General features: G+C 40.1%; 1 protein-coding gene across 1 annotated transcript; it reads right to left on the bottom strand.

Annotated features, from left to right (window-relative positions):
• SPTLC1 (serine palmitoyltransferase long chain base subunit 1) lies at positions 52,731-118,204 on the bottom strand. The gene is made up of 15 exons (XM_005684181.3): positions 118,074-118,204; positions 114,821-114,928; positions 112,135-112,229; positions 97,228-97,321; positions 96,264-96,336; positions 87,357-87,489; positions 79,053-79,182; positions 75,584-75,673; positions 71,269-71,376; positions 69,004-69,099; positions 68,466-68,562; positions 67,165-67,219; positions 57,914-58,031; positions 55,743-55,816; positions 52,731-54,016 (listed from the first exon to the last, which is right to left on the bottom strand). The coding sequence occupies exons 1-15, from the start codon at positions 118,128-118,130 to the stop codon at positions 53,923-53,925; spliced, it is 1,422 nt and encodes a 473-aa protein (XP_005684238.1). The 5' UTR covers positions 118,131-118,204; the 3' UTR covers positions 52,731-53,922.

Below are 144,179 nucleotides of genomic sequence, written 5' to 3'. Positions count from 1 at the left end.
AATGCAGGGGACTCAGGTTCAGTCTCTAAGTGGGGAACTAAGATCCCACATGCCTTGGGGCAAGTAAGCCCCTGCACCTCAGTGAGAAGCCCACATCACAATATAGAAGCCCCTGCACCTCAGTGAGAAGCCCACATCACAATATAGAAGCCCCCTCTTGTTGCAGCTAGAGAAAGTCCACATGCCACAAGGAAGAATCAGTGCAAATGTTTTTAAAAAGCAAAAAAAAAAAAAAAAAAAAAAATTAAAGTAGCAAATAAATGTAAAAAAAAAGTTATAAAGCTTGAATATATCATTTCAACTAAGAAACTTTATCTTTGATTTCCAATTGTTATGTCAAGAAATGGGGGCAGCAGAAGGAGACTTAGAGGAAATAATCTCTTCCTTTTTAGTTCATTATTTCATACAAAGGTGACTCCCACCTGGCAGGTGGTCATCTCAAGGAGGCCTACTACTGGTTGAAGCTCATATCTTAATCTCCTTAATTGTGTTGAGAAACATTTCCCTCCTCCAAGAACAAATGCATGGTTCTCTCCAACATCAATTATTCAATGTTCCAAACAGCAACTGAGAATCCCATGATTTAACTCTATTCTAAAACTAGCTATGGTCAGTTGGCATCAAACTGCATAGGTTAGGGGCCTGGACCCACTAGACACCCCCACATCAGATGCCAGTCTCAGGTACTGGGTGTTCAAACTACCTACTCTTCCACCTGACTTGGCTGCAAAGCTGGAGGGGTCCCACAACCCCCACCTCAGGTTTGAGAATTGGCTAGAATGGCTCCCAGAACTCAAGAAAGCATTTTAATGAATATTTCCAGTTTATTATAAAGGATATAACCCAAGAACAGTCAAATGGAAGGGATGCGTAGGGCGAGGTATGGTGTAGTGGGGACTGGCACTTCCATTTCCTCTCTGGGACACTGCCCTCCCAGAACCTCCATGTACTCACTAACTTGGAAGCTTTCTGGTCCTTTTCATCTAGAAGTCTTACATGAAACTTTCATTACAAAGGCATGATTGACAGAATCATCAGCCATTGATGATTGAACTCCACCTCCAGTCCCCCTTCCCTCTGCAGAGGTCAGGTTGGGATGCAGCTGGGGGCTAGGAGTGGGTGACTTTCTAATCATGACTTGATTAGTCTTACTGGTGACTAGCCCTCATCCCAAACCTCTCTAGGACCCCCTCCAAGAGTCACCTCATTAACAGAAACTCTGGTAGGGTTGAAGTGAGTTGTTATGAATAACAGAAGACTCTTCTGTCTCTCTAGGAACCAGGGATAAAGATGACACCACTATAAAGATTATACCCATTATATCATACATGTGGTTAGAATATTTTCCTAACAGGGCAATTAAAGATAACAGTTCATTCTTTTCTGAAAAGTCAATAAGACCAAGATGTATTTATATTATCACAGTCACAGCCATAAGATTATTGGATGATAGTACTATTATTGCTATGATTCTTGTCCAACAACATTCCATGCCTGAAATATCTTCCAAAATCCTCCTAAAAGTAACTTATTTTTCAGTAGTGAAAACAAATGTGTTAATAGAATCTCTGTCCCTTATGGGTCAACAATCACTAGTCTTATTGTGATTGATCAATCACTACACCTCGATCTTAGACTCTAGCCTCCAGAAGTATGAGATTAAAAATTCTTGTTTAAACCACCCTGCCCTGGTGCTTTGTTATAGCAGCCCCAGTATGCTAATACAGTGTAATAAATGGATGCAACCCACAGGTAGCCCTTTCAAATTACATACTATTAATCACAAAATTATTAAAAATAACATAAGATTGCCCAATATAAAAGCATTTAAACTAGGGACTTCCCCGACTGTTCAGTTGTTGAGGTGCCACACTTTCATTGCAGGGGACACAAGTTCAGACCCTGGTTGTAGAACTAGGATCCCATATTCCATGCATTGTGACCAAAAACAAAAAAGCAAACAAAAAAAATGGTATCAAGACTGGACAAAATGTACACACACACACACACGCACGTTCCCTTGTGTTAGAGGAAGACCGCAGGGCCTTCTCCTTCAGGAGGGAGGGAGTGAGTACTGGTCCAGTTATCGCTTCATCCATGTGGTTACTCTGGTTTTCTCGGGGAGGGGCTGAAACTAGGTTGTCCCAGAACTGGATCCACCAAAGGGCTGTCATCAGAGTGAGATCCAGAGCTTCCAGGAAAGACTTGATCTCTCAGCTCTTACTCCCTCCCAGAAGAGGGAGCAATGTCCTCCTACTTAACAAACCCTGGTATGCTGATGCTTGATTTGCTGGGTGCTCTGCTGCCCCTTCCACAGGGTGCCCCATGTCTGACAGAGATGCAAACAAAACCACTCTGGCACATCAGTGCTGGAAGACATGGTGGCTGTCTGCAGGATTAGGCAGTCCTCAAACACGAGCTGACGGGGTACTGTGGCCTGAACAGAGGCTGAGGGTCTTGATTCCCGCACAGTTCAGCAGGCCAGTAGCAGGATGTTGTACATGGCGTCTAGTCTCTCATCATCCCGGAATGGTATGCGGTCATTCTCCCTTTTTATGGAGACTCTGGAAGGGCATTAGTGATACCCACCTGAATATATGTCAGTGGAGCTCTTGCGGACATCAGAGTGGCCTTGACAAGGCAGATAGATAAATACCTTGTCTGTCAGCTAGAGTTTATATCAACACCAGTAATACCTGGAAACCCTGGGAAGTTGAGGCATCGAATCATCCTAGCAGGGTAATTGGGAAAGAAGCACTGGGGAAACCCAGCAGACAGTCCTGCTGGTCTCTTCTATTTGCCATGAAGTGATGGGATCAGATGCCATGATCTTAGTTTTTTGAATGTAGAGTTTCAAGCCAGCCTCTTTAATCCTCCTCTTTAACCCTTGTCAAGAGGCTCTTTAGTTTTGCTTTACTTTCTGCCATTAGAGTGGTATCAGCTGCATAACTGAGGTTGTTGATATTTTTCCTGGCAAGCTTGATTCCAGTTTGTGAGTCATCTAGCCCACATTTCTCATGATATACTCTTTGTAGAAAGCAAGGTGACAATATGCAGCCTAGTTGTATTCCTTTCCCAATTTTGAACCAGTCTGTTTTTCCTTGTAAGGTTCTAACTGTTGCTTCTTGACCCACACACAGTTTCCTCTGGTGGTAGGTGAGGTAGACTGTTACTTTCATCTCTTCAAGAACTTTCCACAATTCATTATAATCCACACAAAGACTTTAGCATAGTCAGTGAAGCAGAAGTAGATGTTTTTATGGAATTCCCTTGCTTTTTTATGCTCTAATGAATGTTGGCAATTTAATCTCTAGTTCCTCTGCTTTTTCTAAACCCAGCTTATACATCTGAAAGTTCTCAGTCGACATACTACTAAAGCCTAGCTTGAAGGATTTTGAGCATAATCTTACTAGCATGTGAAATGAGCACAATTGTATGGTAGTTTGAACAGTCTTTGAAATTGCCCTTCTTTGGGATTGGAATGAAAACTGACTTTTTCCAGTCTTGTGTCCACTGCTGAGTTTTCCAAATTTGTTGACATATTGAGTGCAACACTTTAACAACATCATCTTTTAGGATTCTAAATATCTCAGCTGCAATTATATCACCTCTACTAGCTTTGTTCATACTAATGATTCCTAAGGCCCACTTGACTTAACACTCCAGGATGTCTGGCTTTTGGTGAGTGACCACGCCATTGTGGTTACGGCGGTCATTAAGACCTTTTCTGTATTGTTCCTCTGTGTATTCTTGCCACCTCACCTTAATTTCTTCTGCTTCTGTTAGGTTTTTGTGTTTCTGTACTCTATCATGGGTGGGGATTTAATATGCTATGCAGCTATTCTGAAGAGTAACTCAGTAGGATTTATTTAAGTTTGATGTGCATGCCTAATGACCTAGCCATTTGGTTCTCTGTATACAGAGTTACTAACTAGTCAATCCTAAAGGAAATCAGTCTTTAGTATTTATTGGAAGGACTGATGCTGAAGCTGAAACTCCAATTATTTGGCTACCTGATGCAAAGAACTAACTCATTGGAAAAGACCCTGAGGCTGGGAAAGATTGAAGGTGGGAGGAGAAGGGGACAACAGGGGACAAGATGGTTGGATGGCATCACCAACTCAATGGACATGAGTTTGAGTAGGCTTTGGAGATTGGTGATGGATAGGGAAGCCTGAGCGACTTCACTTTCACTTTTCACTTTCATGCATTGGAGAAGGAAATGGCAACCCACTCCAGTGTTCTTGCCTGGAGAATCCCAGGGACGGGGGAGCCTGGTGGGCTGCCGTCTATGGGGTCACACAGAGTCGGACATGACTGAAGTGACTTAGCAGCAGCAGCAGCAGGGAAGCCTGATGTGCTGCGGTCCATGGGGTCACAGAGTTGGACACGACTGTGCGACTTCACTTTCAACTTTCACTTTCAAATATCTATCAATGGGGAAATGTCTAAATGAACATCAGTTCAGTTCAGTTCAGTCGCTCAGTCGTGTCTGACTCTTTGCGACCCCATGAATCACAGCACGCCAGGCCTCCCTGTCCATCACCATTTCCCGGAGTTCACTCAGACTCACGTCCAGTCCATGATGCCATCCAGCCATCTCCTCCTCGGTCGTCCCTTTCTCCTCCTGTCCCCAATCCCTCCCAGCATCAGAGTCTTTTCCAATGAGTCAACTCTTTGCATGAGGTGGCCAAAGTACTGGAGTTTCAGCTTTAGCATCATTCCTTCCAAAGAAATCTCAGGGCTGATCTCCTTCAGAATGGACTGGTTGGATCTCCTTGCAGTCCAAGGGAGTCTCAGTCTTCTCCAACACCGCAGTTCAAAAGCATCAATTCTTCGGTGCTCAGCCTTCTTCACAGTCCAACTCTCCTATCCATACATGACTACAGGAAAAACCATAGCCTTGACTAGACAAACCTTAGTCGGCAAAGTAATGTCTCTGCTTTTCAATATGCTATCTAGGTTGGTCATAACTTTTCTTCCAAGGAGTAAGCGTCTTTTAATTTCATGGCTGCAGTCACCATCTGCAGTGATTTTGGAGCCCAAAAAAGTAAAGTCTGACACTGTTTCCACTGTTTCCCCATCTATTTCCCATGAAGTGATGGGACCAGATGCCATAATCTTTGTTTTCTGAATGTTGAGCTTTAAGCCAACTCTTTCACTCTCCTCTTTTGCTTTCACCAAGAGGCTTTTTAGTTCCTCTTCACTTTCTGCCATAAGGGTGGTGTCATCTGCATATCTGAGGTTATTGATATTGCTCCCGGCAATCTTGATTCCAGCTTGTGTTTCTTCCAGTCCAGCGTTTCTCATGATGCACTCTACATAGAAATTAAATAAGCAGGGTGACAATATACAGCCTTGACGTACTCCTTTCTCTATTTGGAACCAGTCTGTTGTTCCATGTCCAGTTCTAACTGTTGCTTCCTGACCTGCATACAGATTTCTGAAGAGGCAGGTCAGGTGGTCTTGTCTTCCCATGCCTTTCAGAATTTTCCACAGTTTATTGTGATCCACACAGTCAAAGGCTTTGGCATAGTCAATAAAGCAGAAACAGATGTTCTTCTGGAACTCTCTTGCTTTTTCCATGATCCAGCGGATGTTGGCAATTTGATCTCTGGTTCCTCTGCCTTTTCTAAAACCAGCTTGAATATCAGGAAGTTCACGGTTCACGTATTGCTGAAGCCTGGCTTGGAGAATTTTGAGCATTACTTTACTAGCATGTGAGATGAGTGAAATTGTGTGGTAGTTTGAGCATTCTGTGGCATTGCCTTTCTTTGGGATTGGAATGAAAACTGATCTTTTCCAGTCCTGTGGCCACTGCTGAGTTTTCCAAACTTGCTGGCATATTGAGTGCAGCATTTTCACAGCATTATCTTTCAGGATTTGAAACAGCTCCACTGGAATTCCATCACCTCCTCTAGCTTTGTTCATAGTGATGCTTTCTAAGGCCCACTTGACTTCACTTTCCAATATACATATGCAGATTTATCACAATATTGAACTGCAGTATAACACCATGAGGGAGAGCTACATATACTGACAGATAGACTTCCATGATATGTTAAGTGAAAAAAGAAAGTCACAGAACAATTTAACAACAAAGGAGTTTTTGTAAAATAATAATAAAATAATAATCTCATATCCAATCTGTACTATATGATTGCATAGCATAAGCATTTGAAGGATCCAGTTTCAGCAGCTAACAGTGTATATCTATGGGGAACAAGAAATGAAATTGGGGTAAATGTTGGGGTAAATAGTATCTATTATTCCAAGTGTTTCCTTATTTTCCTCACAGTGATGTCTACCCTCAATTCACAGAAAACTGAAAGTACAACATTGAGCACAGATAAGATTTCTGGAACAAGGATCTGTCTTTTCTACATTCCTCAATGTGCCCCAAAGAACAACAGTGAATTAGACCTCACCCAAGCCTTTGCCTTGCCCTTCCCCGCCCGTCAAGCACAAGAAATGAACATCTTTGTTCCTCCACCCTAGGGCCAGGAATTTCTGAAAAGAAACCTGATAAAAGGACCTGAGTTTGATCAATGAAACTATCAGGAGGTAAAATTGAAGTTCCAGTTTCAAATCTATAACTTCTCAACAATTCTCCATGTGATGAGAACTGTACCAGCACAGGTTTTCTGCACACCCTGGTGCACCATTTGCGTGGAGGATGGAACTAACACTGTGACTTAGGCCACTGGCCTCAGAACCGGCCTACTGTGCTGGCACGGAAGCGAAGCAGTTAACAATGTCCAATAGATTTGCTTGGGTCCAAATCCGACTCTTCTATTAACATGTCCTTGAGTTTTTGTCAGAGTTGAGTTGTTGACACATAGTAACTCTTAGGGAGAAATAATTGTCATCTGTTGTTGGGCTCAACCTTGTTAAGATATTATTAAACCAGTATTACTCAAAGTAGCTGGTCAAAATTCAAATCTTTATGTGAGGATAAAAAAGGAGTTAAATCAATGTTACTGAGAAAAGATCTGGTCTGTGAACACTTCATCAGATCTATGACAATAGAAGGAAATCATGCTAGAAAATTAATCAATGTAAAAAACTTTCTTCATCAAGAAATTCTTACCATTAAAAAAAAAAAGCTGTTAGCTGAACTGAACTATGGGCTTTAGTGGCATAGCTGATTTACATTCTGGCATAAGCTCCTAACTTTGTAGCACATCGGCATAGAGGTCAAACTTTGAATAGCACTGATTTAAATCTTCTTTAGTATTTTTTTGCTAATATTTAAATTGACATATAGTTGGGCTTCCCTGGTGGCTCAGACAGTAAAAGATCCACCTGCAATGTGGGAGAGACCTGGGTTCAATTCCTGGGTTGGGAAGATCCCCTGGAGGAGGGCATGGCAACCCACTCCAGTGTTCTTGCCTGGAGAATCCCCATGGACAGAGGGGCCTGGAGGGGTACAGTCCACAGAGTTACAAAGAGTCGGACACAACTGAGCTACTAAGCACAACACATAGTCAATTTACAATATTATATTAGCTTCAGGTGTACAGCATAGTGATTCAATATTTTTTATAGATTTTACTCCATTTCAAGTTATTACAAAATAATGGCTGTATTCTCTTTTTCAGGGATCAAGTACCACAAGTACAATATATCCTTGTTGCTTGTTTATTTTATTCACAATAGATTGTATCTTTTGTGGGTTTTTTTGGCCACACTGACTTGTTGGATCTTAGTTCCCCAACCAGGGATAGAATCCACACCCTCTTCAGTGGAAGCAGGGTCTTAACACTTTCATGATTGTATCTTTTAATTCCCTATCCAATCTTGCCCCTTCCCTCTTCCTTTTTCTGACTAGTATATCCACTAGTTTGTTTTCCGTATCAGTGAATTTGTTTCTGTTTTGTTATATATCTTTATGTTCTTATTTTTTAGGTTTTACACATAAATAATAATATACATATTTGTCTTTTTTGTCTGAATTATTTCGCTAAGCATATGCCCTCAAGGACTATCCATGTTGTTACAAATGGCAGAATGTCATTCATTTTATGGCTGAGTAATGGTCCATTGTGTGTGTGTGTGTGTGTGTGTGTGTGTGTGTGTGTGTGTGTGTATCACATCTTCTTCATTCATTATCTACTAATGGACACTTGGGTTGCTTCCATATCTTGGGTATTGTAAATAATGTATAGACATTGGGATGCATGCATCTTTTCAAATTAGTATTTTCAGTTTTTTCAGATATGTACTCAGAAGTAGTAGTGATGGAGGTGATGGAATTCTAGTTGAGCTATTTCAAATCCTGAAAGATGATGCTGTGAAAGTGCTGCACTCAATATGTCAGCAAATTTGGAAAACTCAGCAGAGCCACAGGACTGGAAAAGGTCAATTTTCATTCCAGTCCCAAAAAAGGCCAATGCCAAAAATGCTCAAACTACTGCACAATTGTACTCATCTCACTCATAGTAAAGTAATGCTCAAAATTTTCAAAGTCAGGCTTTAACAGTATGTGAACCACGAACTTCCAAATGTTTACGCTGGATTTAGATAAGGCAGAGGAACCAGAGATCAAATTGCCAACATCCGTTGGATCATCAAAAAGGTGAGAGAGTTCCAGAAAAAAATCTACTTGTGCTTTATTGACTACGCCAAAGCCTTTGACTGCATGGATCACAATAAACAGTGAAAAATTCTGAAAGAGATGGGAATACCAGACCACCTGATCTGTCTCCTGAGAAATCTGTATGCAGCTCAAGAAGCAACAGTTAAAACTGGACATGGAACAACAGACTGGTTCCAAATTGGGAAAGGAGTACATCAAAGCTGTATATTGTCACCCTGCTTATTTAATTTATATACAGAGTACATCATGAGAAATGCTGGACTGAATGAAGCACAAGCTGGAATCAAGATTGCCGGGAGAAATATCAATACCTCAGATATGCAGATGACACCACCCTTATGGCACAAAGCAAAGAAGAACTAAAGAACTTCTTGGTGAAAGTGAAACAGGAGAGTGAAAAAGTTGGCTTAAAGCTCAACATTCAGAAAACTAAGATCATGGCATTTGCTCCCATCACTTCATTGGCAAATAGATAGGGAAACAGTGGAAACGGTGACAGGCTTTATTTTGGAGGGCTCCAAAATCACTATAGATGGTGACTGCAGCCATGAAATTAAAAGACGCTTGCTCCTTGGAAGAAAAGTTATGACCCACCCAGACAGCATATTAAAAAGCAGAGACATTACTTTGCTGACAAATGTCCATCTAGTCAAAGTTATGGTTTTTCCAGTAGTCATGTATGAATGTGAGAGTTGGACTATAAAGAAAGGTGAGCACCAAAGAACGATGCTTTTGAACTGTGGTGTTGGAGAAGTCTCTTGAGCATCCCTTGGCCTGCAAGGATATCCAACCAGTCAATCCTAAAGGAAATCAGTCCTGAATATTCATTGGAAGGACTGATGCTGAAGCTGAAATTCCAATACTTTGGCCACCTGATGGGAAGAACTGACTCATTGGAAAAGCCCCCGATGCTGGGAAAGATTGAAGGTGGGAGAAGGGGATGACATAGGATGAGGTGGTTGGATGGCATCACTGCCTCAATGGACATGACTTTGGGTAAGTAAGCTCTGGGAGTTGGTGATGGACAGGGAAGCCTGGCGTGCTGCAGTCCATGTGGTTGCAAGGAGTTGAACACGACTGAGCAACTCAACTGAACTGATGGGTATAACTTCCGATATAGGTACCACTCTTTCTTCGCATTTCCTTTTTCCCTCTTCTCTCTGGAGCATGGAGATTAGGAGTCATTTTAGTATCACTAGGAAGCCATGAGAATGACCGAACATAGAGAAATACGCCAGGAGACTGCTGACAGCATGAAGCCTGGGATAGGTCTGGCTTGCCCGGCAATGAATTACTTATATTGTTAAAATAAACTCTCTTTGCTGAAGTCACTGTTGTTGGGTTTTGTTATAGCCACACATGAAACCTTAATTGATCACAGTGTAAAACGGCCTCTCTTGTCCTTTTTTATGTCCCATACCTTAAATTGGGTCTTACAGGGTATTTTATTTTTAATTGGAGGCTAATTACTTTACAATAATGTGGTGGTTTTTGCCATACATTGACATGAATCAGCCATGGGTGTTAATACTGCTGTGCCAGCTTTGTGTTTATAATGCAATATTTGTCTTCTAATGATTTTGTGCCCATTTATTTTCAATCTACATGTTTTTTGAAAGTGTCCTTTTGATGTCTCCCTTTCATATTTAATATGTACCTTTAAGTAGCATATTGTTCTATTTTTAATATCTAATCCAATTTTCTCCAACTCTTCAGAGATAGATATAAATATATATATATGCATAGATATAAACCATAGATATCGTATATAACAGAACTTATTTTTAAATCTTATCTTGGGCTTTCAATTTATTAGTCTTTCTCTTTGTTTCTAGTTTTTCCTTTTTGACTCCTGTCTAATAAAAATATATTTTTTTAACCATCTTTACTTTTTTAGAAAGCTATCTATTATATTTCTATTTTACTGATTATCCCTAACAAATATACATACACTTAAATTTAAGTCTGAAGTTAGTGAATATCCTGTTCTTCTGGATAAGACTAGAAACTTTAACTTTCCTCCACGCTATTCCATTTCCATCTCACATGGCTCTGCTGTCGTGAGCCTCCTCGTCCCTTAGTCACACAGTCCTTCCTCACTAGCTTCCTTGGTCTCTTTCACCAGCCCACTGCCCCTGATCTGCCGAAAATGCACCTCTCTGACAGGCTGGATGCCATGCTGCTTCACCTCCTCCAAGTTCTACTCAAATGTCACCTCCTCACTGGTGCCCTCCCTGACGACTCTGTCCCCAAAGCTGACCATTCCACTCTCCCTTGGCTGCTCTCTATTTTTAATCTTTTGCATGTATAATTATCTATACACCACACATTTTACTCATTCAGTGTTTATTCAACTCGCCACATGAGCTGAGTTTAAAATAGTTGTTTTTTTTTTTTTTATCTGATTTCATCTCTTCTCTTCCATAAGATATTGTCTGGGAGCATGGGTGTAGCTTACTGCATCCCCATGAGGAGGAGGGAGAAGAGCCTTCACATCCATGCAGAGGGCACAGCAACCTTGAAGGTGGGCTGATGTTATTGGTCCGCTGCCTGGTCCCACCCTGCTTTTGGAGGTGATACGCCACCACCATCCTTTGGCATCTGTGTCTGCAGCCATGAGACAGCCACCCTGAGTGATGTTTTACTCCTGAACCAGGGCTCTGACATTCCACAGATGTGCTCAGAGTTCCTTGGAGCACATGGGAACTCCTTCTGTCCTGTTACACAAGAATGTATGATTTATTCATCTCTTAGGAGGTGTGGATTATACAAACAATGTATTATGCCACAAATTCCAGCCTTGCTCCTGTCAGTATTTATTTGAGAGTCTGATGCCATATCATAAAATTGGTATGAACAGTAAGAACTAAAATTTATCGGTACTAGTGGAAACAATAAGATTGAGAACTTGTTGAAATAATAAAACACAAAGTGTTTTTCTTTTTAAAGAGAGAAAGAAATTTAGTATTCACGTGGGATGGAAACTAAATCCTTTTTGGTAAATCATGATCCAACCAATGTAGCAAAGTAATATAACAGGATGCATACCATCCTCAAAATTGATTACACTTTCAAGTTAAACATTTTCTGAACTGCCATATATAGCAATTCTCATTGCCCTGATGTAAATGGACTACTTCACAGTGAAATAAGTTTAAATAAATTAATATACCTATAGCACTGAGAGTGCTGCCTAGTAACTGTAAGTACCATATGAATAAGCAATTATTATTCATTATAGAACTCAGAGCTGTTTGTTACATTATATATTTTACTTTCCACATGAAAAAAAACAGTTTATAGTAACATTATGCTGTAAATCTATCAACTTTATCCCAATAGCTATTTTAGAACTTTTCGAGGCCTAAATGCATATGCATTGTCGAAACCATGAATAATCTATACTAATAGCTGAATTTCCTGATTGTATTGCATTTTAATCAGGGTCCGCTTCACATTTAACCAACGTAAACTTTCCTAGCTGAGGCTTGTCAAGGCCCAAATTTGAGCAGAGGATTTTCGTTTAGTTTCTTGTTTGTTTTGTTGAGGGGCTTAGTATATAGATGAAAAGAGTGGACTTTGGATCAGACAATCTAGGTTCTAAGACTGTGTGACAGAACACAGTTTGTGTGGCTTAGAAAATATCTAGAAGTAAAATGTATGACAATAATAGAATAAAGAATAGACAGAATAATAAAGAAGAAAGAGAAAATGGAAGCATAGTATTTTAAGGTTCTCTTATATACGTAAAGTGGTGTGACATCACTTGTAGGGAGGTTGTGATGAATTAAAGATGTACACTATGAACTCTAAAACAACCACTAAAATAACAAAACAAAGAGTTATAGCTCAAAAGCCAATAAAAGAGATAAAACAGAATCATAAAAATTCAATTAATCCTAAGGAAGCCAGAAAACAGAGAAAAGGAAATAAAGAGCAGATGGGACAAATGGAAAACAAAGAGCAAGATGATTGACTTAAATGTAATCAATTTAATAATCATATTAAGCATAAACAACTAAACCCCATAATTAAAAGTCCGAGATAATTGGATTGAATTTAAAAAGCAAGACCTAACTATATGCTACTTATAAGAAGTGCACTTTAAATAAAAAGACACAATTGGGTGAAAAACAAAAGAACTAAGAAAGATATACCATGATAACACTAGTCAAAAGGAAACTAGAATGGCTATATTAATATTCCACAAAGTAAATTTCAGAGTAAAGAATATTACCAAGGATAAAGAAGATTATTTTGTAATAAACAAAAGGGTGAGTTTATCAGGAGGACATGAATGCTCACAATTCTACAGTGTAAACCTTTATGAACCTAATAACAAAGTTCTAAAATAATTGATACAAAGATGAAAGGAGAAAAAACAAATTGGTAATTATAGTCAGAGTTTTCAACATCACTCTTGCTATAACTAATCGAAAATCAGTAAGGACACTGAAGATCTGAACTGTACTATGAAATTTATAGAATGCTCTGTAGATGCTGTACCATAAAACAAGTCTCAACAACTTTAAAAGATTCAAGCCATACAAAGTGTGTTCTCTGACCACAATGGATTAATTAGAAATCAATAACAAAAAGGTTTCTGGAAAATCCCCCAAATATTTGGAGACTAAACAACATATTTCTAAATGATCCATAGGATGGAGAAGAAATAAAGAGAAATAAGATATTTTTAATTGGATACAAATGAAAACACCACATAGCAAAATTTGTGGGGGTGTAGCTTTAGCTATGCTAGAAGGAAATCAATAGCATAAATGCATATATGAGAAAAGAAAAAATGACTTAAATCAATAACCTCAACTGCTACCATAAGAAACTAGAGATTAGAGAGCAAATTAAGCCAAAAATAAGCAGAAGGAGGGAATCAATGAGGATCAGAGAGGAATTAAATGAAACAGACAATAGAAAATTGATAAAACCAAGTCTTTGAGGTCAATAACACTGGTGAATCTCTAGCTAAAGTGACACAACGTGACAGCACTAGAGATTATATAGACATTAAAAGGATAATAAAGGGATATTTTAACAACTTTATGCCAATAATTTCAACAACTTAGATGTAACAGGTTAATTCCTCAAAAGACATAAATTACCAAAGCCCATTCTGAAAAAAACTAAATAACCCTATATCTATTAAAGACATTGAAATTGTAGTTAAAAACTTCCTCCCATTGAAAATGCCAGACCTAGATGATTTTATTGGTGAATTCTGAAAAATATTTAAGGAAGAAATAACAGCAATTCAATACACAGTCTTCTATAAAATCAAAAAGGAGGAAATAATTCTCACTTCAATTTCTGAGGCCAGCATCATCCTGACTACCAAAATAATATACATTACAAAAACACAAAACTATAGATGAATACCTCTCAAGAACTCAACGTAAAACATTCTAAGTTATATTTTAGCAGATCAGATCCTACAGATATCAAAAAGATTATACATCATGACCAAATGGAATTTACCCCCAGGAATGCAAATCTCATTACAGAGTATCATTGATTTTAGTCCCATAGAGCTTTTTGGTCTTCCATGTCATCTTTTCCTGAAGGTTTGATACTTTCTTCCAGTTCCTTATTGCAAAATAACAAACTACACCAAAACTTAGTGGCTTAAAAGAACCATTTGTTTTTAAGTAACAATTTAAAAACAACTGTTGTTTTTAAAACAAAGATTTAATTTTGCTCACAATATTGTAATTCACAATTTTTGGAAGAGCTCAACTGGACAGTCACTCTCTGAGCTACATAAGGTCAACTATGGTCCCTAGGGCTGAGGCATTCCTTCCAGATGGCTTCTTTACTCAATGTGTTTCAGTGGTCACTGGTCTTTCTTGGACTTTTTCTCTTTTCACATAGTATCTTACTCTCCAATGAGTCTTCTCATAGTTGGGCTTCTTGTAATGGCCTTAGGCTAGTCAGACTTCTTACGTGGCAACCCAGGGCAGCAAGAGGACAAGATACTAGGTATTGGTCTTAAAGGCTACGCCTAGAACTGGCATAGCTTCATATCTGTCATACTCCATGGGACAAAACAGGCACAGATCAGCCCAGATCCAAAGGGAGGGAAAAGATACCCACTTCTATGGGAAAGGGATCAAAGAATTTGTAGCCATCTTTAGCCTGCCTTATAGGTTTACCCCAGGGCCTTCCCTGGTGGCTCAGATGGTAAAGCATCTGTCTGCAATACAGGAGACCCTGTTGTAAGTTGAGGGGAAATAACTCACTGATTTTTTTTTAATACCTTTATTAGGTTATAATTTATACACCATACAATTCACCCATTTAAAGTGTACAAGTCAGTGTTTTTTTAATATATTCAAAGTTGTGAATATCTCATCATCACAACCTAATTTTAAAACATTTGTCTCCACTAAAAGACAGATTTCCCAGCCCAATTTTCCCTAACCTCCCAGCCTTAGGCAGTTATTAATCTACTTTCTGTCTCCAAGGATTGCTCTATTCTAGACTTTTAAGTAAATGGAATACAATATGTGATCTTTAAGACCAGTTTATTTTGTTCAGCAAAATATTTTCAACATCTCTATGTGTTGGAAAATATATCAATTCTCCATTTCTCTTTATTGCTGCATACATTTCCATTCAATGCATATATCACATTTCATTTACCCATTCATCTATTGACAGACATTTGGGTACTTGTTAAAATTTTTTAAATTAATTTCTAGGCTACATTTTAAATATTTTGACCAGCAAGCCATATACTCAATTACTTCTTAAAAATCCTGAAGTAGTTTTGACATTCTACCTTCTTATTTCAGCTCCTGCTGAAAACAGGTGTCCTGTCTGTGGTCCACTGAGCACCACGTTTTTCTCATTTTTGTGCACAACACTGAAAAGCTGTCTGGTGTCCTAAGCACAGTAAGGCTGTGATGTGTCATATAAGCTTCTTTCATCCGTGAGTTACAGTGCTGCTGGTTGTGAGTTCAATGTTCATGAATCAACAATAAGTATTAAATACAGTGTCTTTAAATGGAAACACACATAAAACAAGGTTGTGTACTAAGTGTGTGCTTGTGTGGGCTCACTCAGTCATGTCCAACTCTTTGCAACCCCATGGACTGTAGCCTGCTAGGCTTCTCTGTCCACGGAGTTTTCCAGGCAAGAATACTGGAGTGGGTTGCCTTTTCCTCCTCCAGGGGATCTTCCCAACCCAAGGACTGAATTCATGTCTCCTACATTGGCAGCCAGACTCTACCACTGCACCACCTGGGAAGCCCTTATGTATTAAGCAGTTGGTGAAAATGCAACTAGAGTTTCACAGGAACCTAACTCTGTATTTCCCTTAGGAGCAAATGGTTCAGTATTTGTTAATTCACTGTTGGAGGTGACTTCATAGAACATTATTATAATAATGAGAATTGACAGTATATGTAAATGTACATATAACTTTCAAATTTGCATCATATAATACATTGTTTTCCAATTCGATTCTCTAAATGAATGCATGATGGAAACATTTTCATATCAGTACATTAAACAATCTATAGTCAAATCTGACCTGCTGCCTCTTTTTATAAAAGGGTCTTATTGAAGCACTGACTTGCTCATTCATTTTATTATTGCCTATGACTACTTCTACACTCCAATAGCAGAACTGAGCAGTTGAATATGAGCCCATGAGGCACCCACAACCTACAACATTTACTGTCTGCCCCTTTACAGAAAAAAATCTTAACCAAACTCTGCTTCAAACTGTTGTAGGAGATTCTGTGGCATGGCTATTCAACAATTCAGTCATTCCTTTATTCAAAGGATTATAGGTCCTTTACTTATTTATGTTATTTTAAGTAATTCTACATGGATCACTGTCAACATTTATTTGTGTGAACCAGTGCCAATATTTCTTAAAGTTTCTTAGAAAGGGAATTGCTAGTTAAGTGTGTACATGTATTCGAACGCTTGAGAGATACTAGCAAATCTCCTTCCAGACAGCTTATACATTTACATTTCTACAAGAGTATATTTCTCTTTACCTCTACTAAAACTCAAGATTATCAAAACAATTGTTTGCCAAAATGATGAATGAAGATGTTTTTTCTTCTTGTTATTTTATTATGCTTTCCCCTAATGATCAGAATTTGCTATTTCTCTATATTCATAATTATACCACTACTACTTGGGAAAATATATATGCTTTATAATTTGGAGTATAAACATATGTGTTTACTCTCCTATTTTCAAGATTAACTCACTTATATTTTTGCTGGCTTTTAACTATCTTCACTCTTCTTTTTACTTCTTTCTCCTGTATTTCACTGAAATAATTGGAAATTGCAATTCCAGGCTATGGTTCACTTATTTAAAAAACAAAAACAAAACAATATTTGCTCCTACTTTTTAAGGAATCATTATTTAAAAACTGAAGTCCACTTTTTAGCCATATCATTTACAACTGTTGATATACATGTATGTTTCTTTGCTTACCATTCTTCTTTGATTTAGGCGTCATCTTTTTTCCTGAAAGTTTTTTTCCTTTATATTGGAGTATATCTTCAAATTATTTTTTTGGAAGAGATTTAACGGTGTGTATCAGACATTGTTATTTGGCGATCCAGTACCTTTTTTTCCTTTTTTTCTTTCAAAGAAAACTCTTGTAAGGTATTCACACTCCTCTCCTGCTTAAACAATATGACTCAGGGTAAGTGATCCCCATTCCCATTTTGTGGATTAATTTAAGATAATCAGCACATCACCGACTCAATGGACATGAGTTTGAGTAACCTCCAGGAATTGGTGGTGGACAGGGAAGCCTGGTGTATTGCAGTCCATGGTGTCGCAAAGAGTCAGACACGACTGAGCAACTGAACTGAACTGAATCAGCATATGTTACATTATGTTGGGCACACACAGCCTGAGTCAGTCCCATTAGACTACAGAGAAGGAAGTAGTTTCCACTCTTTCTCTCCTGATGTATATAATTTCGGAAACTTGACATCCTAATGGAAGCGAGTTGTAGAATGAAATGGATGCTTGAAATGGTAGCATAGAGAGATGGACAGACAGTAACAGGCTTTCTAGGGCCACCATTAAGCCTTGAAGCAATCCCATGTGACCTCAGCCCTACCTCAGGGTTCCTGCTGCTGCTGCTGCTGCTGCTAAGTCGCTTCAGTCGTGTCCAACTCTGTGCCCCATAGATGGCAGCCCACCAGGCTCTGCCATCCCTGGGATTCTCCAGGCAAAAACACGGAAGTGGGTTGCCATTTCCTTCTCCAGTGCATTAAAGTGAAAGTGAAGTCGCTCAGTCAGCCTACCAGGCTCCTCCGTCCATGGGATTTTCCAGGCAAGAGTACTGGAGTGGGTTGCCATTGCCTTCTCCAGGGTTCCTGCTATCTGCAATCAAAAGCTTACCTTTTCAAATCCAATGTTGTCTTTGTCTCCCTTCAAATTTCATTGATATTTTGGCTGTGTCCTGGAATCTAAGATCAAAATAATTTCCCCTAAGAAGGAAAGCACTGTCTCTTTATCTCCAAGTGTCAGGTAAAGCACGAGATAAAGACCTTAGTCTAAATCTCATTGTTCATGAAATAAACTGTTTATCTCTTTGACAATTTTAGGATTTCCTCTTTATCCTTGATGTTAGGAATTTCCCCAAATTGTACCTAGCTGTGTGCCTTACAAATTTTTCGGGTACCTGTTGGATTCTTTAAATCTCAAAATTTGTTCATCTCTAAGAAATATTTGTACATTATTTGTTTTTTGTTTTTTGTTTTCTTGTTCCTTATCTGCCTACTGACCCCAATTTCTTCTTCAAGGAATCTAATCTATTTGTTTGGCTTATATACATATTTTGATGTCTTAAGTTTTCCCTCACTTCTAATTTCCTTGATTTTACCTTACAGACCAAAATTATTCCTTCCTTACCTACTTTAAGTCAATAATTTAAAACTTCAGATGAAACCTCTAGTTATAATAATCATACATATGCATAATTATATATATGTATAACACATAATTTTTAAAACTTCTAGAAACTTTTGCTCTTTTTTCCCAGCAGCCTATTCTTGTTTTATTGATGCAGTATGCACTTCAATCTATCTAAAGATCATGACTGCAATTCATATTGGCCAGATGATTTTCTTAAGTATATATATTAAAAAAATAATGTGTATTTTCCAGATACTAAGGCTTTTAATATAAAAATGTAGGGGCTCATACAACTATTAAAAGATGAGGGAAAAGCTAAGTGAAGCAGACATTAAAATTTTACCCTGGGTCCCCCAAATGGGTGATTCTCAGAAGATTCCCAGGGTGCTGCTGCAATTCTCATATACCTTTGGAAGCTCCCATCAACTTTCACTCTGCCATAGTGAGGTGGGTGGTTCTGCACAGTAATCTGGGAAATGTTCTGAGTTCAACATCTGTTTACATGTTCAGTTATAATTGCCACTTTAGAGGTAATGGTCTTTCCTCTTCCATCTTCCTAATCTCTTACCCATGTCTTTCATGAGCAGACACTACCCCAGAACCATCCAAGAAAGGAGACTCTGGATGTGGTTCCTGGCTCTATTGCAAATGTGGAGGCCATGAATAGAAATGTTGTTGATAATACACTGTCAAGCCCATGCTCAAACTACCACACAATTGCACTCATCTCACACACTAGTAAAGTAATGCTCAAAATTCTCCAAGCCAGGCTTCAGCAATATGTGAACTGTGAACTTCCAGATGTTAAAGCTGATTTTAGAAAAGGCAGAGGAACCAGAGATCAAATTACCAACATTTGCTGGATCATCGAAAAAGCAAGAGAGTTCCAGAAAAACATCTATTTCTGCTTTATTAACTATGCCATAGCCTTTGACTCTGTGGGTCACAATAGACTGTGGAAAATTCTCACTTGCCTCTTGAGAAATCTGTATGCAGGTCAGGAAGCAACAGTTAGAACTGGACATGGAACAACAGACTGGTTCCAAATAGGAAAAGGAATACGTCAAGGCTGTATGTTGTCAGCCTGCTTATTTAACGTCTATGTAGAATACATCATGAGAAACGCTGGACTGGACGAAGCACAAGCTGGAATCAAGATTGCCGGGAGAAATATCAATAACCTCAGATATGCAGATGACACCACCCTTATAACAGAAACTGAAGAGGAACTAAAGAGACTCTTGATGATAGTGAAAGAGGAGAGTGAAAAAGCTGGCTTAAAGCTCAACATTCAGAAAACTAAGATCATGGCATCTGGTCCCATCACTTCATGGGAAATAGATGGGGAAACAGTGGAAACAGTGTCAGACTTTATTTTTTTGGGCTCCAAAATCACTGCAGATGGTGACTGCAGCCATGAAATGAAAAGATGCTTACTCCTTGGAAGAAAAGTTATGACCAACCTAAACAGCATATTAAAAAGCAGAGACATTACTTTGTCAAAAAAGTCCATCTAGTCAAGGCTATAGTTTTTCCAGTACTCACGTATGGATGTGAGAGTTGGACTATAAGGAAAGCTGAGCGCCAAAGAATTGATGCTTTTGAACTGTGGTGTTGCAGAAGACTCTTGAGAGTCCCTTGGACTACGAAGAGATCCAACCAGTCCATCCTAAAATCAGCCCTGGATATTCATTGGAAGGACTGATGCTGAAGCTGAAACTCCAATACTTTGGCCAACTGATGTGAAGAGCTGACTCATTTGAAAAGACCCTGATGCTGGGAAAGATTAAGGGCGGGAGGAGAAGGGGATGAGATGATGAGATGGTTGGATGGCATCATCAACTCAATGGACATGAGTTTGGGTGAACTCTGGGAGTTGGTGATGGACAGGGAGGCCTGGCGTGCTGCGGTTCATGGAGTCGCAAAGGGTCGGACACGACTGAGTGACTGAACTGAACTAACCTGAACTGAACTGAAAGCCCATACTGCTCTCTGTATTGTCTTGTTTCCTTCCAAGTCTGTTGTGTTTGCTCATCTTGGTCCTTCTCTTTCATGCATGCTTCATTTAATGATACAAGGCAACTGAGTGAGCCTTCTGTGTGTTTCCTTAACGACCTCCCATCAGTCTCCTTTCCTGAAGGTGTTCTGGGGAGAAGGTAGGCATGGCAGGGAGCCATATAACTGTCGATGGCTCTTATTCAGGGCATGGTGTAAGTTCATATACCTCTTACTCTTGGGGTGAGATATCTTTATATTTCCTTCCAGTTTCCTGTCAGTCCAAAATTACCTCATTCTCTTCCATGCTTCTCTAAGGGAAAATTATCCACTTTGTCATTTCTCTACATTGTTTAGATCCTTGGGAAATGAATAAGGGGCTTTAATTTTCAGATAAACATCTCTGTTGCCAGCTAATTATTTGTAATTAGGCATAATGTTCAATTCCCTGTAAACCCTTTTGCTGTTTTTCAGCAAGCTGATGAATTTGTCATTTAAAAGTAAATTTTATCTCATTTCGTGGGATTTTTAAGGGAAGAAATACTGTGCTCAGGACTCCATCTTGAAGTGGGAACCATAAAGTAACTTTACCAACACGTGGATTCTCTAAGTCCTTCCTGTGCTTGGCACACCAAGCTAAGGGGGAGATGTGAATGTGGGGGAGGGTCAACTGAACTTATTAATAGAGTTTCCTTGGGAAAAAATAAGAAAAGAGTCTTGTTTATATTTTTATTGTCATATCTAGAGAACATCTGGAAAACATCGTTGTCACTAATTCACTCCATTTGTATCATTTCATCAAGAAGTAAAAACTAAAAGGAAATCCCAAATAATAGTGTTTTCTTTTTCAGGGCCAAACATTTTTTGTTATTATAGACATGTTTGATTATAGCTCCTGATAGGGCTCTCAACATTTGGTAAGCCAGGATTATAGTGAGTATACACTGTTACAGATTGCTGACTATAATAGTTGCTACTGTTGTTAATAAGAAGTATTCAGTAAGTACCTTCTATATATGCAGCGTGATGCTCCAGAATGCAGGAGATACAGCATTTACGTGTGGCTCCTGCCTGCAAAGGACATATGGTTTGGTTGGAGAGATAGTATTAATGGTCTTAGTGTAGTGTGAGATCATGAATTGTGTGGTTCTGACAATGATCAACAGAGACTCAGGGCATTAGGGTGCTAAAGAATACTAAAGTATTTAAGCTCGTCCTTGAAGACTGATTAGGCTTGAAGTATGGAATAACAGTATGTGGGTTGTAGTCATTATCTATTGCTATTTCATATATCAGTTTAAAACAAAACACATTTATTATCTCATAGCTCCTGTGGGTGGAGAATCCTTGTGGAGCATAGTCGAGTTATCTGACTCAGGGTCTCTCATGAGACCAAAGTGTTAGCCAGGGCCAGGGTCTCATCTGAGGCTCAAACAGGGAAGGAATCAATTCCAGGCTCTCATGACTCTTGACAGGCTTCAGGTCATTGAAGGCTGTTGGAGTGAGGGGCTCATTCCTCCTGGCTGTTCGTGGAGACTGTGCTCGGTTCTTTACCACATGAACTTCTCCAACATGGCAGTTTGAATCATCAGTCAGCAAGAGAGAATCTCCTGGCTAGATGGAAGTTACTGTTGTATGTAACCTAATCAGGCCAGTGACCTTCCTTCACCTGTGCTGTATTTCATGGGTCAGAAGCAAGTTCCAGGTCTTGTCCACATACAAGGGTCATGCTACTGTGCTTACTACTGTGGACCAAGCCTACAGGAGAAAGACGAGCCCTAAACAGAGCATAACACACAGAGGCATGGAGGGGACCATGAGATGCTTCAGATCAGGTACAGGGACAGTGTGATATGGGCAAGGAGGGGAGGCACAAGTCCAGTGGCTGAGAAGCTTGCCTGAGAGGTGGCCCAGGGATCTGTGTGACAAGAAAACGCCATGAGAAATACCCACATGGATCTCCTACAGTGTTCTTGCTAAAAACATTTAAACTCAAATCTCATCAAACCTTTAGACATAACTCCAGTTATGGGAAATACAGGGACAGAGGACCAATAAAATAATGCCAGCAGGAAACAATCTGGCAAAATCCTTAGAGTGAGACGTTTCTTATGGCAAGTGGTCTGGTCTCTCCGACAAACCAATATTATGCAAAAGTAAGGGATTAGGAAGGCTAGTTTAGATAAAAATAGAACGCAACACTTGGATCATGGTTCTAAAAAACAACTATGAGAGATATTTCAGGTGGACATTTACATTTGGGAATTATTAATTATGAAGCATTGAAGGGTAAAATGTCATGAAAACCATAACTTATTTTAAAATGGTTCAGAACATACACATACATAGCCTTGTGTTGGGAAGTCATAGCAGAAAAAGCAAAATATTATAAGAGTTGGGAAGGTGACAATATCCTCAAATAGGCTTTGCTATAAAATTTCAAAAAAGCATCTTCCTTGACGCCTTGTCGTAGTGAAAACTGTGTCTTTCCCCTCAAATTAGCACAGTGTTCTGCTCAGAGCAATTGCTCCATTATTTCTTGTTACATGGAAAATGTTCAAAGACATTAGGCCACGTTTGTGGCTTCAAAAGAGAAGGACTTCTTTCAGAACAAGTCTGGAGATAGCCATCGCTGTGCGGGTTCAGCTGCTCTATGATGTTCCGTGAGACCCTGGATCACTCTGTCTCCCTGCAACTCCATGATTAGTGATGGATTTCGTATTCACATTTGCTGCCCTGTCTGCAAGTGGTGGCAGTGGCCTTCAATGCAAGAGGAAAGGGAAGCTTCCCATGGAGGTCCCATGACTTATCTTTGGCTGTAACTGCTCTCATGACCTGCAAGGGAGTCTGAGAAACCAGTATCAAGCCATTTCCCCACTCCACCCACAACTGAAATATTGTTGAATTGGCTCAGTGGTAAAAGATCTGCCTGCCAATGCAGGGGATGCTGGTTCAATCCCTGGGTCGGGAAGGCCACCTGGAGGAGGAAATGGCAACCCACTCCAGTATTCTTGCCTGGGAAATTCCATGGACAGAGAAGCCTGGCAGACTACAGTTCATGGGGTGAAAAGAGTCAGACACGATTTAGTGGCCAAACAACAGCACATCAATAGTTGAATTGCAACGTTGTGTTAATCACTGCTGAACAGGAAAGTGACTCTGTTATATATATATGTTCATTCTTTTTCATGTTCTTTTCCATCATGGTTTGTCAAAGGGTATTGGCAAAGGACCTTGCTGTTTATTTAAGTATTAAGCCATTCTAAACTCTCTTAGCAGGAAGCAAAGGAGTTGAGGTTATGAACTGGATTCTGAGGAGGAGCTAACAAGCAGGTTTGAGCTCCAACTGTTTCCTACCAAGTCTATCAGTATCTTCTTAGTGGATTTCTTTAGCATCCATACACAAAGGAAAACAAAAAACTGGAAAAAAAAAACTAATTTGAGAAGTTATTGCATTCAGTGTGGATAGAGCATGAATTCTTTCCGTAAACATTTCACAAGGCCCTGGCTACACACCAAACACTGGGTTGAAATCCGTGGAGATGGGGATGAATGAGGGATGTCCCATATCCTTAGAAAGTTTACAGTGCAACTGCGGAAACAGGCCTGTAAATGGATTATAACAATATAATGTGGGAAAGGTCCTGTAAAAGAAACACTAAACAGACAGTGATAAACTAGCCCAGAGACTCAGGGTGTTTGAGGGAAAATTTGGCTCAAGTGAAGGCCTGATGATGAGGACAACTTGGAGCCCGAAGGCTGTGAACAGCATTATGTGACCACTCTTGTGAGGACTTGGGTGTGTTCTAAAAATTTTCCTCTTTCAGCTTTGCAGAAAATGTGCAAGATGCGGAGTCAAGAGTCTCCTTCTGGTCCTGCTGCTGATGAGCTGTGGAAGCTCAAGCTTGAAATTCAACTCAGGGAGTCCCTTTATTTAGCACCTCAGTCCTAGAATGATTCCCGCCCTGTAAGAACACCGGTGTTTTATGTGCTGGTTCTTAACTGCGGAGCTGCTGTGGTGGTTGGAATGGCAGCCATCTGCCAGTACTTGGTAAATTTCGGGGGTAGAACAAGCCAGACATAACTTACTATGGCAAATTTGTACCTGGAAATCATGGCATTGTGATGGCAGACAAACCCTGTTCTTGGAGGAGTCTTGCCAAACTGCGAAGTAAAACCTAAAGGATTTCCTGGGACAGCACCGGCTTTCCGATGACTAGCAGCATCAAAACCAACCATGACCAGGAGGAAAACACTTTAAATCAGGAAATACTGAAATAACTTTGTATCTGCCAAATCCAGAGAGAGAGAGAGACTGTATGCCATCATCGGTGCTCTAAATTCATTTATTTATTCATTTTCAAATAGAAAGCCTTCACCTCTCCTTTTTTGGCCCTTTAAGCTTTCCTTGCTGGTGGTTTGAAAATGTCTTTTATTCCATGACATTATAGGAAAGGCGCTTTTGGAGCCATAGTCTAGTTATAAATGACTCTCACACAACTGTTTTTTATTTCCATTTTGTTTCACTGACTGAGAATGTAAATTGAACTTTAGTGCTATTGTGCTTTGTTCTGCCTCTCTTTGTGGAAATGTGTTCTGAATTAAAGCCCACGAATAAACCAGAGCGGTCCCAAATATTGCCCTTCAGCTTTTGACTAGCCTGAGAGCCAAGAAAAGATAGAGAATGTGGTTTTATGAGCCCCAGATGGCGTAGTGGGTGTCATGATGTCTTTATGCGGAGAGGTCACAGGTTCAGTCTCCATCTGGAGCCGGCTCAGAGCTACTTTGTATCCAGAGGAGTCAAGATGGGATCTTGGGAAGGGGCCGTGGTGCCCCCTCCACCTCCCCACGCGACCTTGATCAGGGTCCATCATCTGCACCTTTGATGTAGAGCAAAACACTATCCTGAATGATTTCCCCATAATCTCTTGTCTCCACCAACTTTATCTTTGCTAAAAACCCATGTTAGCTTCTTCCCTGCTCATTACTGGGAAACTCACAGCATCCTTTTATTTATTCACTCCTGAAGCAAGTATGAAACTCCAGAGAAATACTTTCTGGACATTCTTATGCTATAGTCCTTGGGGAAAGAATAGCTAAAAGAAATTTCCTGAGACCATTTTCTGCTTCTCTCCAGAGCAGGCATAAATCTAGATATAGTGACGGCTTGGCTCTAAAATAAAACTGACATGGTAAAATCATAATCGATTTATGTCATTGTTATTAATTAATGTACCTTTTTTCATTTTTAATTAAAAAATTTTTTAAATTGTGGTGAAATACACTTAATGAAATTTACCATCTTAACTATTTTTTAAGCATGTGGTTCTATGACATTAAGTGCCTTCACATGGCTGTGTTACCACCATCCGTCCACAGAACTCTTCACCTTGAAAATTGAAACTCTTGTCCCCATTAAACACTAAGTTTGCATTCACCCCTCTCCCCAGCCCTGGCAACCTTAATTCATGTACATGTGCTTGACTTTCAGGAATAAGCTGTAGGGAAATCATCTTCCCTCCTATACTCACCCACAGCATTCTGAGCTTAGCCCAGAAAAAAAGGGATCTCTTCCTCTTCACTTCAGTCAGTGCAAGGGAAGAGGGAGGCTTCTCTGATGGGTGTTTGAGGGGAGCTGAGGGCATCTGGATCATGCACGATTTGGGAGATAACAGGCTTTCCAGATCTGGTCATTGGGCTCCACAAAATCTGGTCATTGGGCCCTGCCTTCTCAGGGACTGTAGTGGCTCAGCTCTGCCCGTGACTGGGTGGGTCTGGGGGCCGGTGGGGACAGATATTAAGAAAAAGTCCTCAGAAAGTAGAGGAAAAACCCTTTTTTTCAATCGAACACTCATGAAACTGATATTTTGATCACTGATTATCTTATTTGTCAATTTGTTCAGAATTCAGGAGAAGAAAAGAGAGGTGTTATTTTTTGTTCCCTCCCAATCTCAACATGAGCTTGAGAACATTGAGCATGTCTTCCATTTTAAACTATGAGCAAATTTAGTCAGTTTCTAGGCATATCTTTGAAGATTCCTTTAATTCAACTTTCTGCTCAAGTCATATACCAATCTTGGTGAGAAATAGCCAGTTTCTCTTATTATTAATAACTCGCACCTTCCCCTTTTGCACAAGACTAAATAAATCTTAGCTTCAATTCTCCTGGGACTGTTACTGTTGCTCATGAGAGAAGCAGTCAGGTCACTGGTCAGAAATCCATGCCAGCCATGGAGAGCGGCCCCCCATGGGACTTATCTGGTGCTCAAGTGGGAAGAAATCATTCTCTCTGCGGCCGTGTTTCTTGTCTTTATATTTTGACATATTTTTAGTTTTGTAGAAAAGTTGCACGATAGGGCTGAGAGTTCCTGCATACCCTCACCCAAGCCCTGCTATGTTAACACCTTTCAAAGGATGGTGATCAAATCCAGGAAATAAGTGTTGATAGGAGGCTACTAGACAAACTGTAGGTAGAACTTTTTCAAGTCCCATGTTTTCCCACTTTGTCCCATCTCTGTTCCAGGAGCCCAGGCCAATTCCTTCTATGTCTCTTGATTTGGGTTTGTCTGATGCTTTTTCATGATTAGACTGAGGTTACACATTTTCAGCAGGCAGACCATCAAAATGGTGCTATGCCTTTCTCAGTGCAATGTCCCCTCTCTGGGTTCATCATGTGGGTCTGTCTAATTGTTGATGAGATTACCCTCAGTCCCTTGGGAAGGTTGTCTGTTGGGGTCTGCACTGTGCCGTGTCATTGTTAGAAGGGGGATATTTTGAGATAATACAAATATCCTGTTGCTCTTCAAACTTTACCCCAGTAAATTTCACAGCCATCAGTAGATCTTGCCTGTGACAATTATTATGTTGATATCTGACCCCTCCCAATCTCAAGCTTGAGAACTTAAGAACATTGCTAATTTTCTATTTCCCTCATTCTTTATACCATTGTTAATTGGAATTCACCTGAAAGAAAGAGTTATCACTACTTCCCCACTTATTTACTTACTCAAGATTTTATTTTGTATCAGTATGAACTTTCAGATATTTATTTGTTCAAAGTTAGATTCCATTATGTAGTTGACTGCTCCATTTGTCATCCCTTGGGTTCAAATTCTGGTGTCCTGTCTCTCCTGGCATGTGTGTAATTGATGCAAAATGGTCCCAAAGTCAGAGGCAGCCTTTGTTTTATGTTAGTTACTATTCCAACTGGTGCTCCATGCCAAAGGCACTGGACTTTTTATAATATCTTAATATAATATCCTGCCAATTAATCTGGATTTAATGATTAAATTTTTAGTTATAAAAAGTTTGTTATTCATGTGAGGTTTTGCCAGGTTTTTGAGGGACTCAAATAAATCCTTGACAAAGTATAGAGGTTCATTAAATGCTAATTGTTGATTATGGTTATTGCTCTGATTTCTCAGAAACAGTATCATTATAAATGGGACAACTCAGAAATATGTGAGCAGAAAAAAATTTTTTCTGAATTTCATTCAGAAAAAAATTCCTCATTTATATATCAGAGAGAACCATAGAGACTCGCTCGGTCATGTTTAACTCTTTGAGACCCTATGGACTGTAGCCTGCCAGGCTCCTTTGTCCATGGAATTCTCCAGGCAAGAATACTGGAGTGGCTAGCTATTCCTTTCTCTAGGGGATCTTCTTGACCCAAGGATCAAACTCAGGTCTCCTGAACTGCAGGCAGATTCTTTACCATCTGAGCCTATCAGTATCAGTATCAGTTCAGTTGCTCAATCGTGTCCTACTCTTTGTGACCCCATGAACCACAGCAGGCCAGGCCTCCCTGTCCATCACCAACTTCTGGAATCCACCCAAACCCATGTCCATTGAGTCGGTGATGCCATCCAACCATCTCATCCTCTGTCGTCCCCTTCTTCTCCTGCCCTCAATCTTTCCCAGCATCAGGGTCTTTTCAAATGAGTCAGCTCTTTGCATCAGGTTGCCAAAGTATTGGAGTTTCAGCTTCAGCATCAGTCCTTCCAATGAATATTCAGAACTGATTTCCTTTAGGTTGGAGCTCCTTACAGTCCAAAGGACTCTTAAGAGTATTCTCCAACACCACAGTTCAAAAGCATCAATTCTTCGACACTCAGCCTTCTTCACAGTCCAACTCTCACATCCATACATGACCACTGGAAAAACCACAGCCTTGACTAGACGGACCTTTGTTGACAAAATAATGCCTCTGCTTTTCAGTATGCTGTGTAGGTTGGTCATAACTTTCCTTCCAAGGAGTAAGCATCTTTTAATTTCATGGCTGCAATCACCATCTATAGTGATTTTGGAGCCCAGAAAAATAGTTAGCCTATATAAACATATAATTTTGCTTTTAAGTGTTACATGGACCATCTTCAAACACATCTTCTTTAAAGGTTACTCCCCTCTCCCCTGAGCTAACTGTATCACTAATCAAGTTACTCTTTTCATTGTTACCTCTGTGGAGAAGGATTAAGCGTGATTTTTGTCCTGGTCGTTTTCCTGAACATTTAAAGTTTTTATATAATGAACACATTTTTTTTCTATTATAATAAAATATCATTTAAAAGATTTTATAATGTAACCCTTAAGCCCTGCTTGAAATGAAGTAGAAATCTCACTTTGTTGAAGAGACAGGACACCTTTCCTATTCTGCTGCTTGTATTGAAATGCTCAGTTGTTTTCCCCTTGGGCACACACACTTGTTTATTTATACATCAGAATGGTGTTAGGGAGATTATTTTGTTAGCTTGTAACATACACACAATTGGATTCATCGTTCTCCTTTTGAAAGTAGTACCACCAGGAAAATGTGATCTGTTCAAATTTCCCCAATACAGTAAAGAATTTTAATTTACTTATGTTTTGGCTTTAAGAAACAGGATTGCTTAAACAAACTCCCTCCAGACCAAGGAATGTTGTGGGCCAAGTACTGGATTAAATTCAACAAGCGTGTTTCCTTACCTAACTGTAACCGTATAGGCGTATTAGCACTGCTTTATAACAGTATTTGCTCAACAAGTTCTGTTACTATCTTGAATGGAGTTTTAACCTAGACGGGTTTAATTCAGAAAAGTCTTTCTGCGGAAATAAACCTCGAAAGCATTGTTATTCACGAAAACCTTTGAGATACAGCTGCCCAGGCTGAATTTCAGGTGAGATGGAACAAACTAAGTGGCTGTAAGCAGTGTCCCTGATGGTTCAGGAAACACTGGAGGGGTAAGGGAGTCCCAGGCACTGGGAAGGTTCCCCCCAGGAACCCAAATCCCACAGCCTCACAACTTCTAGTTACTGAGCTGATCCAAGTCCCCAGAGCAATTATTTGCATAAAATATCCCTCTCCTTAAAATCTCCAGGCTGTTTGCTTATTTAATGAAACTGAATGACCCTATCCTTGAAGAAGGCTGGTGGGAGAGAGAAGGTGGGGATGGTAGTGGTGATGGAGACACCTCTCAGGGGAAAGATTTTGGTCTTTGACACACTGATTATTTTGAACTGAAACATTTGAGAAACAGCAGGTGAAAGAAGGGCTCTGACCTCCTGCTTCCCACCTAAAAAGAGGTCATCAATTTCCAGTGATAAAGTGCCCTCTCTATACGAAGTAGAGAATATTCTTATTGCCTTAGACAGAGTCAACATGGAGATGAATCCTTATAAACAAACCTTACTAAAACTACCATTATCTTCCATTCTTTTCCCTCATAGATTTATCTTTTTGCAATTTACTGCCCCTGGAAGCATAAATTTCTTTCCCTTTGTCCTGTTTCCATACTCTTTCACTCTTCATTAAAAATGGTATATAAGCTCTCAAGCCTAACCACTTCTTTGGGGTTTTCATTTTATTTCTGTGAGGCTCCCTCATATGGATATAAAATAAACTTTTATCTCCTCCTAATGTTTTTTATTTTTGTGTGTGTGGGGGTGGGGGTGGGGGTGGTGTCAGTTTAATTTGCATTGTGCCAGGAACAGAACACAAGAGGGTGTGGAAAAGGATTTTTCCCTCTTCTTACAACATCTTTTTTTTTTTTTTTTTTTTCACAACATCTATTGACTCTTCTTTATCCACTTGAATAAAGCTTGCTCACGGAGCCCCTGCAGCTCAGGGAAATTCGAGCTCTTTTCATTGTAAAAGTAAAAAGAAGAAAGCTCCATTTGTTAGTTTTTTGGGGGAGCTTAAGATTTAGACTGGTAGTTTAATGCGTAAATCTGATGGAAGCTACAGAGTCTCTTCCCAGAAGAACCTAGTTGTGTATAATGAGAGGAGGGGGTAGTCCCTCCTTACTGCATTCAAAGGCATTTCTTGCAATTTATGGGAGATGATCAGGGAGCACTCCCCAGGGCACTGTGGGCTTGGGAGGAGCACTCTAGCTGACACCTCATGTCTGGGTCCATGGCTCCTCATATGTTGGTGCAGGCCTCAATCAGTAGTTCTTTAGAAACTTGAGATGTCCTTGCAGTAGCTAAGGAGTGGTTTTCAGTCCTTTTCAAATGATCTCTTGTCTAAATAACATTTTTTTAAAAAACTGAGTTGTTGTGAGCACTCCTCCCAGTAGATAAAAGAGCAGAAATTGAACTTCACCTTGCTCACCCACTACAAAATGCCTTGGGCAAGTGTCCTAGTCTCTTTGTTTCTCATTTCTCTCATCTGCAAAATTGGGGTAATAATAGTATCATCAAATAGCATTGTTGGGAGGATCAGACAGGCTAATATGTGTAAAACTCAAAACTGTCCCTGGTACCTGGTAAGTGTTGTCTAAATAGGATTGATTTCATGGTCAATGGACTCAGTGAATTTTCCACAGTTTATTGTGATCCACACAGTCAAAGGCTTTGGCATAGTCAATAAGGCAGAAATAGATGTTTTCCTGGAACTCTCTTGCTTTTTCGATGATCCAGAGGATGTTGGCAATTTGATCTCTGGTTTCTCTGCCTTTTCTAAAACCAGCTTGAACATCTGGAAGTTCACAGTTCACGTATTGCTGAAGCCTGGCTTGGAGAATTTTGAGCATTACTTTACTAGCGTGTGAGATGAGTGCAATTGTGTGGTAGTTTGAGCATTCTTTGGCATTGCCTTTCTTTGGGATTGGAATGAAAACTGATCTTTTCCAGTCCTGTGGCCACTGCTGAGTTTTCCAAATTTGTTGGCATATTGAGTGCAGCACTTTCACAGCATCATCTTTCAGGATTTGAAATAGCTCCACTGGAATTCCATCACCTCCACTAGCTTTGTTCGTAGTGATGCTTTCTAAGGCCCACATGACTTCTCATTCCAGGATGTCTGGCTCTAGGTGAGTGATCACACCATCGTGATTATCTGGGTCATGATTATCTGGGTCATGATTATCTGGTTGTGGAAAATTCTGACAGAGATGGGAATACCAGACCACCTGACCTGCCTCTTCAGAAACCTATATGCAGTTCAGGAAGCAACAGTTAGAACTGGACATAGAACAACAGACTGGTTCCAAATAGGAAAAGGAATACATCAAGACTGTATATTGTCACCCTGCTTATTTAACTTCTATGCAGAGTACATCATGAGAAACGCTGGGCTGGAAGAAGCATAAGCTGGACTCAAGATTGCTGGGAGAAATATCAATCACCTCAGATATGCAGATGACACCACCCTTATGGCAGAAACTGAAGAGGAACTAAAAAGCCTCTTGATGACAGTGAAAGAAGGAGAGTGAAAAAGTTGGCTTAAATCTCAACATTCAGAAAACGAAGATCATGGCATCTGGTCCCATCACTTCATGGGAAATAGATGGGGAAACAGTGGAAACTGTCAGACTTTATTTTTTTGGGCTCCAAAATCACTGCAGATGGTGACTGCATCCATGAAATGAAAAGATGCTTACTCCTTGGAAGAAAAGTTATGACCAACCTAGATAGCATATTCAAAAGCAGAGATATTACTTTGCCGACTAAGGTCCGTCTAGTCAAGGCTATGGTTTTTCCTGTGGTCATGTATGGATGTGAGAGTTGGACTGTGAAGAAAGCTGAGTGCCAGAATTGATGCTTTTGAACTGTGGTGTTGGAGAAGATTCTTGAGAGTCCCTTGGACTGCAAGGAGATCCAACCAGTCCATTTTAAAGGAGATCAGCCCTGGGATTTCTTTGGAAGGAATAACACTAAAGCTGAAACTCCAGCATTTTGGCCACCTCGTGTGAAGAGTTGACTCATTGAAAAAGAGTCTGATGCTGAGAGGTATTGGGGGCAGGAGGAGAAGGGGACGACAGAGGATGAGATGGCTGGATGGCATCACTGACTCTATGGACGTGAGTCTGAGTGAACTCTGGGAGTTGGTGATGGACAGGGAGGCCTGGTGTGCTGCATTTCATGGTGTTGCAAAGAGTCGGGCACGACCGAGCGACTGAACTAAACTGAACTGTGCTCAGTTATTTCTAAGGTTCTTTCCTACTCTAAAAATCAGAAAAGCTACCTCTGTATATTAATCTACTATCCTGTTGACATACTTTGTTTCACTTAATTTCCTGAATAATCCTGAGTTGTATTATATTGCCTTGTTAGAAGAGAGGAGGCTGAAGTTGAATAATTTGCCTAAGATAACACAGTGGTTGGTTCAGTCTGAAAGATGACACAGCCAATCTATCAGGGAAAAGAATCTGAAAAGAAATACATATCACATGTAACTGAATCAGTGTGCTATACACCTTAAACTAACATGATACTGTAAATCAACTATGTGCTGAGTGCTAAGTCACTTCAGTTGTGTCTGACTCTTAGTGACCCTATGGACTGTAGCCCACCAGGCTCCTCTGTCCGTGGGGTTCTCCAGGGAAAAATACTGGAGTGGCTTGCCATTCCCTTCTCCAGGGGTTATCCCGACCCAGGGATCAAACCCACATCTCCTGCATCTCCTGCATTGGCAGGTAGGTTTTTTACAATTGAGTCACTGGGGCCAAAGGAACAAATAATTCACTCTAGAAATGCCTACATCCTGGATGATTCTGACTACACCACATTCTTTAAAAAGCAAAATAATGGAGATAATAAAACACTGGTGGTTGTCATTGGAGGCAGAGGAGCAAGGGATGAACAGGCAGAGCTCAGAATGTTTTTAGGGCTGTGAAACTATTCTGTATAACACTATCAGGATAAACATATACTGTAATATATTTGTCCAAACCCATAAAATGTACAATATCGAGTGCACTCTAAGGTAAACTGTGGATTTAGGGTGATGATAATGGGCTAATGTTGGCTCCTCCTTGGTAACAAATGTTCCATTCTGGTGAGTGATGTTGATAATGGGGGAAGCTATGCATATAAGAAGTTAGAGGATTTATGAGAAATTTCTGTACCTTCTTCTCAATTGTTACAGGCCTAAAACTACTCTAAAATATAAAGTCTTTAAAAAAAAAAAAAGATGACACAGCCAAAATGCTATGTCATTTAGCCCTAATCTCCCTAAATCACAGAGTGTGAGAAGTTATTTTCAACATAGAGAATAAGGGGTTAGAACCTGAAGACAAAAGAATGCTTACACATCAGTTAGAAAAGAACTAGGAATTCAAAGTGTATAAAATGAGTGGACAGAGGACAGTAGAAGAAGAAATCTACATACATGACCAACAAATCTGTGATAAATGCCGAGCCTCACTGGCTATCAGCAAATTCAAATTACAGTGACAGTGGGAGGGCTTCCCTGGTGGTCCAGTGGCTAAGAATTCACTTTGCAATGCAAGGGACACCAGGTGGGTCTCTGGTCCAGGAAGATTCCACATGCCATGGGGCAACTGAGCCCGTGCTAGAGCCCGTGATCTGCCAAAAGAGAAGCCCACAGACCACAACTAGAGAAAGCCTGTGTGCAGCAATAAAGACCCACCACAGTAAAACAAACAATCAATAAATCTTTAAAAATAATGACACTGAGAAACCATCGGATTAAACCATATGAAGTGCTGGTAAGGACAGAGGGAAATGTGACTTGTCTCTACTAATCTCTCACTAGCTTTGAACTTCTCATATGACTGCTGCAAAGTTCCATGCTACTATTATTTCTGATTCTTTGTATGCATATTAATTAAGCTGTGTTAGGTAGCAAGGAATCATAGAGGAGGAAAAACTTTATCTGCCTTCTTAGTTTCTGTAGCTGCATTTTCAAATTAAACTGGCAAAAGACTGATTAACAGGAGGAAAAAGCACACACATTTTCTTTGATGTTAATTTAAATTTTTATATGTACACAAAGGACTTTATAGAATAAAAGTAAGGACCCCAAGGGGTGCTTAGACCTGGAGGGATATATGTCATTTTAACAAAGAGTGATAAATTGTGGAGATGCAATGAGATGAAGGAAAAGGGTTTAAGTTAGGCTTCTAGAGGTAGTAAATATACAGGAGAAAGCAATGAAAGATAAGGGTTATTTAATAAGACTTGTTTATGCAGACTTATCACCTCCACCTGTAGTAATAAAGGTGATTCTTCCCTCCTGGTATGGGAGAGGGGTACACCTTCACGAACAGAAACTTCTGCCCTGTTTTTAGGTAGATAGAGAGAGGCTAGAGAGCTTTTCCTACAGCTGCCGCTTCTCAACTGCCTTCAGTTCAAAATAATTTTTATGTCAAAGCGATATATGTTAGGGTGTATTCTCCAGGTTCTTCCCAGAACATAGCATCTGTCTAAAAATAGCACAAATACTTTGATTTCTCCCTTAAGGAGAAGTGGAAAAGGAAGCAGTCCCAAGGTTGGACTGACAACTTCCCATGTGCTTCAAGGCTCCAGGCTCATTCCAGCTCTGCTCCTCCATCAGTGTGTTAGCAACGGTCTTCACTGGGATAAGATGGCTGCACCATCTCCAAATATCACAGCCTGAGTCACAAGGAAAGTAGCAGGAAGTTTAAACCAGTCCCTGTAGTTGTCTCCCTGCCTTTTCTTGGTCAGGGCTGTGTCACACCACACCCTGTTCAGTAACTGACCAAGGCACCCTGGATGATCATGCCTGGCCATGACTCTTCCCCTGGGAGGGACCCTACTATAGGCCTCTGTCCCGAGGACATCCACAGTGACTTTCACAATAGAAGATCTGTATTTTCCCTCTATGGATGTTTGGGATTATCAATTCTCCCTGGTGTTCTGGGTGGAAATAGATTACTCTGAACCTCATGTTCTTTAGGTTTGGCTAGAACATTTGGTTGAAGCAGAAGTATTCAATAAAAGAAACCTGAGTGAATGGGAATCCGTTAACCTTTAAAATTTTTTCAGTTATTTCCTTCTGTGCCCTGTTGTGTGTGCATGCTGTCATATCTGACTCTTTGTGACCCCACAGACTGGATGTAGCCCACCAGGCTCTTCCGTCCATGAAATTTTGCAGGCAAGAAAACTGGAGTGGGTTGCCATTGCCTTCTCCATCTTTATTTCTATATCTTCAGTTAATTAGATGCTGTTCATCCTAAAATGATTTTCTAATTTTCTTCTATTTTCCATTTCTCCATCTTTCGTACCCTGATATTCCCTTAACTTTATCTTCCACTCCACCTACTGAACTTGCAAAAAAAAAATTAGGCTATTTTCTTAATCTCTGGTAATTATTCTCAACTCACAAATGCAGAGTTTTCTCTATTTCTGATGATACCCAACCATAGAAATGTGTGTGTAAATAATTCTCTACCTGATTATCTTTGGCTGGTTCATTTGTTTTGGACCCTCCCACAAAGGCAATTTTCCTCCATCTATTCATATTGAAGAGTCAGGTGCTGAGAAGCTGGCTGTTCGTGTGTGAAGGAGGTTGTGGCTGGTATCCCCAATAAGAGTGTTCCTGGCAGGAAGCCAGTTCTTTCACTTCACATGTCAGCACATGGAGGTCTTTTCTCCAAAGAAGTACCCTCAGAGGGAGTGGCCCTGGGCAGTGACAGCCTGCCTGCCAGAATTCTAGAATGTACTGGACAGACAGGCCATCCAGTTACTCCTTTGAGGAAGGGCTTGTTGCCCTCCGCTGTCAGTTCCTTCAGAGTCTGTCTCAGTTGTAGGGAGACCTTTACCTCAGGAGCAGCAGCCCTCCAATGCCTGACCAGGGAGAGAATCTGCTGTCTGTGACTGGACTTGAACTTGAGAGGCAGGCCAGGCCTACTCACCATGAAGAAAACAGCCTGGCAGGGAGCTGCTGGGTCCTTCAAAGTCCTAGGTTTAATTCTCTGTTGAAAGTGACCACTGTCTCCTTGGGGACTTGGTAAATGCTGAGTTCTCTCTTGCAAAACTTATAGTAGCAGTCATAGCAGACATTGTTGATGCTACATTCCTTCAGGGCTCAAATCTGCCCCTCTGTGACCCCTACAGCAAGTGCCTGTGGCCTCAGGAGCTTGTACAGCATAGGCAAGAATGTGTGGGGCAGCCCTCATTCAGAGGGGCAGGAGTGGGGCCACGAATCAGCCTTCTGGCTCACCAGTCAACTGGGAGGGTCCCGGCAGGACCGAGCCCCTGATGCCTCCTGCTACCCTGCAGGTGCTTCTGGGGATCACCACCCAGATACACTGCTGTCACTTTAATCCTTATTTCAGGGTCTGTGTTGGGGGGAGCCCAAACTCAGCCACAGTGAGTCAGTAGCTATTCAATGGGCACCAAGTTAGATGCCCTGCACAACTGGCTTGATGCTGATCACGGGCATCCTTTCTGATTGGCTGTCAGTTGTGGGCATCCATTCTGAACAGCTGTTGCTGGAATCAGGGCTCTGTGCTTAGCGTGTTGGGTATCCTATCACTCTGCCTTGTGGAATGGCCACATATCACCAGGAAGCTGCTTGTCTCACCTCATTTCACAGAAAGGGAAACTGAGGTTCCAAACATTTCTTGAGGTCACAGAGCTAAGAAATTGAGTCTATTATTGAAATTCCACCTTCTATTTCCAGAGTCCATATTTGTTCATTTTTTAAAAAAATCTTTTAGCTGTGCTGTTTGTGGGATCTTATTCCCAGATCAGGAATTGAAAATGGGTCCCCTGTAATGGAAGCGTGGAATCTTAATCACTGGAAGTCCCCAGTGCCCTCTGTTCTTACTATGGAAGTCTGCCTTGCCTGTCCAGGAACAGATGAAAAGTGATTCAGAAACAATATTCCATGAATATTAATAGTGCTTCCAAGACTCATTTGTGAGTAATTTTTTATATGCAAAAGAAAAAACAAACAAATAAACACCATCATTTGAAGGAGAAAAAAATCCCAAATTTAAAAATAGAAGATGTGACACAAAGTATGTAACACTTCAGTGGGACAGAAGAAGGTCATATTGGATGAGAAGGCAAGGGGGATTCAAGGGCCATTTTGGAAATTATTGTTTTCCCAGGATTTGATCTTTCAGGGCTGTTTTTAGCCCAGTTTGGATTGCTGTGTGATAGAAAAGTCTAGCAAATGGAGTGAAGGGGAGTCCAGAACAAGTCTCAGTGACATCCTGGCGGTAGGAAGACAGGCAAGTCAGTTTCCCTCATTTCTCATCTGTTAGTAGATTTTATGGAGGTTCAGATGAGTTGCAATTTCTTGGAGAGCTCTGAGACATAATACTACAGATGTTAATAGTCTACAGCCTTGGATGCTTTTAATCTAAGTCTTGGGGAGCAGAATAAATGGGATACGATTGTGTCACCCTGACATGTGTGCGTACAAATGAAGACGGGCATTCCAGATCTTCTCGGTGCTTGATCTCTTCCCAAAATATTTGTTAAAGAGGCCTTTCAAATTTGAAAGCTCATCAAAATAACCCACTCGTCTTTGAAACATAAACGCACTTGGAATTTGGTTTCTATGAAATTATTTAAGAAATGGCTGTGTGACTATTTCTGAAACAACATAAAAGAGGAAATACAGACAGTCGGTAAACTCTTTAGATGTTGAAGTGTCTTTTTTTCCCCTCTTCAACCAGATTCTGATTGCGAGAAAATAAACTTTCAAATATAAACATTCTCAAAATCAGAAAACTGTACACATGAGCTGCTGAAAACTGGGTGTAAACCCAATTTTCCACCTTCTTTTTGAACTCCTAACCACTGAAGATGCAAAGGGAGTGAAGCTGTTGGACAGTGTGCAGATAGCCACACAGCCGCCCACGGACCCGCGGAACACACTCACATGTTCTTAATGGTAGGTTATTTTGGGGGTAATTTTCCATTCATTTAAAAAATATTAACTGAGGAACCTATTTAGTGTCACTTATGCCTCTGAAGAAAGAAGTTGAATATTAATAAAATGCTCCAGGTGTAATTTATCTTTGGCATGAAAACCATCACTACCAATGAAAGATAAAAAGTGACATTCTAGAAGCTTATAAATATGGGATACTGAAACAACAAAGTTGATAATAACATAAATTTTATTTCTAAGTATTCAGAACTCATCTAATTTCCCATATCATCTTGGGGAACAAGGGCTGTCTGCAGTAGCAGTTTCGCAGGCGGGTAGATGCCAGCACCACACAGCCTAATTTAAAATAATCAAGTCCAGATGCCATTGCCAAAAAAGAGGTTTGCACCATTCACCGCTGTGACCTGGATCATATTTCAAAAGGGTCAAATCAAAGCTGTCCCACCAAAGCCTGATTTCTTAATGAATTCCTTATGTGTTTCATCTCTTGAATACAAAAAGTGGGGTATCCGTTGGGGAATAAAATTCAAATTTACAAAAACAAAACCTGTGGGTGTGATCCACTGTGAAGCACACCCCTCACGGATGATCCCCTCCCTGTAGAGCTATTTACTGCTTCATTAAGGTGCTTTTATTTAAAAAGCCACATCTGAGAGGCATCATAATATTCACAGAGAAACGGGACTAGGCGCTGAAGGGAATCTCATTTAAATCTCAACATTAATGTCTTTAAAAAATGCAGAAATTCTGTCACGTTAATCCAGTGTTATTAACAGCAATTTTTTTAACACTTCTATATCTTAAATCCTTGACCTTTTTCTTGAAAAAAGATTCAAGCTAAGAGGGTGTTTTTGAGTCCTTACTTACTATGTTAAGTTGTCTGAATACTGGAGAGTAAGCTTTCTTCCTTTTGGAAAAGAGAAAAGAATAATTGCTCCTTGAGGTGAATATATATATATATAATATATATTATATATATATATATGTTAGTGTCATCAGCTTTTAGAAAATAGCAGTCTCCTACCTCAGGCTACCAGTTCATTGTGGTCTTTTCTCAGAAAGGTGAAGCCTAAAAGCCCTGAGAAGTACTTGTCCAAGAATTCAGGGAAATGGGACTCTGGCTTATATATGCCTCCAGGACACTGAAATTAAAGTCTGAAAACTCCATTTATTCATTCATTCAACCAATAACGATTACAGAATGCCCACTCTATACCAAGGCCCAGCAGTAGCTCCTGTAGCCATGCAATTCAAGTGGTTCATTCTGCTTTCCATTTGCAAAATCTTTAATAGCATTTTCAGTTCCAGAACAAGAAAGTGTAGGCTCACTTATCCCTCATCCGCCTCACTGTCAAACAACTAAATAGCCTGGAAATAATCCAACAGTCAAGAATAAAGCGTTCTGAAAGCTGGAAAGAAGAGGTTGACTAGTTAGAGACCTCAGGACTGATGATGTGGTGAGTTCCTTTATCTCGCACATGCCTCATCTGGGGCCAGAGAGACCTGAAACCTGGAGACGCTAATGTACAAACAAAGGCAACTGGCCAAAGGATCAGAAAGGAGAAACCCAACAGAGCCAAAATGGGGCGGGGGGCGCTAACTCCTACTTCACAAGGGGGCACATCAGAGGTCTCCAATTGCCCTCAAAGCTATACTGGACTGACCAACCCCTCCTCCACCCTTTCCTCTGGATACTGATGAGTAGGCTGATCCACTGCAGGCAGCATCAGCACAGCCTAGCATGGCTCTGCCCTCCACCCAATGGCATGAGAAGATCCAGGCCCTGTGGCTTCAGTCCCTCTACCTCCCTTGTCTGAAGGTGGCCTTTCACCTCTACGTGACCCAGAAAAGCAACTCCCACCCCTTCAGGCAGCACCTGCAGGGACTGAGCAAGAGCCACATAAATGCCAAAAGAATGAAGCAGGCCAGAATAGACCGTCAAGGGCTCTGAAAACTAAATGGTCACTGGAACTATAGCCTACGAAAATAGGCTAGAACCTAGATATTAAACTTAGAAAGAGTGAATGTCTAATAAAATAGATTTAAAGAGCACTTAAAAGTCTCCTAATATAATAACCAAAATGTCTAGGATACAATAAAATCTCACTCATCATACTGAGAACCAGGAAACCAACACTTGTAATGAGGAAAAAAAACTACAATATTGAAATGAGAAAAAAATGCCAACAATGAAATATTTGACAAGGATTTTAAAAGTTGTAATAAGAACGCTTCAATAAACAAATATGAATTCTCATAAATGAAAAAATAGAAAATCTCAGTAAAAAATAGAAACTACAAAAGACAGTCATATGAAAATCACAGAACTGAAAAATATAATAGCCAATATGAAAAAAAAAAGCCTCAAAGGGTAAGCTCAACAGAAGAGTACAGATGACAGTGGCTAGAATCTGTGAAGCTGAAGGTAGGTCAATTGAGTTCACACAGTATTAATACAACAAAAAAGAGACTGAAAAAATGAACAGTGCCTCAGGGATCTGTGAAACAGATACGGAACTAAATATCTAATGAAAAACTAAAGACAAAAAAATTAATAAAAAAAATCTTAAAAACAATCAGAGAGGAATGGTGTATTAACTCTACAGGAAGACCAAATTAATGACTCTCGAATTCTCATCTGAAACCATCAAGCCAGAACTTAGTAGCACAACACTTTGCAGGAGAGAAAAGGAAAAAACTAATAATGAATTCTATATCTGGCAATTATAGTATTTGATAGAACTAGGAGAGGTAAAATCAACAGGAACACAGAAGACCATCAGCCTAGTAGATCTAACTGACATTTATAGAACACTGCACCCAACAATAGCAGAACACTCACTCTATTCAAGTGCTCATGGAACATTCATCACGACAACCATGTCCTTCCTAGGTCATACAACAAACCATAATGAATTTAAAAGAACTGAAATCATACAGAGTATGTTTTCTGTCCACAAGAAAATCAAATAAAAAGTCAACAATTGAAAGGCAACAGAGAAATTTCCAAATACTTGGAAATTAATACACTTTTAAATAATCCATGCATCAAACAGGAAGTTGCAAAAGAAATTTTAAAAATAAAATTAAAAATTGTATAAATGTAATAAAAATACAATATATCAGTTTGTACGGTTTATCTAAAGAAGGGCTGAGAGGGGAGATTTATAGCACTAAATCTTTACATTAGAAAAAAGATAATATATCAATAATCTGAATTTCTAGCTCAAGAAACTGGAAAAAGAAAAGAAAACAAATACACAAAGAAAACAGAAGGACAAAACAAACAAAATGCAGAAGTCAATAAAAATAAAAGCAAGAGAGAAAATTAATGAAACAGAAACTCATTTGTCAAAAAAATCAATAAAATTGGCAAACTTATTAACAAAGATATAAAGAGATTATACAAATCACCAATGTCAACATGAAAGAAGGGTATCACAGTGATCTTGCAGGCATTAAAATAACAAATAAATACTACAAACTCAATCCTCATAAATTTGATAGCTTAGAAGACCAATTCCTTGAAAACCACATATTAGTAAAACTAAGTAAGATAAAATAGACATATGAATAGTCTTATAATCATTAAAGAAATAGAATTTGTAATACAGTTTCCTGAAAAAGAAATCCCCAGGTTTCAGGTATTTTCAAATAGAGAATTTCTCCGAACATTTAAGGAATTAATAACCAATTTTTATAAAATCTCTCTGGTAAAGAGAAGAGGAGGGAACATTTTCCAACTCATTTTGGAGTAAAGGTAAATATGCCCACTACTACTGCCACCATTTAATCTTGTTTTGGAGATCCTGGACAATGCTATAACAAAAGAAAATGAAATAAAAAGTATAATCTACTTGAAAAAACAAAAGAATCAACAAATTATTCAGCAAGTTTTCCAGATAAACTTAAAAAAATCAATGCTTTATCTACACCAGCAATAACTGACTAGAAAGATAACAAAAGTAAAATACAAATTACAATAACTAAAAGTAAAAAATATCTAGAAATTATCCAAGACACCAAAAATCCCTCAATGGGAAAACTTAAAAACTCAAAGGAGATTGAAGATCTGAATAAATACAAAGACATCCCTTTCTCTTAGACAGAACAATTCAATACTGTAAGATATTGATTCTTCCTAAATTAATCTATGAGTGAAATGCAATATCAGACAATTCCACTTGGATAGTTTGAGGAACTCAACTAAATTTACTTAAAAACATATATGAAGGAATAAAAACCTATGAATGGTGAATTCAATTTCAGAGAAAACAAACGGTGAATGTGTCCTCTCAAATAATACAGGTAGGTTAAAAGACTACAATTTAATAAAGAGTGAAATTGGCATGAGAACAGCTGAAAACAGCAAAGGAACATAATAACTTAAAGACTGACACTTGCTTGTATTAGACTTAAGATAAAGTATAAAAATAAATTTAAGGGGAAAACAATAGATTGCTTAGTGAATGATTTTGGAAAACAATCTCACCATATGAAGAAGAATCAAAATGAAACTGGACTCCTACCTAATCCTGATACAGGGTTAGACTTCAGATGGATTAAAGACCTAAATATGAATGATAATGAACTGAAATCAGTGGGGAGCTAAGAGTGTTGAAAAATCCTTAATTAAACTTCAAAAGCACAAACTGTAAGGGAAAAAAAAATCAATAGCTTTCATTACATCAAAATGCAGGCAGCTAAGATATAGATGACAGTAATGCAACTGCATGGAATTATAAGGGATTATTACTTGGCATAAACTAAGAACTCCTAGAATAAACAAATGGAAGGTAGTAATTCAAATAAAGAAATGAGGAAAAGATATGTAGAGAATATTTTCAAAATAGGAGATCTTAATGAAGGCTGATAAACGAGGAAATGGGGCATAACAATATTTAGACAAATGCTTGGTTCTCTAGAAGAAATAAAGAGGAAAAGGTTTAAGTGGACTGCCTCTTGAGAGTGCGGCTGAAGGTAGGAACAGTTGGAGTAGAAATCCTTCAGTATAATTTGATTTTTAAGTTTTAAAAGAAAAAGAACTAATGTCAAATAGCTTCATCCATATCTTTCAAAAAGTTAAAGGAAATGTCTCACTTAGAGTAATCTAGTCAGTAATAATTACACTGAAAATGCTGCATAAGAACAAAAATTTTTAAATAATTTCAAAAATGATGGCAACAATACTGTTTACAAAATAGAAGGATTTAACTAGGTAAGGATGAGTGTTTGACAAATAAAAAACAGGTCTAACAAATCTTATATAGCAATTAAATATATCATGTTTTAAAGATACTTTTGGCATCTTGTAAGAACACAAAAATACATTGAGCAGAGAAAATTAGATTGCAAATGAAATAGGTATGACATGCAAAAGTTAGAGTGTATAGAAATCAGTTCAGTTCAGTTGCTCAGTCATGTCTGACTCTTTGTGACCCCATGGACTGCAGCATGCCAGGCCTCCCTGTCCATCACCAACCCCCGGAGCTTGCTCAAACTCATGTCCATCAGGTTGGTGATGCCATCCAACCATCTCATTCTCTGTCATCCCCTTCTCCTCCTGCCTTCAATCCCTCCCAGCATCAGGGTCTTTTCCAAGGAGTCAGTTCTTCGCATCAGGTGGCCAAAGTATCGGAGTTTCAGCTTCAGCATCAGTCCTTCCAATGAATATTCAAGCCTGGTTTCCTTTAGGATTGACAGGTTTGATCTCCTTGCAGTCTAAGAGACTCTCCAGAGTTTTCTCCAACACCACAGTTCTAAAGCATCAATTCTTTGGTACTGAGCTTTCTTTACAGTCCAACTCTCACATCCATACATGACTACTGGAAAAGCCATAGCTTTGACTATAGAAGCTTTGATATAGAAATACAAACCAATAAATCTTTGGGGTGGGGCAATAAAACAATGGTAATTTATTCTCTGAGTTCTGGAGGCCAGAGTCCAAAAGCAAGATGTTGGTAGGTCTGCACTTCCTCCAGAGGCCCTGGGGGAAGGTCACCAACATCCGGCAGCTGCTGGTCATCCCTAGTATCCCTTGGCCTGTAGCTGCATCCCTCTCATCTCTGCTTCTGTCTTCGTGTCTTCTGTCTCATCTCCCCTATGTCTCTCTTCTGAAGATACTTATCATTGGACTTAGGTACCTCCCCCCGACCCCTTTTTTTCCCTAAATAATTTGAAACTTTCACAGATTCCTAGAATTAGGATGCAGAAGTCTTTTTCAAAAATTAATTTTTAAAATTGAAGTTTAGTTGATTTACAATATAGTGTTAGTTTCAGGTGTACAGCACAGTGATTTGTAAACTAAATAAATCTTTTATTTCTAAAGTACTTTATAGTTTCCAAAGCATTTTCCTTTTGAATTTGAATTAATATCAGCTGAACATCACTCCAGACACCTTACTCTGGAGATAAATATGTATCAGTCAGAGGGGTATCTAAGACCCTTAGGAGCCTCAGACACATATCACCAAGAGAGAGAGCACAATGAAAATGTGATCTTGCATGAAAAGATGTGTGCTTTGAGGTATGAGCGCACAGATGTTGGAGCCCAAATATCTCGACTCTATCTAGATTCTACCTCCTTCTGGCTGTGTGATGACGGGCAAGTCACTCCACATCTCTGTATCTCAACTTTCTCAACCATAAAACACGAAGTCAATAATCCCCACCTCACAGGGTTTCCTTGAGGACGAAAAAGAGGTTAGAACAGAATCTGGTACATTGTAAGCCTTCAATTAAGGATCACTGTTTTCCTTGGTCTGATTTAGGACAACCAGAAGGCCTTTCCAGGGTCTTTTCCCTGGGAAGGACAAGGAAAGAAGGAGGGGATGCTGTTGGGTCTGGGTTCTGCACACTCTAGTGCGATTTTGTCGCATGTTTTATTTATTCATATTTATTTATTTTTTGCTGCTCTGGGTCTTTGTTGCTTTGCATAGGCTTTCTCCAGTTGCAGTGAGAAGGAGCTACTCTCGTTATGGCGCACAGGCTTCTCAGTGTGGTGGTTGCTCATGTGGCAGAGCTCAGGCTCTAGGCATGTGGGCTCAGCCATTGTGGCATGCACACTCAGTAATTGTGGTTCATGGGCTCTAGAGCGTGGGCGCAGTAGTTGTGGCACACGGGCTTAGTTGCTCCGCAGCATGTGGAATCTTCCTTGACCAGGGATTGAACCCATGAGCCATGTGTTGGCAGGCAGATTCGTATTCATTGTACCACCAAGGAGTTCCTTGTCAGATGTCTGAAGCAGAGATTAGCCATCATTTGAGGAGGTTTTTACTCTCACTTTTCACTTGACTCCCCCGGGTCTCAGGCTGCTTGCTAAAGCTTCTGAGGATCCTGAGAAGTACCTCTCACTTCAAGTTTTTTGTGGGTAGCTGAGGGAAGTAGAGCAGACAGTTGAAGAAGAATGTTTTAATTTCTTGTCTAGCTTTTACCCATCTTTCCACCCTGCTCTCCTTTTCATTTTGTTAGGAAGTTTTACTTTACCCTTTTCCTAGTGCTCTGGCACTGCATGGTACTCATTTAGTTCTAGAATCACCCTGTGAGGTAGGCAGAACTTGTAAGACTGTGGCCATACTACTGATGAGAAAGCCAACTATCAGAGTAAAGCTATTTGCTCAGGGTTGTACATGGCTATGACTTTCCAAAAGTGGTAAAGAACCTGCCTGCCAATGCAAGAGACGTAAGATACTCAGGTTCTATCCCTGGATTGGCAAGGTCCCCTGGAGGAGGGCATGGCAATCCACTCCAGTATTCTTGCCTGGAGAATCCCATGGGCAGAGGAGCCTGGTGGGCTATGGTCCATAGGGTCACAGAGCTGGACACAACTGAAGCGACTTTGCATGCATGCACATACGTGCCTGTGAGAAAGAGCCAAAACGCCATGAGGCTACACCAAGAGCTTACTGCTCTTGTCCTAGAATGTATTCACTCAACGTTTATTGTGTCAATGAGAGTCCGGTTGCACTGATGCAGGGGGCAGGGGGTACAAAGATGAGTAAATATAGTTTTTTTCTTGCAGACCTTCTAACCTAGCATGTTCAGAAGAGGTTTCCATTAACATAGCTGCATGGAGCATTTGATGTCACCAGGCAGTTTGTACCCCAGACACTAAAGGTCTCTATCAACATGTTTGAAGGCAGTATGATGCAGACACAACCACTCTGATTTTAAAATATGGTAACCTGAATCTTACGGTCTTCTGCAAGAGAAAAAGTATAAGAATGTCAAAGCATATTTTGAACTAGAGAAAGATAGGAGACTTGTTCTACCAGACAGGGAACACATATCAGAAATCAATAATAGTTGCAGTGTCCTGATGTTGGCCAAGATAAGACAAAACAAGCTCACAAAGTAGCTACGGATCCATAGGAAGAAGTATTTGAAGGAGAAAGGACAACTTTCTTTTAATTCTGGAGTGTGGACACCTCTTTTTAGCAAGCCAAAATTTCTAGGCCATATGGAAGAGACAGGCAAATTTGATAGCATAAAAATTTGAAACAGCTGTAAAGAGAAAAATAACACAAGAACAGCAAGAAAAAAGAAAACTTGTCATATAGATACCTGACAAAACTATTTGCTGGTATTTATACAAAGAAAGATTTTGCAAACTCCTGGGCTCAGGATTCCAGTTCTAGAAGTCCACATCATGGAAATTCCACAGAAGCACATTGTTACATGTCTGAGGATGTTCATTTGAATGTTGTTTGCCATAGGAAAAAAATAAGAAATTTAAATGTCTACAAAAAGAAAACTAGTCAAATAAACTGTGACACATCCAAGCTACAGAATACTCTGCCCAAAGTAAACAGAATGAGGCGCTGTTAGAGAAAAATTCCTACTGTAAGTCAGAACAAGAACTATGCAGTTGTTCTGTGCTTTTAAAAATCCACTTGACTCTTTTGCTGTCTGGCATACAGGGTTATCGTTACCATCTTTCTAAATCCCATATATATATGTGTTAGTATACTATATTGGTGTTTTTCTTTCTGGCCCTTACTTCACTCTGCATAATAGGCTCCAGTTTCATCCACCTCATTAGAACTGATTCAAATGTATTCTTTCTAATGGCTGAATAATACTCCATAGTGTATATGTACCACAGCTTTCTTATCCATTCATCTGCTGATGGACATCTAGGTTGCTTCCATGTCCTGGCTATTATAAACAGTTCTGCGATGAACTTTGGGGTACACGTGTCTCTTGCAATTCTGGTTTCCTTGGTGTGTATGCCCAGCAGTGGGATTGCTGGGTCGTATGCAGTTCTATTTCCAGTTTTTTAAGGAATCTCCACACTGTTCTCCATAGTAGCTGTACTAGTCTGCATTCCCACCAACACTGTAAGAGGGTTCCCTTTTCTCCAACACCCTCTCCAGCATTTATCACTTGTAGACTTTTGGATAGCAGCCATTCTGACTGGCGTGAAACAATAACCCTGTATGTGAGACAGCAAAAGAGACACAGATGTATAGAACAGTCTTTTGGACTCTGTGGGAGTGGGAGAGGGAGTGGGTGGGATGATTTGGGAGAATGGCATTGAAACATGTATAATATCATATATGAAATGAATCGCCAGTCCAGGTTTGATGTACAGGATGCTTGGGGCTGGTGCACTGGGATGACCCAGAGGGATGGTATGGGGAGGGAAGTGGGAGGAGGGTTCAGGATGGGGAACACATGTACACTCATGGCAGATTCATGTTGATGTATGGCAAAATGAATACAAAATTGTAATTAGCCTCCAATGAAAATAAATAAATTTATGTTAAAAAATAAAAATCCACTTGAATATAGGTATACATGCAAATAGAAATTGTTTCTGGAGGATCTCCAACAAACTTTGAATAAGAGTTACCCCTGGGGAGTAGAATTGGATGGAAGTAGGATTTTCAAGTTTTATTCTTCATGCCTCCTTATTTTTTGGATGTTTAATTTGAATATATAATCACTTGTGTAATTTTAAAAATGTAAACAACAAGAAAGCAAGGTTCCTCATCCCCAGGGATGAAGAATAAGGACTTTGCATATCCATTTAAGCTGGGGAGTCAGACGAGTCAGGAGGCCAGCCAGATGCTAAGGGACAGGAAACAGATGTGGAAGAACAATGGGCCACAAGCACTCACGAATCCTCTTATTGCTCAGCTCTAAGCAGAGACTGTGTGTCGACTGCACAGGGTGAATGAAGGTTTCCTCTTCACTTGAATGAAAGAAATCAAGAATATGGATGAGGCAGATGTGACAGCCATATAGAATGCTGTATCACCTGCAGGTCTGAGGCCCTGGAGCTGTCCTAACGCAGCTCAGCTCAGCAGCAGCAGCATCAGGATACTCAGACAGAGACATCTCTGATCATCCTGGCGGAGGACTCAGGCCTGCCTGCATGAGGCCCCCTATTGGGAGGCCTAGCCTCTAGATCTCACTTACTAGTTCTGGGCTTGTGAGCTGAGGAAGGGCTGAGCTGCAAATACAGGTCTTTCTTATCTGGAAGGAGCTGGGAAACCAAACAACAGACCATACTTTGTCTGCCTCTCACTTTCAGTGCCATCAATGACTGAAGACACACTGGGAATCTGGACAGAGGGTCCCTCTCTCCAGCTCTAGTCGCCAGGATGGGTGGGCCCTCAGTTTCTCAGGCTTCTATCAGTCCCTGCGCGGGAGATGAGAGGTGGGCCTGGAACTGACTGCCAGATCCGGATTCACAACAGAACACGTAGGAAGCTGGATCTAAGCCATGCATGTGAATTAAGGAGGCAGAAATACTTTTCCTGGAAATCTTCAATATTTGGAGTGGCTTCTGTAAACCAGTTGCAGGAAAAAAAATCACAGACCTGGATATTACATGAGTCCCAAGTCCTTCTGGAATGACTTCCTACTGGAACATGTAAGCGGGAAGATAGGCAAACTTTTTGCGAACTTGTCTCCATTATTATCATTAATAACAACATATATTTTGTACTCAGTACACATCAAGTGCAATTTAAAGTATTTGCATGTATCGTCGTACCCAGTTCTTACAATGTCTCTATGGGTTGCGGCACAGTTACTCTCATTTTACAGATGGAGAAACGAGGCACAGTCAGTTTAAGTCACTGTCCGGGTTCACACGGGTGGCAGGTGGTGATGTTGGTCCTTCTAGGTGTCCAGACTCTGGGGCATCCTCTGCACTGTGCATGGAACCCTTGGCGGCCTCCTCCGATGTTGCAGTCTGTGGAATACATGTGAGAGGAAAGCGGGGCCTGAGGTGATGCACAGCATGGGGAGTGCCTCCAGGGAACTTCTTGCATGCCATTAGGCAGGGGAGAGACGGGCTTGGGGTTTGGGGGGACAGAATCACTCGGAGGGTAAAATGCGACAATCGGGAATGGAACCTAATCTTTGAAGTTTTCTGGCTTGTGTGTTTTCATCAAAATAGGATACTGATTGGTGTGAGTCACATTCCCTGTGGGAAAAGTGTGCACAGGTAGTTCTTTCTCAGTGACAGAGGTCTCTCTGGAGCCAAAGAGAATTTCCCAACTTGGCTTGGGAAACTGTGACAGCAGGATTTAAGATAATTCAAATGTAGTCCCATCCACCTAACTCTATTTCATAAAGAACTTGTTCAGTGAGGAGGGTCCTGTCCGAGGACTCATGGCTACTGAGCAGACAAGCTAGAACCAGACCCCATTCTGCTTTCAAATTAGCCTTGAGCTGCCTCCTGTTCTATTTTGGCATACTGTCCTCTGGTGCTGAGAGCTGCCACCCCATCCATGTTGTGGACTTCCAGATGTTCATCAGGGACAACACTTTTGCTGAAATGACTGGAAGAGTCAATTGATTAGCAATTATGTTCATTATCACAGATTTGCACTTGATTCAATATAGCTGTTGTTCAGCCGCTAGGTTGTGTCCGACTCTTTGTGATCCCATGGACTGTAGAACGCCAGGCTTCCCTGTCCTTCACTAACTCCCGGAGTTCGCTCAAACTCATGTTCCTTCAATCAGTGATGCCATCCATCATTCTCTGTCGCCCACTTCTCCTGCCCTCAACATTTCCCAGCATCAGGGTGTTTTCCAATGAGTTGGCTTCACATCAGGTGGCCAAAGTATTGGAGCTTCAGCAAGTCCTTCCTATGAATATTCAGGATTGATTTACTTTAGGATTGACTGGTTTGATCTCCTTGGTTCAATGGTTTCTAGTATATTCAGAGTTGTGCATCCATCACCACAATCCTATTTTAGAACATCTCCTGCAAAGGTCCCCTGTGCTGACAAGTCTTCATCAGTCAATCTCAACCTCACTCCCAGTTGCAGACAACCACTAACTTTTTATATCAGCTTTCTCTGGACATTGAATATGCATAGAATTACATAATTTCATGGTCGTTTTCATCTGTTTTTTTTTTCACTTACCAAAAAAACTTTTTGAGACTTTTTATTGCTAACTTGTATTCCATTTTATGAATATACCACTTTCTGTTTATTCATTCAATCATCAGCTGGCAGACATTTGGACTGATTTATGGCCGTGAACTCCAGGAGTTGGTGATGGACAGGGAGGCCTGGCGTGCTGCGATTCATGGGGTCGCAAAGAGTCGAACACGACTGAGTGACTGAACTGATGGCCATTATGAATAGCGCTTCCCAGGCGGTGCCAGTGGCAAAAAAAAACCCTGCCTGCCAATGCAGAAGATGTAAGAGATGCAGGTTTGATCCCTGGGTTGGGAAGATTCCCTGGAGGAGGGAACGGCTACCCGTCCAGTATTCTTGCCTGGAGAATGAATGAACAGAGGAACCTGGTAGGCTACAGTTCACAGGGTCAGAAAGAGTTGGACGTGACCGAAGTGACTGAGCATGCACACACACATGGCAAATTTATGTTAAATTGAAGAAGCTGCCAAACTGTTTTCCAAAATAGTTGTACCATGTTACCTTTCCACCAGCTATGCATGGGGTTTCCAATTTTTCCATATCTTGATGACATTTGGTATTATCTATCTTTTTGATTATAGTCATTCTAGTGAGCGTGTAACGGTATCATGCTGTAGTTGTAATTTGCATTCCTCTGATGACGAATCACATCAAATATGTTTTCATGAGTTTAGATATTTGAATTTCTCTCTTGGTGAAATGTCTAGTCTTTCACTATTCTAAAATTATACTTTTTCAATTCTTATTTTGGAGTTGTGCTCTTTACATTCTTTATGGATACGTATTTTTTCTTATATATGACTGGCAAATATTTTCTCACAATCTGTGGCTTATGTCTTTCAAGCTGTCTTCTGAAGCGCAATTAAACAAAAAAAATTAATGAAACTCAATTTATCAATTTTTTTTCTTTTATGGCTTATACTTTTGGTATTGTATCTATGTTTGCCTAACCAAAGATTTGAAATATTTCCTTCTGTGCTTTCTCTTAGAACTTCTGTAGTTTTATCTTTATATTTAGGCCTACGGTTCATTTTTCCTAAGCTGGAGTCTCCTATAGACAACAAAAAGGGAGCAGTCGTGTGTGGCTTCTTCCTCCCCTGGGGGCAACCGCTGAGTGGTAATCTGCTCCAAAAGCTTTCCATGCTGCTCACCTAGTCACTGCCTTTCTAAACAGAGGACAGAGCACTTCAGAACCCTCTCTCACTGTCTCTAAAACAGCAATTTGCATCCTGCTTTAGATTTGAGATATTGTCTCTCAACGTTTCACTTGTTTTATACATTTTTTTGTTTCTAATGGGTTTTTTTGTGGTGTGTATTACTGGATTGTGGTCGCTCTATGGCTTTAATTTAGGCTTTGTTTTCAGTTCATGTTGATGTGTTTCAAGGACTGAAGTTAAATAATATGTGCTGCTCCATTTTTTTCGAGGAACTTCCAATCATTTTTTAAAAGTAGCAATAAAAATCTAGATATTGCAATTTCGACTTTGAAAGGTTACAACCTTAATCTGCTTATAAAAAGAACAGGCCTGGCATTTTTGTAGTCATACGGGGCCAAGGCTTAAATCAGTATGAACCAATGAAATTTCTGATATTATATATTGAAGAAAGGCATTAAGAAATTAAACACCCCCATAACATACATACACACTCACACACGGACTACCACCCTAGGTCTGCAGAATTTAAAATTAAGAGACCATTCTCTTGAATATATTACATATGCAAATAGACTGATTATCAGGAATGTAGGTTTATTTAATTAAAAAACAAAACAGAACAGATTCATCCCCCAGAGTACTGTATCTTTTAAAGCAGCAGCAATCACAAGGCACATATGTACAAAATACCTCAAGCAAAATAGAAACTAAACATTAAAAAATATATGTTATCTAAAAAGATGTTGAGGACCATTTGTTAATATGAACATATACTATAAAAATGATATTTTCAATATAATTTTATTCCTTTCCCTTTAACAAGAGATGGAATAATAATGTAATATCTATTCACTATCTTGTGGCACATATCACAAACATTTATATCACCCAACTTGGTCTGCTAAAGAAAAGAACAGATAGCTAAAGCACAGACTAAAAATTTTATTTTCAGTGCTTTCACATCTTTTTCAGATATCTGGAATTCATTAAGCTGAAAAGAAATAAAGGTCTCATTTTCTCTAGCTTAGAAAAAGCCCATGGTTATATGTCCCTAGGCAAACCCACGATACAAAAAAGAATACATTCAAGATATTCTAAAATATCAAGGACATGATTTCTATTTTGGGAAGATCACAGTAACCCTCTTCAGAAAACAGATTAGAAATCAACAAAGAATAAATGTAAAGGTCAATTATACTAAAATAAAATAGTATTTGATGTAAATTATTGCTCACTTAGGAAGTATAATGACTGTTCTCTGGTTAGGGATGCTAAGATTCAATGTTAGAAATGGTGCAACATCAGTATTTAGTGTATATAAAAATTCTAGGATTCAAATATATTATAATGAAAAGTTTATAATAATTACACAAAACTCTTCCTTTATATATATTAGCCACCACTGAGCTTCACATGACAAAGACTGAAAAAGATGTGACTGGATTAGAACTTCAGTACATTTTGTATCATATATGCTGAAGTGCCTCTAAGCTTTACTGGTGTAGACAATTTTGTCTATTTAGACAAATAGCACAATTTAAGTATCAGTTAGATGCTGTCATTAGTTTTTCCTTTTAAAAAAAAATAGATTTTGGGTTTTCGGATGTTTTCCTTTAAAAAGTCACCAGCATCCATCTCATGGTCAACACGTTGACATCCACACCGTCTAGAGACACCTTATCGGGTAACTGCAAGGCATCCTCTGCTCGCTCGGCCATGATTCTGAGGCCTGAGTGTGGTGTGTGGAGTGGCCACCAGGCCCCAGACTAAAGCAGCACGGTCTGGGCCACCTCGCTGATCGTGGACGCAGCTTTCTCCAGGTCCTCTTCTGTTTGTTCCACTGTGACCACAACCCTAATGCTGAGAAACCATAAGGGACACAAAAGACAGTCAAACAAGAGTTTACACAAAGGGTCAGCGGCCATCTGTTTTTGTGCATAAAGCTCTTCTACTGGAACATGGCCTACTGTCCACAGCCACTTTCTCACTGCCCCGGCAGGGCTGAGCAGCTAGGGCAGGAACCTTGTGTCCTGCGAACCGCAAGTACTGACTGCCACTTACAGGAGTGACTGTTCCTCCCTGGACTACTAGTGATTTGGTCAAGGTAACCTTGCAGTGGGGCTCTGCTAGGGCCGACAGGAAACTCTATGCTTTAAATCTACCACTGCAAGCAGTACCAGGTTCAAAGCAGGGAGTCAACATTTCTCAAATTAATGAGTCTGCGGTTGTTCACAATTTTAATTTAGTAAGTCATACAGAGTTCTACAATATTTTGATGCAAGGCAAAGGTTTTCAAGTTTTCAAGAAACATCAGCTTGACAGCTCAATGCTACTCCTGTGCCTCTTACTCTGCTCTGCAAATATCTGCATCAGCCACTGGACACACATGTGCTGAGGTCGGCTGGGCTTGGAATCCTGAGGGCACAAAATTAGGGTGGCCCCTGTCCTCATGAAACAGGCTCACAACTCAGGATGGTGTGATTAGAGGAGAGAGAGCAGGGTCTTCAGGGTGCGTTCCAGCTGCTGCCAGAACAGTCTTCCAGAAGCCAGCCTGGTGCTCCGTGTCTGCATGGTGCTCTGACTCCATATGCTCTTCTGGGTCTTTCCCAGGCTCCCTCTCGATGGTTCCTCTCAAACCTGTGCTCTGGGCTCCCCTGATGCACCTGTAGATCTCCATAACCCTGCATTCCCTGTTGGAAGGTCTCATGCCCACACCAGCTTGTCTGATACACTCAATTTTCCTGGTTTGACTTATGCATCACCTGCTCTCGGAAGCCTGAGTCCCTCCCAGGCTAGCATTAACCATATCCTCCTCCTCCTCTGTGACCTGTGTCATGACCTTGAACACTCGATGTTCTGGGTATCTACCTCCTTGGACTACACTGTAAAGACTTAAGGGCAGAATAAGGATGTTTTGTTCAATGATCACTGATTTTACTTATTTTTTAAAATTAATTTATTTTAACTGGAGGCTAATTACTTCACAGTATTATAGTGGTTTTGCCATACATTGACATGAATCAGCCATGGGTGTCCACGGGTATCCATGTGTTTCCCATCCTGAACCCCCTTCCCACCTTCCTCCCCATTCGAACACTTATTTTAAATCATGAGTCAAGGTACTTTCCCTGGAGGGCTGCTCAAACCTCTCTCGATTTTCCCCACCGATGCTTTGTTTTTCCTTGGGGGTTTAATAAATGTTTGTCAGATTAAGTATCACACAGTGCTTGGGCCAGAGGTGAGATGAAACCACCCACCAGACTGTGCCCTTCCCTGCAGGACTGTCCTTGTGGCAGAAACGGCTGCCACAGCACAGTGGCAGGTTGTAACCGATGGGAACCTGGGCTGTCCCAGTTCAGTCTTGGGATCACAGATGTTTCATTTACTAGAGTCCTGAGGGATTTGCAGTTAAAAATGGAAAAACATCTAGTTTAAGAACAACTGGTGATATACTATTTTTTAATGATACATATTCTTCCTTATCCCGTGATGATCTTTCAAAAAATTTCAAAACATAATGTATTTCAAAAGAGCTTAAAGTATTAAACAAAATGATGCCTCAGGTCATATTTTAAAGTCTACTAACCTCGGAGGGGGGAGGTACTTTTCTTCTTTCTCCAAGTAGCGTGCCTGAGTTAATGCGATGCCTCTGTCCATGCACTGTATAAAAAAGGAATATACCTGTGACTTGAACTGCAGATGTATGTGGGTGCTAAGTTGCTTCAGTCATGTCTGACTGTGTGTGACCCTACAGACTGTAGCCCGCCAGGCTCCCTCTGTCCATGGGATTCTCCAGGCAATAATCCTGAAGTAGGTTGCTGTGCCCTCCTCCAGGGGATCTTCTCTACCTAGGGATCCAAAACACATCTCTTGCCTCCTGCAGTGGCAAGTGGGTTCTTTACCACTACCACCACCTGGAAAGCCCAGACTGCAAACCCTGGTCATTAAAACAGGAAGGTACACTGAAATGCCACCCTCAATAGAAGTTTTAATTCATTTTTCCAATTATAACTACCAGAAGACAAAATAACTACAAAATCATTCTGAGCACACTGTTCTACAGAGCTTCCTGCAATGAGGGAGGTGTTTACTCTGCACCTTTCATGGGCAGTCAGGGACCCACATGGCTTTCGGTCACTATGAAACATGGCTAGTGCAACTGTGACACTGAGCTCTGAGTCTGACTTAATTCAAATGGCCATAGGTAACTAGGGATTACTGTTTTAGGGAAAGCAGAGTTAGGACAAGGGGAAACAGGACCAGCAAAGCCCTACAGTCTTACCAAGAGCTGGATTTAATACTGCCAGCAGAATCACTTCAGAAAGAAATTGCTCACAAGGAAATGGCAACCCACTCCAGTATTTTTGCCTGAGAATACCATGGACAAAGAGCCTGGCGGGCCACAGTCCATGAGGTCACAAAGAGTTGGACACACCTGAGCAACTAACACTTTCAAATGCTAGCAACACCTCTGATTCCCACGTGCTACACTTGGGGCTACCAGGCACAGAAAAGTCTGGTATCACACATTTTTTGAACAGTTTTCCCATACATTAGCCATCTGTCAACAATTTTAAAAAATTAACTAATGCTATCAAAATAAAGAAAGCATAAAGTCAGACAAGGGTAATGATTTATAACAGCTTTTCTTTGGGGTGATGAAATGTTTTGGAGTCAGATACTGATACCTGCACAACCCTGTGAGGACACTAAAAACCACTCAATGGGATACTTTAAAGGGTGAATTTTACAGGTGAATTGTATTTAAACAACAACAACAAAACCCAATCAGAGCAAGAGGTGGTATAAACGAGAGAACAATCACAGCCAGCCTGTGGCAGCTATCAGCCTGAAGAGAAGCAACTCTGTAAGCTAGGAAGGCAGGTTTTCCTCTGCTAGGAAAAGATGGAAAACAACGGCAGGCAGTGACGTTTGCTAATTCTACATTCTGGAAGTGTACTTGGAAAAGTTAACTCCTTCTGCAAACATCTGGACTGGCTCTGCTTCCTGGCTAGTTAAGAAACATTATAAACCATAGCTCAGTTTGTAAAAACAGTTGTTTTGTCAAGCAACTCAACAAAAACTTGGCAGAACCTCCTCTCAGTTCTACAAAGCTTGAAAAAGGGCTACGGTGTCATAATTCTCTTTTCTCTTTCAAATACAGAAAAGAAAAGGCAAAGAGGAACAAAGGCTTTTAAGATGGAAGCTGTGATGATGCAAAAACACTGTAAGAACTGCCTCTTCCTTCTTACAAATGCAGCTTTCACAGAGTATTCTGTTCCCTCCTCCAGAGCCTGCTCTCTCCTCATTCGACTCTCAAGATGATTTCCCAGAGACAGCCAGTGTCGATCGGGCCCACAGATACTACTTGGGATCTGTGAACTGTCCACAGACTCACTTTTTCTTTTTGTTATGAAGATACGCTATGCTAAGTACAGTATGGAGCCAACTGATTCACACGCCCTCTTCTGAGTCTCCCTCTGGAACAAAGTAGCAGTAAGACTAGCTGTTGCCACGAATGAGAAGAGGACAGAGGTGAGTCTGATCAGAATAGACACTCTGGCACCTAGACAAGGCCCATGTCCCATGACACAAAGTATGTGTGGAGAAACATTACTATTACCCTGACGCCTGGCAGCACAGATTCAGGGCAGGAGGCTGAGGAAGGAACTATCAGGACAAGCAGGACAAGGAAGCAGAGTGAGTCTGTTTTCATTTGCAAATATGTATGTGTTCACCTAATAACTGGATACTCACTTGAGTTACTATTTCCTGAAGCAGTTTAACATCTCTCTCTCGACACCCAGTGGTCTCTTCCAGTTGGAGGTGCAATGCTGGAGAAATAGACTCCCCCACTACTTTTAGTCCAGGAATGCTGAAAGGAAAACACATATAGAAGCATAAATCCCCTTCCAAGCTCAGGTTGTGCTTGTGCTCACTTGCTCAGTCAAGTTCAACTCTTTGTGTCCCCATGAACTGTGGCCCACCAGGCTTCTCTGTCCATGGGGATTCTCCAGGCAAGAATACTGGAGCGGGTTGCCATGTCCTCCTCAAGCTCAGGTTCCACACATATCAATAATCTTATGAAGTCGGCATTAATGAATGTGACAGAAACTTGGAACTTTCATGGGAAACATCATGTGATATGATTCTAGATCTGACAAAGCAAGGTAAAAACGCATGCTCTGGGTAGTGCTTCCCAGGCTAGGACACCCTGCAGCACGGCTGGGAAGATGGTTCCCTGTCTGGAGGGTCCTGCTGGGCTCACATTTCACAGGGAACACAGACATCATCTCCAGCCTCCCCCCAGGTGGTCTGCATGCCTCGCCCAGCTTGGCTGGGACCGCCCTGCCGCAGTGGGGCCCTCACAGGTCCCACGCGGGTCATGGGCCTCGGTCTTGCCGCTTCCTCTCCTCATCTATTCTCTCGGGTCCTCCTGCTGGTGCCAGACATGCCTGGTCCTGGCCCACTGTCACTCCCCTGAGGGCCTCCCTCATCACCCACTCTAGGAAAGCACCTTCATTTTCTATTATTTTGTCTTCTTCATGGACAACTTATTATAGTCAATAATGTTGCTTCCTTATTTTCTAAATCTTTAGTTTGTATCTTGTTTTTCACAAATTACAGGAATGACTTCTGACGCTGAAATTTTATATTCTGACCACCAGCAACGTTCAGCTCGTAAAGCTGCCTTCTTGTGTGCATGTTTCACTTGAATTACAATTCTTTTCTTTTTTCTTAGGATTAACAGCACAGAAACCTGCTCTTTCTCAAGGAGAAAAAGAGATTTATTTAGGGGTGAAAGTCTGTATTTTCAAATGATTATTATAGATGTTATGAGAACCGCAGGCCATACTAGTTAGTCAGGAATGGTATGATTTTTGACCTATCTCGAGGGACAGAAACCATAATAGATGTCTATTTGAAACTGGGCTAAACATTTTAGATTGCTTTCATTTAGTGTGCTTTACTTGGAAAGATTTGCTTTTCCCTTAGACTAAAATGAATACAAAAAGCACTTGGTAGCATGTTCAATTCCTCAAATATCTTTAGGACTCACCACGCTTTTCCTGAATGACTACTTGGGCCAAATAGCACATGAGGTGGGGAGGCTAAGATCACCTGCCTTTCAAGCCACCCCTGAACACCATTAATTTACATCTACTTTCTTTACATATAATACATCATGCTAGGATCTCTCAATAAACCAGGCTGCAGATTTGAATGGAACCTTAGATTCTAGACTTCTAGAATACTGGGAAACCTTATAGATCAGTTGTTCTACTAATGTACAGACTAAGTAATATGCTTTCAAAACCCATCTCCTAGGTGAATTTTGAATGTGTTAAACTGTATACAAAGAAGTATCAATTATTTTAGGTCATATACTCTCAGAGAGAACTGAAAATATTACTTTTCAAACAGCATTTCCTATGAATAAAATGGCCTGGGTTTTCCTTGTTAACAAGGAGGCACCTAAAAGCCCAATTAAGCTTTATTATTTGATCAAATGGGCTCATTTCACATGTTGGGTGGAGCAAGCTGGTGGGAGAGGAATGAAACAAAAACGCCCTCTTTCTGGCTGCCTGGATACTGATGCGTTAAAGTTTAACTAAAACCAACGGACAGAGTTATAACTTGAGTTCAGAAACTTAGAAGCTGTGTTTCAGAGCCTATTATACTTAAAAATTTTGGAGACCTTATTATCAACCATATTTCTTTACCAAATGGAAATCCTAAGCATTGATCTAAGTCCCAGGGACAGAACAATCAATAATTCAGACACAGGCTCTATCATGTGCTTACTGTGGGGAGAGTACTGGGCATGAATAACTGACAGAATTTAAGGACTTCAAGATTCCAGCAAGGATTCAAACTAGCATAGGCCATTGACTTCCTCTCCCAAATGCAGCCTCAGAGATGACGGAAGCAAATCTCTGATTCAGTTCAGTTCAGTTCAGTCGCCCAGTCATGTCCGACTCTGCGACCCCATGAATCGCAGCATGCCAGGCCTCCCTGTCCATCAACAACTCCCAGAGTTCACTCACACTCACATCCATCGAGTCGGCCATCCAGCCATCTCATCCTCTGTCATCCCCTTCTCCTCCTGCCCCCAATCCCTCCCAGCATCAGAGTCTTTTCCAATGAGTCAACTCTTCGCATGAGATGGCCAAAGTACTGGAGTTTCAGCTTCAGCATCATTCCCTCCAAAGAAATCCCAGGGTTGATCTCCTTGCAGTCCAAGGGACTCTCAAGAGTCTTCTCCAACACCACAGTTCAAAAGCATCAATTCTTCGGTGCTCAGCTTTCTTCACATTCCAACTCTCACATGCATACATGACTACTGGAAAAACCATAGCTTTGACTAGACCGACCTTTGTTGGCAAAGTAATGTCTCTGCTTTTCAACATGCTATCTAGGTTGATCATAACTTTTCTTCCAAGGAGTAAGCGTCTTTTAATTTCATGGCTGCAGTCACCATCTGCAGTGATTTTAGAGCCCCCCAAAAATAAAGTCTGACACTGTTTCCACTGTTTCCTCATCTATTTGCCATGAAGTGATGGGACCCGATGCCATGATCTTCGTTTTCTAAATGTTGAGCTTTAAGCCAACTTTTTCAATCTCCACTTTCACTTTCATCAAGAGGCTTTTTAGTTCCTCTTCACTTTCTGCCATAAGGGTAGTGTCATCTGCATATCTGAGGTTATTGATATTTCTCCCGGCAATCTTGATTCCAGCTTGTGCTTCTTCCAGCCCAGCATTTCTCATGATGTACTCTGCATATAAGTTAAATAAGCAGGGTGACAGTATACAGCCTTGACATACTCCTTTTCCTATTTGGAACTAGTCTGTTGTTCCATGCCCATTTCTAACTGTTGCTTCCTGACATGCATATAGGTTTCTCAAGAGGCAGTTCAGGTGGTCTAGTATTCCCATTTCTTTCAGAATTTCCCACAATTTATTGTGATCCACACAGTCAAAGGCACAGTCAATAAAGCAGAAATAGATGTTTTTTCTGGAACTCTCTTGCTTTTTCGATGATCCAGTAGATGTTGGCAACTGGATCTCTGGTTCCTCTGCCTTTTCTAAAACCAGCTTGAACATCTGGAAGTTCACGGTTCATATATTGCTGAAGCCTGGCTTGGAGAATTTTGAGCATTACTTTATTAGCGTGTGAGATGAGTGCAATTGTGTGGTACTTTGAGCATTCTTTGGCATTTAGAAGAGATTAAAAAAATTTCTTAGAACTGAATGTTGGAAATACTGTCTTTGAAAATGTTTATCTTTAAGATATTTCCTGGAAAATAATAAAAACCAATAAGCTAAATGTAAAAAGCTAAAAAAAAGAATAAAATAAAAATTCAATGAATGAAGGAGGTAGAAAAATAAGGAAAAAAAAAGATCAATCAAAGAAAACAAAATCAAACTTAAAAAATGTGCTGGGCAAAAATCCTGGAGAAAGTATCATAAATGGAAAATGACAGAAACAGAAAAGAAAAATAGGAAATAATACATACACAGGAAAGATAATCATAGACTATATGCTCAAACCAAAGGCCCCAACTCCAGAGAGTCTGACAGAGGAGGCTTGCTCAACTCTGAAGAAATAAATCATCAAGCCTGGTCTTACACAGTAGCTCCAAAATGCGAGACAGTGGAAAAACTATCAATCATTTGAAGCTACCACAACACTGATTCCTAGGTTACGTAAGGCTGTTGGAACCAAATATTGTAGGCCCATTTAAATCACAAGTATGGATATAAAAATTCAAACTTTAAACAGTGCAGAAAAATATACTATAATCAAGTAGGGGTTTACTCAGGAATACAAGGATGTTTTAACATCAAAAAATACAATCATCCCTGTTAGTAACAGGCACATGCTGGGTAAAGTGCAGGAGTGGAAGTGGGTTTCAGTAGTTTCAAGTTTACATGAGAGGTGAGGATGTGGAGAAGGCTAAACAATGGAAAAAAAAGACAGACTACACAGAGAAGCAGAGCAATGAGCTAGTTGCTAGAAGAGAGTGTGGGGTCATGGGAAAGAAAAATTTAAGTCAAGACAGGGCTGCTGCTGCTGCTAAGTTGCTTCAGTTGTGTCAGACTCTGTGTGACCCCATAGATGGCAGCCCACCAGGCTCCCCTGTCCCTGGAATTCTCCAGGCAAGAACACTGGAGTGGGTTGCCATTTCCTTCTCCAATGCATGAAAGCGAGAAGTGAAAGTGAAGTCGCTTAGTCGTGTCCGACTCTTAGCGACCCCATGGACTACAGCCCACCAGGTTCCTCTGTCCATAGGATTTTCCAGGCAAGAGTACTGGAGTGGGGTGCCACTGCCTTCTCCAGCAGAGAAAGGACAGGAGACAATCAAAGGCACTCGGTTTTAAGATAGAAGAGCTATGATGGATGGAGGAACACCTCTCTGGCTGTAACACGAGGGAAGACTGGCTTGGATACTTGCAGGTGTACAAGTTTGTGAGGGAAAATGAAGGAGTTCCCAAGGGAACGCATGAGCCAAGGCTGTCAGCTAAAAGTGGGTGGAGTGAGACAGAGGGCAAGGGATTTTAGAAAGAAGTGTAAAAGAGCTGGGAAAAATGGAGGATTGGACTTAAACATACAAACACTGCGAGACAGAATAAAGGGCATCTGAGGCATGTGTTCATGAACTGACAGTGACTCCAAGGTGCTGGGCTGAGCAGGTTTATTAACATTTCATAAACCAATGTAAGTGGAAACAATAACAATATCTCTCTACCATAAATCATGCAAGAACTTTTGCTATGATCATAAAGTCAGATCAGACTTTAATTATTTCTGCCCTTATATTATCTGGAACATCTGTGACCTACTTATTTATCAACTGTCTTTTTCATTTATAAAAGTTTCTAGATTCCATATCTGGGAACAGGGATAGGACGTCCATGACTGAGAAGGCAGGTTTCACCTTGGAAAGGCAAAAAGAAACACCACAGGAAAGGTGACATAATTTTCTATAAGAGCCTGATGATGTCACCAGCCTCAATATTTTCCCCCTCAATTCTCAAGGCATTTTAAAGAACTACTCTTGTATAGTTAATATAAACAAAATAAACAGAATACACATGAGGTTCACTTCACTTTCACTAGTTTCTTTAAGTAATTTAAAATAAAACAGTATTTTCTAAAAAGTAACATGGACAGTATAAATCCACCGTCATCTAATTACATCCTTCTATCCCTATATTCAAGAAGCGGTGGCTGCGCAGGCACAGGAGATCTGAGAGGAGCTACTCCAGGTTCAAGGCCAGGAGGGGCAGCCATAAGGAGATACCCTTCGTCCAAGGTAAGGAGCAGTGGCTGCACTTTGCTGGAGCAGTCGTGAAGAGATACCCCACATCCAAGATAAGAGAAACCCAAGTAAGATGGTAGGTGTTGCAAGAGGGCATCAGAGGGCAGACACACTGAAACCATACTCACAGAAAACTAGTCAATCTAATCACACTAGAACCACAGACTTGTCTAACTCAATGAAACTAAGCCACGCCCTGTGGGGCCACCCAAGATGGGCGGGGTCATGGTGGAAAGGTCTGACAGAATGTGGTCCACTGGAGAAGGGAATGGCAAACCATTTCAGTATTCTTGCCTTGAGAACCCCATGAATAGTATGAAAAGGCAAAATGATAAGATACCAAAAGAGGAACTCCCCAGGTCGGTAGGTGCCCAATATGCTACTGGAGATCAGTGGAGAAATAACTCCAGAAAGAACGGAGGGATGGAACCAAAGCAAAAACAATACCCAGCTGTGGATGTAACTGGATGTAGAAGCAAGGTCCGATGCTATAAAGAGCAATATTGCATAGGAACCTGGAATGTTAGGTCCATGAATCAAGGCAAATTGGAAGTGGTCAGACAGGAGATGGCAAAAGTGAACGTCAACATTCTAGGAATCAGCGAACTAAAGTAGACTGGAATGGGTGAATATAACTCAGATGACCATTGTATCTACTACTGCGGGCAGGAATCCCTCAGAAGAAATGGAGTAGCCATCATGGTCAACAAGAGTCTGAAATGCAGTACTTGGATGCAATCTCAAAAACGACAGAATGATCTCTGTTCATTTCCAAGGCAAACCATTCAATATCACAGTAATCCAAGTCTATGCCCCAACCAGTAACACTGAAGAAGTTGAAGTTGAACGGTTCTATGAAGACCTACAAGACCTTTTAGAACTAACACCCAAAAAAGATGTCCTTTTCATTATAAGGGACTGGAATGCAAAAGTAGGAAGTCAAGAAACACCTGGAATAACAGGCAAATTTGGCCTTGGATTATGGAATGAAGCAGGGCAAAGCCTAATAGAGTTTTGCCAAGAGAACACACTGGTCATAGCAAACACCCTCTTCCAACAACACAAGAGAAGACCCTATACGTGGACATCACCAGATGGTCAACATCGAAATCAGATTGATTATATTCTTTGCAGCCAAAGATGGAGAAGCTCTTTACAGTCAGAAAAAAAACAAGACAAGAGCTGACTGTGGCTCAGATCATGAACTCCTTATTTCCAAATTCAGACTTAAATTGAAGAAAGTAGGGAAAACCACTAGACCATTCAGATATGACCTAAATCAAATCCCTTATGATTATACAGTGGAAGTGAGAAATCGATTTAAGGGACTAGATCTGATAGAGTGCCTGATGAACTATGGATGGAGGTTCATGACACTGTACAGGAGACAGGGATCAAGACCATCCCCATGGAAAAGAAATGCAAAAAAGCAAAACTGTGTCTGGGGAGAACTTACAAATAGCTGTGAAAAGAAGAGAAGCGAAAAGCAAAGGAGAAAAGGAAAGAAGCATCTGAATGCAGAGTTCCAAAGAATAGCAAGAAGAGAAAAGAAAGCCTTCTTCAGCAATCAATGCAAACAAAGAGAGGAAAACAACAGAATGAGAATGACTAGAGATCTCTTCAAGAAAATTAGATATACCAAGGGAACGTTTCATGCAAAAATGGGCTCGATAAAGGACAGAAATGATATGGACCTAACAAGCAGAAGGTATTAAGAAGAGGTGGCAAGAATACACAGAAGAACTGTACAAAAGAGATCTTCAAGACCAAGATAATCACGATGGTGTGATCACACACCTAGACCCAGACATCCTAGAATGTGAAGTCAAGTGGGCCTTAAAAAGCATCACTATGAACAAAGCTAGTGGAGGTGATGGAATTCCAGTGGAGCTATTTCAAATCCTGAAAGATGAGGCTGTGAAAGTGCTACACTCAATATGCCAGCACATTTGAAAAACTCAGCAGTGGCCACAGGACTGGAAAAAGTCAGTTTTCATTCCAATCCCAAAGAAAGGCAATGCCAAAGAACGTTCAAACTACCGCACAACTACACTCATCTCACATGCTAGTAAAGTAATGCTCAAAATTCTCCAAGCCAGACTTCAGCAATACATGAACCGTGAACTTCCTGATGTTCAAGCTGGTTTTACTGGACATGGAACAACAGACTGGTTCCAAATAGGAAAAGGAGTACGTCAAGGCTGTATATTGTCACCCTGCTTATTTAACTTATATGCAGAGTACATCATGAGAAATGCTGGACTGGAAGAAACACAAGCTGGAATCAAGATTGCTGGGAGAAATAGCAATAACCTCAGATATGCAGATGACACCACCCTTATGGCAGAAAGTGAAGAGGAACTAAAAAGCCTCTTGATGAAAGTGAAAGAGGAGAGTGAAAAAGTTGGCTTAAAGCTCAACATTCAGAAAACGAAGATCATGGCATCTGGTCCCATCACTTCATGGGAAATAGATGGGGAAACAGTGGAAACAGTGTCAGACTTTATTTTTGGGGGGCTCCAAAATCACTGCAGATGGTGACTGCAGCCATGAAATTAAAAGACGCTTACTCCTTAAAAGGGCTTCCCTGGTGGCTCAGAGGTTAAAGCCTCTGCCTGCTATGTGGGAGACCTGGGTACAATCCCTGGGTCAGGAAGATCCCCTGGAGAAGGAAATGGCAACCCAGTCCAGTATTCTTGTCTGGAGAATCCCATGGACAGAGGAGCCTGGTGGGCTACAGTCCACGGGGTCGCAAAGAGTCAGACTCGACTGAGTGACTTCACTTTCACTCCTTGGAAGAAAAGTTATGACCAACCTAGATAGCATATTAAAAAGCACAGACATTACTTTCCCAACAAAGGTCCGTCTAGTCAAGGCTTTGGTTTTTCCAGCAGTCATGTATGGATGTGAGAGTTGGACTGTGAAGAAAGCTGAGTGCCGAAAAATTGATGTTTTTGAACTGCGGTGTTGGAAAACTCTTGAGAGTCCCATGGACTGCATGGAGATCCAACCAGTCCATTCTAAAGGAGATCAGTCCTGGGTGTTCTTTGGAAGGAAATGATGTTTAAGCTGAAACTCTAGTAGTTTGGCCACCTCATGTGAAGAGTTGACTCACTGGAAAAGACTCTGATGCTGGGAGGGACTGGGGGCAGGAGGAAAAGGGGACGACAGAGGATGAGATGGCTGGATGGCATCACTGACTCGATGGACGTGAGTTTGAGTGAACTCAGGGAGTTGGTGATGGACAGGGAGGCCTGGCGTGCTGTAATTCATGGGGTCGCAAAGAGTCAGACACGACTGAGCAACTGAACTGAACTGATCCCTACGATGTGCAGAGATTCTCCAATGTTTATCAGCTATTTCTGGTGGTCAAATGTTCTGTTTTTTTGTTATTTTTCATCTTTATCTTTTGTACTGCTGTAATTATTTTACTAACAAGCTTGTTATCATTTTTAGAAAAACAAAGCTATGATTCTTTAAACAATTGCAAAATGGATATTCTGGATTTACACAAAGAGAAATTTGAATGAACCGTGTTTTTGGTTTCTTGGTTGCAATTTAGTCAAACTGACCCAGCCCATTAAATTCACTCAAAACCACAGAAGTGACATTCAAAAATTTTCATGAGTTGTTTGAATGTGATGAAGATAAACTTTGAGTTGGTTGAAAAGATATAAAACTCACCCTTGTAAAGCTTTATGAATTCGTTTGCACTTTTCCTTCAATACTGCAAAAATACCTGAATGAAACAAATACATTTGATAGTACATTTAGAAAATTTGATATTGCTAATCTAAAAATGTTTTTAAAGACCCAGTTCATCAATTTATTTTAAGTAATTAATTTTAGTTTTGGCCATGCCATGTAGCATGCAGGATCTTATTCCCCAACCAGGGGTCGAAATCATGCCCCTGCAGTGGCAGTGCAGAGTCTTAACCACTGGACCAGCAAGGAGGCCCCCAGTTCATCAGTTTCAAACGCTGCAAATCCTTCTGCCTACTAATAACACACAGACAGCTAGTAGCTCCTCTGAAGACCCCCAACTTTCATCTCTGGCACATACTAGCTGGCACCTTCTCACCCCACTTTCAGCAAAATCCAGGAGGTTTTCAACAACAGGTCAATGGCTCTTTTTCTTACCAAGATTCTATAAATTATCTAGCTAAGAATAAAAGGGTACAAATCTGATTTCTGGACCCTAAAGAATTTAGGAAAACACAGACAAGGTGTAATGTTTATGATCTCTTTCTTGATACTTTTCTTTCTTTTAAGGAAATTTCACAAGCTGAAATATCTGAGGAGATGAGAGTGGCGGGCTACCTGACAAGCAAGCATATGAATATGCACAGAGAAACGTTCACTTTTACTGATTCTCTGAATTTAAAAAATCAATGCTGAAACTTTAGAAATTTAGAAAAGTTAAACTTTACAAAACCTAGGCCTGCTCTTGCATTTGTGTTTTAGCCCTTGGTGAGGAGGTGTTATCACAACCTAGAATCACATTTTAAATTGAGTCACCTGCCCATTAAGCAAGCTTTAATGGCTGGTAAACCAGTTTGACTTTGGTACCAACTCATGGTTCAAAGGCTGAAGGGGAAAATCAGACAATAGCTATAAAATTATTTGTACCAAATATTAGCATACTTCAGCAAATTTCTCAATAAATAAATAAATAAATAAATAAACTAAATGGTGGCTGGCCCAGAGGTAACCCTCCTGTTTCCGGCATTTGTGCCCACCAAAGGAGCCAGCTCTGCTGTGGCTCTGGCTTCATCTTCAGAAATGAGAGAAACTCTATACCAAAGCCCTGAGGCAGAGACAATTTCTTCACCACCATTCTTCCCATAGGTTGCCAGATAATCTAATTCTGAGAAAGAGCTTTGTCTAAGAAATAATTCCCTCCAGCCAGTTTCTCAGAAAGCAAACCAGGAGCATGGCTAACATAACCTGTGGTATCTTTGATTTCCCGGGATTAAAGGTTATACCTGGATTCTCTTCCATGATGTTGAGAGCCTCAATTGCAGCAGCAGCTAACAGGGGTGGTAAGGAAGCTGAAAAGCAGTATCCCTGGCCAGAAAGCCGCTGAAAAGAAACAGAAACAAATGAAACAGAAACAAACAAGTCACAAAGCATACATTTGGTTGGGGGTGGGAGATTGGGGGGACAGAGAGGCTAAAAAAACTAAGGGCACTAAATCTCCGTACCACCTACCAAATATTGTGTACAACTGCTAAGGTGGTAAAACCCAGGCATGCACAGATGTTATCATGTAACAAAACAAAACCTTTTTTTAAAAAGGGAAACAATTTCTAAATGTAAATATTTTGAGTGATTCTTTAAGAAACCTATTTCTAAATAAAAACTGTATGATAAACTAAGAAGGAAAATTTGCAAAAACATTTACATGTTTGGGTGACTGAAATGGAGCAGTAAGTTTCAGGTTTTGCTCTTGGTTTTTATTTTATTTTTTTTATTTTTATTTTTTTAAAAATTTTTTGCTCTTTGTTTTTAAAAAGAACCCACCTGATGGTCAATTACGAAAGACCTGCCACAGCAGAAACCCCCAATAGAAGCAAGTGAATTCTCCATGTTGGCACTGATGAGATCAATATCATCAATCTGCCAGAAAAGAGGGACAGTGGGAGTTACTTCTCAATTTAAAGAAAAGGGAAAAAATAAAAAAGGTCAATGTCAAGCTTAGAGACAAAATTTCAGCAGTGATGATGTCAACATCTGGATTCAAACCACCTCTACGAAAATAAAGGTTAAGTCATACAAAATCAATTGTTAAAAGGACTGTTGCTTCACAACCTACCTCTGAAAGTGTCTCATTTTATATACCATTTCATCATGCACTGACAATTTATTCACAGAGGATAAAAGATGAAATCTAAAGCTGTTTGATACTAAACATATTCAGAGGCACAAGATCAGATCATTCCTTGCTAAAACAGTGGCCTCAGCTGGCCTTCTCCATAGAAGGTACTTGAGAGAAACAAAAAGGAATCTTTTGAGCATTTTTGGAATGTGTACTACATTCATCTTTTCCACCTTTCCAAAAACAAAATCAATTTATTCAAACATGAAGGCAATCGGTTCTTTGAACAAATGAACCAATTTGGGCAGTGGATAAACCTAATGTGCCCAGTGCGCTCCTGAATACCCACCACCTTTTCAACTGCTCAGCACTCCTTGGGTCCTCACGTTCTGCTCCATCCCCCAGCACCAAGTTCCAGCCTGTGTATACCAGCCATTCAGTAATTACTCACTGGTGGCCATAGTAACTGGTCAGATCACATATGGTGTTATTTTAAGTGTTCCACAGATCCAACAAGGAAACCTGCACCCTCTTATTCTTCTTCATCCTCTCCTTATGAAAAATTCCAAACATATATCAAAGTATTACAGAATTACCACCAGATTCAATAATTATCAACTTATGGACAATTCTGTTCTATGAACAGCCCCTTACTGCCCTCTTCATTTCTTTGGAGCAAATTTCGGACTTAACTTGTTTTCATCCATAAATATTTCAGTGAGCATTTCTAAAAGATATGCACCCTTTCAAAAACATTATCAAAATTTCTTAATGTCAGACATTGAGGGTTCAAATATCTGTTTCACAAACCTTGTTTTCAAGAATATTTGTATGAATCAGGATCCAAATAAAGTCCATACATTCTGTACTTTTACTCAAGCTCTTATAAATAGTATCTCTGAGACCACTGCTAAAAGCAGTCAGAAAACCAGAACAGTGAAATTAGATGGTGCTTTTATCTTCTTTAAAATCTTCATGTCCTAAAGCTGCTCTGGTGTAAATTTTACTTGAATTACATTTCCATTTTTCTTAAATTCTTTAGGGCATTTAGTTGCCAAATGTCAGTCTGTCTCTGGGGAGCATGCTTCAGGCAACTTTCTGTGATAGTCATTCTGCTTCACTTTTCCCTAGTTCTGTATGGGTAGAGGGATGCAAATATAATTGAAGGTGATTTTGTTTCGTAAGTTCAACTTTTTAACACAAGTTGTGAAAATTTTTATACACAAGATTTGGAGAAAAGCTTTTTTAACTTGACCACACAGCGGAGGGCAAGGACAGGCTATGGCAGCGGTGAATGAAGACAGACTGCAGCAGCGGTGAGCGAGGACAGAGTACACAGCGGTGGGTGAGGGCAGGCTACACAGGGGTGAGTGGTGACTGGTTGTGCAGATGGGCCCACGCTGCTCCTCCTTCCTGAAGATCTAGGCGCTCACACCACCAAGGGTGGGGCTAACAAGCTTATTTTCCTTCAGCAAAAGGACATACTCCAGTTGTCTGGGACCTTGTGGGGTTTTTCTGTGAATGCCACGTTGGTAAGTGTTTCTGATATTGTACATATAAAAATCATCCCTATATATATGTATTACACAGAATATACAATTTTAAATATTAGAAAGAACATCTTTTCACTGCAACAATAAATATTTTCTAAGGACAACTTGAGGAATTCTTACTGATTTTAAGGAAAAAAAAGAAGGTAAATTTAACTGTTTCTAGAGAAGAGATACTGAAAGCTGGGATCAAATGCTACCTTGTAAACAGAACACAACTCTATGATTAGCCACTCTGCGTTCGTAGATTTCGAGGGAAGATGGGGCCTCTGGTGTGGCCGAGCCATCCTCCACGGACTCAGTGAAGTGCTGCCCGTGCACACTGACGAGGAGTACTGTCTTGTGTCCATGAAACCTGCCCAGCAGGATGGAACTGCACGGTTACTATATGGGGGAATGTTCCAAAAAAGGAGAGCTTACATTGATTCCAAAATGTTCCGTGACTCCTCGGCCATGCTCTCCCAGGACTCCAAATGAAAGGCTTTCCTCCAGAAAGATTCTTGCTTTATATTTATATTTTAACTTAACCTATGTGGTAAATAAACACAATTTTAAAATACTGATAATTAGCAGTGCATAGAACATATGGTTAAGAACAAAATTAAACCTAAAATGGAAAGGAAAAAAAATGTACAGTTGATCCTCAGTATTGGTGGATTCATATTTGTGAAACTGCCAATTTGCTAAAATTTGTGACCCCAAATTAATACTTAAGGCACACTTGCAGAGTGGTGAAAACTGTGAGTCACCTGGAACACACTTCAGCCGAACTAACAGGCTACTGCTTCAGTTCATACTGTGAATAAGTGCCCTCTTCACGTCCTGTTTACTGCCACATTTTTCACATTTTGTGCTTTTCGTTGGTGATTTTGTTATTTAAACTGGATCCCTAGCACAGTGCTGAAGTCTTGTCTAGTGTTCCTAAGTGCAAGAAGGCTATCATGTGCCTTATGGAAAAAAATGTGTCTTACAAAAGCATCATTCAGGCCAGAGTTATAGTACTGCTGGCCATGAGTTCAATGTGAATAAATCAACAATATATATGAAATAAGGCGTCTTTTAACACAAATACATATAAAACAAGGTTATGTATTGAGTAATGGATGAAAACGTTGTGATGAGAGGCTTGCAGAAAACTAACTCTGTATTTGTCCTAGGAGCAAAAGTTTAGTATTTGATTAATTCAGTATTGGCAGCGTGTTAACAGAACCTAAGTAAATATACCACAGGCTTTCCTGGGTTCAATTCCTGGGTTGGGAAGATTCCCTGTAGAAGGCAATGGCAACCCACTCCAGTATTCTTGCCTAGAGTATTCCACAGACAGAGGAGCCTGGCGAGCTACAGTTCATGAGGTTGCAAATGACTCAGAGACTAACACACACACACTCTTCATAGATCAGAATTGCCATAAATAACGAAAATAACAAAATTTGGATGCTCTAAAATGATTCAATTTAACTCAAAACAGACAGCACAATGCCAATTTTTTAAAAAGGAACTGTTTAGACCTTATAAGTACAAACATGTAATATATCTGTCAAATATTGGTCTAATTATGCATAAAAATTCCTAGGGAAATGTTGTATACATTCTTCCCTCAGAGGCACTGTGTTTCAATTTAGATTCATTTTTTTAATGCAGAAAAAGTTTTCATTAGTATGGTTTTTTAATCTTTTTTTTCCTTCCTCTTTGCTCTCTGGCTTGTAGGAAAGTCCTTTCCCATCAAAGGTTTAGATGCATATTTATCTACACGTTCTTCTACTTACCTCATAAATTTTGGGGTGTATACCTTGGGAAACGCACAAGTGTACAGTTTCTTTTTTTCTCCTTCTGATGTCTAGTTGATTTACCCCTTTACAATATGTATGTGATCAGTTTTACAGCTGAATTAAAATACAGTGATTATCAACCACTAAATTTTTATGTATGTGACACGAGAAGTTGGGTCATAAATCCTTCCACAACTCAAGTAATCGTCCCTTGTGCCACAATCATACTTTTAATTATCAAATTTTAATTACTAAGACTTTTCCCACTGAGACTATAGAACTAATGCATAAAAACATATAAGACTCTCGTATCATGAGTCTCTGATAATTTCTTTTTTTACCATAATCATGCTGCTGCTGCTGCTAAGTCGCTTCAGTCATGTCCGACTCTATGTGACCCCATAGACGGCAGCCCAACAGGCTCCCCCGTCCCTGGGATTCTCCAGGCAAGAACACTGGAGTGGGTTGCCATTTCCTTCTCCAGTGCATGAAAGTGAAAAGTGAAAGTGAAGTTGCTCAGTCGTGTCCGACCCTCAGCGACCCCATGGACTGCAGCCTACCAGGCTCCTGCATCCATGGGATTTTCCAGGCAAGAGTACTGTAGCGGAGTGCCATTGCCTTCTCCCTAATCAATAACAAATTGGAAGGAGATTCCCACTGGGCTTTTAGATAAATTTTCATTAACAATGAACAAACCAATTTGGGGAGAATTACATTTTTTCAACACTGACTCTGTGTCCTATCCATTAATATGAGATATTATCAAATGAAATAGTTTCTAAAAACTATGTTTTAGAAAATATTTAATAATATTACAGTACTGGTACACAAACAGACAAGTGTAACAAAACAGGAATCCCTTTGTCAAACCCTAATTTGTATCCTGTAATTTTACATACTCAATACTTACTGTTCCTACACTTTATATTTTTTCCATTGGCTGTATATCTGCCCATGAACACTGCTTTATTACTGTATTTCTGTAATATATGGTTCTAGTATCCTGTGGCCCACTCTTTCTCCCACATTATCCTATCAAGCTTTGACACAAAAGGAAGGAGAGGATAAGAAATCATCTCTTTTATTAACATTTAGGATGTATCTAGATTTCCTCAATAAACAGGGAAAAATTTTTAAATAAGGTATGAAACTCTTAATTGTAAATCCTTATTCAATTGATGGACTCACAGATTCAGACTTTAATGGTCAAATGCAATGGTGGTTTACTACAGGATAATCAGTGTAACAGGCCATACTAATAGATTGAAGGAAAACTACATGATTAACTTAACTGATACAGAAAAAGCATCTGACAAAACCCAAATCTCGTATGAGAAAAGCACTCAACAAATTAGAAAAAGGAGGAATTTCCTCAACTTGATTAAGGGCATTTACAGAAAACCCACAGCTAAAATCTACTCAATGGTGATGGCCTGAAAGCGTCCCCTTAAAGATTAGGAATGAGACAAGGATACACACTCCTGCCACTTAGAGTCAACACTGTACTGAAGTTCTAGCTAGAGCATTAAGGCGAGAAAAGGAAGACAACTAGATTGGAAGGGAAGAAGTAAAACTATCTCTGTCCACAGATGACATAATTTTAAATATAGAATAAGATCCACAAAAATATTATTTCAGCTAATAAGTTCAGCAAAAGTTGTACAAGACCAATACACAAGAGTCAGCAGTATTTCTTTAACTAGCAATGAACAATTCAAAAAGGAAATTAAGAAAATAATCCTATCAATAACAGCATCAAAAAGAAAAAAATACTTAGGGATACATTTGACCAAGGAGAGATAAGACCCTACAGTAAAAACCACAAACAGTAATGAAAGAAATTGAAGAAAATAAAAATAAATGGAAACACATTTCTCGTTCATCAATGAAAAGACTTACTATCATTAAGATCATAATACTTCCCAGAGCAATCTAAATATTCATTACAACCCCTACAAAAAAATCTCAATGGCATTTTTTACAGAAATGGAAAAGCTGATTTTAACATTTAAATGAAATCTCAAGGTACCCCAAATAACCAAAAGAATCTTGAAAAAGAACAAAAATGGAGAACTCACATGTCTTGATTTCAAAGCTTACCACAAAGCTAAAAGAATTAAGCAATTAAGCATGGTGCTCACATAAGGCTAGATAGACAAATGGAATAGAACTGAGAGTCCAGAAAGGAACCCATATATTTATAGTCAGATGATTTTGACAGGGGTGCCAAGACCATTCAATGGGAAAATAATGGTAGAGGGACAAACAGATAATCACATCCAAAAGAATGAAGTTGAACCCCTCTCTCATAGAATATGCAAAGGCAAGTAAGAACAAAAAGTTAGATAAATTGGACTATGCCAAAATTAAAGACCTTTGTGCATTATAGGCCACCATCAAAGAAATGGAAAGACAATCTACAGAATGAGAGAAAATATTTGCAAATCACATTATCTGATAAGGGTTTAGTATCCAGAATACATAAAGAACTTAACAAAAAAGACAATCCAATTTAAAACTGGGCAAACAGCTTCTACAGACATTTCTCCAAAGATCAACAAGTAGCCAACACAAGAAAAGAGGCTCAACATCATTAATCATTTAAGAAATAATCCCGAGGGATCCTCTGGAGTGACAGCAATGTTCTATATCATGACTGGGGTGCTGGTGATACAGTAGTGTACACCTGTCAGAACACATCAAATCACACACTTAAAATAAGTGTATTTTATTACATATCCATTACACTTCAATAAAGCTGATTTTAAAAAACTCAGTCGTTATTACTCTTTAAATGTCATGGCTGGCATTTATGTAAATCTACTTCCCTAATATGATCAGAATGTGCTTATGATACCTATTAAGCAAATCAGTGTAGATGTTATACATTAAAAGTGGTCATAAACAAAAGGTATAACTGCCAAATAGCCTGAATTCTCAAATAATTAATAAACATAGTTGCTCACCAATTCTGGAAGAGGGCAAACAGTTCCAGTATTCATATACAATCCTTCAACTATAATGAAACGTCTAGTTACACGAGCCTTGCGAGGATTCTTTAAAAGAAAAAAACAGACATTTTAAACTTTAGTAACTCCAAATACAGAAATCTGTTAGGTGCTTTCGAGCGCTTTCACCCTAAAAGATGTATTCACCAAGATAAATAAATAAATAGACTAAATTAATTTCAAGTTTAAGGTTTGAGATCTTGTTACGATGAGATGAAAAACAGTGCTTTCTTCTCTCAGGTATGTTTTCAGGTCACATAGCCAATGAGGAGGCCTCACCCACAAATATAAACTTAAGAATCTGAGAATACTAAAACAAAACCACAACCCTCCAAGCCCAGAATGACTGGGAAGGGACCCAAGGGAACCTTCTGGGGGAGAAGTGGATGTTTTATGTCATGACAGGGGCCAGGACACTGACTATGGCTTTATCCAGCGATGTTCAAAGGCGGTGTAGTGGAGGGACTTAGTCAAATAACACATGCCTTTCCACACCCCACTGACATCAAGCCACTAACAAACCACTCCCACTGCTGAATCTGTGATGTTTCAGGTATACTGCACTTAGACAATTTCACAGACAGAGTTTGCCATCACCTTTCTACTCCAAGGTGTCTTGCTTCCAAGCTTCTAATGAACAACTAGAAATTCAAATAGCAGAGCTGTTTTTTAAGGTATATTGTGGAGCCCACAGCTGTAATGCTCAAAAAAGTGTCTACTGAAGTACACAAAAGTTTACATCATTGAGTTTTCTTGGTCATCTTCACTCCGCCATTAACTCAAACCTGGAGGCTGTGGGTCTCCTGGGAGGTCACAGGTGAGGACATGGGGGCATCCTGCTTCTCCTTGCCTTTCAAGAATGAAGTAACTTTCTTATGATCTTAAAATAATCAACGAAGGAATATTTTATTCCTATAATATTCTTGGGAAATGGAAAAGTACAAAAAAGAATTTAACAAATGAGCTTATCACACCACACACTGATTAACTTACTTTGTTTAAATCAGGATTTTGCTGCAATAGATTTAGGATGTGAGTTTTAAAAATATTATTTGTGAACATTTTTACACTATTTAATATTATTTAAACCATGATTTTAATGGAGATTTACTACTTCACCTTATAGCTTTACCACAGATTAATTAATTATTCCCACAGTATTGGATTTAGTTGTTTCCCTCATTTGGTTTTTCCAATTCACATTGTGAATATTGGTTGATCTTTGACACCATTTCTGATTATCTTATCTTCTAAAGACAGAACTCCAGAGGATATGGGTATTTAAGAATCCTAAAATATATGCGCCCATTTATCCTCTAGAAAGGCTGTCACAACTGAAACTCTTATCAGAGCTATAGGAGGACCCTTTGTATTATCACATACATCAGTGTGGCACTGATTACTACCATAAAAGTTTTCCCTAATTGGACAGGCAAAAACTTTTACCTTCATTTCTGTAATTGTTAGTGAGGTCAGACTAAGTTTTATTTGCTCAGTTGTTTGTATTTCTGTGAACTGCTGTTTTTAATCTACTGTCTTTTTTTTTTCTTAAAGAAAGATTAATATGGGATACAAGAACTCTAGAAGAAAAGGAATGAAAAAAGGTATAAACCCCAATAGTTGGGAAATTTTTGACAAAAAAAGTTTGATCCAAATCCAGACTAGACGGCAATATTTTAACTCAATTTCAAAGTAAAAACAAGCATCTAAGTAGAAAATATGTAAAATTAAAAATATGAAAATAAAATTTTAAAAGACATTTCTAAAAATCAAAATGTAAAGTAATTTAGAACGCTTACTCCTGGCAGGAAAATATGGTATGAATTAATTAATAAAAAGGTAAAAACTATAAAAAGGAAATAAATTTTAAGATAATTCCTGGTTATTCACTTTAAAAAAGTTCCACAGATTGTAAATCTTATAAAATACATACACACAAATCTTGAATATGTTGTCTTCCAAATTTGTACAATGTTAACCTGGCAAAATAACTCTACAGCAGACCAGTCCATTGGTCATACTTCCTATGGCAGTGTTCTTCAATACGGTAGCATTCTATTACTGAATCATAATAAGGGGCATCAATTTACAATTTGTAGAAAGAATTCACAGGTGATATGGTCTCAATTTTACAGCGTTCCCTAACATCTATAGATTTCTCAATTGTGTAATTATACAACTCGGCTTATAGCACATCTACCGCAGAAGAGCAGAGTCTACGCATATTCATCACAGGAATGTGTATGATCATATAGTGCTGCTCCTAGGCTATCACCTAAACAAAGACAACTGAATCCAAAAGAAATAAAACAAGTATCTAGAAAAATGGGAATTAATACAAAATTAAGAATGTGATGAACATCTTTATCAGTTACTCTAGCAATGGATGAGTTGCAATGGAAAAGTCCACCTGAAAGTGGTGTTTCAAACCAAGGTTCTGGTGACCAGGTTACTAGTACATCTACATACAGTGGTTTCTGCTGCAGAACCACAGACCAGAACTACCTTTTCCATCCCTGCTGTCGGGGCAAATAAATGCTAATTCTAACGGTGATGCTTTGAACACGTTTCCTCTATTTCCCCCTTTATCAGAACAACAAGGAGCAAGTTCCACTCCACCAATTCCCTCCCTGCCCCAAGGACCTATGCAGGTGCTTATTGGAGAATACTTTGAGGCTGGGAGGGATTGGGGGCAGGAGGAGAAGGGGACGACCGAGGATGAGATGACTGGATGGCATCACTGACTTGATGGACACAACTCTGAGTGAACTCTAGGAGTTGGTGATGGACAGGGAGGCCTGGCGTGCTGCGATTCATGGGATCTCAAAGAGTCGGACACGACTGAGTGACTGAACTGAACTGAACTGAACTGAACTGAGAAGTGTAAACAGGCTGCAGGAGGGAAGGAAACCATGCTTGAGGCAGTTGCTTCCCATAGGAAGCAGTCGCTCAGAGCTCTGGGATGAGGCTGGGGTCAGAAGAGTCTCATAAATTCATAAATGAAGATACGCTGCCACTGTTTTCTCCAGTAGGCTGATACATGATTTATTCTGATATGAATAAGTCTATTTTGAATTCACTAGGTATATCCTGTTAACACTGAATGAATTCTGGTGTTATTTCTGTAGAGTTGAGTATATATAGTCCTCCATCTCCAAAGTGCATGCTGTTTTTCTTTTTCTCTTTTTAGAAAGCTGCCTAGATACCCTTCTTCCAAATTTGCCACATATAATGATGACAATGATGAGGCAATTACTATCAGACTTGGCTTTCTAACCTGAGGTACATTTAATAAGCAAGAACACCTTTATTTAATACCCAAATGTGATCCACAGGCAAGTTTTCATGACAAATTACCATTTCATTTATAATTTAGCTAGTTAGAAAGTACTAAAGAACTGTATAATTTTCTTCAAAAGAATCATACCTTTTGATCTTCAATCTCTTGTTCTTTTAGTAGTCGCTCCAGGTCGTCCATATCATTATGGTTAAACAGCTTAATGTCACTACGTGATGCCTGTAATCCCTTCTGAATAGCAAAGCAGGCAGCTTTATCTCTGTAAGAAAGACAGACCCACCAGATTGGGGTTTAAAGGGTCTTGCCAACATTCTCAGAAAAGGAATGTTTGCTTTTATAAGTTGACCAACATCCACTTGTTAAACTGAACAGGGTAAATAGGTAAAATATATTTGAACATTAATACATCATTGTTTGCACTTCACTCTCCAAGTCTTTCCACCTAACTACGATACTGATTCTGTTCCAAGAAGCACACTCTTGCCATATTTTGACCTTTGAAAATTCAGCATGTATCTTACTGTATGGATCGCAAATTAATTTATTCATAGTAATTTTCTCATTCTGAAAACTAAATGAAACATTGATGCATCTTATCATCAATAACATCTCTGATTTGACTGGCCACCACTCTGCCATTACTTTGCCATGAAAATGAATACTGGACTGCTGACTCTACATAACCCAGGGAAGAATGCTGAGTCATGTAGATTAAACTTCAGTACGATCTCCCAAATTGAGTTATTTATGGTGAGAGGGTGGAATATCATTTTTAAATTAAGTGTATTATTTAAAAGTTCAAACAAGACTTCTACTTCTGGGGAGTAAGACATCATTAATTTTTCCTATTTTTTTCACTGGGTAAAACCAAAAATCCTGGAAATTGTGTATAAAACAAATATAAGACAATACTGAAAAATAAGAAAAAGCAGACAAGCAAGGGATGTAAGAAATGACATGAAACAAGTTCCTGGATTTTCCTGATTTAGAACTGATGGAAAAGGCAGTGACACCCCACTCCAGATTCTTGCCTGGAAAATCCTCAGGAGCCTGGTGGGCTGCAGTCCGTGGGGTCGCTGAGAGTTGGACATGACTGAGCGACGTCACTTTCACTTTTCACTTTCATGAATTGGAGAAGGAAATGGCAACCCACTCCAGTGTTCTTGCCTGGAGAATCCCAGGGACAGGGGAGCCTGGTGGGCTGCCGTCTATGGGGTCATGCAGAGTCGGACATGACTGAAGAGACTTGGCAGCAGCTGGCAAACTGGAAATGCCAACAGGCATAGACAAAAAAGGTCTGACAAAAGTCTGCTCTCTGTAGCCAAAAGGACAGGAAAGGGGGAAGCTCAGCAAATGATAATGTCTCTGTGAGTGTTCTTAGTCAGTCATGTCCGACTCTTTGCAACCCCATGGACTGCAGCCCGCCAAGCTCCTCTGTCCATAGAGATTCTTCAGGCAAGAATACTGGAGCAGGTTGCCATACCCTCCTCCAGGGGATCTTCCCAAATCAGGAATTGAACCCAGGTCACCCACACTGCAGGTGGATTCTTTACCTTCTGAGCCACCAGGGAAGCCCAATAATGTCTCTACTGCAACCAATCAAGAACAACCTGGGCCTGTCCCCTCCACATCAGCAAAGGCTCAGGGGGAACCTAGACTCTAGCCCTTGCAAGGCCATAATAAGGCTCCCCAACACCCCCAAGGGAGTTGTCACAGAAGACAACCAGGACTTGTATGTATCCCTACTGGATAGTAACGAGTGGCTCCCACTGTGAAGACCGTGTGGAGAGACCCAACTTCCAACCCTCTTGCATGAGAGGCACTCTCCCCTCTCTATGCTTAGGGTATGTCAGGGGAGGCTCAGAGAAAAGTAGGATTCTCATCAACAACCAGCAGAAATGAAAATAACCCCATGTCAGTGTCAATGGAGGCCCAGTGGAGACCCTGGACTTGTATTTCCATCTGGCAGTAATGAGGCAGCAGTGGCCCCTGCCCCTGTTGGAAGACTGTCAGAGAAACAATTAGAACATTTAAATAAAGCGTAAACTATAATAGCATAATATGAAGATGTTGTCACACCAAGAACCAAAAAACACCAAAAAATGGAAAAACAATAAACTAATGTAGGTAGTGAGATGACAAAGCTGTCAGGATTATCTGTCAATGACTTCAGAGCAGTCACAATGAAAATGCTTCAATGAGTAATTACCAACATGCTTGAAACAAATGAAGAAACAGGAAGTCTCAGCAGAGAGAGGGAAGAAATAAAGAATCCTGTGGAGATGTTAGAACTGAAAAACAAATAGTCAAGAGAAAAAACATAGTGGATGAGCTCAAAATCAGAGAGCTAAAAAGATAGAACAGCAGAAATCAAGTCAATGTAGACAGCAAAGAGAAAACAGACTAGAAAGAAAAGAACAGAGTCTCAGGGGTCTGTGAGACTACAATAAAATATGCAACATTCAAATCTGTGGAGTTCCAAAGAAGAGAACCAAACAGGTACTTAAATAAATACTTAAATAGCTGAAAAAAGTCCCAACTTTGGCAAGAGGCTTAAACCAACAGATTAATGAAGCTGAGTGAAATTCTTCCAGGTGAGCCCAAACATATAAATGCCAATATAATTTTAGTCAAATTTCTGAAAACTAGTGACAATGAAAAAATTCTTGAAAACAGCACCCAAAAAATGACATCTTACATATAAGAGAAAAGAAATTTGAGTAACAGTACATTTCTCATCATAAACCATGAACACCAGAAAAAAGTGTCACAATGTATTTCAAGTGCTAAAAGAAAAGACTGGCAACCAAAACTAGCAAAAATATTCTTTAGTAATGAAAAAAAACTATGAGAATTTTTCTCAAGCGGGCCTCCCCTAAATGAATGGCTAGGGAAAGCTATCCACATAGAAATAATAAACAGATAAAATAAAATAACTGTACATTCTGATGAAGAAAGAAAGAACAAAGCAAAAAGCATGAACAAACACAGTAGGCTTTTTTTCGCGTGAGTTTTCTAAATTATTTTTGCATGGTTAAAGTAAAAATTATAACACTATCTCATGTGGTTCTCAAGGTGTTTATAAGAAATACTTAAAACACCTGTATTATAAAAAAAGATATGTGATTGTATTACATAAAGATAAATAAAAATGGAACTCCCAAAGACATTCAATTAACCCTGAGAAAGGCAGGGAAAAAAAAAGGAAAACAAAAAACAAACAGAACAAGTAAGAAGTGAAAAATAAAAATTGGTAGATCAAAGCTCTCAGATCATGAACTCCTTATTGCCAAATTCAGACTGAAATGGAATAAAGTAGGGAAAACCACTAGACCATTCAGGTATGACCTAAATCAAATCCCTTATGATTATACAGTGGCAGTGAGAAATAGATTTAAGGGCCTAGATCTGATAGATAGAGTGCCTGATGAACTATGGACGGAGGTTCCTGACATTGTACAGGAGACCGGGATCAAGATCATCCCCATGGAAAAGAAATGTAAAAAAGCAAAATGGCTGTCTGAGGAGGCCTTACAAATAGCTGTGAAAAGAAGAGAAGTGAAAAGCAAAGGAGAAAAGGAAAGATATAAGCATCTGAATGCAGAGTTCCAAAGAACAGCAAGAAGAGATAAGAAAGCCTTCTTCAGTGATCAATGCAAAGAAATAGAGGGAAACAACAGAATGAGAAAGACTAGAGATCTCTTCAAGAAAATTAGAGATACCAAGGGAATATTTCATGCAAAGACGGGCTTGATAAAGGACAGAAATGGTATGGACCTAACAGAAGCAGAAGATATTAAGAAAAGGTGGCAAGAATACACAAAAGAACTGTACAAAAAAGATCTTCATGGCCCAGATAATCACGATAGTGTGATCACTCACCTAGAGCCAGACATCTTGGAATGTGAAGTCAAGTGGGCCTTAGAAAGCACCACTACGAACAAAGCTAGTAGAGGTGATGGAATTCCAGTGGAGCTATTTCAAATCCTGAAAGATGATGCTGTGAAAGTCCTGCACTCAATATGCCAGCAAATTTGGAAAACTCAGCAGTGGCCACAGGACTGGAAAAGGTCACTTTTCATTCCAATCCCAAAGAAAGGCAATGCCACAGAATGCTCAAACTACCACACAATTACACTCATCTCACATGCTAGTAAAGTAATGCTCAAAATTCTCCAAGCCAGGCTTCAGCAGTACGTGAACCGTGAACTTCCAGATGTTCAAGCTGGTTTTAGAAAAGGCAGAGGAACCAGAGATCAAATTGCCAACATCTGCTGGATCATCAAGAAAGCAAGAGAGTTCCAGAAAAACATCTATTTCTGCTTTATTGACTATGCCAAAGCCTTTGACTGTGTGGATCACAATAAACTGTGGAAGATTCTGAAAGAGATGGGAATACCAGACCACCTGACCTGCCTCTTCAGAAACCTATATGCAGTTCAGGAAGCAACAGTTAGAACTGGACATGGAACAAGAGACTGGTTCCAAATAGGAAAAGGAGTACGTCAAGGCTGTATATTGTCACTCTGCTTATTTAACTTATATGCAGAGGACATCATGAGAAATGCTGGGCTGGAAGAAGCATAAGCTGGAATCAAGATTGCCGGGAGAAATATCAATCACCTCAGATACGCACATGACACCACCCTGATGGCAGAAACTGAAGAGAAACTATAAAAAGCCTCTTGATGAAAGTGAAAGTGGAGAGTGAAAAAGCTGGATTAAAGCTCAACATTCAGAAAACGAAGATCATGGCATCTGGTCCCATCACTTCATGGGAAATAGATGGGGAAACAGCGGAAACAGTGTCAGACTTTATTTTTTGGGCTCCAGAATCACTGCAGATGGTGACTGCAGCCATGAAATTAAAAGACACTTGCTCCTTGGAAGAAAAGTTATGACCAACCTAGATAGCATATTCAAAAGCAGAGACATGACTTTGCCAACAAAGGTCCATCTAGTCAAGGCTATGGTTTTTCCAGTTGTCATGTATGGATTTGAGAGTTGGACTGTGAAGAAAGTTGAGCACCAAACAATTGAGGCTTTTGAACTGTGGTGTTGGAGAAGACTCTTGAGAGTCCCTTGGACTGCAAGGAGATCCAACCAATACACTCTAAAGGAGATCAGTCCTGGGTGTTCTTTGGAAGGAATGATGCTTAAGCTGAAACTCCAATACTGTGGCCACCTCATGCAAAGAGTTGACTCATTGGAAAATATCTGATGCTGGGAGGGATTGGGGGCAGGAGGAGAAGGGGACAACAGAGGATGAGATGGCTGGATGGTATCACCAACTCGATGGATATGAATTTGAGTGAACTCCAGGAGTTGGTGATGGACAGGGAGGCCTGGCGTGCTGCAATTCATGGGGTTGCAAAGAGTCAGACACACTGTGCGACTGAACTGAACTGAACTAACTGATGGAACATATTCCAAAAGAGACACATCACAGGCCACAAAACTAACAAATTTACATTTTCCAAAGGTTTGGGAAACGAACAACAAACTTCTACATAACCTATGGGTCAAAGAGAGTATTAAGGAAAATAAAATCCAAGGAACTACATGAAAATGAAAATAAATACATCAAATTCATGGAACACAACTATAGCATGATGAGGTAAATTCATAACACTAACACATTAGAAAAAAAGAAAAGCCTCAAGTTAGCAATTGAAGTTCCCACTTTAAGAACCTAGAAGGAATAAGATAAACTCAAAAGGAGGAGACAAGAAATACAACAGAAATCAGCAGAAATGAAAACAAAAATACACTGTACAAAAGAAAAATCTATGAAACAGAGTTGATTTTTTTTTTTTGAAGATCAATAGAATTGACAAATTTCTAACAAAAATGACAAAAAAAGAGAATAGACAAAAAAAGAGAATAGACAAAAATTACCAGTCAGGAAGGAAATGGGCTTCTAGACATTCGAAGGATAATAAAGGTATATCACATTAGAAGGATAAGAAAGGAATACCACAAAGTATGCTATACATATAAATTTGATGATTCAGAAGAAATGGACCAATTCCTTGAAAAACACTAACAAAACAAACAAACTCCAGGCTCAATTGTTTTTACTGGAGAATTCTAACAAATGTTTATAGAATTTCTCCAGAAAATACTACAAGAGGAGAAAACACTTTCAAATTGACTTCAGAAAGTATTATTCTGATGCCAAGATTGCTGCTGCTGCTGCTAAGTTGCTTCAGTCATGTCTGACTCTGTGCAATACCATAGACAGCAGCCCACCAGGCTCCTCTGTTCACAGGATTCTCCAGGCAAGAATACTAGAGTGGGCTGCCGTTTCCTTCTCCTATGCCAAGACTAACAAAGTCTAAAAACAGTTAAGTATGGCTAGTTATCAGGGAAATTTAAACTAAAACCACAAAGAGATATCTTTATACACCTACAGAATGGCTACAACAAAAAATAGTGACACCACCGAATGCGGCTGAGGATGTCAGAAAAACTAGATCACTTATACACTGTTGACAGAAATATTAAATAATATACCACTCTGGAAAACTTTTTTTTAAAGTTTCTTAAAAAATGAAATATGTAACACTGCATGACCAGCAAATGCACTGTTTGGTCTATATTTCAAAGAAATAATAACTTAAGCTCACAGAGAAACCTATACGTGAATATTTATTGCATCTTTACTTGTAATAGTCCCAAACTAAAAACAACTCTGATGTCCTTAAGAGGTGAATGGTTCAACAAACTTTGGTGTATCCATACTATGGAATGTGGCTCAGCAATCAAAAGGAACCAACTCCTGTTTTACATAACAACTCTGAAGAATCTCTGGAGAATTCATTCAAAATGAAAAAAGGCAATCCTCAAATATTACCTACTATATGATTACATTTGTACAGCAATCTTGAAATGATGAAATTACAGAAATGGGAGAAGAGAGTAGTGGCTGCCAGGGGTTAAAGAGAAAACAGGGTAGAAGGAACATGGGTGTGATAACACCAGGGATTATCTTGACTTTATCAGTGTCTACATTCCAGTTTGAAACTGTATTACAGTTTTGCAAGAGATGACCTTTGGGGAAGACTAGGTAAAGGGTCCAGAAAAATCTCTGCAGGTGTACATAAAGCCACAATTATCTCAACATGAAGCATTTCATTAAAAAAGGGTATATAAAGTAACAGAAAGATAAAGTAACAAGGAAAGACTTAAGTATATGAACAACCATTGCTCTGAGATCTGTAGACAAAGCATTATCACAGTTTACTACAAAAGAAAGAAAATGAAACCTCGGGCATATTGCCTACGACAGAGGATGAGATGGCTGGATGGCATCACCGACTCGATGGATGTGAGTTTGAATGAACTCCGAGACGGGGAGTGATGGACTGGGAGGCCTGGCATGCTGCAATTCATGGGGTCGCAAAGAATCGGACACGACTGAATGAATTTATCAAAAACAATTCATTAAACTACTTAATAAATAAATTTTTACCTCCAGTGTTCCTATCTTCAAACAGATTTCAGGTGGAATATTTAAAATTATGTGCAAGGAAATAATTAAGTTGTCTAATGATGTACTAGAAATTTAAGACTTGAAAGCGAATTTAGACTAGGTTTCCCAGCAACTAAACCAAAAGGACAATATAGTATTTATTATCTGACAAAGGAAGCATACAAGTTCAACTGTTAACTGTAAGCTTTTTCTAGACTTTAAACTACAAAAATGAATTTATGGGGCGGTACTTGTACAAAGCAATACTGGATGACACTGTAGTTGTAACTATGCTTTATTAAAAATCTAGTCCCTAGTTGGGGACTTTCTTAACTTTCCAGAAGCAAACATACATGGACACTGGACGTGTGGTATTGCTGCTTACCATAGAGGGGAGGAAGAGAGTGAGGGCTGGCAGAGCCCAGGCAGCAGGTTACAGGCAGCGTCAAAAGTACCTGCCACTAGCCCAAGCCTCTGTTATCTTCTGCGTAGATTATTAAATAACTTTTAATTTTAGGTTTCAGACTGACTTTTGCTTCCTCTTTAACACTGTAGCCAGAATTTGGTTTTGTCACACTTCACTTAAAGTTTCCATTGTTCATAAAAATAGAGACACAAGTCCTTATTATGAGTCCCCCAACTCATGACTTCAGTGTTCTAAACAAGCCACGGAGCAAAATCAGCAGAGACCAAGAGTTGCAGTGAGGGCACTGAGAAGTGGAGTGACTTTAGCAGGGAGTGTGAGTGGGTTATGATCAGACTCACAAGGACACCATGCTGTCTGGAGCTACACAGGGAAGGCAGAGGGCTGGCCCCTTCCTGCAGAAGTTTGACCTTCTCAATGTTAAAAAAAAAAATCAATATTTTAGGTAGATGATCTCTATCAGAGACATTTTCTAGGAAGGCCAATATTATTTCCAAAGGAATTTTAATGAGAAATGTAGGTAAAAGTTACTTACACAAACACAATGTCCCCTCTCTTAGAGTAAGCAGGAATAGCACTGGCTATAGTGGCAAATCCATATGAGTATATTATGGCTTCTTCTGTCTTCATAAATTTTGCTAGGCGGTCTTCTAAATCCAAGTGCACATCTAGTTCAAGAGTAAAAAGTTAAATGGTTAAAAGGTCTTTTAATTCTTTTTCTTTGACTAAAGAAGAAAGAAAATAACATAGGCAGTTTAGTTATTAATAGTCACCTTGCGGTCAAATGTAATTGTTTTTAGTTACAAGTTATACAATATCTACTAAGATAATTCCAGGCCCAAACTATTTCTATACTCTGTGAACTGAGTCAGCTACTCATTTGTCCATAAATATGTGACTGAGATGGCTCTGACTCTGGGTTTTACTTTCATATCACTCTAGCAGTAAGATTTCACTTTGCCTGCTTTAACTTCTCTCAGTCAACAATGCTGAGGTGTTGTTAACGTACATTATTAATGCCTTTTTGCATTTTAGCAGGAGTGACCAAACCAGCCATGAAGACAACCGTCAACCAGCTTTTAAAAGGAAAAGAAATACAAAAGCAAAGTCGTTAAAAAGAACTCCACACACTCTGCATTGAGAGGGAGACTTTCTCAACTATGGTGGTCACTCTGCTGACAGTTTGTGTCAGCATTTATTGGTGGCACCTGCCATTACACTGTAGGACTGAGTTTCTGTCTGAATTTTCTTTTTAACAGTACTGGTGAATTCAAATGTAGAATACAAAGAGAAATACAGCCCTTTTATGGAAGCAGCTTAGGAAGAATGTTGATATAATTATAGGGATAAACTGTAATTATCAAACTGTTTTTTTCCTTCTCTCTTACATCATGGTTCCATATAGCCTTTCACCTTCCTAGGCCCTCAGATGAAAAGACCAGCGATATCTGGAATAAACAGTATCCTGACTGGCTTTGAACTGGAAAACTTTAAGGTATCTTGAAGCATTACCCAAGAGCAGAAACTTTTTTTTAACTTCCTTTAGCTCTTTTAACTACAGCAGGACCCAAGCCTGGAGAACTAGATCAGCATTTTACCCATGCCCTGTGCAAGGAGAACTCAGAAGCTAATATAGGGAAGATGCAGCCAGGCCCCTCTAGCCTTGCAGTTTCAAGAGAAAGAGGACGAGCTCAGAGGAGTAAAGGCAGACTTTCAGACAGAGCCGGGGTACGTCCACAGAGAGGAACTCAGAAGCGTAGGCAGAGGCAGAGGACCTAGATATTCTCCAGTAAGGGGTGAAGAAGGCCGATGGCCCAGCAGAACCCTCCCTTCAGCCTAGATGTCGAGGACCTGTAGGTGGGAGCATCGCACCAAGAGGCCCCTTCAGCATCAGCCTTCCCTGCAGTATGCCCCTCCCCACCAGAGGCATTCCTGGTGAGAAAGGGGAGAAGGAAAAGACCTGAAGGACTGAGATATACAAAAGAAACAACTTAATCCAGCCCACGGTAAGGGACAGGGACCTAGTTAACAATAAAGCTTCCATCACCTTCCAGGGAGAGGTAAGTTCAGCAATAGGAATAAACCACTTTTTAGAACATTTGACTAAAGTGTCTAAACTCTGTAAACCCACTTACTGATATGTCAGAGGCAAGCTAATCTTATTGCAATGCCTTTTAATTAATAAGAGACAAAATTGAGAATTATAAAAGATACAACTTCACAAAGGACTACATTTTAAAAAGGAGATGAGGGCTGTCTAACAATCTCAGTTAATTCAACTTTTAATTAAACATTTAGTAAGTGTCACATAAAGATACTCTGATAAGCACTGGGTCAGGGAGAAATCAGGGCTCCTGCCACTTGACAACGGAGAAGGCAATGGCGCCCCACTCCAGTACTCTTGCCTGGAAAATCCCATGGACGGAGGAGCCTGGTAGGGGTCGCGAAGAGTCGGACACAACTGAGCGACTTCACTTTCACTTTTCACTTTTATGCACTGGAGAAGGAAATGGCAACCTACTCCAGCGTTCTTGCCTGGAGAATACCAGGGACGGGGGAGCCTGGTGGGCTGCTCTCTATGGGGTCGCACAGAGTCGAACACAACTGAAGCGACTTAGCAGCAGGAGCAGCAGCCACTTGACAAAGTGAGACAGCTAAGAGAGGCATCTGGCAGTTCTCAATGGAGAACTCTGAGCCTACAGGGGAGACCACTGAGTGAGAGATGAGACAACACAGAGGGTCCAAACTAAATCCCAATTTGATGGCAAGAGAGGTACAGTGAGGAATTAGAAAATTCAGCAGCAACATCCGAAAAATAAAATAAATCAAAGTCCACTTCATTCACAGACTTCTTAAAGGATGATACAGAATTGTGAAAATGAACTATTTACCCCATTCTAATCAAGCAATGATTTAAAAACAATCTAGTATGCTTCTGCCCATTTATAAGTTTAAAAGTATACCAATATAGCCTGAAAGTGAAAGTCACTCAGTAGTGGGCAACTCGCTGCAACCCCATGGACTATATTATACAGTCCATGGCATTCTTCAGGCCAGAATACTAGAGTGGGTAGCCTTTCCCTTCTCCAGGAGATCTTTCCAACCCACAGATAGAACCCAGGTCTCCTGCACTGAAGGCAGATTCTTTACCAGCTGAGCCACAAGGGGAAGCCCAAGAATACTGGAGAGGGTAGCCTATCCCTCCTCCAGCAGATCTTCCTGACGCATGAATCGAACTGGGGTCTCCTGCATTGCAAGTGGATTCTTTACCAACTGAGCTATCAGGGAAGCACTCCCATATAGACTATTACATAGAAAATACATGAAATATCACTTGATTTCCATTACTAATCAAATAGTTTTTATAACTGATACTTTAATTAGATCAATATTAAATAAACATGAGATTTCAAAATAACAAGGTCTAGAAAGATGCATCTCGGTTGATCGAAATGGTACCAAAGGAGTGCTTAGCTTTTCAAGCATCAAACCTGTGATAGCAACACCACCAAGTCTACAGACTTGATTTTGCTCCTGCTTGCCCGCCATTCTATGAGGTATGTTGCCACGGAAAGGTTTCAGGCAAAAACCTGACAAGAACAAGGAAAGCAGAAAAGCACCAGACACCTAGCTTCCTCCATGCGGCTGAGCACAAGCATGTCTCAGGTGTGCCTTCCTTCTCCTCTTTGTTAGTGTCCTCTGAGCACCTTCCCTACACCAAGACCCCCACCACTCCACTGCCTCTCATTTCTGATCAGACGAGAGGGCAGGTCCCACGTAGGAGGCCTCCTTCAAATTACAATGCTACCTCTAAACCGGGAATTATCTATGGCAAATCTCAACAATTTAGCTAGCAGAAGTACTACCCAAGTCACAGTGAAATGCTTTCATTCACTATCTCCATTTCAAAAAGAAAAAAGATGCTGTGGATACAGACAAACTCTCTGCCAGCCACAAAAAGGGATTTAAAATCATTCTGTAGATCTAAATGATTCTCTTCATTGATTAGCAATAAAACAAATAAAAATAAATAAAACAAACACATCTTGGCTCTGCTTTAAGGGTTTAGAGTTAGTAACTCAGTTGATAAAAAAATTATGTTAATACTCTCATCACACATACTCATAACCATTTTTATGTCATTACCATGAAGTAGTAAGAAGAATCTTTCTACAATAAGTCAGTGATTTACTGGTTCTTGTCTAGTCCCAGAAGCTTAAATAAGACAGGCCTTTTCTCCTCCTAATTAAAAACACTGGGCTTTAGCTGACGTCAGCCTTGCAAAGCAGGTTTTGTGACAGGTGAACAAGGATAGCTGTGTAACTTCTTTTTATGTATGATATTACTCTACAATGAAGAAATTTTCAACAAAAGGGTGAGGGAGCCAGCAAACAGAAAAAACTGCCAGGGCATGTTCTTTGACTTTGGATGTCTATCTTCTGTGTGTATGATCCATTTCAACAATTAGATTCATAGATTTGCATGGGGCATTCTTTAATTCACTGCTAGGAAACAATATGGCAGGCAAGAGGCTATGGCAGGAGGTGACCAGAAGGCCTCCGTGTCCTCTCAGCACTTGCTGCTCTTTCTGGCACTTGCTCCCTCACCAGAATGTAACAGATGGGAGGCAAGGCTAGGGTAAGATGCCCCACACCAAGCACAGAGCCTGGCCATGTGGTCATCACAGGGGCTCAGATCTGTGCTCCCTCACTGCCTGCTGTGAATCCCAGACAGGCCTAAAACTGTTCCGTCCCTCTCAGGTCCTTCCTCTGTCAAATGGCAACAGCTGTACCTACCTGAAAGGACTGTTAGGAGAACCGCAAGAGTTAATGCTCATAAACACTCAGAATAACGCCTGGCATGGAAAAAGCAGTATACTGTGTGCTTGTTCAACTAAATTAATATTTGTAGAATAAAAGAAAATGCTTTCTTCTTTTAAAAGGAAATATCAGATATGTTATCTTCTAATGAAGCTATCTAAATCCTGGATATCCAAATATAAGGGCTATCTTATATTAAAGCCACTTGGTTCAATTTCCTATTTATCAGAATAAAAGGAGGTTTTATGGCCAAGTTCTAGTTTGTTGTTCAGAGGAAAAACCATAAAATTGCCAACTTTAAAACAGTTTAAAAACAACCTACTATATTTTCTCTTTTATCTCTATATTTTTATGTTACATACTTTTTTAAATATCTGAGACTTGAACAATTTTTCTTAAAAGTACAAATATCACATATATACTCATTAGAACACAAAAACAGTGCTGAATGTTTTCCAGAATGTGTTCGCATGCAGTATTTTTTCACAAACAGTATCTTATGTGATTCTTACCAAAATGTTCTAAGTTGCACAAAGATCATTCCCTGCCTACACTGAGAAGACTACAATCCCATGACTGGTAGAAGGAAGTGGCAGATCTAGGAATTTTATGACCAAATGCTTTTCCTACTAAAACATGCAGTCAAGATGCTACAACAGAGAAAAAATATCTTTAAAATAAACAAATGAATAGTTCTTTACTACTGGCTCTAAAACACAATTAAATGTCACTATCTCTCACAATGAAACCCTGCCAGTAACTGTCTTTTGATTTAGTTTAAGACCATAGAGCCAAGTATGTATTATATATGTAAGGCAGACCCCAGGCCTGAGGAATAAACAAATAAATGAGATCTGAATGCATTACAAACAAAATAAAAAGGTTCAACAAGAGCAACTATCAAAGGCACTGGGACCGCATTAGCCTCAGAGAAAAGGAAGGCTCCACAACTTGATAACACCATTTGATTGATTCTAAAATACACATTAAAACAATAAGATGAGAAGGTGGAAAAATCTCTGATTCACATGGTCCTTTACTATATAAGACAATTTGCTGGGCCTTTAGGAGCTAGGTAAACATTTAGCCTAAGAAACTAGAAGAATTTTAATTCAATTCTCAATTTTCTTTTTTCTGTGTTAATCATCAAGTATCACCTAAGTTTACTATCAAACAATAAGCGGAAAATGTTTTAACAAGGACATTTGCTTTTCCAATATGTGAGTTTCATTCATTAGTTGAAATGTTGAGAAAAGAGCTAAAACAGGCAACATTTTCTTCACTGAAAATAGATGCCTCAATGATCCTTCCAGGAAAAAGACAAAATTAAAAACAACCTTTTGCTGGGCCAGGGAAAGAGACCCTAGTCTCACAAACGCACAAGCTACTAAAATGAAAGGAAAGGGGTCTTCACTTCTGCTTTAATGCTTGGTGCAAAGGGTTAATGTACCCTAAATATTCAGACTAATTTAACTGTAGAAGGTATTTTAGAGATTTAAAATATAGCCTTAGCAGATCTCAGGTAGCTTCCCTGAACTTACCTACACTGAAATTTCAAGGTAATGTAATACAACTACAATAATTTCAGTGATCGGTCCCAGAATAAGGAAAAACATAGAAAATATCCTATTGAAAAAACAAAAAGTAAAAATACATGCAATATACATATAAAGGGAGGAAAAAAGATGATAAGCAAGCACGGATAACTGCTGAAAAGGAACAAAGCAAGTTAACAGGAAGGACAATATACTCAGAAAACATTACACGTTACTCCAGGCTGTAGGTTTGGTGTCTTATTACAAAACCACGGCAAATTAATCTTCAATCTTTTTTTTTTTTTTTAATCTTCAATCTTTGTCCAGATAACACAGTCTGTTTGAAGCTTGAACTACAATAGGATAAGAATGATACGTGTGAGTGGGTGTGTGCTGTTATTTAGTCATGTCCAGCTCTTTGAGACTCCATGGACTGTAGCCCAGCAGGCTCCTCTGTCCATGAGATTTTCCAGGCAAGAACACTGGAATGGGTTGCCATTTCCTACTCCATGGGATCTTCCTGACCCAGGATCGAACCCACGTCTCCTGCATTTCCTGCACTGGCAGGCAGATTCTTTACCACTGTGCCTGCCACCTGGGAAGCCCAAGAAAGACACAGTGACAAATAAAGTAGTTCACAAAAGAGCTGATAACACAACTATGTGTTTAGTACATTCAGACATATGAGAGATTAAATTTAAAACAAACTTGAACAGCATACTACGTATATATGGTATGCTATCACTTTTGTAAAACTGGGGTGAAAAAGTATGAAAGTGGTTTGCATACACTGAAAAAAAGTCTCTGGAAGAATTAACAAACTACTGACAGTAGCTGTCTTTTCTGGGAGGCAGAATGACAGTAGGGAGAAGACTTCACTATCTTTTTAAAACTTTTTGAGATTTATATCATGGACTGAATTATTCAATCAAGAAAATTAATTTAGGGTTTTATGAAAAGTGAAATAAGCCAGATAGAGAAAGACAAACACCGTATGATCTCACTTATATGTGGACTCAAAAAAACAAGCAAACAAACCACAATGAAAACAGACTCATAGAGAAGAAATATGTGGCTGCCAAAGGGAAAGGGGATGAGGAGTGGGGAGAATTAGGTACAGATTAAGAGGTACAAACATCCCATTATAAAATAAATAAGCAATGGGGATGTAATATACAGTATAGGGTATATGGCCAATAATATTGTAATAACTTTAGGAACAGATGGTTGCTAGACTTGTCATGGTGATCATTTCATAATGTATGCAAATGTTAAATCACTATATACTTGAAACTAACAATATTTTTTGTCAACTATATTGCAAATTAAAAATTAATCTAAAAATCATTAAAGACTCCCCACACACATACACACAAATCTGGAAGCACACAGCATCATATTTCAGGTGATTCAAATGAAAAATTAGGCGATTATAACATATTTCCACAGTTCTAGGAAAACTGGTCTTAAAGATTTGAAACTTTTTTTTCACTAAATTTTACAATAAATCTCTTATTGGTCTTCTCAGATAACTCTCGAGCAAGAGTCAAGGCCACACAGGCAAATAAAATCTGCTGGAAAGAGAGGCTTTTAAGAAAGCAAATTCTTTACCCCAGCAAGCAGATCATGGAAAGAAAGGCTTGTTGATCAGATTACAACAAATAAACCTGTAAAAACAAGAAGTGCTTTTCTAGTTTTCTAATTCTTATCAAGGAAATAATACCCTACCAATAAAAAGCAGGCAAACAACTCATGTTTGCATTAGGCTAGAAGAGGGAGGCTCTGATCTAAGCTCTTTAAAGTCTTTGATCTTCCCATTCTGACTGCAAATCAAGAAACTTGTTTTCTAGTTTTAGGGTTGAAATTAATTAGCAGTGTGACCATGAGGAAGTCACTTAACCTCTCTGAGCTTTCTAGTTCTCTTCTGAATAGCTTGGATGCAGGAATACAAGATTTTAAAGATCCTGTCCAGCTGCAGGATTCTTGGACACCAACTCCCATCATCTGTTTCCAATACAAATAATTCAACCACTAAACTAGCTAAGGGATAAAGAAAGGTGCTCCCTTAAATAAAAACATCTTAACTGCAGAAGTGAAACAAAAAGCACAGACCAAGGAATGAAAATGGGCAGAGAAGACAAAAGAGACTTCCTTCCCTGGCCTCTTTCCCCAGCCTCTGACATTTCACAAACCAGAATGTTGTTTCCAGTAGTATACTCACTTGAACAATTATATAACAACATTTCTGAAATTTTCAGAAGCAAAGAACAATATACATTTAACAAAAACCACCATAAAATTCCAAGGTCTTCTTTGATGACTCTGATTTACGGAGTTTACTGTGTTTGAAATCATACTCATCCTAACATGTAGTTAATCCATCCCCAGGTCATCCACACATAAGGAAATCAATGATCCTTCATCTTCATTCCAGAAAGAAAAGGGCTATACAGTTGATCACTGCCCTCCATACCCCCAATCTGTTCTCACCTTGCTCCTGGCATGTGGTGGCTGCCCAGCTAGGGCAACTTCCCAGTCCCTCTGCTGGAGGCATGATCCGGGTTATGTTTTCACCAGAGGAATGTGGGCAGAATGATGAGCAATACCACCTGCCCACCCAAACGGGTACAGTAGCCCTGCACTCCTGCTCCCCCATACTCATCATTTGGCTACAGCCACGCAGACAAGGAAGGTGCCCTTATTAGGCCAACAGCAACAATACAGGGAAGATTTGGGTTCCTGCACAACTATAAAGAGCAGAGCCATTCAAACCAGATGCTTCCCGTTACAAATGTCATACACGGCAGACAGTCTCCTCACACCACTGTCTCTTGGGGCAAATGCAACAAGAGCTCAGTCTTCATCCTACTGAGACAGTGCGCCTTAGGTACCCATGGCCCTTCAACACAAGGGACAGTCAGCCTAAGATCAACATGTCTGCCACCAATGGTCTCAAACACAAAATCTAGAAAGTTCACCTGCTTATTACCACAACTAATTAAGGACACCTTTGCCAAGGAGTTTTGAAATCAGATTGGATCTTAATTGTTGAAAGCAGTAGTCTAAAAAATATGACAGAAAACATACCAAATGTGCCATAAAATCCTCTAGGTCCACAAGTTCCCACACCATACTTCTTTAGAGATGCCAACGCTGCTGCCTTTGTGGAAAAAAATATATATATTGTAATAATTTATCCTTAAGAATTCAAATATGAAATTTTCTTTTTTTTCACCCACATAGCTCACATAGCTCTCCAGTTGCCTGGTTTTTCCTCCTTTATAAGAACTAAGACAATTCTGACAGGATATAAAGAAAGGAGGGATGGAAAGATTAAGGCATATGACTAAGAACATGGAAAAGTTATATTAGCTTGACCATTAAAACCTGGTTGTTAGTCACTCAGTCGTGTCTGACTCTTTGCGACCCCATGGACTGTAGCCTACCAGGCTCCTCAGTCCATAGGATTTTCCAGGCAAGCATACCACAGTGGATTGCCATTTCCTTCTCCAGGGGATCTTCCCAACCCAGGGATCGAACCCAGGTCTCCTGCATTGTAGGCAGATGCTTTACTGTCTGAAAACCTGGTTAACTCAATGCATTTGCACTTTTGGCATTTTGGGCGTAAGTTTTACCTCAAAGTTCACGGACATGAACTTGTACAAACTTTGGGAGATGGTGAGGGGCAGGGAGGCCGGGCGTGCTACAGTCCAAAGGGTTGCATAGAGTCAGACATAACTGGGCGACTGAACAACTTTCCTCAAAAAATGTTTACTGGCCCACAATCCCAAAAGGAGATGAAGCAGTTTCCTGGACACACCTCCAGCTATTACCAGGTTTGGTTCATATAGTTCTCTGGCTGTCACCTAACACTAAACCCCATTAGGACACTCCTGCCTTCCCTTGTTGAAAACTAGGTTACAGCTCTGTCAAGAAATAATGATAAACATTTACATAGCCCTTTCAGATAATCTGCATTTGTCTCTTATTTTATGCCCAGCTGCTTAAGTCAGTCATGTTATCTGTCCACTTCAGCATATGTGCTACCTACCTTGAGCCTAGGGTTATCCAACAATCCAAGAAAATTGAATGAAGCAAAGTTTATACATTCTTTTCCATTCACCACAATGTTATGGCTTGGAGGGCTGGGGAAAGAGACAAGAGTGGTATACTTCAGTCATTTGTGTTGCAGGACACACATTATTATACTGTCTCAGAGAGCGAAGGGGAGAGGACACACAAGTGTTGTCATTCTACTCTGTCTGCATGCTCCTATTTGCATACTCCTATCTCTCTTTTTATTCTTAAAAAGTAAAATCAGAAAATGGTATATCAAAAATCAGATACTTGGTTATTAATTCTACTCTTAATAGGCCCCTCTATATTACTTAAATTAAAATAAGGTGAGCTAGAATTTCAAGATTTTGGATAGATGAATGGCAAACCTTTGCTTGGTTTTGAAACTCACTTAAGTTGCTAAATAAAGTACCTCAGGAAAATATAGAAACATTAAGATCAAAGGCATGAAGAGGCAGAGCGAGCCACAATCCTACAGACAAGAGTTTAAAAGCATGTGTTATCTACAGCAAGCCACCACAAGAATAAGTGAGCTATGGCCCCTGTTTCTAAAGTTAATGCTGAAATGCTATTTCAAACGAATTCCCACCCCTCCACAAAGGGGTAAAATAAGAGTGCCTGGTTGCACAGAGCATGAATCTGAGTTCAGCTGAACAGGAGATGGGCTCTTACTCAGACAACCTGTTGTCCTCTGCTGAAAAGTACTCGAGCTACAAATCATGCTTTAAAAATGTGGGCCAAACTATGGGACATGAGCTATTAAAGGGTGTGATTAATGGATCACAGCCAGCCTACTTCACCTAAAGAAAATAATAAGAATAAAGAATAGAATGGAATAGAAATGTACCACACAGGGCCAGGGAAAGGACAGCGGCACGGAACTGACTGTGTTTCACAAACTCACTGCTCTGTCACTGGGCTGTTCTGTAAAATGTACTGCGGCCAGAAAAGATGAGGGAACACCACTATCACCGGTATATCCTAACAGAACTGGTTTTCTATGAGAAAAATAATGACAAAATGCTGGGAAACCAGGGAAGGAAAGGAATGACTACTAGAAGCAAATTAACAAAAGCAGATGAACTCATACAAGACTCAGTGCAGAGAACAGCTGTAGAGCCAGTCAGGCAGACTCTGCACTGTGGCTACTGACGGCTTCAGAAGCTCAGGGGTGTTACCTGGCCTCCATGAGCCTCAGTTTCTTCATCTATAAAGTGGGGTGAGAAGCTATGGCTCAACTTGTCACTACAAACAGTGCTCATAACCATCTTCTTCTTTCTTCTCTATGGCTTCAAGGGCTTTTTCTCTTTCAAATCATCCACTATGATTCTAAATCCACTATGTCACTTGTTTTCCCAATTCCTAGGACTTCTTTTGTTTCACAGAACTGAAGTTTCATAAAATTTCCTGAGGTGGTGGAGCTGGCACCCACAAAAACATGAAAAACCAAAATATCCATGTAGACAAGGGCTGCACACAATAATCTCAAACATTCCAGAACGGAGGGCAGAGTCAGTAACATGAAAGGACCCACTCACTGACCTTAAGAGAGCCTCCCAGAGAGGCAGGAGGCAGATGGGACTTAATGTGGAGACAGAGGTACTGGCAGCAGTCATTTTTGGGAGACCATCATATATGGCAACACTGGTGCTGACAAGTGCCATTTTGGAATTCTCACTCTAGCTTATTAGCACTGAAACTGAGCTCTGTCTACCAGCCAGTCAGCACTAGTACTGGGAAACGCCAGGCCAAGGGACCAGATGGGCAGAAACACAGTTCCACCTATTAGCAGGCAGGCTGTCATAGGACCCCATGAGCTGCAGGAACCCCAAGACTAAACCTGCCCACCAACACTAGGTAAACACTAGCTCTGGGGCTCCTGGTCTTCAGTCTGCTACTTCGTAACCTGGGCCCACCCACCAGAAGGTTGGCACCAGGACTGGGACTCCACTAGCCATGTAGCCAGCTGTGCAGGATCTGAACATGCCCATCAGGGGCCAACAACTTCTGCACAACTTCTGCGGTAACCAGCTAGACCAAGGACCAGCCATGGCTACCAAGTAAGTATCCATAGGAGTCAGTCCACTGAAACAGACTCACACACAGGGCATACTCAGAAGCTGTAGCTCTGGTGACCAGATGGAAGTATGCTGTTGCAAGTTTAAAGCAATACAAGACTGACTATCTCAAGAAACAAAAAATCCCTCAAATAAATGACAACCTTACGCTTAAAGGAGCCAGAAAAAGAACAAGCAAACTCTGAAGTTAGTAGAAGGAATAAAATGTCACACACACAAAAATCGCAGAAATTTCACACAAAAAGGACATTACAGACCAGTATCATTGATGAACATAGATGCAAAAATCCTCAACAAAATATCAGCAAGCTGAATTAAACAGTACATTAAAAGGATCATATACCATGATCAAGCGAAATGTATCCCAAGGATGCAAGGATGATTCAATATCCAAAAATCTATCAACATGATCTATCATATTAACAAAATAAAGAATAAAAATCATGACCATCTCAACAAGGAGACAAAGTTTTGACAAAATTTAACATCTATTTATGATAAAAACTCTCAACAAAGTGAGTACAGAGGGAACATACCTCAACATAATAAAGTTCACACAGAGCAAGCCCACAGCTAATATACTCAACTGTGAAAAACTGAAAGCATTTCCTCTAAGATTAGGAACAAGACAAGGATGAGCAAGGGATCTAAATAGATATTTTTCCAAAGAAAACATACAGATGGCTAATAGGCACAAAGATACTCAACATCACTAATCATCAGGAAAATACAAAACAATGATGAAAAACCACCTCACACCTGTCAGAATAATTATCATCAAAAAGACAACAAATGTTGGCAAGGATGTGAAGAAATAGGAATGCACTATTTGTGGGAATGTAGATTGGTGCAGCCACTATGGAAGACAGCATGGAATCACTTCAAAAATTAAAAATGGAGCTATCATACAATATAGCAATTCTAACCCTGGGTATTTATCTAAAGAAAACAAAAACACTCATTAGCAAATATTTTCCACACTCATGTTTATTTCAGCATTATTTACAATAGCTCAGATTCGAAAGCAATCTGAGTGCCCATCAGTCTGGATAAAGAAGATGTAATAAATGTGTATGTACGCATGTGCGTGTGTGTGTGCGTGCACACACATGCATACAAAGGAGTATTACTTAGCCAAAAAAAGAGAACAAAATCTTGTCACTTGTGAGAACATGAATAGATGTACAGGGTATTATGATGCTGAGTGGAGTAAGTCAGAGAAAGACAAATATGTATGATTTCACTTACATGTGGAATCTGAAAAACAAAACAAATGAACAAACAAAACAGAAGCAGTCACAGAGAAGCAGAGTCACAGCCAGAGGGAAGGAAGGGTGGGGGAATGAGAAAAAATGGGTGAGGAAGGTACAAAGGTACAAATTTTCAATTATAAAATAAATGAGTCACGGATATGAAATGTACAGTGGGGGAATACAGTTAATGATTATTGTAGTATCTTTGTATGGTGATAAATGGTAATTCGATTCATCATTGTGATCATTCTGAGATGTATAAAAAAAAAAATCACCATGTTGTATACCAGGAACTAACATAGTGTTTTAAGTCAATCATACTTCAAAAAGAAACAAACTCATAGGAAAAGAGATCAGATTTGTGGTTACCAGAGGCAGGTTAGGGAGAGGGGGTATTGGATTAAGGTGATCAAAAGGTACAAACTCCCAGGTATAAGGTAATTAAGTACTGGGGATGTAACGAGCTCCCTGGTGGCTCAGATCATAAAGGATCTGCCTGTAATGCATGTACAACATGACAAATAACGTTAACACTGATGTTAAATTATATATGAATATTGTTGAGACTAAAACTTGTTTTCCTCAGAAGGAAAAAAAAATTGCTATTTAATTTTGAATCTGTATGAGATGATGTATGCTCACTAAACTTAATGTGGTAATCGATTCATGATCTATGTAAGTCAAATCATTATGCTGTACATCTAAAACTTATATAGTGCTATATGTCAAGTATATCTTAATAAAACAAAAAAAAATTATTTTCTAATTTTTAAAAGATACTTTATTGGTAACAAATGACAACCATCATCTGACAACACAGTTCAGTTCAGTTCAGTTCAGTCACTCAGCCGTGTCCGACTCTTTGCGACCCCATGAATTGCAGCACGCCAGGCCTCCCTGTCCATCACCAACTCCTGGAGTCCATTCAAACCCACGTCCATCGAGTCGGTGATGCCATCCAGCCATCTCATCCTCTGTCGTCCCCTTCTCCTCCTGCCCCCAATCCCTCCCATCATCAGAGTCTTTTCCAATGAGTCAACTCTTCACATGAAGTGGCCAAAGTACTGGAGTTTCAGCTTTAGCATCATTCCTTCCAAAGAACACCCATTGCCACAAACTTTTAATCTGTAAAAAATGCAGTATCTATGGGAGTGCAATGGAATTCCCAGGTGGTAGAGTGGTAAAGAATCCGCCTGCCAATGCAGGAATCACATGAGACGTGGGTTTGATCCCTGGGTTGGGAAGATCCCCTGGAGTAGGAAACAGCAACCTGCTCCAATATTCTTCCCTGGAAAATTCCATGGACAGAGGAGCCTGGTAGGCTACAGTCCATGGGATCACAAAGAGTTGGACATGACTGACTGCGTATACACACACACACACACACACACACACACACACACACACACAGGAGGACAACAAAGCAAAGTGCAATAAAATGAGATATGCCTATATATAAATATCTGCAAACAACAGCAGCTGCACCCACTACTAAGTTATACATATTTTGTTCTAAATGGGAAAAAATATAATTGAATAACCATATACAAAGGTGAATTCCAGGCATTTTAAAAGCCTAAAGAGTAGTCTGAAAAAGATAACAGAAGAAAATTTAGAAAGTCTTTGTGACCTTGGAAGAGGAAATGATTTCTAGAGCAAGTCTCCAAACACAAACCATGAGGCTAAAATGGATGGATATGACCAAGTTAAAACTAAGAATTTTGGTTCAGTGAAGATACCACAGACAAAACTAAGAGATGGGTGATAGAAATTTGTTGTATTTCATGAATCCAAGATGGCATTGACTGTATTTTATCTACCACTAAGGAAGAAAGACATGGCCAATTAAAATGTAATGACAGTTTTCTTATTATATGTGTTTCAGGTTATATTTAATGAAAAGGCATTCCTGACACAGATTTTTGTCATTCTACTTTCACACCTATGTATGGAAAAATATAAACAAGATGAATCAGTTAAGACATTCCTAACTTTTAGTCAGCAGTTCTGACTGACTGCTCCCTGCTACATCATGGATTTCACAGGTATTCACACTCTGTACTAACGGGAGTATCCTGGTAGTGCTTAGGAGGATGCTCCACTATCATCTCTGAGATTACCTGACAAGTCAGTATCACCCATTCCTAAATTTCGTGCTGGAACTTTCCTATTGGACTAAACTTCTAATTTAATCTTTCCTCAATTGAATCACGTGTTTCTAGAAAGTAAGCTCTTATTATCCAAACACAGCAGGAATTTGACAAAGGAATGCTCAAAGCCATAGTCCCAACAGCCTCTGTTCATCCGTCTGGAGGAATGTGAGCATTTCTCCTTCCATCAGCTGTCTTATACAACTTATGGCCACGTAACTCAACTGAGGTGTTGGCAGTGAGTATAGCCATGATCAAGTTCATCAGTGCTAAGAAATGATACCACCCCAACTGCCCCCAGGTAAGAATGACTCTCAGCAGCTGTAAGATTCATATCCATTTTAGAGATCTTAAAATAGAAAGAAAAAAAACTTTCTTAGAATCATTGTAATAAATCACTACACAGTAACTAACCAAGAATTAAAATCTACACAATATTGGGGATTCCTGATAATTGAAAAGTAGGCTGGGAATTAGGTAGAAAAAGAAGTAGAAGATACTAGTAGGCATTCACAGAAGGGAAAAGCTCCAACAGCTAATAAGTAGATAAAAATATACTTAATGGCTCAAATAATCAGAGAAATGCAAAATAAAACAATGTTGTCCACGAATTGGGTACCAAAGCAACAGTTAGAACTGGACATGGAACAATAGACTGGTTCCAAATAAGAAAAGGAGTACGTCAAGGCTGTATATTGTCACCCTGCTTATTTAACTTATATGCAGAGTACATCATGAGAAACGCTGGGCTGGAGGAAGCACAGGCTGGAATCAAGGTTGCCGGGAGAAATATCAATAACCTCAGATATGCAGATGACACCACCCTTATGGCAGAAAGTGAAGAGGAACTAAAAGCCTCTTGATGAAAGTGAAAGAGGAGACCGAAAAAGTTGGCTTAAAGCTCAACATTTAGAAAACGAAGATCATGGCATCTAGTCCCATCACATGGGAAATAGATGGGCAAACAGTGGAAACAGTGTCAAACTTTATTTCTGGGGGCTCCAAAATCACTGCAGATGGTGATTGCAGTCATGACATTAAAAGATGCTTACTCCTTGGAAGGAAAGTTATGACCAACCTAGATAGCATACTAAAAAGCAGAGACATTACTTTGCCAACAAAGGTTCGTCTAGTCAAGGCTATGGTTTTTCCTGCGGTCATGTATGGATGTGAGAGCTGGACTGTGAAGAAAGCTGAGCGCCGAAGAATTTATGCTTTTGAACTGTGGTGTTGGAGAAGACTCTTGAGAGTCCCTTGGACTGCAAGGAGATCCAACCAGTCCATTCTAAAGGAGACCAGTTTTGGGTGTTCTTTGGAAGCAATGATGCTGAAGCTGAAACTCCAATACTTTGGCCACCTAATGCGAAGAGCTGACTCATTGGAAAAGACTCTAATGATGGGAGGGATTGGAGGCAGGAGGAGAAGGGGAAGACAGAGGATGAGATAGCTGGATGGCATCACCAACTCAATGGACGTGGGTTTGAATGAACTCCGGGAGTTGGTGATGGACAGGGAGGCCTGGCGTGCTGAATTCATGGGATCGCAAAGAGTCGGACATGACTGAGTGACTGAACTGATACACCTGTCTCATTTCCCTCTGGGACTTTCCTACATCATGATTCTCCTGCTGGGCCCACAACCCCTAGAGAGACTCAAACAGGTCAACAGGATATCAATCAGGTTTAATAACCATGCTGTTTGCAGCACTGGGGAGTAGAGGCAGCTGTGGTATATATCACAAGGCAAATAGCTAAGTAAAACATGGTGGCCATATACAACAGAATCATATGTAGCAGTCAGAAGAAATGGTGAGAAGTACACTTAGCAATTCCACTCTCTGTGCTGCCTCATATTTCTTTATACCACTCAACACCAGCTAACACTATATTTACTTCAATTTTGGTCTGCCTGGCCTAAGAGAACTAAGATTTTGATTTACTGTACATGCTCAGCATATTCCTTGAACACAGCAGGAACTCAAACATTTGTCGAAAAATTGTGTTGAGTAAAAAACTTGTTTAAAAAAAAATCAGAATGGAATCTAGAGCACAAAATTAAAAACACACATTCATAAAACATTAAGATTAGTTTCAAGAATCTATACATGCTAAAAATAATAAAATACATGTTTTTAATGACATAAAATAATAAACGAAGTAAAATACAAGCATTACAGCGAGATACATTACTGGCAGAGAACAGATGCAGGTGCTAGGGATAAAGGAAACAAAGAAAAAAGCAAATGAGAATGCTGTCTACATGAGTGCTGATGAGAACAGTGCTGAAGAGAAGGTCAATACCTGTGTCTGCAAGAAAGGCCCAAGATGAAGAAAATAATACAGAGACTGAACTAAACCAGAGGACAAACCTTTAGCAAATGTGAGTGAGAAAGGAGACACAAATGACTGCAATGCAGACACAAACCCCACAGATGTGTTGTTCTACAATCTGTATATAAAGTTGTGTGTGTGTGTATATATATATATAGCATGTATATATATATAGCATATATATTATATTACATATGAGGAGGACTTCCCTATAGCTCAGATGATAAACAATCTGCCTGCAATGCAGGAGACCTGGATTTGATCCCTGGGTCAGGAAGATCCCCTGGAGAAGGAAATGGCAATCCACTCCAGCATTCTTGCCTGGAGAATCCCATGGACAGAGGAGCCTGGCAAGCTATAGTCCATAGGATAACAAAGAGTTGGACACAGCTAAGTGACTAACACACACACACACATATATATTTTATATATTATATACATATATTTTTTTACATATAACTGTTTGAGAAATTCTATGAACTACTTCATGCAAAAGCATTTGAAAACACAAGAAATGAACAATTACTAAATGACAATAACCAAAACTTACTCATAAAGGAAACAGAAACGGCTTTACAAACTCACTGAAGACATTAAATTCATGATTAAAAGTCTATGCTCAACAGAACAAACAACAAATACATATTATTGCCAAGAAAATTACAAAACTACTAAATTTCTGATTCCAAACCTGGGCCAGCATAGTAAGGGAAAAGACTAAAGCCGTTTTCTAATACTGATACTAAAAGTACCAAATATTAGCAAAAAAAAAAAAAAAAAAGAACCACCCAACAATTAATAAAAATTAACCAAATAGTCATGCTTAAATAGGGTTTATCACTAAGTTGTAAGAGTTTTCTAATGTATTATTATTTTGGATACTAGCCCCTTAACAAATAGATGGCTTGAAAATATCTTCTCCCATTTTGCAGGGTTTTGTATTATTTCTCTGACAGCGGACTCTGAAGCCCAGATGTTTTTAATTTTAATGAGTTGCAGTTTATCTATTTTTCCTTTGGCTGCTTGTGCTTTGTGTGTCATATCTAAAAATCTTTGCCCAACCCAAGATTACAAAGAATTACTCTTTTGTTTTCTTTCTTCTACCAAGCATTTATAATTTTTGCTCTTAAATTCAGGCCTGTGATTAATTTTGAGCTAATTTTTACACATGTTGTGAGTTTGAGGTCTGTCATCATTCTTTTATATATTTCTATCCAGTTGTGCCATCACCATTCGTTAAAACAGGCGAGTCTTTCCCTACTGAATTGTCTTGGCACTTTGTTGAAAATCAATGGACCATAATTTAAGGCTGTCTACCCATTTTTAAGAATAAGACACTGAAATGCTAACTGGAAAGAAAAAAAGTGAAAGTGTTAGTTAGTTGCTCAGTCATGACCGACTCCTTGCAATCCCATGATTGTAGACTGCCAGGCACCTCAGTCCATGGAATTCTCCAGGCAAGAATACTGGAGTGGGTAGCCATTCTCCAAGGGCTCTTCCTGACCCAGGGATTGAACGCAAGTCTCTCTCATTACAGGCAGATTCTTTACCATATGAGCCACAAGGAAACTAATTGGAAGCACTATGTAAATAGGCCTGGCTTCTTGATTCACAGTGGGCTTCACTCTATAATAATCAGACATGAGTTCATCTGTGGAAACCCTAAGCTCAAAATTTTCTGTTTTTATTCTCTTGACTTCAAGTTTCACCAAAGAGAATTCCTTTGGTATATATGAGGTATAAATCTGGTTGCCAACTTTCTCTAAGAGCTGAGATGGAGGAAATGTAATCAGCATCCCTACTATTCATTATAAACATTTTACTTACATTCTGTTTTCAGAAGGGCACCCGTTCCCTAACACATCCTTCGGACTTTTCATTTATATTTAGCCTTTCCAGAGGGTAAATCTCCATCGTTCTGCAAGACTACCAAGTCAGAATCTGAGTGACGATGAGTGGCATGGTTGCTTGCAATTTTCTCAAGAAATTTTATGTCTGTGCTTAATTAATGTAAAAAATCAATCAGTACAATTTAAAACAGTAATGGATTAGCAGAGAAGACTCACAGTCATCTCAACAGATTCAATAAAATTTAATACTCTGATTTTAAAACTAACAAAAAGTTCCTTTAGCAAATTAGGATGAGAAAGGAAGGCCTGTAACACCATACAGGTTATCCCTTAAAAGCTGTCAGGAACAGGACACAGAAGTCTTTCTTACCACTCCTATTCAACACTGTATAGAAAGTATCCTAGCCAGTGCGATAACACAGAAACAAGAAGAAAATGATGCTCTTCATGACAGAAATGAAAACTCTCTGGTATCTGGAGATAAAGCTATTAAAAGATAAGCAACGTCAATCTCCTGGCTGTGATACTGTACTATAGTTAAGCAAGATGTTACCACTGGGGGACATGATGAAGGGTATATGGAATCTATCTGTATTATTTCTTATGACTTCATGTGAATCTATCATGTTTCAAAACAAAAATAAGAAAAGTTAAGCAAAATCTTTATGAAAAACGTTATCCAACTTTTCTCAGAAACATGAAAGACCTAAATATACAAGTTATACATAAGGTATATGGTGATGAGATTCAGCATTAGCAATATGCCAGTTCTCTCCAAATTAATCCACAAATTCAATGCATTACTAGTCAAATGTTCAAATTCATTTTCTGGTCAAATCTGATCAGCTAAACCTAAACTATTAGTGAAGAGTCAAAAAACAGCCTAGACAATTCTGAAGAAGGTTAAGGATCCATGCTAGCCAAGACCTATTATTAACCTAGTGGTATAAATAAAGTTCTGGCATAAGAAAAACAAATAACACTGTGGACGGAGGTTTCTAACACTGTACAGGAGGCTGCAGATGGTGACTGCAGCCATGAAATTAAAAGATGCTTACTCCTTGGAAGGAAAGTTGTGACCAACCTAGATAGCATATTCAAAAGCAGAGACATTACTTTGCCAACAGAGGTCTGTCTAGTCAAGGCTATGGTTTTTCCTGTGGTCATGTATGGATGTGAGAGTTGGACTGTGAAGAAAGCTGAATGCCGAAGAATTGATGCTTTTGAACTGTGGTGTTGGAGAAGACTCTTGAGAGTCCCTTGGACTGCAAGGAGATCCAACCTGTCCATTCTAAAGGAGACCAGTTTTGGGTGTTCTTTGGAAGGAATGATGCTAAAGCTGAAACTCCAGTACTTTGGCCACTTCATGTGAAGAGTTGACTCACTGGAAAAGACTGATGCTGGGAGGGATTGGGGACAGGAGGAGAAGGGGACGACAGAGGATGAGATGGCTGGATGGCATCACCAACTCAATGGACATGAGTTTGGGTGAACTCCGGGAGTTGGTGATGGACAGGGAGGCCTGGTGTGCTGCAATTCATGAGGTCGCAAAGAGTCAGACACAACTGAGCAACTGAACTGCACTGAACTGAACTGAACAGGAGTGAGTGAGTGAGTGAGTGAGTGAAGTTGCTCAGTCATGTCCGACTCTTTGCAACCCCATGGACTGTATAGCCTATCAGGTTCCTCCGTCCATGGGATTTTCCAGGGAAGAGTGCTGGAGTGGATTGCCATTTCCTCCTCCAGGGGATCTTTCCGACCCAGGAATCGAACCTGGGTCTCCCACATTGCAGGCAGACGCTTTACCGTCTGCAGAAAAAGAAACGCAAGATGGCAAAGTGGTTGTCTGAGGAGGCTTCACAAATAGCTAATGAAAGATTAGCAAAAGGCAAGGGAGAAAGGAAAAGACATGCCCAACTGAATGCAGAGTTCCAGAAAACAGCAGGGAGAGATAAGGGCTTCTTAAATGAACAACACAAAGCAACAGAGGAAAACAGTAGAATGGGAAAGACCAGAGATCTCTTCAAGGAAACCAAAGATAACAAGGAAACATTTCATGAAAAGATGGGCAGGAAAAAGGACAGAAACACTAAGGACCTAACATTAGCAGAAGAGATTAAGAAGAGGTAGCAAGAATATACAAAAGAACTACACAAAAAGGTCTTGACCGAGATAACCACAATGGTGTGATCACTCACCTAGAACTAGACATCCTGGACTGTAGTCAAGAGGGCCTTAGGAAGCACTGCTACAAAGTTAGTGGAAGTGATGGAATTCCAGCTGAACTATTTCAAATCCTAAAAGATCATGCTGTTAAAGCGTTGCACTCATATGTCAGCAAATTTGGAAAACTCAGCAGTGGCCACAAGATGGGAAAAGGTCTGTTTTCATTCCAATCCCCAAAAAGGGCAATACCAAAGAATGTTCAAACTACCCTACCACTGAGTTCATTTCACATGCTAGCATGGTTACGCTCAAAATCCTTTAGCCAGGCTTCAGCAGTACATGAACCTAGATACATAAGCTGGATTTAGAAAAGGCAAAGGAAGCAGAGATCACATTACCATTATCTGTTGGATCACAGAGAAAGCAAGAGAGTTCTAGGAAAAAAGAAATCTACTTCTGCTTTATTGACTATGCTAAAGCCTTTGACTGTGTAGATCACAACAGACTGTGGAAAATTCTTAAACAGACCAGACCACCGCACCTGTCTCCTGAGAAACCTGTATGAAGGTCAAGAAGCAACAGTTAGAACCAGACATGGAATAACGGATTGGTTCAAAACTGGGAGAGGAGTACAACAAGACTGTATATTGTCACCCTGCCTATTTAACTTATATGTGGAATAATTATGCAAAATGCCAGGCTGGTTGAATCACAAGCAGAAATCAAGATTGCTGGGAGAAATACCAACAACTTCAAATATGCAGATGATATCACTCTAATGGCAGAAAGTAAAGAGCAACTAAAGAGACTCTTGATGAGGGTGAAAGAGGAGAACGAAAAAGCCGGCTTGAAACTCAGCATTCAAAAACTAAGATCATGGAATCTGGTCCCATCACTTCATGGCAAACATAAGGGTAAAAAGTGGAAGCACTGACAAATTTTGTTTTCCTGGGCTGCGGACAGTGTCTGCAGCTATGAAGTTAAAAGATGCTTGCTCAGTGAAAGAAAATCTATGAGAAACTTAGACAGTATATAAAAAGCAGAGACATCACTTTGCCAACAAAGGTCCGTATAGTCAAAGCTATGGTTTTTCCAGTAGTTGTGTATGGATCTGGAGTTGGACCATAAAGAAAGCTGAGCTTCCCAGAATTGATGCTTTTGAATTGTGGTGCTGGGTAAGACTCTTAAGATTCTCTTGGACTGCAAGGAGATCAAAGCAGTCAATCCTAAAGGATTCAGTCAACCCTGAATATTCATTGGAAGGACTTATGTTGAAGCTAAAGCTCCAATACTTTGCCACCTGATTCGAAAAGCCAACTCACTGGAAAAGATCCTGATGCTCGGAGAGACTGAAGGTAAAAGGAGAAGGGGGAAGCAGAGGATGAGGTGGTTAGACAGCATCACTGACTCAACGGACATGAATTTAAGCAAACTTAGGGAGAAAGTGAAGTACAGGGAAACCTCGTGTTCTGTAGTTCACGGGGTTGCAAAGAGTTGGATATGACTTAGCGACTGAACAACACAAACGAGGTTCTGGCACAGGGAGAACAAATACACCAAAAGAACAGAAAGAAAGCCAGAAAGAGATCTTATATAAGGGAACTTAACAGATCGAGGCTTCCCTGGTAGCTCAGATGGTAATGAATCTACTTGCAATGCAGGAGACCCAGGTTCGATCCCTGGGTCAGAAAGATCCCCTGGAGAAGGATATGACAAAGGAGGTGGACAAGAATGAGTGATGAACATGACACATGAAAGTAAGGAAATTTCCAATCAGTAGGTAAAAACGGATTATTCAACCATTTATGTTGGGACAAGTGACTGTCATACAGAAAACAGGCAAATTAGACATCTGAGGTAGGAAGGATTTTATGATCATAACATTAATGATTGGTAAGTTTGATTTAAGAACAAGTAAAACTTTCGTTAAGACCAAAGAAATTCACCAAAGTGAAGAATACAAGCCTCTCTCATGTCAGACCAGAAGTAGAAGGACAGTCTCAGGAAAATGTTGCTCAGTGGTGTCTGATTCTTTGCAACCTAATGGACTGTAGCCCTCCATGCTCCTCTGTCCACGGGATTTCCCAGGCAAGAATACTGGAGTAGGTTGCCATTTCCTTCTCCAGGGGATCTTCCCGAGCCAGAGACTGAACCCACATGTCCTGCATCAGCTGCACTGGCAGGGAGATTCTTTACCACTAAGCCACCTGGGAAGCTCTCTCAGGAGAACATGCTGCATCAAAGTTTTTAAACAAATACTGAAAACTTTCACGGCAACAGGCATATTGTTGTAAAAGTATAAATATAAGCAAAGGAACATCCACCAACTTCAAGATGGTAAATAGCAGTAAAACCACGTATCTGGAGGGATGTATTAAAACCACGTATCTGGAGGGCTGACTATAATCTAGATGTAGGTTTTTGACTGCATGGAGGGTCAGCAGCCTTGCCATACTGTTCAAGGATCAACTATATTTCTAATGCTCTATTTCTTTTAAAAAACAGATTTGAAGTAAACAGCAAAATGTTAATACCTCTTACTTCTTGATGGTGGATACTATGTGTCTAGTATTTTCTCTATACTGAAACAGAACTAAACATAAAAACAGATAAAACACTGGAAGCCAGGAGGGACTAGCGTAAGTGAGTTGAAGTTTCATAATTCATGCTGTGAGAGTCAACAGGGACTGTCTATACTAATCAATCAAGAAACAGTGGTGCAAGCATACCATTACTATCTAGTTATAAAGATTTACAACAGATATAAAATCGGAAACAAACCGGTGGGAAAAAGGAGGAATGCTGTTTTCATTTCACCGTCTCACCATCTGAAATATTATATGTCTGTATTACTTTGAAAAATAGATATGTTGTTTTAAAGAGACAAACTCTGAAACCCAAACTGGAGACTATTAAAGGGCATTTCCGATCTCCAAAAATTTCTGAACGTCTTATTTCAGTTAAAAAGGAAATACTATATAAATCAACATATACTTTGCTGAATTTACTTTCAGGAAACCAAACACCAGCCCTTGACTAGCAAAACCAATTTACCCTGAAACAATGTTGTAGTTGAGAGCAGGATGGTCTTTTGAGACAGGAGGAACAAGAGGCTCTGGTTGCCACTCTTCAATCAGTTCTTCCTTTTCCTACAAGAGAAAAGCAGTTAAAATACAGTGCAGTGCTACTTGCTGCTGCTGCTGCTGGGACAGCAACTCTAGCAGTATCTAAACTGTTTGTTGTAATGATGTCATTGTAATGAACACGCTGCTAGAAAGCGGCCCAGATGCTGTGGCTGGAAACGACACTAAATCACTACTGAGTTTTGTGCACTTAACCCCTCACCTCTTTTCTCAACTCAGACTAAAGGCTCTTTTCCCATGAAACTTCCTGGGTGAAGGAAAATTTTTTTTAATTTTATTTCTGTTCAGAATTTTTCACTGTAGGAAGTATAACTGCTACTGATGATAAAACAGAAAGTCTACAACACAAAGATAAGAAGCACGACTGCAGGTTAAGTGACCTCAGCCTCTTGCAAAATATTACAGACAGCCATACCTTAGGTTCTTATAGGCATGATAGTCATAGGAAGGGATCAACTAGACTACAAAGCACTGTTTCTATAAGCCACTGGCAAGGATTCAGAAGCAACTGAAATACAGCAAAAGACTCTCTAATAATAATTATTATAATAGGATTTAGTTGTTTGGAAATTTCTCACAGAAAGCCACTTTATTCCTTTTACCTATTATTTCTCGCATTACAGGTATTTTGACTATTTTGAGTTTCTTATCCTTTCTTGAACTAGAAAAGGAAGTGTAATTTTGAAAATGTACTCTGGATGTACACGATGAGATGAGGCACACCTGATGAACATGACAGAAACAGCAATTCTAGCCTTAGAGAAGCCCACTCTTAATATTTCTATTTCCACACTCCTGTTAAATGCTTCTGTGTATGTTTCTCCTAACAGGCAACTCTAGGGCATGGCCAGGAGCATCTCACTTAAGGCTCAGGGACTCAAAAATGCTTAGCTGCATAAATCAATTGCATGGAAGAACAGTAGCCTGAACAAGCCTGGAGCACGTGTGATACACACACACAGTCCACTGGCTACCATGGAGACAGAATCAATTCAAGATTGCCTGGTATTCAAGAGACTCTGCACATCTGTAAAACTGAGAAGGGCATTTCTTCTTTGCTGCCATTAAGTTAAGCTTTAGAAACGCTCACACAGTTGTTTTTCCTTTTTTTTTTTTTTTTTCTTCCACAGCTTTTAGGGTAAGATGTCAGTGACTACTGAATCTTGCTCTAGTTTTGCTTTTAGAAGGTTATTCTAAAATTATGTTTAGGCATTATTCTTTCAAAATGCACATATGTGTAGACTGATATGCTTAAATATTAGGAATGATCAACCCCTTAAACAGCTGGGCTAGAAATCTGTTCCATGGCCACGTAATCATTCACATGGAGTTCCTAAATAGCAAGGGAAAAAAAAGAAGACAGGACTTCTAGGCTGGATGACTCAATCTTACTGTAATACCATCAAAAGAGTGTTCTATGGTACACTAATCCCACAAGGATTAGTGTGCCATAAAAAAAGGCAGGGGTGAGGATCTGTGGTCAAGTTTAGGGTATCTCTCCAGAGGTTCAAATAGCCACTGGTGTATAAAAAACCTTTTATATAAGAAATCATGCAATGAGACACCTCTTTAGTTTGCTTTACCCAGGTTTCCTAAACTTATTTGCCCTAAGAGTCACTTGCTGCATATCCCCTAGAGGGGATACTGTCTGACCATCTTATGATAAACATTAATGATCAAGACAGCAAGGGCCAGCCAGTGAAAACAAGGAAACACTTGCCACATTGCTGTAATTCCATTCCACTTGCACCTTCTCCTGTAAATGCTCCAGTAAGCAAAGAAAAGAGCAGTGCCCATCTTTGTGCTACACTTGTGAACTTCTGAACTGAAGTTTTAGGCACTTTTGCGGGAAAACATCTCTAACTGTACCTATCTCTAAGTATTCTGGCATATTGCTATAGAAGCTGGACAGGGAAACAATCAAAGTCACAGACACCATGCTGCAGTCAAAACTGCTCTTCCCCTCTCATACCTGGGGCACACTTACTCAGTGTTCCTACATGCATGAGAAGGTGGAGGATTCCACAAACCCCTTGGTCCTCCACACTAACAACAGCCCCCAGAGGGGCAGCATTGAAAGTCCTCTTGACCCTTCTTCCGAAAGTTTGCCCAACTTGGGCTTGAGCTGGGTCCTTTACCATACAGAACACATCAAAATTTGATTTGGGGTGGGAAGGTGGAGAGTGGCAGGATGGAGAGGATTCTCTCTGACTCTGAATCTCTTTTATGAAGACCACCGGGAAAACTTTCATTCAGACTTGAGAAACAGTGCTGCTTTTCCCAAGCAACTCATGTAATCTTACAGGTGGACACTGGCAATTTAGCAGTAGCCCATGTTTCCCTTCTAGCATCTAGTACGTTTCCAGACTGCTGTTTATTCCTAGCAAAATATAAAGGCCTGTAACATGGTACTCCTTTGTGTACTTACTTTATCCCTGGATTCTTTGTAATTTGTTTACCCTGATATTTCATTCTTGTTTTCCTTACATTCCAGAAAACATTTTAACACATATAGTTGAGCCACCACAAGTCCTTTTTGAAAGATGCAGCAACTATAATCATACACCAAATAATAAAATAGAAATTTAACTTCTCACCTTGAGTGTAAGATCAGATCGTTCTTGCAATTTGTAAGTTTTAGAGAAAAGAAGTCTGATTATCCAGAGTATTAAAATTCCTTCTAAAATAAGATGATAAGCAGGAGCCTAGGAGTGAGTCAAAAAACAAAAGCAAAACAAAAACAAGAAATAAACAAATATTTCCAAACCTGCACATATAATTTAATGTACCTGCATATACTACTACCCATGACCCTTACAAAACCTATTTATTACTTCTGAAGATTTACTTCCAAAACTCACTTTATGTCTGCTCATTCCATTTCCCATTTCTAACAGAAGGGTTTCTCCTAACATGAAAAAATCTCTAAAACTGCAGCTTTAAACCATCTTTAGGAATAAAAAAAAATTTTTTTAATAAAATCTGACACAGAATTTCAATAATTAAACAATATTAACTATCAGATCCTTCAGGTAGTTTGTATTTTTACTAGTAGGAAATGACTGTAACAAACATTTTGCAGCGTCACAAGCCTTCTATCACTTCACATACCATGGATGAACTGAAAACTGTTTGGAAACCAGTTTCCACAATTTTCAAAGAATTTTGCACATCTTACTACATTTTCTGTATCCCTGATAAGCCTCTTTAAATTCTCCTTGGAAAATGGCAGAAAGACTTTATTAACGCTTAAAGAAATAGCATGTCTCTTTTCTACCATAGTTCCCCAAAAGTATGTAGTGTTTTCCGTGTCAACAGGCAAAAAGTTACCTTAATGAAATTATCCATGTCAGGTCTTCTTTTCAACTGCACATTTCCAGGATAAAGGCCAAGCTAGCTGACTTTTATGTTTTATACAACTAAACACACCAAGTACATGTAGAAGATTCCAGATATCAACTAAACCACCATCAATCAGTTATGGAGTGCTGTATTCCAATAGGTTGTCATTGGAAAGTCATTTAAAAGAGGTATTTAGAAATGTAAATAGGAGAAGGCAATGGCAACCCACTCCAGGACTACTGCCTGGAAAATCCCATGGACGGAGGAGCCTGGTAGGCTGCAGTCCATGAGGTCACTAAGAGTCGGACACAACTGAGCGACTCCACTTTCACTTTTCACTTTCGTGCACTGGAGAAGAAATGGCAAACCACTCCAGTGTTCTTGCCTGGAGAATCCCAGGGACGGGGGAGCCTGGTGGGCTGCCATCTATGGGGTCACACAGAGTCAGACACAACTGAAGCGACTCAGCAGCAGTAGCAGCAGAAATGTAAATACAAACTACTGTAAAGCATTAGAAAGTGACGAGTCACAGTAGTTCAAGAAATTCTGAGGTGGTGACAGGGAAACTGAGGACAAATGCATACATAAACTTTCAGATCACTGCACAGGTACCTTTAAAACTGCATACATGTTATCTATGTATGGGTACACAACAAGACTCCTTAAATTCTATATCCAAGGTACACAGAAATTAGAAGCAAAACCAGAAATCTCTCTAAGATTATTTTTTTTTAAATTTGCTGATCCCTCCTGAATATAGTTCATTTAAGAATAAGTGCTCTACTAAAAAAAAAAAAAAACCCTTTTGGTTTTATCAATAATTGGATTATAGCTGACAAACAAATATCCAAGTCACTAGTTAAACATTCCACCCCACAAAGACATCATCCTAAGAAAAGCTGAAATGTCTAGTGAATTAATACAAATTATAAATGCAAGTTCTTTTCTTCCCTAGGAAAGACATCCAGGAGGACTTCTCTCAAGGCTCACTCATGGTCAGTACTAAGGTATGAGAAGTTACATAATCGAAGGGCAGTCTTCAGAAAGGCAGCAACAATATACAGTAGAAGTTATTCATTTCTGAAACACAAATCTTAAATTTCAGTGGCTCTTCTTAAGTCACTGATAGCTCAGCTGGTAAAGAATCCACCTGCAATGCAGGAGACCCCAGCTGGATTTCTGGGTGGGGAAGATCCGCTGGAGAAGGGATAGGCTACCCACTCCAGTATTCTTGGGCTTCCCTTGTGACTCAGCAGGTAAAGATTCCGACCGCAATGTGGGAGACCTCGGTTTGATCCCTGGGTTGGGAATATCCTCTGGAGAAGGGAAAGGCTACTCACTCCAGTATTCTGGCCTGGAGAATTCCAGGGAGTCGCAAAGAGTGGGACAAGACTGAGTGACTTTCACTTTCACAGTCACTGTGATTAACCTATGGCTGGACATCTCCTAAGCCATATTCTCTTTCTTAACTGTTTTGTTTTTTCCAGAAAGTCCTGATGGGTCCTGATGCATCTTTCATCATCACCGGCTGCCAGTAAGTGCAATATTAAGTTTCAAGAAAATTATCGAAAGAAAACTGAGATTCACGTTACATGAATGTGAGATCCATAAGCACAGCGACTTTTACCTGTTTGCTCACTGCACTACTTCTAGTATTTACATCTGTGCTGCCCAATACTATCGTCACTAGCACCACTCAACTATTTAAATACACATCTAAATTAAAATGAAAAATTCAGTCCTTTAGGGGTACTAGCCACTTTTCAAGTGCTAAGAGCCACATATGTTTAGTGGCTACTGAACAGCTCAGAGAACAATCAGAATGTTCCACTGTACAGTGCAGGGAAACTCACTAAATGTCGAATGAACATTTTACAAGAACGACATTTAAATTTTATATTATCTTACTACCTGAAATGGCTGGCCTTTCAATAAACATCCCTTAACTAGTCTTTCTTCAAAGATTTACTAAAGTAGTTGTATCTCTGCAAGACAGAAAATGGGACGTATGCGGAAGAATGGCTATTTCATATTCCTAAATCATTCGGCTTCCTTTCCAACAAATCATTCGGCTACCTCCCAACAAAAACAAACTCCAACTTATTATTTTTTCCCCTATTATCTGCTCCACAGTTCCAAGGACCTGTCTTCCCTGGGACCTATCCAGACTGAGATTTTCCATTCTACTTCCATCTCTCCCGTTTTAGCGGCTCTGGCTTCTGACTAGTCTCTCTCCTGTATTCGGACAGGACCTGGAGAGGGCTCTCCGCTCGCTGGAGAGCAAATCGAGACCCCCCCCCCTTCCCCCCCCAGTTCGGCTCCCACCCGCGCTCCCTACATTCCGCAGCTGGGAAATGTGTGCCTCTGAGCCCTTCCAGGGAGCGACGCCGAGGGTCCGGGCGTGACTGGGCCAGGCCCGCCTAGGCCCTCAGCACAAAAATCCACACAAAACGTCCCACTTCCCCAGGGCTGGGTGTGGTCGTAAGCCCCTGAAGTCGCCAAGCTCACCTCGTAGAGCGCCTGGACCATCTCCACCAGTACCCACTGCTCCGCGACGGTCGCCATAGTTAGCGGCCGGGGTTCCCTTCCGGAAGGCAGATCGCAGGCCCTTCAGATACTCAGCGGCGCGGCCCAGTGACGTCTAGGTGCCCGGGAGGCGGGGCTGCCGGGAGTGGGCACCGCCTTCTGGCGCCTGCGTTTTGGATGGCTGGCGGCTGCGTCGTCTCAGGAAGAATAAGCGTGGTGACTCTAGGATCTCTCTAGGATGTGGGGAGTGGTGAGAATCCGCAGGCTGGTCCCCGCAGCACGTGTTCACAGCCAGGCCATTAACTGCTGGACCCCGTGCTGGGCTCTTGGGATGGAGGGGTTGTAATAAACCTACCTCTTGGCAGGTAGTTGGGTTCAGGGAGTTATTAATGCAGTCACAAACATATTCTTTACTTTTAAATTATGTAAGTAATGCAAGAATGCATTATAATTTTTTTAAAAAACAATTCTTATTATACCACTTACCGTGTAAGGCTATGTACGTATTAAGCCGTATAGCAGTTAGCTGTGGAACCTTCAAGAGCATAGGTATCCAAACCTGATGTGCGCATATTTCGGTTGGATTTCTTAAATATAACTGGGAGCATAGGGATAATACTGTTGCACAATTGTCTTCTATTCTTTTTTCTTTTGGGGGCTATAAATTTTATATTTATGATCAATGAAGAAGCCTATTTATTGTAATTTGTTCTGTGTATTTCTCATCACATTTTATTTAAACGTTTTTCTTTTGGGGGGCTTCCCTGGTGGCTCACTTTCTCCACCACCCCTCCCCCACCACTTTTTCACCTATTACAAACAATGCTCAGTAACCATGGATGTGTGTATGTCTTTCTGCGCATGTTGGGATATTTCCAACAAGTTTCCTCAAAGTCAGATTTTACTCAGTGTGCATGTTAATGTCAGTAAACACTGCCATACTGCTCTCCAGAAGGGCGCAATCAATTTTAAATATTTAAAAGTGTTGTTCTGTTGTTAGTCTCTAAGTCCCGCCTTTGAGACCCCATGGTGTGTAGCCCGCCACACTCCTCTGTCCGTGGGATTTCCCAGTCAAGAATAGTGAAGTGGGTTGCCATTTCCTTCTGCAGAGGATCTTTGTGACCCCAGGGACTGGATGTCACCTGAAGTTTTCAAAGGTGATCTAAATATAATCTGGGGAGACAAATGATTTAGATGAAAGTAAGTGAGATATGCAGAGTACATCATGAGAAATGCTGGGCTGGAAGAAGCATAAGCTGGAATCAAGGTTGCTGGGAGAAATATCAGTCACCACAGATAGGCAGATGACACCACCCTTATGGCAGAAAGTAAAGAGGAACTAAAAAGCCTCTTGATGAAAGTGAAAGTGGAGAGTGAAAAAGTTGGCTTAAAGCTCAACATTTAGAAAACGAAGATCATGGCATCTGGTCCCATCACTTCATGGGAAATAGATGGGGAAACAGCAGAAACAGTGTCAGACTTTATTTTGGGGGGTTCCAAAATCACTGCAGATGGTGACTACAGCCATGAAATTAAAAGACGCTTACTCTTTGGAAGAAAAGTTATGACCAACCTAGATAGCATGTTAAAAAGCAGAGACATTGCTTTGCCAACAAAGGTCCATCAAGTCAAGGCTATGGTTTTTCCAGTAGTCATGTAAGGATGTGAGAGTTGGACTGTGAAGAAAGCTGAGCGTCGAAGCATTGATGATTTTGAACTGTGGTGTTGGAGAAGACCCTTGAGAGTCCCTTGGACTGCAAGGAGATCCAACTAGTCCATTCTGAAGGAGATCAGTCCTGGGTGTTCTTTGGAAGGAATGATGCTGAAGATGAAACTCCAATACTTTGGCCACCTCCTGGAAGGAGTTGAATCATTGGAAAAGACTCTGATGCTGGGAGGGACTGGGGGCAGGAGGAGAAGGGAACGACAGAAGATGAGATGGCTGGATGGCATCACTGACTCGATGGACTTCAGTCTGAGTGAACTCCAGGAGTTGGTGATGGACAGGGAGGCCTGCTGTGCTGCAATTCATGCAGTCGCAAAGAGTCAGACACGACTGAGCGACTGAACTGAACTGAACTGAAGTGAGATAAAACATTAAAATGTCTTCCAAAATCATTTGGTAACTTAAAACTGTACAACTTTTCTGTAAATAAAATTAAATGATGAAAAGTCATTAAAAGTCTAGAACATTTCCAAATATGATAAAATACTGAAATATTAATTGCTAAAGTCTCTTACTTATTTTTGTCTTTTTATTATAGCAAAACTAAATATGTTTTAGAGAAGGCAATGGCAACCCAGTCCAGTACTCTTGCCTGGAAAATCCCATGGACAAAGGAGCCTGATAGGCTGCAGTCCATGGGGTCGCTAAGAGTCGGGCACGACTGAGCGACTTCACTTTCACTTTTGACTTTCATGCATTGGAGAAGGAAATGGCAACCCACTCCAATGTTCTTGCCTGGAGAATCCCAGGGACAGGGGAGCCTGATGGGCTGCCGTCTATGGGGTCGCACAGAGTCGGACACGACTGAAGCAACTTAGCAGCAGCAGCAGCAGCAAATATGTTTAGATTTATTAGAAACGTGTCATGTACCAGATTTTAAGAAAACATTATTATGTTATAAGGAAATGCATGTTTCTGGAAATTATGAAATATATTCACATGGTTATACCAAAAAATATTGGTATAACAAGCAGTTCACAATTGCTTACTGCTGTTTTCTTAGAAATTAAAATTTCTAAGGGTTCAGTTCAGTTCAGTCGCTCAATCATTTCCGGCTCTTTGTGACCCCGTGAATCATAGCACGCCGGGCCTCCCTGTCCATCGCTAACTCCTGGAGTTCACTCAGACTTACATCCGTCAGGTCAGTGATACCATCCAGCCATCTCATCCTCTGTCGTTCCCTTCTCCTCCTGCCCCTAATCCCTCCCAGCATCAGAGTCTTTTCCAATGAGTCAACTCTTTGCATGAGGTGGCCAAAGTACTGGAGTTTCAGCTTTAGCATCATTCCTTCCAAAGAAATCCCAGGGCTGATCTCCTTCAGAATGGACTGGTTGGATCTCCTTGCAGTCCAACGGACTCTCAAGAGTCTTCTCCAGCACCACAGTTCAAAAGCATCAAATCTTCGGCGCTCAGCTTTCTTCACAGTCCAACTCTCACATCCTTACATGACTACTGGAAAAACCATGGCCTTGACTAGACAGACCTTTGTTGGCAAAGTAATGTCTTTGCCTTTCAATATGCTATCTAGGTTGGTCATAACTTCTTCCAAGGAGTAAGCGTCTTTTAATTTCATGGCTGCAGTCACCATCTGCAGTGATTTTGGAGCCCCCCAAAAATAAAGTCTGACACTGTTTCTGCTGTTTCCCCATCTATTTCCCATGAAGTGATGGGACCAGATGCCATGATCTTCGTTTTCTAAATGTTGAGCTTTAAGCCAACTTTTTCACTCTCCACTTTCACTTTCATCAAGAGGCTTTTTAGTTCCTCTTCACTTTCTGCCATAAGGGTGGTGTCATCTGCATATCTGAGGTGATTGATATTTCTCCCTTCAATCTTGATTCCAGCTTATGCTTCTTCCAGCCCAGCGTTTCTCATGATGTGCTCTGCATAGAAGTTAAATAAGCAGGGTGACAATATACAGCCTTGACATACTCCTTTTCCTATTTGGAACCAGTCTCTTGTTCCATGTCCAGTTCTAACTGTTGCTTCCTGACCTGCATATAGGTTTCTCAAGAGGCAGGTCAGGTGGTCTGGAATTCCCATCCCTTTCAGAGTTTTCCACAGTTTATTGTGATCCACACAGTCAAAGGCTTTAGCATAGTCAATAAAGCAGAAGTAGATGTTTTTCTGGAACTCGCTTGCTTTTTCCATGATCCAGCGGATGTTGGCAATGTGATCTGTGGTTCCTCTGCCTTTTCTAAAACCAGCTTGAACATCTGGAATTTCACGGTTCATGTTTTGCTGAAGCCTGGCTTGGAGAATTTTGAGCATTACTTTACTAGCGCGTGAGATGAGTGCAATTGTGTGGTAGTTTGAGCATTCTTTGGCATTGCCTTTCTTTAGGAATTCTAATTAATATGCCATTAAAATTAATAAGGAAAACATCTTGCTATGTATGGAAAAAATGTACAAGGAGTAGAAATACATTTTGCTAAGAGGAACACAAGTAATTTTGTCCTTAAAAGAAATTTTTAAAAAAAAGAGGAAGAGGAAGCACAGCACAAAATTTGAATATATAAAAGAAAGAAGTTATATAGAGGCTTATGGAAAAGAAACCCTGAGAAAAGTTTTGCATGTGCTTAGGACTGGCTAAGGTTAAAATAAATTTAATTGAATGAATGAATTTTATTAAAACTAAGCTGTTGCTGCGAATTCCCTGGGAGTTCATGGGTTAAGACTCTGTGTTTCCACTGCAGAGTGTGTGGGTTTGAAACCTGGTCAGGAACTAAGACCCCACTGGCCACTCAGTGTGGCAAAAACCACCAAGCTGCTGCAAAGCTAGAATTTTGTTTTCTCTGTCTGCTAAGAGGACAAAGTTTTTCTTTTGCAATATCGATCTGTTTGATAGCAAACTATAGAATTTATTTACCTCGTAAGTAGTTTTGAAATTTTCTGTATTTGCCTTTGAAGTATTTTATTGTCACTTTGGTTAAGTGAATAAATATTTATACTGATGTATGATCCTATTTGAATGAGTGTTTTAAAACCTTTTGATATCTTTGACACATTTCCCAAAATCAAATTCTGGATAAAGTCTTTTAGCCCTCAAGCTAACTTTGAGATTTTTCAGAAGGCCCCTGGAAAAATCTCAAAAGTGTGACATTAAACTTATTAGGTTGCAGAGTTCGAAAGAACAGCAATGAGAGATAAGAAAGGCTTCCTATGTGATCAATGCAAAGAAATAGAGAAAAACAACAGAATGGGAAAGACTAGAGATCTCTTCAAGAAAATCAGAGATACCAAGGGAACATATCATGCAAAGATGGGCACAATAAAGGACAGAAATGGTAAGGACCTAACAGAAGCAGAAGAGATTAAGAAGAGATGACAAGAAAACACAGAAGAACAATACAAAAGAGGTCTTAATGACCCAGATAACCATGATGGTATGATCACTCACCTAGAACCAGACATTTAACTTCTGTGCAGAGTATATCATGCAAAATGCTGGGCTGGATGAAGCACAAGGTGAAATCAAGATTGCCGGGAGAAATATCAGTAACCTCAGATATGCAGATGACACCACCTTTATGGCAGAAAGTGAAGAGGAACTAAAAAGCCTCTTGATGAAAGTGGAAGTGGAGAGTGAAAAAGTTGGCTTAAAGCTCAACATTCAAAAAATGAAGATCATGGCATCTGGTTCTATTACTTCATGGCAAATAGATGGGGACACAGTGGAAACAGTGAGAGACTTTATTTTCTTGGGCTCCAGAATCACTGCAGATGGTGACTGCAGCCATGAAATTAAAAGATGTTTGCTCCTTGGAAGAAAAGTTATGACCATCCTAGACAGCATTTTAAAAAGCAGAGACATTACCAACAAAGGTCTGTATAGTCAAAGCTATGGTTTTTCCAGTAGTTATGTATGGATGTGAGAGTTGGACCATAAAGAAGACTGAGCGTGGAAGAACTGATGCTTTTGAACTGTGGTGTTGGAAAAGACTCTTGAGAGTCCCTTGGACCGCAAGGAGATCCAACCAGTCAATCCTAAAGGAAATCAGTCCTGAATATTCATTGGAAGGACTGATGCTGACTTTGAAGAGCCAACTCATTGGAAAAGACCCTGATGCTGGGAAAGATTGAAGGCAGGAGGAGAAGGGGACAAAAGAGGGCAAGGTGGTTGGATGGCCTCATGAACTCAATGGACATGAGTTCGAGCAAGCTCTGGGAGATAGTGAAGGACAGGGAAGCCTGGTGTGTGTGCTACAGTACGTTGAGTTGCAAAGTCGGATACAACTGAGCAACTGAACGACAATAACAACAGGTTTATTTGGTATGTTTAATTACATTGGAAACTCTGTCAAATGAGTAATGATAAGCTTTAGGTTGTATTATATGAAGGTTACTAATATAGATGTAGAAATTATATAAAATTCTTAAAACTCACATATGTCCTGGTATAATATTATCAATCACAATTCTAGTAATTATTTTAAAAGGCAAAAGTTTTATTTTGAAGAAAAACATGAGTAAGAATCTAGTTATGATTTAAAATATTGCGTGTTTCATAAATAACCAAATTTCCTTGTCACTTGAATTATAAGATATTTAACCATGCCATTTTAAGTATTTTGTCATTTATAGACAGTTACTGTTTTTCTCTGATGCTTTCACAAAAATGCTTCATCTTCAAGAAGATTTACAGAAAGGATTTTTCTGAGAAATGCAGATTTCCCAATAACTTTCAAGTCATACACTTAATTGGATAAGGAATTAACAAATAAAAATCCCCTACAGTAGGACTTCCCTGGTGGCTCAGGTGGTAACGAATCTACCTGTAATGCAGGAGACCCAGGTTTGATCTGTGTGTGGGGAGGATATCCTGGAATGGAAATGGCTACCCACTCCAGTATTCTTGCCTGAAAAATTCCATAGACAGAGGAGCCCAGTGGGCTATTGTCCATGGAGTGGCAAAGAGCTGGACATGGTTGAGCACCACACAAGTAAGTATCCTGTTTGCAGAGTTCCCAGCAACCTTCACAGCTGACTGAAGCAGGCACAAGAATCTTAGGATATTTGGGGGACCTCAAGAAGAGAAGAATTCACCCAAATATATAGGTATTACAGGCAAACCTGATGGCAAGTCCTTGATGTGGTTTCATGACTTTGTGGCCTCCATAGGCAAATAAAAATTTAACTTGGAATTCCATGTGAAAAGTTCCAGCAAAGCAAATTTTTAAAAGCCTTTATGGTCAATCATCATTTTGGGGGGACATATTTAAGTAATCAGGCCAGGTTTAATGAAACTAAGCTTGTTTTACAAACTAGTCTTTATTCAGCTATCTTTGTTAGAAATGAAGGTGATATTAGAGAAAAATGTTTTTCAGTAGAACTTTAATACACAGTTATAGATATTAGATTCTAGTTCTGTTAGTTATCTTCAAGGTTTTGCTTTTCCACCTGTTAGCTGAACTGGATCCTGAATTCTAGTTTCCTCAAAAGTTTTCCTATAACGTTCAAACTAATGTTTTCACTATTTCTCCCACTTTTGACTTGGAATCACTGAGAATTAAAACTTCCCTTTACCTGAATCTCTGTAAACTGAAAATGAAAAACTCGATATAAATTTAAGAGAGATGACCACAATACCCCATGTTTAGACAATCTTTGTGCGTATTGCTATGTAAGCCAACAGAAAAGTTACCTAAACACCCAAAGACATCCTCAGAGACATTCCAAACTGCAAAAGATGCTTCAGACCTGACACTGAGAAATCTGGACTGGCAGCACTCAGGACTCAAGACAGTGGGTTCACAACGTGCTCCAATCCTTAAGCACTGTTTTTCTTTCATCTCCATAGAATTGCCTGTTATTAAATACCTGACTGCCCATACCCTATAGACCTAACTTTGAGAGCCCACCTGCATCTCCGCTTCCTGAAATAAGTAACTAAACTGATCTGTTATCAGGACTAACAGACTGGTTCAAAGAGATATAAAACAATCTATCGATTTAACTTCTGGACTATGAAACTTAAGAGAAGTTTCAAAAATGGGACTGCAAAGGAGCAAAATTTGCCCCCTCCAAAATGTTTCTTTGGCATGCAGATGATTTTGAGCTGAAAAAAGTCAAAGCCCAAAAGACTCAGAAAGAACCTTTGACCTTCCTCCTAACTGCTCAAAGAATGTAGATAAACGAGCAGTAACCATAGATAACTATGGTATGAACTGGGCATGTAGCAGGAACCTAGCAAAGTGCTTGTTAGAATTCCTCTCTGGCCCCCTCTACATAACCCACCAGACATTTATTTATCAAACATTTGCTTTTCCATATCCATGTAAATTGCTTTCCTCCTCTTTGAAGTCCCGAACCACTACCCACAACATCCTATTTTGCCTCTAGCCAAAGATGATATGTAAGGTGAGTGTTTCTGCCATTTTGCTGAGTTACCCAGTTTTCCTGGGTCTCTACAAAGTACACAGTTATTAAATTTTTCCCTGATTTTCTCCTGTTAATCTGTTTCATGTCAATTTAATTCTCAGACTAGCCAGAAGAATCTACAGGGTTGAAAGAAAAATTTCTTCCTGGACAGAGTGAACCTGCAAAACCCTAAGCACCCCAACCTTGGACCCTAACAAAAGCAGAGCCCCAGAGTCTCTCCAAGTTCTCTTTCTCTCTCCCCCTCTCCTACCCCATGACTTCACAGTGTGGCCCTGAAGCATGCTGCGGATGCTCCAAAACCTGTGAGGAATGATCTTGTTCTTTGAAGTTCTCTGATGGTTTCTGCTGAAGTGCATACTGCAGTGATAATAAGATTCACAAGGGCCAGACCAGGGACATTGGCTCAGGTCAAGAAAATGCCTGTGGAGGCTGCCACAGTAATACAGGCCCTGGGCAAATGTCTCAGGCATTGCTAACCAACAGTATCACTATCAGCAGGCTGAGACTAACACAACATACACATACAAGTATTATTTTTAGTAATGTTAAACATGTTTTGTTTATTTTGCTGGGTACCAGGTGGTTTATTTCAGGCTGAAGCATCATGTCTTTCTTCAGTTCTAGAACAATTTTTTTTTTTACTATTTCTATCTCATGTATGTGATTTTTAAAAAATGTATTATGGGAGAAATTATTTGCAAACAACATAACTGGTAAGAAATTAACATTCAGAATAAAGAACCTGTACAACCGAACAACAAAAAAAAATAAGCTACCAAGTCAAAAAATGGACAAGATATTTGAGCTGACATTTCACCAAAGAAGATATACAAATAGTCACTTATAAAAGAATTCTTAATGGTGTTGAATTACACACTTAAAAGTGGTTAAAATTGTAAAATTTGTTATGTGTGCATGTTGTACCACAATGAAGAACTGCTTTTTCTTTATATGTATATATTTATATTTTATATAAATTAACTTTTTCTTCAAATTTCCAATTTTTGTCCTTTTAAGTTTCATTTTGGTAAACTTCCTGGTATCAACTTTCTAATCCACCTAATTTATTTTTAGTTGTTCTTATTCAGCCCAACTGATCATTGATTTAAAATCTAATTTCAGTGATCATTTTTAATTTCTAGAAATGCTAATTGTTTAAAATTCTAGATGTGGAATTCATTCATTCATCAACATCTATTTGTTGAGCACTTACTTCCTAAGGCACTGGAGCATAGAAATGTACAAAATACTCACATCCTTGCCCTCCTGGAGCTTACACTCTAACTAATAGATAAACAGATAACATGGCTTAGTGTTATGAACTGCTATGAAGAAAAGGAAAGTATGTACAGAGAGAAAGAATTACAGAGAGTGCACAGGGAAGGCTCTCTGAAGAGATTTTGTTTGGACAGAACTCTTAATAAAGAAACGAAATGTATGAGTCTTTGGTGAAAGAGTGATCTAGGTAGAGGAAAGACCAAGTGATGAGAAGATGTTTTGGGAATTCAAACAACACCAAAGATGTGAGGTAACTGGATGGTAAGGGTCAGTTCAGTTAGTTCAGTTGCTCAGTCACGGCTGACTCTTTGCAACCCCATGGACTGCAGTACACCAGGCTTCCCTGTTCATCACCAACTCTCAGAGCCTACTCAAACTCATATCCATTGTGTCGGTGACGCCATCCAACCATCTCATCCTCTGTGGTCCTCTTCTCCTCCTACCTTCAATCTTTCCCAGCATCAGGGTCTTTTCCAATGAGTCACTTCTTCGCATCAGGTGGCCAAAGTATTGGAGTTTCAGCTTCAGCATCAGTCCTTCCAATGAATATTTAGGACTGATTTCCATTAGGATGGGCTGGTTTGATCTCCTTGCAGTCCAAGGGACTGTCAAGAGTCATCCAACACCACAATTCAAAAGCATCAATTCTTCAACTCTCAGCTTTCTCTATAGTCTGACTGTCACATCCATACATGACCGCCATGGCAGAAAGCAAAGGAAGACTAAAGAGCTTCTTGATGAAAGTGAAAGAGGAGAGTGAAAAGTTGTCTTAAAACGCAACGTTCAGAAAGGTAAGGGAAGTTCCTGCAAAACTCCTGACTTAGATGCAGTTGGTAAAGTTGGATGAGGTGAGAAGCCATCATTCCAGAGACATCATCTGTAGGTAGAGCTGATAGGATTTGCTTCTGGGGGTTGGGAGAGAAAGGAGGGTCAGGATGCTCCAAGGTCTTTATCCTGAATCAATAAGTAAATGGCAGTACCATTTCCTGAGATGGTAAAGATAAGGTGAGCAAGTTGGAAAGCACATGTTAGACATATATGTGGAGATGTCCCAAAGACGTGTGGATGTTTGGATCTGAATTCCAGAGGTGAGATCAGGAATAGAAATGAAAACAAGTGTAGATACAGAAGAAAAGAGGTATAAAGGCTATGCCTTAAAGTACTCCTTTCTGGGTATATTAAATGCAGTTACTTTAAAATTGTCTTCTGTTTTCTCCATTAATCATATTTCCTCAGATATTACTTCTATTTGATCATATTAGGTATTAGTACATTTGAAAAATATTTCTAAAGTTAAAATTTTTTTCTAAAATTTTAATTTTTTCCTGCCTTGGACTGCTGCCACTCAGAGATTGAATAAAATGAACATTAATATAGTGAGAGACTTTACTATAGCCTCTGAAAAGACTTTTTAATTAAAGCCCAGTAAAATCCCATTTACTTTATGTATCAGGATTTCCCTAACTTTTCAAAATGAATGGCCATCCAAGATTCACCGCAAAATTGAAAAAACCTTTAACATGAAAGGAAAACACTAAAACAAGGGATAAAAAGGACTTGACCCAAGTGACTTTTTAGCTGTGACAAATGTACCATACAAGCGTAAGCTGTTTAATAATAGGGGAACTGGTTGTGAGTTATGTAAGACTTTTACCACCTTCACATTTTTTTTTTCTGTAAATCTAAAACTATTGTAAAATTACAAAGCTTATTTAATAAAAAGAACTTGGGGAAACACAGTTAATGTGAAATGAAGAAGGAAAAAATATGTTTTCGGGGAAAAAAAGAATAATGTAATGCAACCACAAGGCAAGAGCCATATGTCATAAAAATGAACATCTAGCAGGGGACAAGGCAATGGCACCCCACTCCAGTACTCTTGCCTGGAAAATCCCACGGGCAGAGGGGCCTAGTAGGCTGTAGTCCATGGCGTCACTAAGAGTCAGACACGACTGAGCAACTTCACTTTCACTTTTGACTTTCATGCATTGGAGAAGGAAATGGCAACCCACTCCAGTGTTCTTGCCTGGAGAATCCCAGGGACGGGGGAGCCTGGTGGGCTGCCGTCTATGGGGTCGCACAGAGTCGGACACGACTGAAGCGACTTAGCAGCAGCAGCAGCTAATAAGGAAGAACTCTTCAGAATTAAAGCATGGAAGCAGAAATGAAAGAATATACTAAAAGTCTTGAAAGATAAAGTTGAAGCAGTGTTCCAGAAAGCAAAACAAAAGTGCAGAGATTAAAAAAATTAGGGACGAAAGACATAGAGATGAGAGAATAAGTTTAGGAACTGAAAGATTAAAAAACTTGAGTTCCAGAAAGGTAGTGCATGAGGAAAGGTGGAGAGGAAGTAAGCTAAGACAAAATATAAGAAAATTCCCCAAAGGACATGAGTTTCCAGATTGAAAAACTCCCTCAAGTGTCCGACCCACTGAATATTAGAAGTCCTACAACTACTTATACTTTAGTAGAAGGTTAGGAAACATGAGTATATAGAAAGCTCCTAAATCTTCTAAAAGAGGAGGTAAAACAGTCACACAAAAAGGATCAAGCGTAAAATGGCATCAGGCTTCTCATTAGTATTATTAGAAACTAGACAGTGGAACAGGGCCTTCAGACTTCTGAAGGAAATGATTTCCAACAAAGGATTCTATCATTAACTGTCCATAATTAATAGAAGTAGAATGAAGATACACAGTGTGTATAAATTAGGATCACCTAGGTGATGCTGCAGTAACAACCATCCCCCAAATCTTTGTGGCTTATTATAACCAGTTTATTTCTTATGTATGCTACATGGAACAGCAGACTGGTTCCAAATCAGGAAAGGAGTACATTAAGGCCGTATATAGTCACCCTGCTTATTTAACTTATATGCAGAGTACATCATGAGAAATCCTGGGCTGGATGAAGCACAAGCTGGAATCAAGATTGCTGGGAGAAATATCAATAACCTCAGATATGCAGATGACACCACCCTTATGGCAGAAAGCAAAGAAGAACTAAAGAGCCTCTTGATGAAAGTGAAAGAGGAGAGTGAAAAAGTTGGCTTAAAGCTCAACATTCAGAAAACTAAGATCATGGCATCTGGTCCCATCATTTCATGGCAAATAGATGGGGACACAATGAGAACAGTGAGAGACTTTATTTTTCTGGGCTCCAAAATCACTGCAGATGGTGATTGCAGCCATGAAATTAAAAGAAGCTTGCTCCTTGGAAGAAAAGCTATGACCAACATAGACAGCATATTAAAAAGCAGAGACATTATTTTACCAACAAACGTCCATCTAGTCAAAGCTATGGTTTTTTCAGTAGTCATGTATGGATGTGAGAGTTAGACTATAGAGAAAGCTAAGCACTGAAGAATTGATGCTTTTAAACTGTGATGTTGAAGAAGATTCTTGAGAGTCCCTTGGACTGCAAGGAGATCCAACCAGTCAACCCTAAAGGAAATCAGTCCTGAATACTCATTGGAAGGACTGATGCTGAAGCTGAAACACCAATACTTCGGCCACCTGATGCGAAGAAATGACTCATTGGAAAAGACCCTGATGCTGGGAAAGATTGAAGGCAGGAGGAGAAGGGGACGACAGAGGATGAGATGGTTGGATGGCATCACCAACTCAGTGGCCATGAGTTTGAGTAAACTCTGGGAGTTAGTGATGGACAGGGAGGCCTGCAGTGCTGTAGTCCGTGGGATTGCAAAGAGTCAGACACAACTGAGTGACTGAACTGAACTGAGCTGAACTGATGCTACATCCCTTCATAAATTTGAGATTAGAGGAGATTCTGCACTGTCTCTCTTCAAGTTCCAGGCCAACACAGTAGCCACCATCCTGGATATCACCTAAAATTGTGTCACTGCCAGGATCACATTAGCAATTAGTGCTCTGGCATTAGATGACATGCCCTCTTTATTCATATGGCAAGGTGTGTTACTAGCCCATGTTTGGAAAACAGAGCCAGAAATATTGGTGAGTAGCACCAATGCCTGGCAAACAAGTTCTTAATAACTGATATACTTTGGTACTCTTTCTCAGGAAACTGCTGAGTGATATGCCACACCCAAATGAGTAAGCAGAACAAGAAAGCAGATGGCATGGCACCTCAGGGAGAAAAAAAAGGAAGAAAGTTTCAAGATGACAGCTGTGGGCAGGGCTAAGTGTGATTAGGCCAAATTGGATTAAAATGATGAAGGGCGGAAGGAATGGACCAAAGTAGGTCCAATATCAAAGAAAGAAAGAAAAAAAACACAAGAAAAATGTTGTAGAGATGAATCACTGTTTGGCTTGACAGTGAACAATGTCTAAAGTCATTTTGTAATAGAAACACTATGAATGAACCTCAATGAAAAATGGAAAGATTGGAGTTGGTGAAATGTGTATGAGAGAATGTAAGACACCTTACCTGGAGGTAAGGTAACTCTTAACAAACAACAGCAAAATGAAAACATCATAGCAGAATAGCATGAATAAATAGCAGAACAGTATGCTGTTTAAAAACAGAAAGCAATTTTTAGAAGCTTAGAGATCTCTTCAAGAAAATTAGATACCAAGGGAACATTTCATGCAAAGATGGGCTCGATAAAGGACAGAAATGGGCTGGACCTAATAGAAGCAGAAGATATGAAGAAGAAGTGGCAAGAATACACGGAAGAACTGTACAAAAAAGATCTTCATGACCCAGATAATCATGATGATGTGATCACTAATCTAGAGCCAGACATCTTGGAATGTGAAGTCAAGTGGGCCTTAGAAAGCATCACTACGAACAAGCTAGTGGAGGTGATGGAATTCCAGTGGAGCTGTTTCAAATCCTGAAAGATGATGCTGTGAAAGTCCTGCACTCGATATGCCAGCAAATTTGGAAAACTCAGCAGTGGCCACAGGACTGGAAAAGGTCAGTTTTCATTCCAATCCCAAAGAAAAGCAATGCCAAAGAATGCTCAAACTACCGCACAATTGCACTCATCTCACATACTAGTAAAGTAATGCTCAAAATTCTCCAAGCCAGGCTTCAGCAATACGTGAACCGTGAACTTCCAGATGTTCAAGCTGGTTTCAAGGCAGAGGAACCAGAGGTCAAATTGCCAACATCCCCTGGATCATGGAAAAAGCAAGCGAGTTCCAGAAAAACATCTACTTCTGCTTTATTGACTATGCCAAAGCCTTTGACTGTGTGGATCACAATAAACTGTGGAAAATTCTTTAAGAGATGGGAATACTAGACCACCTGACCTGCCTCTTGAGAAATCTGTATGCAGGTCAGGAAGCAACAGTTAGAACTGGACATGGAAAAACAGACTGGTTCCAAATGGGAAAAGGAGTATGTCAGGGCTGTATATTGTCACCCTGCTTATTTAACTTTTATGTAGAGTACATCATGAGAAATGCTGGACTGGAAGAAACACAATCTGGAATCAAGATTGCCGGGAGAAATACCAATAGCTTTAGATATGCAGATGACACCACCCTTATGGCAGAAAGTGAAGAGGAGCTAAAAAGCCTCTTGATGAAAGTGAAAGAGGAGAGCGAAAAAGTTGGCTTAAAGCTCAACATTCAGAAAACGAAGATCATGGCATCTGGTCCCATCACTTCATGGGAAATAGATGGGGAAACAGTGGAAATAGCATCAGACTTTATTTTTGGGGGCTCCAAAATCACTGCGGATGATGACTGCAGCCATGAAATTAAAAGACGCTTACTCCTTGGAAGAAAAGTTATGACCAACCTAGATAGCATATTCCAAAGCAGAGACTACTTTGCCGACTAAGGTCTGTCTAGTCAAGGCTATGGTTTTTCCTGTGGTCACGTATGGATGTGAGAGTTGGACTGTGAAGAAGGCTGAGTGCCGAAGAATTGATGCTTTTGAAATGTGGTGTTGGAGAGGACTCTTGAGAGTCCCTTGGACTGCATGGAGATCCAACCAGTCCGTTCTGAAGGAGATCAACCCTGGGATTTCTTTGGAAGGAATGATGCTAAAGCTGAAGCTCCAGTACTTTGGCCGCCTCCTGCAAGGAGTTGACTCATTGGAAAAGACTCTGATGCTGGGAGGGATTGAGGGCAGGAGGAGAAGGGGACAACAGAGGATGAGATGGCTGGATGGCATCACGGACTCAATGAACGTGAGTCTGAGTGAACTCCGGGAGATGGTGATGGACAGGGAGGCCTGGCGTGCTGCAATTCATGGCGTCGCAAAGAGTTGGACCCGACTGAGTGACTGAACTGAACTGAACTGTCTTTTGGAAATGGGAATCTGGGGTGAGGAAGGGTATACCAGGACAGATTTTTTTTAAATAAATCTTCTTTTATCTGAATTCTCAAGATATAATGTACATGCTGCTGCTGCTGCTGCTGCTAAGTCGCTTCAGTCATGTCGGACTCTGTGCGACCCCATAGAAGACAGCCCACCAGGCTCCCCTGTCCCTGGGATTCTCCAGGCAAAAACACTGCAGTGAGTAGCCATTTCCTTCTCCAATGCATGAAAGTGAAAAGTGAAAGTGCAGTCATTCAGTCATGCCCGACTCTTAGTGACCCCATGGACTGCAGCCTACCAGGCTCCTCCATCCATGGGATTTTCCAGGCAATAGAACTGGAAATGGTTTGCCATCGCCTTCTCCAATACTGTACATTAGCATGTATATATATGTATAGAAGATTATCTGGAGAGGGAATGGCAACCCACTCCAGTATTCTTACCTTGGAAATCCCAGGGACAGAGGAGCCTGTGGGCTATAGCCCATTGGGTTGGAAAGAGTCTAACACAATCAAACAACTAAGCACACACATACACACACATATATATGTATATGTACTAAATTGGAAAAAGCAAAATTTTAAAAAGTTGTATCCTTAACTGTCCTTTACAATATTTTACCTAACATATTTAGCATTATGTGTCAGTTGCTGTTTTTGGTAATTTCTGTGAATTGCACAGTGGAATATCTTATTTTGGGATGTAGGAAGATTGCTGTTTGTATCTAAAATCAAATAGACTTGTTGGCATAATGAAATTAACTCTGAAAATTCCTTAAATCTCATCATTAAAATAATTTGTGAGAAATTTAAAAAGTGAGGTTCAGGTCATCCCTGAATAGCTCTAGTCCTGTAACTCAACAAAACCATTGAGGACTTTGATTTTTCTGAGACCTGTGTTCCAGTATCCAGAGCAGAAATTCTTTGTAAGACCAGTATCAAGGTAATTTTAAGACCAGTATTCCTCACTGGTTATAAGACAGCAGCTGATGGTAATCAGTTCTGAATGATTCCACGTTCATATCCAGGCACGGAATGACTCGTTTCCCGAGGTTTTTGTCTTAAGAGCAAGGAAACAACTTTTTGATTCCATGATGCTAAAGCCATATGTAGAGGTCATGGATGCTAAAGGCTCCATGATGGTAAAGCCACATGTCGAGGCGATGAATAAGCATGATGGTTGACAGCCCCAGTTGAGCTCTCAGGCAACAGCACATCAGTGAGTCACTTGGGGCATTTGGCCCAGCTGAGCCTTCACATGACTGCAAGTCCCAGCTTCTAAATTTCTGCAACCTCCTCTAAGACCGCAAGTGATAACTGCCCAGCTGGGCACAGTCAACCTACAGAACTGTGAGATAATAATACATTGGTGCTTTTTGCCATTAAGTTCTGAGGTGATTCATGACTTAATAACTGATCGCTGAAACAAATGCCTTCCTAAACATATCAGTTTGGGTTGCATTTGGCTTTAAGTAAGAGGACTGACCAACAATGACTTAAACAATGGCCTTAAATGATCCTACATATCATAAAGCCTAGGGGAGGCAGTTCCAGGATTTGCTCAGAGGCTCAGCAAAGTCAAGGACCCAGATGCTACTTTTCCATTTGGCCATCTTCAGCCTGGTGGCTTTGTGTTGTTAAGATTATCATGGGTTCCAGATGACCAGTGCCACCCTGTCACATAGAGTCAGGACAAGAGGGGCAAGGTGAAAAGGACGTCTTCTCTTGACCTCTGAAGTTTTGCTTGAAAATCTGATTTTTCCCAGTGACTTTCCAGCATTCTTCCATTTTTTTCTTTATTGATTAGAACTGGTCACTTGCCAGCTCCTCATTGGTCACTGGGAAAGGAGGCATAGAATAGCAAACCAGTTATGACAGATATTTTGAGCCTTGGAGCTGGGTCTGCCTTCACTAAGATCAAGGGGTCTCTCCCTACTGTCTCAATAAAATAGGGTTCTGTTTTTAGGAAATAAGGTGCAGAATCGGATATGCCATGGTACCTGCCACATCATTACATAAAACTCAGTCCTCAACCATCCTTTGTTCTGTGCCCAGTTCCCCACTAACCTTTTCCTTCTTCTTGTCCATGTATCATGGCAGGATGTACCCAGAATGCTGTCTTCTCCCAGCCTCGATCTGAGACATATATCCTTCAGATCTCAACTCAAACACTACTTTCTCAGGGAGTTCCCCCTTCCCCGAGTTATACGGTCTCTACTTCTTCTTTTTTTTCTTTTTCTTTTTAGAACTCTGCACTTCTTGATTCCTTGTAATAAAACCTAAGTATGTAGTTGTGTATGTTTGAATTAATGCCTGCCTTCTTCATTGACTAAAGAGCTGTGAAAATATTTTGTCCCTGTTTTCCCAAGAATCTAGTGGATATTCGACACAGAATTAAGAAATATGTGAAAGACTGTGTTTTACTCCCTCACCTTTACCCATACCTCCCTACACTGTTATTGTATAAACACTGAGTCATTTTAAAAATTACTCTGGATCCTAAATCCTGTAAAGCTTCAACAGGGTGATCTTAGATTGTCCCAACAAATAAGTTCCATTTTACTTAAACAAGAGTTTATTTTATGCTTGGTGAAATTATTGTTTCAGTTCAGGATACTATAAATAAACAATTCATAATGTCATAGAATCCTATTTATCTTTCAAGTCTTGGATAACTATTACACATTTTTCTAAAAGTCCAGATTAACATAATTAGGAGAGCCCTCTTAAAGAAGGATAAATTAATTTTTTAGAAACTAATGTATTTATCACATACTCAACCTAAGTGTCCTGAGGTGACCTTGTAACTTGAGTTTCTTAGGGAACAGAATCTTAGAGGAAGACTTAAAGGGTAGATGATTTGGTAGTGGACAGTCTTCTATGCCAATAAGTCTACAGAGATAGATGTAAAAAAACAGGATTTCCATACTTTAATTTAAAGGAGAAACCCTGTTTTAAGTTACTGTCTGTGCTTATGAATTTCCCTCCTATACATACCAGCTCTTTAACCTTGGGTTGCTTAACCTCTCCGTGCCCTAGTTTCCCCAGTTGTGAAATGGGATGAGACTGTTGTGAGAATTAGGTGAGTCAGCATATGCAAAGTGCTTTGAATGGCTGGCCTGTGGTAACTGCTGTGCAACTGGGTTATTATTTCAGTGTCTAGCATAGTGGCAGAATCTCACTGCGGAGCCACCAAAAGCATACGTTTTCAAAGTTTGAACCCAAGCTCTACCACTTAACCAGCTCTAGGACCCTTGGTAAATCATTTATTCCCTTTAAATCTCTGTATTCTCATCTGTGTAATAGGAACAATATCCACCTTATGAAATACAGGTCAAGTTAAATTAAATCAAGTTGTGGCTGCAAGTACCTGATAGACAATACTGCTCTATTTGATGTCTCAGCCACCAAGAAGCCATCATACCTGCATAACAGGCCAGAGTGCCTGGGACTGCAGGGCACAAAGGGAATTAAGAAACCATTAAGCTCAAGTTTGATCATTTTTCAGAGAGAACAAATCCAGGCCGGAAGGAGAAGAGATAAAGTGACTTGTTAAAAGTCATCTAGGTAGTTAGAAACAGAGACCTGTTGTAAAAGAAAAACAATTGGCACCTCTCTGTTTTATGATGACATACTTTGTTTTATTATATTTACATTGGGTTAATTTGTAATCACCTTCTTTTCTAGGAGTTGCAGCTCCTGTAGTCCAGCTGTTACCCATCAAGGTAAGAGAAGCAGGGATAAGTTAGTTGCATGAGCTGGGACCCCTTAACCCTTCACTGTCTCTTAGGGGACCTGTTACAGACAGGTCCTCTGGATAGGAGGAGTCGATGGATTAAAGCTAGTCTGTGGAACCCTGGGGCAGAGGCTGTCTTGGTTCAGAGGCCAGTGTAAGGGCCCAGGGTCAAGAGTCAAATTCTATCTCTGTTCCCTATAATGAACAAAACAGAAACATTTTTTCAAATGACTGTATTAGTTTTTAATGAGAATCAGCCTTCTCTTGGGCTTCCCAGGTGGCCCCAGTGGTAAAGAGTCTGCTTGCTAAAGCAGGAGATGTAAGAGGTGCCAGTTTGATTCCTGGGTCAGGAAGATCCCCTAGAGAAGGGAATGGCAATCCACCCCAGTATTCTTGCCTGGAAAATTCCATGGACAGACTACCCTGGTGGGCTATAGCCCATGGGGTCACAGAGTCGGACACGACTGAGCACCCCTGTACACACACACACACACACACACACACGTGTACGATCTTATCTTAACGGGTGATCTTTAACACTACAACTGTGTACCTATAGAGAATATCTTTATAAAGAGCTCAAAGGTCATATCAGATAAATATCCAGAAGGCAGGAAGTGATCCCATTGGCCTAATTTCTTGAAGGTTCATTGAGCCAAATGGGGAGCCCCAAGTGGCCCCTCAGTGACTCCTGAGTGAGCTTGCTGTGTCTGAACTAGAGGCAGCTCCAGCACCCACTGCAGGGCAGTGTTTGGAGCTGCCAGGAGTGAACATTGGGCCCAGACATGCATCTGGGCCATCAGGGGAGACTCAACCCAGCAGCAGTTGTGGGATTTTCATCTCTCAGACAGACAGTTGCTCAGTGTATTTGCCCCTGTATCAGGCACCAAGGCTGACCAGTGCCAACCTAGAATTAGCCCAGATCTATGCTGGCTTCTTCTGATGAACTTTTGTCCACTTCCTGTGAAGAATAGAATTTTACCCACTTAAAAGTGGTTTGGGGGAGAAGGGATACATGTATATGTATGGCTGAATCCCTTCACTGTTCACCTGAAACTACCACAACATTGTTAATAGGCTATGTGCTATGCTATGCCTGGTCACTCAGTCGTGTCTTTGCAACCCCATGGGCTGTAGCCTGCCAGGCTCCTCTATGGGGATTCTCCAGGCCAGAATACTGGAGTGGGTTGTCATGCCCTCCTCCGGGGAATCTTCCCAACCCAAGGATCAAACCCAAGTCTCCTGCATTGCAGGCAGATTCTTTACCATCTGAGCCACCAGGGAAGCCAAAGGATACTTGAGTGGGTAGCCTATCCCTTCTCCAGGGGATCTTTGTGACCCAGGAATCAAACTGGGGTCTCCTGCATCGCAGGAGAATCCTTTACCAGCTGAGCTACCAGAGAAGCCCCATTAATAGGCTATATCCCAATACAAAAGTTTGGGGAAATAAGGAAAAAAGAAAAGAAAGTGTCTATTCTTTCACAGGAAACAAAATTTAACCAAAATCCTATTTCCAGAAAAAAACAAAATAGAACATCAGTTTAGTCGCTCAGTCGTGTTTGACTCTTTGCAACCAAATGAACCAGAGCACACCGGGCCTCCCTGTCCATCACTAACTCCCAGAGTCTACTCAAACTCATGTCCATCAAGTCAGTGATGCCATCCAGCCATCTCATCCTCTGTCGTCCCCTTCTCCTCCTGCCCCCAATCCCTCCCAGCATCACAGTCTTTTCCAATGAGTCAACCCTTCGCAGGAGGTGGCCAAAGTATTGAAGTTTCAGCTTTAGCATCAGTAATTCCAAAGAACATCCAGGACTGATCTCCCTTAGAATGGATTGGTTGGATCTCCATGCAGTCCAAGGGACTCTCAAGAGTCTTCTCCAACACCACAGTTCAAAAGCATCAATTCTTCGGCACTCAGCCTTCTTCACCGTCCAACTCTCACATCCATACATGACCACTGGAAAAACCACAGCCTTGACTAGACAGACCTTGTTGGCAAAGTAATGTCTCTGCTTTTTAATAAGCTATCTAGGTTGGTCATAACTTTTCTTCCAAAGAGTAAGCATCTTTTAATTTCATGGCTACAGTCACCATCTGCAGTGATTTTGGAGCCACCCAAAATAAAATCTGACACTGTTTCCACTGTTTCCCCATCTATTTCCCATGAAGTGATGGGACCAGATGCCATGATCTTCGTTTTCTGAATGTTGAGCTTTAAGCCAACTTTTTCACTCTCCTCTTTCACTTTCATCAAGAGGCTCTTTGGTACCTCTTCCCTTCCTGCCATAAGGGTGGTGTCATCTTCATATCTGAGGTTATTGATATTTCTCCCAGCAATCTTGATTCCAGCTTGTGTTTCTTCCAGTCCAGAGTTTCTCATGATGTACTCTGCATAGAAGTTAAATAAGCAGGGTGACAATATACAGCCTTGACGTACTCCTTTTCCTATTTGGAACCAGTCTCTTGTTCCATGTCCAGTTCTAACTGTTGCTTCCTGACCTGCATATAGGTTTCTCAAGAGGCAGGTCAAGTGGTCTAGTATTCCCATCCCTTTCAGAACTTTCCATAGTTTATTGTGATCCACACAGTCAAAGGCTTTGGCATAGTCAATAAAGCAGAAATAGATGTTTTTCTGGAACTCTCTTGCTTTTTCCATGATCCAGAGGATGTTAGCAATTTGATCTCTGTTTCCTCTGCCTTTTCTAAAACCAGCTTGAACATCTGGAAGTTCACAGTTCATGTATTTCTGAAGCCTAGTTTGGAGAATTTTGAGCATACTATACTAGCATGTGAGATGAGTGCAACTGTGTGGTAGTTTGAGCATTCTTTGGCATTGCCTTTCTTTGGGATTGGAATGAAAACTGACGTTTTCCAGTCCTGTGGCTACTGCTGAGTTTTCCAAATTTGCTGGCACGTTGAATGCAGCACTTCCACAGCATCATCTTTCAGGATTTGAAATAGCTCAGCTGGAATTCCATCACCTCCACTAGCTTTGTTCATAGTGATACTCTAAGGCAAACTTGACTTCTCACTCCAGGATATCTGGCTCTAGGTGAGTGATCACACCATCGTGATTATCTTGGTCGTGAAGATCTTTTTTGTACAGTTCTTCTGTGTATTCTTGCCACCTCTTCTTAATATCTTCTACTTCTGTTAGATCCATACCATTTCTGTCCTTTATTGAGCCCATCTTTGCATGAAATGTTCCCTTGGTATCTCTAATTTTCTTGAAGAGATCTCCAGTCTTTCCCATTCTGTTGTTTTCCTCTATTTCTTTGCACTGATCGCTGAGGAAGGCTTTCTTATCTCTCCTTGCTATTCTTTGGAACTCTGCATTCAGGTGCTTATATCTTTCTTTTTCTCCTTTGCTTTTCACTTCTCTTCTTTTCACAGCTATTTGCAAGGCCTCCCCAGACAGCCATTTTGCTTTTTTGCATTTCTTTTTCTTGGGGATGGTCTTGATCCCTGTCTCCTATACAATGTCACGAACCTCTGTCTAGCAAATCTAATTTACTAAGGAAGGAAAAAAGAGTGAAGAATTCATGTGAGGTCTAAGGAGTCAAATTTAACAAAGAAGCTGCTTGTAGGAAACTTGAAAATGAATATGAACCACTAAAATGAATATGCTCAAGAAAAAAATCCCTTTTGATAGTATCTGTTGCACTCTGGTGTTCTGTCTTTGTGTTGAGTGGTGGGAAGTGTGCTGCTTAGAGGGAAGTCCCGAACACTGCACTTCTCAGCTCTGCTGCTCATAAAAACAGAACCCTGAGCTTAAAACCACCAGGGGTCTTGGGCTTGGACAAAAAGAAGTTCTATTTTAGATGCAAACTATGATGACTGCAGCCATGAAATTAAAAGACACTTACTCTTTGGAAGAAAAGTTATGACCATGCTAAGTGCTCAGAACTGTGCCTGGTACATAACCGTATTTTACCAACAAACGTCCATCTAGTCAGGCTATGGTTTTTCCAGTGGTCATGTATAGATGTAAGAGTTGGACTGTGAAGAAAGCTGAGCACCAAAGAATTGATTTTGAACTGGGGTGTTGGAGAAGACTCTTGAGAGTCCCTTGGACTGCAAGGAGATCCAACCAGTCCATTCTAAAGGAGATCAGTCCTGGGTGTTCTTTGTAAGGAATGATGCTAAAGCTGAAACTCCAGTACTTTGGCCACCTCCTGCAAAGAGTTGACTCATTGGAAAAGACTCTGATGCTGGGAAGGATTGGAAGCAGGAGGAAAAGGGAATGACAGAGGATGAGATGGCTGGATGGCATCACCGACTCGTTAGACATGAGTTTGAGTGAATTCTGGGAGTTGGTGATGGACAGGGAGGCCTGGCGTGCTGTGATTCATTGGGTTGCAAAGAATTGGACATGACTGAGTGACTGAAATGAACTGAACTGAACTGATTATATCTAGGATGGATAAACAACAAGATCCTACTTTTAGCACAGGGAACTTGGGTTGGCCAGAAAAGTTCGTTTGAGTTTTCTATGTTACAGGAAAATCCGAACAAACTTTTGGCCAACCCACTATACGTACTGTCCTATGATAAACTATAATGAAAAAGAATATGAAAAAGAATATTTATATGTATAACTGAGTCACTTTGCTGTACAGCAGAAATTAAAGTTTGGAGGGAAAAGGAAGTTTACCCAACACTGTAAATCAACAAAATTTTTAAAAATATTTTTAAAAAGAAGAGGCTATTTTGCAAATGAGGCTTCTGACCTTTTAAGATCTATGCTTAGTGTTGGGGAGAGAAAAAGGGTGCAGGGTGGTTAGGAGAAGAAGTTAAGCCCCACATACACCCTTCCTAGCTGTGTGCCTCATTTCCTTATCTGTCAAGCTGGGATGATGGTGGGAATCATTTCCATGGGTGACTGTGGAATAATAAACAGTGCAGAACAAGACCGAACATGCTAAGTGCTCAGAACTGTGCCTGGCACATAACCTAAGTTCACTTAGACCCTTACTGTTACTCTGTAACAGTAGCAGTTTTTGAGTATCTATCATGTTTTAGACTTGGTGCTGGGAGCTTACCTCCAAACTCTTCATAGCAACTTCAACAGTAACAGTAGAGAAGAGCTCATTGTATAGAGTTTCAGACAAGAGTGTAGGGAACAAGGTATAAGGAAGATTGAGAAGTGCTTGCAAACGAGACTCTCAACCAGGGCTGAACATTCTTGCAAACGAGATGTTCTGCCCAGTGTAGGGAATAAGGTATAAGGAAGGTCCTTATACCTTGTTCCCTACACAAGAGAAGAATTGTGAGGCTTGTGTTGATCAGGGAAAATATTCCTGGAGTAGGAAGACTTAAGCTGGGCCACTTAATGAGAAAGAGGATGAACTGAGGGGTTGAGTAGGGAGTTGGTGATGAGGTTTTCAGGAAACGGGAACACCATGGGCAGCGGCACAGGGACTGGGATAGGGCACTTCCCACCCGGCACAGTTAGAGACATTCCTTGATGACAGGAAAGAAGAGAAGTCAGAGCTACTCAGATCCCACCAGGTGGTCACAGGATGCACAAGCATCCTCTTTTCCAGTCCTACTGGTTGAGATGGATGACTTGCACTTGTCATTCAGGAAGCATCTTTTCACATGCATTTAGTTTCAGTGGCTCACAATCATGTACAACCAATCCTTACCAGTTTTATACATTAGAAACAAATATATACATTACTACCGCACAACTGCACTCATCTCACATGCTAGTATAGTAATGCTCAAAATTCTCCAAGCCAGGCTTCAGCAATACGTGAACCGTGAACTTCCAGATTCAAGCTGGTTTTAGAAAAGGCAGAGGAACCAGAGGTCAAATTGCCAACATCCGCTGGATCATGGAAAAAGCAAGAGAGTTCCAGAAAAACATCTATTTCTGCTTTACTGACTATGCCAAAGCCTTTGACTGTGTGGATCACAATAAACTGTGGAAAATTCTTCAAGAGATGGGAATACCGACCACCTGACTTGCCTCTTGAGAAATATGTATGCAGGTCAGGAAGCAACAGGTAGAACTGAGCATGGAACAACAGACTGGTTCCAAATAGGAAAAGGAGTACGTCAGGGCTGTATATTGTCACCCTGCTTATTTAACTTCTATGCAGAGTACATCATGAGAAACGCTGGACTGGAAGAAACACAAGCTGGAATCAAGATTGCCGGGAGAAATATCAATAACCTTAGATATGCAGATGATACCACCCTTATGGCAGAAAGTGAAGAGGAGCTAAAAAGCCTCTTGATGAAAGTGAAAGAGGAGAGTGAAAAAGTTGGCTTAAAGCTCAACATTCAGAAAACAAAGATCATGGCATCCGGTCCCATCACTTCATGGGAAATAGATGAGGAAACAGTGGAAACAGTGTCAGACTTTATTTTTTTGAGCTCCAAAATCACTGCAGATGGTGACTGCAGCCATGAAATTAAAAGACGCTTACTCCTTGGAAGAAAAGTTATGACCAACCTAGATAGTATATTCAAAAGCAGAGATATTACTTTGCCGACTAAGGTCTGTCTAGTCAAGGCTATGGTTTTTCCTGTGGTCATGTATGGATGTGAGAGTTGGACTGTGAAGAAGGCTGAGCACCGAAGAATTGATGCTTTTGAACTGTGGTGTTGGAGAAGACTCTTGAGGGTCCCTTGGACTGCAAGGAGATCCAACCAGTCCATCCTAAAGGAGATCAGCCCTGGGATTTCTTTGGAAGGAATGG

This window comes from Capra hircus, chromosome 8 (genome assembly GCF_001704415.2).
Source record: "Capra hircus breed San Clemente chromosome 8, ASM170441v1, whole genome shotgun sequence".
Taxonomy (NCBI): domain Eukaryota; kingdom Metazoa; phylum Chordata; class Mammalia; order Artiodactyla; family Bovidae; genus Capra; species Capra hircus.
This window is presented reverse-complemented; position numbering and strand designations above follow the sequence as displayed.

Excerpts from the sequence above, each read along its gene's own strand:
- SPTLC1 (XM_005684181.3), bottom strand. The coding sequence starts at position 118,130 with ATGGCGACCGTCGCGGAGCAGTGGGTACTGGTGGAGATGGTCCAGGCG. Across the intron at positions 97,322-112,134 it reads AACTACAACATTGTTTCAGG|CCCTCCAAGCCATAACATTG; the intron begins GTAAATTGGTTT and ends CTCTTTCCCCAG. Across the intron at positions 87,490-96,263 it reads AGGATTTTATGGCACATTTG|ATGTGCACTTGGATTTAGAA; the intron begins GTATGTTTTCTG and ends CTCTTGAACTAG.